The sequence below is a fragment of the Panthera tigris genome, chromosome C1 (assembly GCF_018350195.1).
Source record: "Panthera tigris isolate Pti1 chromosome C1, P.tigris_Pti1_mat1.1, whole genome shotgun sequence".
Lineage (NCBI taxonomy): Eukaryota > Metazoa > Chordata > Mammalia > Carnivora > Felidae > Panthera > Panthera tigris.
Genome location: NC_056667.1, coordinates 198,692,178 through 198,836,045, shown reverse-complemented (window position 1 = coordinate 198,836,045; position 143,868 = coordinate 198,692,178). Strand labels below are relative to the sequence as shown.

Here is a 143,868-nt window from a genome sequence, read left to right as displayed (position 1 = left end):
ATATTCACCATGAAGACTGAATAACTATGAGCTAACAGAATGTTCCTGTATGGTGTTTATTCTCTAGGTATTTGCTGACAGCAAAGATGAGATCGCTTTAGATCTGCTTAAGTTTTCCTGCCTCTGGTCTAGGCTTTTACAAACCTTGTTAGAGCCCTTTTTGAATGATTTCAGTTTATAAGCCCATTTCCTTCACTAGGTTGTGAGCCTAACTAGGATGAAGGCCATGTCCTCTTCATCTAAGAATCCCTTGAACCTCACCTTCACCCCATCCTCCTCCATGCCACCATGGCCACTATACCCTAGTCCTAATCCTGATTATGTTTGGCCTTGGCCATTGGTTTCCCTAATCCCAGAAAAATGTGACAAATGTGGTTGCAACTTCCTAATGGAGGCCTAGGTAAATCCCCTTAAATTAGTGGAAAGATTCAAGATATAAGGATCCATATGAAGAAGGTTATACATACATAGGACAGCTACCATGCTCATCCGTTTTCTGCAGGCTGAAGCACTCAAAGCCATTTTAGAGACATGTGAACAAATGTTAATTAGATTTTATTTTTATTTTCTTTGTCTTCATTTCAATGTTTTACATTTCTGCAAAAGCACCAGAGAGCACCAAGTTTATTTTCAAAAATGCTGGACAAAGTTTTGTTTCGTTTCGTGTGAAGCTAAGTTTTTGTTGTTGTTTTCAAAAGGGGTTCTTCTGAAGGTGGCATTCGCCATACGTTAGGCAAATGTCCCGGGCCTTCGTGAGAGGGCACTACTGACTCATCTGGTTTGATTCACGGCAGGTCTTTCCACAGTTTCTTCCTGAGACATGAACAAGAAATGGTCACCAGCTGTTCTTGTGAGGATCCAAACCTCCAAAAATCTGCTTGACCTCTTGGGATTCAATTCTTTGAAATTAGAAAGACACCCTCAAGAATAAATTTAAAAAGAAAAAAAAAAAGTTTGGGGCACCTGGGTGGCTCAGTTGGTTGAGCGTCCAACTCTTGATTTTGGCTCAGGTCATTATCTCAAGGTTCGTGGGTCCAAGCCCCCAGTGCTTGGGCTCTGTGCTGACAATGCAGAGCCTGCTTGGGATTCTCTCTCTCTCCCTCTGGCTCTGCCCCTCCCATGCACTCCCTCTCTCTCTCCCTCTCTCTCTCTCTCTCAAAATAAATAAATAAACTTAAAAAAAGGAAAAAAGGTTCGGATTCTATCAAACTGTATTCATCTGGCTTACATCCCCTAGTGGCCAGGAAGACACAAGCTTCACAGTGGAAAGCCACTGTCCCTTAAACTCCAGAAAGGTCTGAGTGAGTGAGGCTGTAAGTGAGGTCTTGCCAAAAGACAGAAAGCTAACTCTGTCTTCTACATGCTTAGGGCTACTGATCCCTGTTGGGGGAAGTTTTCAATCCCTCCCTACACAATCGTTAATATGTAGATTAGATTAAATATCACTGCCCAGTCCTGCCTTCACTACCAGGAAAAAAGTTATGCTACCAATTGCATTCAACTGTTCACTCTTCCTTCCTAAAAACCCTGAAACCACATGACATTACAGACTAATTGCAAAGTACATGAGCTGCTAATATCTATTTATAGCATATACATAGTATATATAGCTAGTATCTATGTATAAATTCTCTGTGTAACATTCAGGCCTAAATAAATAAATAAATAAATAAATAAATAAATAAAACTATATTAGCACGTTGGGATCTGGATATATTTAAGTAGTTACTGTGAGGCACAGATTCTTTCATGCCTGCCGAAATAGCCATGTTTCTTTTTTTTTGCTTAAATTAGCAGAACCCAAAAATTTAGCCTAGAATATAGTTGCCCAACCAAAAGACATTTCCTAGTCTCTTGTGCTTGTGAGGTCATGTGACTAAGGTCTGGCCAATAAGATCCAAGAACTGTTGAGTGACACTTCTGGGAAGTCTCCTTGAACAGGGAAGATAGGCACTTTGCCCTTTCCTCTGCCCTGCCAGAAAGGTGGGTGTGATGGCCGGAGCTGGAGTCAGCACAGAGGTGTTGAAGACAAGGACAAAGAGGGCTACCTCCTACTAATGGTAGGGGAATAAAGCCTGGGATTTGGATGACTTCATCAGGTCACCTGATGGTCTGCCTCCAGACTTCTGCACAAGAAATAAAGAACCTTCCATCTTATTTGAACTATGGATATTATAGGGTTTTAATCATATGCCACTAAATCAAAATCTAAGTGATACACACAGATCTTTACTACACTATCCCTGCTACACTGTGGTAGCCCTGCTTCCTGTTTCTCTCCATCCTACTTCTTTTTGGTGAACTTGGTCTCCCTGGAGCCTCCTTTTTCACCCTGTCACCTTTAGTCACATACTCCCCTGGGTTCCAGGCACCAGTTTCTTCAGGCTCCTGAACTTAACACACAACTAAGCTTCCTGTCCCAGATAAATGGTCATTTTAGAGCAAGGAATGAGAAGAATTCACCCATGGCTGGATTGCTTTAGCATAAATTGCTTTTCTGTTCCCTGCTCTCCTGGAACCATCAAGATGGTAGGACAGAAGAGTGTGGGCTAGAATTTTCCAGAACTGAGAGGGGTAGGGGGCTAATGTAAAGACCAAATCTTCTGGAATTGGAAGATGATATATAGGCTATTGGGACCACAGAAGGGAATAAGTTCTTGGAAGTTTAGACAGTGGAAGTTTCTACTTCCTGGGCGGAGTCCTTGTTGGAGAGAGTGCCTGAGATATTGTCAGATTCAAGCAACTCTACGATGCTGTAGGGAGAACAGTCCTCCAGGCCCAGCTTGCTGCAGAGCCAGCCACAGAAGCCTTTCTCCATGTCCCGGGCAGCTTGCCACCATGCTCCCCAGGACCATGAGAGCTGGACCACAGCAGCATAGAGGCCCAGGGAAGAGGCCATGGCCATGATGAGCACTGGATAGAAGAGAATGAGACAGGGGCAACATGAGATCTTGTGCCAGAAGGTCCTCTCCTCGTTGTACACGAGGAAGATGTTGTACCAGGTGATCGTGCCATAGTAGAACGAGACAACAAAAGAGAGGATAAAGACTACAGGCAGGCAAACCAGCGTCCAAAGGACCACGTGGGGCCCACGGTCAACTCCCATTTGGCAGGCCTTTCTGTCTTCAGGTGTTACTTCTCCTGATGACCCTTTTGGCTTCGTCAATTCTTGCAGCTCCTTCTCCGTCAGTGTGACGTGGATGTCCACCATCTGGCCCTTTTTCTTCCCTCGAGTAATGGTCCCGGTTAGTGTGACATAGCGGCTGTCCAAAGGCATGTTCCACATACCTGCAGGGCATTAAGGAGGTGAAGCCAAGGTCAGAAGAGTGGGCATTTCATCACAGTGTCATCCCCTGAGATGGGGGCTGGGTACAAGAGTTCCTGTTTTCATAGCACCTGGCCCAGTCCTAGAGTCAGTGATTCAGTGATGGACTGAGTGGACCTCCCTCAGGAAGGTGACCGCTGGTCTTATTACTCCCCCAGTGAACTCTCCCTCCACACGGGTGGGCCCTGAGAAAACGGCGAAGCAGGAGAGTGTTGTCTCCCCACTTCTCTGGGCCTCAATCTTGGCACAGTCTCTGTGATGTGAAGAGGTGTGAGGGACTTTGCCACAGACACTGCTTTAGAATGATCTTATTTCTAGTGTATAAGTGCTGTGAAAATACTGCTTGGGAACGTCTCCTAGCGTGTGTGAAGATGGCACCATGTGTGTATAGACTGATGGGCACCCTGCTCCCCTTCCCTTCTCGGCCTTGTCTCTGTGCTTCCATGAGAAAAGGCTTCCTCACATGCCTGGGGGCATCTCAGCCCTCATACCCAAGCTCTGTACACACACACACACACACACACACACACACACACACACACCACACATACACCACCCGTGTCACAAATGCCCCCCCCTTCACATGCACACACCCACATACCACCACCACCATTAAACGGCCATCCTTCGGCCATCCATCCTGGAGTGAGGCTGGAGATACTGAAACAGGGAAGTCTGTGGTCCTTCATATGTGAAAGTAGTTCTGAGTGGAGGTGGGGGAGAGTATGGGCAGGACTTCTCACGCCCTGACTGCAAGAGGGACCGAATGGACCCGCCTAAAGAGCAGGTCCTGGGAGAGTGGCCGGGACTCTGACTATTCAGATAGAAGAGTTGTACTGCTCCCCCAGAACCTAAGGATTTCACAATCTCCGGCATCTCAGTAAATGACACCACCACCTACTTCTCTGTGGAGTCATTGCTGACTCTTCCCCGTCTCTCGCTACCTGCCTCTGATCCGTTAACAAGTTCCACATTGCCTCTCTTCCCTGGCTGTCTCTCCCGCTATCACCTGTCCTGGCCTCTATGTTAGTGCCGTTGTGGCTGCAGTGATACGACAGTCTCTCATCAGCTTCCACTCTTACCCTTTATAATCCACTCTTTATAGAGAAGCCAGAGTGGTTGTTTAGAAATATAAATGGGATGATGTCTCTCCTTTGCTTAAAAGCCCTCCACTGACTTCCCCTTACACTTTTAACCAATCCCCAACTCTTTACTATGATTGCAAGGCCCAGCATAATCCTCTTAAACACCTCTGCCCGTCCTCCCACAGTTCCCTATACTCCCTACACAGAAATAGCTCCATTCTCTGAATAGGCCAGTGGTGCTCCCATCGTAGGGTCTTTGCCCCTGCCGCTCCCCCTCCTCTACAACCTCTGCCCAAGACCATTTCATAGCTAGCTCCTTAATATCAGCTCAAATGTCACTCTCAGAGGCCCTTGCACAGCCATGCAATCTCTCCCCCCATGCCCTCCACCATTGCCATGGTTGATTGTCTTTGCAACTCATATCACTCTCTGAAATTACCTTTTATTTACTGACTTGTTCACTGTCTGTCTTCTCTTGACTAGGAGGTAAACTGCATGAGAGCAGGGACATTGCTTGTCTTGTCCACTGTGGGCCTATGTCTTAGAGATTAGAGCATCTACACAAATAGATGTACCTCATCTGTCTATTGCTGCGTGGTGATGCTTAATCCGGACAGTCCACGGCTTCATTAGCAGCAACAGACATTCTTATACATGCATCCTTATGCCTATGGGCATAAGTTTCATGGGGTAGATACTAAGAATTTCTAGACGATAAGATATGCATATTTGGAATTTAATAAATACTGATAAACTTCCCTACAAAGTGGGTAAAGCAGATTCCATTTCTCCTTGAGGTATATGAGAGTATATCCATTTTCTCAGATTGATGTTATCATATTTTACCCAACTTTTGGCCAACTTATGTGTAAAGGGATATCATAACTTCTTGCTGTTATAATTTGCATTTTCCCGATTCTTGTAAAAGTCAACTATCAGCTTCTTTATCTTACGTGTATTAAATAATTAGCATAATCTCCTTGTGTTACTAATTTCTGTGTATAAGTCAGTCTCTTCTATTACACTAGGAGTTCAGAAAGGACAGAGGTCTCCATATCACTGAGAAGAGAACATAGTAAATGCTTAATAAATACTGTCCCTTTGTTGAATGAAGACTGCAACATTGTGAGAAGAACTGTATCAACAAGAAGAAATAGGTCATTGAGGGAATCCCTGTCTGTCTTCTGGAGAATCCTCATTCCTTCCTGTGGCTTTAAGTAAGTGGCCCCAGAGACTTACCATCATCTGCAGGATAGTCTAGGAAATCATCCCCCTCCTCTTCTTTAGGTCGGTCTCCACCTTCTGATTCCCCAGGCTCCTCATCCAGTTTCTCATTTTCTGACCGGTAGATGATGATAGATTCTGGGCGGGACTCTTTCCTCTTCTTTCTCCGGCGGCCCATTGTGGATTCCCCATCCAGGGCGAGGGCAGCGGCCATGGCCTTCCTCAGAGAGCCCTGGTGGGGACTTGGGAGCTGTCCCTGGACTTCTACTGGTGCCAGCTCTTCCATCCCAGTCCTCACGTCTCGCTATTATTCCTTGTGAAGAGTCTGACTTGCTTGAGCAAACTCACGACCCACACATCACAGAGCTTCTTCCTGGATGGGGCTATGCAAAGATGTTCCACCAATAAGTTCCACATAAAATAGAAAAGCGAAGCCATCAACAGGAAGCAAGTAGGGTGAGATGGAAAGGGGTCTGGGAAATGATTCTCAACTTGGCAGAAGCCCCTCCTCCCTTTGCGTCTCATAACACTGTATTTTGGGAGTGCTGCAGAAATACTCTCACGAAATTGGATTCCCGTGAATAAAATTGTATGTGTGTTGCAATAATACGTTGTCATTTACACAACCTCGTAATGTCATGCAAAACTCCTCAGTTTAGCCAGATGCTGAGTAAAAGGAAGTTGGGTGAGGAAGCCCTATAGATAAATGGGAGTTAAAAACTATTGTCACTCCCACCAAACAGGCTTCTGGATGCCGAGACCTGCGTTACAACTACACTCAAATGGATGAAAGCAACTTTCAGTAAGCTCCCCAAAGACAGCACAACATCACCAACCATGTCTACCATGGTGTTATTCTAAGGGCACCTATCTCCTGGCTTCTTGTTGGCCAAGATCCCAGAAAATTCCTGATATCTGTCCTATCACATTCTGCGAGACCAGTAGAGAAGATGTACACTTTTCCACTTTTAAGATTCTCTCTCCTCTTTCTGTCCAGGTAAAGAGAGGTAGAGACAGAGGAAAGTCTATATAACACCTTTTAAAGAAGACACTGATTGGCCTGTGTTTTGGGTACACTGAACCATTAAGAGGAGAGAAATGTTTTCAGTGCTGCTACTAAAGAGGGGGAAATTAGCAAATTCCCAGTTAGTCATATTGAGGCAGCTAGGTGCTCATATGCTTTTTGAAACAACAACAACAAACAAAAACAGGAACTCAAAAATATGTCATTATGAACAGTTTCAAACATATGTAAATGGAGAAACTTTTTATTCTAGAAAGAGGCAAACCTGTACAAAAGTGAGAACAATTTTAATAAATTTCATTGTCCCTTTCACCCAGTTTCAACAGTAATCAAAATATTCATAGCCAATTTATTTAAAAGAAAATCTCAGACACCATTTTATCTAACTATTTCAGTATGTACCTCTTACATACAAGGACTCTTTTTTTAAAAAAAAGATGACCACAGGGGTACCTGGGTGGCTCAGTCGGTTGAGTGTCTGACTCTTGATTTCAGCTCAGGTCATGATCCCAGGCTCATGGGATCAAGCCCCGAGTCAGGTTCTGCACTGAGCCTGGAGCCTGCTTAATGTTCTCTCTCTGCTTCTCCTGCGTTTGCACGCATGCATGCTTTCTCTCTCTCTTAAAAAAAAAAAAAAGCCACAATATCATCATCACACCTCATTTCTTAAAAAGAGCTTCTTTGTAGAGTTTATTTATTTTGAGAGAGAAAGCACACACAGTGGAAAGGGCAGAGAGACAGGAGAGAAAGAATCCCAAGCAGGCTCTGCACTGACAGCCCAGAGCTTCATCCCAGATTCATGAACCTGTGGGATCATGACCTGAGCCAAAATCAAGAGTTAGACGCTTAACCAGCTGAGCCACCGAGGCACCCCATCACACCTCATTTTTTAAAAACGATTCTTGAGGAAGCTGGGTAGCTCAGTCGATTGAGCATCCAACTCTTGATTCCTGCTCAGGTCATGATCTCACAGTTAGTGGGACTGAGCCCTGCGTTAGACTCTGTGCTGACAGAGTGGAGCCTGCTTAGGATTCTGTCTCCCTCTCTCACTGTCCCTCCCCCCACTCTAAATAAATAAATAAATAAATAAATAAATAAATAAATAAATAAAAAGTATTTAAATATTTAAAAAATAAAAACAATTCTTTAATGTCATCAAATATCCAGTCACTTAAAATTTCTCTGTTTAACAATTTAAAGTCTATTTTCTAGAATTGGGATCCGAATAAGGTCTATGCAATGCACACAGATCCTATAATTGTTTGTCTATAGCAATGCTGCCCATTAGAATTTCTGCATTGCACTAGAAATGATACTCATAAACTGGGGAATTGCTTTTTTTTTTTTAATTGAATTCTCACCAATTTAAAAATAGCCACATGTGGCTACTGACTACTCTGTTGGACAGTGCAGGTCTGTATGCTCACCCTCCAATTTTTTCCTTTTCCATTTCCTTGTTAAAGAAGGCGGGTCATTTATCCTGCAGATTGCCATGACCTAGATTTTGCTAATCTCATTCCTGTAGGGTGTTCCTCTGAACCATGTATTTCCTCTAAATTGGTAGCTAGATACGCTTGATCAGATTCATGTTAGAATGTTTCTGGCTGGTTGTTTTGGCCAGACAGTGTTATAGAGGGCATTTTGTACTACTACCATGTGAAGGCACCTAATGGCAATTTGGCCATTTCTTGTGAAATTGGTACCCATTGATGATTACTGGATAGACCTATCAATTCATCAGGAGTTACAAAATAGTGGTATTCCATTTATCTTATTTCTTCTTCCTTTACTAACCAGAATACTCATATGCACTTTCATTTTTTTAACGTTTATTTTTGAGAGAGAAAGAGGGAGACAGAGTGCAAACAGGGAGGGGCAGAGAGAGAGAGGAAGACACAGAATCCAAAGCAGGCTCCAGGCTCTGAGCTGTCAGCCCAGAGCCTGATGCGGGGCTCGAATTCACGGACCACAAGATCATGACCTGAGCCAAAGCCAGAAGCTTAACTGGCTGAGCAATCCAGGTGCCCCCCAAAATTTTTAAGTTTATTTATTTATTTTTGAGAGAGAGAGAGAGAGAGAGAGAGAGAGAGAGAGAGAGCAGGGGAGGAGCAGAGAGAGGAGAGAGAATCCCAAGGAAGCTCTGAACTAACAGCACAGAGCCTGATGTGGGGCTTGAATTCACCAACTGTGAGATCATGACCTGAGCCCAAATCAAGAGTCAGATGTTTAACCAACTGAGCCACCCAGGTGCCCCCCTCACGTGCACTTTTAACAAACCCAGTTTTAAACTGGGTAGAGGAGGCAAACAGCCTTGTTGTTATCCAATATGATTGGTAATTATACTGGGAAAATATCTGACTACAACAACAACTTCTATTAATATGAAAAATTTCTAAACTACTTACCAAATAAATACCTGTTTATACTTGGTAAAAACTATTTAGCAAATTCCCCGGTTCACAAACAACTCATTGAGAATTGTTAGATTCTACTCATAACCCTGCCACCCCAGGATCCTGGACACTGGCCACTCTCTAGGACTCCAGATTGCCAGTTTTCTGTTATTTTTGTTCTCAGTTTCCAAGTCTTCATTTTCTTTCAGTGGTCTCTGAGTTTTTCCTCTCTTTCAATCCCACATGCACACTCCTTGGTTTCTCTTTATGCTCAGTAATAAGGCTTCTCCTCTCATTTGTATTAAATGGTCCTAACGTTTAGTGGGCTGGCTCTGCCAGGAGGGCAAAAATAACAGAACAAAAAATCTACCTAGGCTCTAAGCGCTACTCAAATTGAAGCAAAGCTCCTGTATAAAAATTATGCATCTTTGATATTATCATGTTACAAGACCGACTCTATATCATATTTCTTCAAATGCCAAAACACACATTTTTTTCCTCATCTTAATGTTTCTAAAATTTGGATGCATCTTAAGACCAATGGAACGACTTTTCCCCCTGAAAGGCTGAACTACCTTCCCAGCAAGTAGCTCTGGCTTACTGCCCTCTCGCCCAGGTTCTCCTTTGTCCTCCAGTTGTTAATTTTCTTCTCAGTCTCTCCACTGGATTGCAGGTACTTAGTCCTAATCACCTTGCAGGTATCTGGAACACATTGCCCAGGGACTGGGACAAAGAAGGTGCTAAGTGACAGAACTGAAGATGCCCACAGGTGTAAGTGGAACATTATGGGAAGTCCTCACAGCCTGACTTTGCCTGGGGAAGGGGAGGCTGTTTAAACAGAAAGAGCTTCATTATCTTCACAATCTTACACATGCAAGTGGCCGGACTGAAAGACATCTTAGATTACACACCTAAGAACAGAGAGATCCAGGACACAAAGGCTTCCTGAAATATATCTAGAAGACAAAGAACACAATCACTAGAATATTGACATTACCTTAAGGAGTTTTTATGTTTGCCTTAATGGTATCAAGAAGCTCAAACAGTGCTCTCCTACCAAAGTAGCCCCAGTGCAGAAGAGAGTAGACATCCAGCCAGAAAGGTCTGGAAGGTTAGGCTGTAGCTTTCCCTAAGGCTAGAGGTTTGTTATTAAAAATGTTTGTGGGGGCGCCTGGGTGGCTCAGTTGGTTAAGTGTCCCACTTCAGCCCAGGTCATGATCTCACGGTTCGTGAGTTCGAGCCCCGCGTCGGGCTCTGTGCTGACAGTTCAGAGCCTGGAGCCTGCTTCGGATTCTGTGTCTCCCTCTCTCTCTGCCCCTCCCTAGCTCGCTCTCTCTCTCTCTGTCAGAAATAAACTTTGAAAAAAAATAAATAAAAAATAAAAATGTTTGTGAATTTTGAATTCTACTTTCTAAGAGTCTGTATTTAATATAAAAATGTTTTCCCTGGTGCAACTCCTCTAGTAAAACTGATGCTCGGTAAGTCATGCTGATGTGTGAAACAAAGGCAGAAGGAAATGGTAGATAAAATTAAATTTCCTTATAACCTGCAGCCCATAGACAAAGACTCAGTGCAAGCAGAATATAACATTTCTTTCAAGAACTCCTAACTGTCTTAATGTTAACGCTTTGCTAGAGGGAAACACAACCTTAGCCTGACAACAGCCAGGCCTCCAGAATCCTGTGAGTCTTCTTTTGGCATATGCCCTTGCCTTTGGAAGGCCCACAGGTGTAACTTCCCTTGCCTTTATGTCCCCCAACTCCGAAGCGTATAGTCAGTCACTCCTCACAATCCTGGGGCAGCTCTTTCTGCCCACGGGTCCCGTCCTGGTGCTTTAATAAAACTACCTTTTTGCACCGAAGACGTCTCAAGAATTTTTTCTTGGTCATCAGCTTGGAACCCCAACACTTCAAACCCCATCAATACCAAGGTAATTCTAGGATGTGGGTGACCTCTGAGCACAACACTTTATATTTACCCTAACGTACAAATCTCAGAGCTTGAGAGTATAAAAATAAATAAAAGAAACTTCATTTAAAATGGAGTCCAGAAGCCCTGACGGGAGAACTGTCACGCAGGTATCACTCAACCTGTGCAACCTGTGCAAACAGCAGAGAGAGAAAATTAAGAATTATCTGGACAACTATCTTTTTTTTTTTTTTAATGTTCATTTATTTTGGAGAGACAGAGAGACACAGAATCCGAAGCAGGTTCCAGGCCTGAACTGTCAGCATGGAGCCCAATGTGGGGCTCGAACCCACAAACTGGGAGATCATGACCTGAGCTGAGGTCAGACACTTAACCAACTGAACCACCCAGGCGCCCTAGCTGGACAATTACCTTAAGGCCATTTTTCACTTGGAATTTTATTTCCTGCTTTTATGAAAAGGAAGGCGGATCTTTTTCTGCCCCAGCAACAATTCACTAACCACTGCTTGCAGCCAATGAGAAACTGCCACAGCCTTGAACTCTTGTTCTTCAATGAACTTGTTCAAAACAGCCCTCCCCAATTTCCTCCTAAAACCTAGTAAAAGCGGACCTTCCCTTTGTCTCTTGGGACTTGTCTATGGTTCATCATAGCTTGCTTGTCCTGAGTTGCAATTCCTTTGCCATTCCTGCATAAACTCATTCTGCTGGTAAAATAACTAGATATTCTATTTTTAAGGTTGACAGGAGACTAGTATAATCCAGTGTTTTCCAACTTAGAGCTTCTATTTTCCTCTGTAGTTTCCCAGGCAGCCTTCGAAGGGCCTTCCCTGACCCTTCTACACAGTGGGAGTTTTTAAAGTAGGGGTGGAGCCCTCAAGCACATCTCAGGCTGAGGAAAGGTATCTTCTAAGGACCAAAGCTTCCCCAGAGCGGGAAGAAGGTGCTTCGCCATTTTGGTTCACTTCTATACCCCTTTCCTCTTCTTTTAAGATGTAGGAGCATGTTTAGAGGGAGATAGGAATTCCAAAGACTAGAGGAGAGAAGGCCAACTTGCAAACCCCATTTTTCTTGTTCAACTTGTTCTCTCTCATTGTTGAGAGGGTGGCACCTAGGGGGATGTGGTAGGGCAAAATAAATGCATGCTTGGAGCTTGAGAGTACTAAATGGTTCCACCAACTTAGGAAAAGATGACTTTGTAGCTGTGGTAAAAAGTAGCCATCAGAACGAGTTGTAAAGCTGTTCAATTGATCAACAACAACTTCCCTCAGTAGTGATGCTTTTGGAAACCAGCCCGTTAGAGTCAGTATCTTGTTTCTAAAAGTCAGTGAGGTTAGTGAATCTGCCCCTGACTGGCCGACTGGGGCTTTCACTGATGGGTGGACCATGCTTTTTGGGAATATCCAAAAGCATATTCACATAGGCAGTTGTTGATCAAACAGGTTTAAAACTATTTCTGGTGATTACTTGTTATCAAGGTTTTTCCTAAATTTGTGGGAACCTTTTAATTCTATTTGCTTGCTGATCTCATTTGATCAGATGTGTCTCAGAGCAAAGTATACTAGTTATCGATCGTCATGTAACAAATTACCCCAAATTTAGAGATTTAAAAAAACAACCGTGTTATACCCTACACAGTTCTGTGTGTCGGGAATCTGGGAGTGTCTCAGCTGAGTGGTGGGTAGGCTTCTTAGTCTGCTTTCTACCTAAAGAATTTGGGGATCCAAAGGCCTTTTTTTCTTTTGGACAGTCTCTGAACCCTTTAGTATTCTGCCAATTTAATTCTCTTAATAACTTTGTGGCTCTCCCGTGAATAGCTTTTGTGGGTCAGAAATGTGAGAGTGCCTTAGGTGGATGGTTCTGTCTCAAGGTCTCTGAAGATGGCAGGGCAGCAGTCATCTGAAGGCTTGGATGGGATTAGAGGATCTGCTTCCAAGATGGCACACTCACATGGTGCTGACTCAGTTCCTCCTGGGCCTCTCCATGGGCTGTATGAGTCTCCTCACAACAGTGTCTCGTTTCCCCCAGAGTGAGTGATCTGGGAGCAGATTTTCTTCTTGACTACTTTAACTGTACTTTTTTTTAAAGTTTATTTATTTTTTCAGCAATCTCTGTACCCAATATGGGGCTCAAACTCACGACCCCAAGACCAAGAGTCACATGCTTTTCTGACTGAGCCAATCAGGCGCCCCTCAACTGTACTCTTGATCCTACCTCTTCCACATCCTTGATTTTCTCCCTCTCTAATACTTCCAACTTCTCCCCTTCACTGGTTCCGTTTTAACTACAAACAATCCCAGAATTCCCTGCCTAGAAAAACTGGTTTCACTTTGCCACTTATTCTATATGATGTCCTGTTTCTCCCTTTCACAACTAAGCTTCTTCGTCAAATAATCTATAGTCACTCATTACCAGTTTTCCTCCCAATGTCCTGTTCCCTTTACCATCTTTTTCTCCCTACTCCCAAACTCCTTTCCAACACACACACACACACACACACACACACACACACACACACACACACACACAAACAGGTAAGTCATTTGGAGAGATAAGGAACAGGCCAGGAAATGAGCATTTACCAAGCCTTATGTGCCAGGCTGTAAGGTAAGTTTTTTACACGTTACTTCATTTCCACATCTCAACAAGCTCACCATTATATAAAGAAGTGTGATAACTTGAATATAAGCCTTTGCATAACTTCAAAGCCCAGAATTTCCCAACCAAGATTTAGAAGTCAAGTGTTAGTGGTGGTTGCAGTAGACAGCTGATGAGTTTGTATTTCTGCTTTCTTGGTTTGATTTGTGTTTTTCACTTTTTGCTATCTCAACCTCATTCCTCTTGCCTTTGGTGATAGAGCCACTCTCTTCTAGGTGGAATACAGTCTTGAAAGTCACCAGTGTGACCGCAGTGATCATTTTACCATCTGATTCTTCTTATTTACAAGTCATTCTTGAACCTTCCCTTACCTCCTTTGACTCTCTTTCTTTCCTTTTTTTAATGTTTATTTATTTTTGAGAGAGAGAGAGAGAGCACAAGTGGGAGACAGGCAGAGAGAGAGAGCTAGAGGATCTGAAGCAGGCTCTGAGCTCACAGTTCAATACGGGGCTTTAACTCATGAATCATGACCTGAGCCGAAATCAAGAGTCAGCTGCTTAGCCAACTGAGGCGCCCCCTTCCTTTGACTTTCTCCCGTCATTCTCTTGCTACTTTTCATGCCCTCAGTCTGCCTCTACTCCCTTATTTGTCTCCTTCAACTGTAATAGCCAGTGCTTTTGAGACTCAATTCTCAACTGACTGCCCTCTATTCTCAACAGCACATTTTCTTCTTCCTGTTGAAATATGCAGCCTTCCTGACTATCGATACCTCTATGCCAAGAATGCCCAAATATAGAATTAATTATATAGAATTAATATATCATCTAGATATTCTCCACTTAAATATCTTGCCATGTCTGGCTGGGCATGTTCAAACCAAACTCATCATTTTTATTTCTAGCAGACTTAACCTCTTAGATTACCAAGAGGATAGGAAAACAGAGAAGGGAAAGGAGAAAGGGATGAAGAAGGAAACCTTACAACATTTACGCTGTTCCTATCCATAAAAGATAACATTTACTGACTGTATAATTTGTTAGGTTCTGTGTTAATTGCTTATATATGCATTTTCCTATTTAATTATATTTTAATAATTTTTGGACAATACTATGTGCCAGATATTATACAATTGTCTCAGGCACAACAATCTTATAAAAACAAATGCTGTTTTACAAGTGAGGACATTTGGACTTAAAATCAGTAAAAACCAGAACTCCTTGGTGTAATCATATTGTTTAATTGTTACAGCAAACCAATCAAGTACGTACTATTTTTTTTAATAGGTATGATTATTATCCCCATTTAGAGGAGTAATTTGCTCAAGGTGACATGGTGATGAGGCTGGGACTTGAACTCAGGTTTGCTAGTTTCAAAGCCCATGTTCTATTCATTGGGCCATGCTGCCTGCCAACATTTACCCAAGATTCTATACTTAAACCCCTAGAGTTGTCTTTGATGAGTCCATTTCGAATATTAGGGATATATTCCCACGTCTCTAATAGTAATCTGTCTCTAAGTCCTGCCAATCATTCCCAGGAAATCTCTTTGTTCATCTCTCCCTTTGAATCTCTACTCCCCCACCCCACCCCACGCTGGAGCACAGCTCTCTTACTACTTCCTCCAAGCTGGTTTTTCAGCCTCTCATTCCAGAATTCTTCATCAACCATTTTAAGTGGTAATTAACAGAACAAAATATCATTTTTATGTTGTCCAGTGATCATCACTATCTTGCCATTCTGGACTAAAATATATCTAAAGGGTCTGCTTGGTGTTTGAGGTTCTCCAATTCATGCCCCACCTTTGGATTCAGTAGCAATTTTGCCCCTTCCCCACAGCATGACTAGTTGACATATCTACTTATGTTGCTTTTAACACCATCTTCACTTTCCTCCACCCCTTTCAAGCCTGGGGCAAGACAGACTCAATCACTGGTGTCCCCTTCTGTGACTACCCCAGCACACCCGTCTCTCCCCACCCCAGTCCTGTTGTTGCAGAACAGTGGGGACAATGGACTAAGTGTTCAAGGGTCAAATGCCTAGGATGGATTGATACTTCACTAATGTTAGTTTCTAATCCCTTTCTTTTGCCTTCTCCTACTCTGTATTTCAGTAGCCTCGCTATTGGTACTATGCTCTCTCAGTGCTTAATTATGTAGCATTTCATATCATCTTGTATTGAGTATGAATGACCTCATTAGTTTTCATTGATCTTCCCAGGGAGATTATAAAATTTTAGAAATCAGGAACTGTCTTATACTTCTTCACCTCCCATGACCCTGTGACTGGACACGTAGTAGACACTATGTCCTTTTGATCTGATAGGACAGAGCAGAAAGGAAAATGCCTATTCAGAAATAGGATATAACTGTTAAGAAAGGAAGGTTTAGTTATCTTCCCCATTTTTGTCCACTTTATTATGTGGTTAATATCATTTTTATTCCATTAATATTTGATCTGAGAAGCAGGTTCTGAACATTTCTCCTTCCTTCTAGATTCCATAAAAGAGAGAGTGAAACACATTTCCCCTGTTTCCAAGGCTTCATAATCAATAGAATTCAGAGGAGAGACAGGGTTTTGCTCTTTTCTCTGGAAGGCAGGCCTTGCATATTCTCCACTTATGGCACAGTCCAATGATTAACAGATATAGTACAGCAGGATATTAACCTCAATCAACCGCTAACTCTGGATTCTCAGTCATCCCAAGGGAAAACTAGGTTTTAAAGAGCATGCTTAGACTCGTATGCATAAAATAACTGGTTTTAAGTCACTCTTGATGGAAATTCTCCAGAGCATTCTTAAATTCATCCATCACTTTTCCCCATCTCTATTGCTACCATTCTTGTCTAAGGGGCCATCCTTTCTCATCTGTGGTTCTAAAAAATGCTTCTTGTCTTCTGGCTCGTACTCCTGCTGTTTTCCAATCAATGTCCACTCAGCAGTAAGAAATATCTTTTGAAAACAAATAAAATCATGCTGTTCTTTGCTTAAAACCTCCAGTGATTTCTCATGGGTATAAAATAAGATCCAAACTTTTTCTGGTGGCCTAAGGACTTGTGTGATGTGGCCCCTCCCCACCCTGCCATCCTATGCAATATACCACCTCCTTCATACATACCTCCTATACTACAATCACTTCGGCTGCCTATGTATTCCTCAGGAGCACCTGAGGCCTTAAATACTGTGTGCCTCGCCTGGTATCTGCTCCAATCTCGTCGTGTCACATGGCCACCATCATTCTATCTCCCAAGTCTCAGTTCACTTGTCACCTCCTCCAAAGCTTTCCCAACACCAAACCTTCAACTAGGCTCCCATCCTGCTATTCATTATTCTTTCTCACAACAGCCTATTTCATGTACAAGACTTATCAACATCTGTAACTTTTACTTGTTATTTTACTTGTTTATTGTTTATCTCCTCTACTGGACTATAGGCTCTAGGAAATGGTATTGTATAAGTAGGCCATCGAAAGGTGTTCAATAAAAAAATTTTAAGTGACTGGATTAAGGATTTGGGTTGGGAGTGGCAGTCTGAAGTGGTAGCAATTAAAGATTAGCCTGATTTTGTCAAAAACTGAGGCTGAAGAAAAGTTTAATAAAGAGACATTAAACAGTTCCTCTGTGCTTAATAAGCCCCGTTATGGTTCAGTTGATAAGTGGTTCTCCTGTATCCACTTTCTCCTCCAATAATGGAAGTTTCAGCTGGTCGCATTACTTCCCTCCTAAAGATAACATGTCCCAGCATCCCTTGAGGCTAGGTGTGGTCGTAGGACTAGTCTCTGGCCGAAAGATGTGATTAGATGTGATGTGTGCAACTTCCCTGCGTGGCCCTCTCCTTCCTCTTTTCACCTTCTTGAGAGCTGGAATGTGAACTTGATGAGCCATTTTCAGCCATGCAGACAAAAGCAACCCCTTAAGGATGACAGTGGACTGAGATGGAAAGAATCAAAGTCGCTGGGACAGCCATAAACTCTCTTCCTCTGGGTTGTAATATGAGAGAAAAGTATTTTCCGTGTTTTAATCCAGGATTATTTTGGTCTCTTAAGGCAGCTATACAAAACTCCTACCTAATATACTAGGATTGTCCAAGAAGTTATTCTATGTCTTAATCTCTTTGCTGTGTTCTAATTTGTCAGCCCTGATGCATAGGCAGATCTTGATATACATTTCAAAGTTAGAGCATAAAATGACATCATACCTGGTAATGGCTGGTTTAAGCAGTTTTTATTTTCCCGGGTGGGCCAGAAATTCTAAAGCTTAGCTCAGTCCATTAGGTGTCCAACTCTTGATTTTGGTTCAGGTCATGATCTCATTCAGTTGTGAAACTGAACCCCACATCAGGCTCTGTGCTGGGCATGGAACCTGCTTATGATTCTCTCTCTCTCTCTCTCTCTCTCTCTCTCTCTCTCTCTCTCTCTCCCTCTCTCCCTCTCTCTCCCTCTGTCCCTACACCCCCCTCAAAAAAAAAAAAAAAAAAAAAAACCAACTCAGCCGTCGAGTACAAAGGATGTCACATTGATGTTGGCTCAGCCCCACCAAAAACCCACTAGAAGTCCATATACTACTATATTACTACTATATACTATTATGGACTGAATGTTTGTAGCCCTCCAAAACTCATGTGTTGAAATCTTAACCCCCAAAGTGACAGTATGAGGAGGTAGGGGTCTTTGGGGGGTGATTAGGTTATGAGTGTAGAGCCTTCACAAATGAGATCGGTGTGCTTATACAACAGACCTCAGAGAACTCTCTTGCTCTTTCTACTCTGTGAAGACACAGCAACAAAATGGCCATCTAGGAATCAGGCTCTTACCAGACACTGGATCTGCTGGTACCTTGATCTTGGATTTTCCAGCATCCAGAATTATGAGAAAAATATATTTGTTATTTAAACCACCCAGTATATGGTATTTTTATTATAGCAGCTTGGACAGACTAAGACAGATAGTGTTCTCTGCTTTAGTAAGCTAGCCAACAGTGTCCCCAAAGCAGTTTTATTAAAAGAAAACCAACAGCTCTTAGGCATTCAGTAAAAGCCCAAAGACTCACAACACCACAAAATGAGCATCCCTATCGAGCTATAAGGCCTTTGTAGGGCTGAGTCATCACAAAGGACTCTAGTTCTTGCTTCCTGCTGGCCAGTCCCCCTCCAATCACTCAGTCACTAATTGCCCCCAGCCCTGCTCAAAACACACACCTCCAGAGTGGTGTTCCACTGCTGGTTCAAGGACCTCTCACTATTAGGCATAATTTCCTGGAGTCTGCTCACAGTTCTCTGCTCCCAGATGGTCACGGGAGCAAACGTGATCCAGTGCCTTCTCCAAACCCATCCAGATACCCTGCAGAACTTGGGGGGGAGAAACCAGGAAGCTTTGAAGCCTCTGCCCTTATGTGCAATTAATTGCAGGAAGGAAAGTAACTCACATGGATGAATTATGGCTGGAAAAAGCTAATAAATGGCAATGACAACAAGGTTAAACATCTGGCTACAATAAGGAGTGGTGGGGGCTATGGTAAGCATAAGAGTTCAGGTCTTGTCTGAAACAGGAAGTTATCGTATCCCTCTCTTCAACCCACCAAGCCCACTATTCAACCAAGTGCTTTCACAGAGAGATGCAGGCCCATTTGGTATGGGTTGTCTGGAATTTCGTGTGAAAGTTCCTGATTTTATTGTCATGATTAGTCCAAATTTAAATAAATTACCACACAAATAACCAAAACAGAACATAAATGGTCTGCTATTCTGCCACCTTTGGTTTATACAGTTTCCAAATCAGGGTGCCCTGTGCCATTGATTTAAGAACAATCAGGAGTTTTATTTGTTTGTTTTGTTTGTTTGGTTGGTTTTCTTTTATTCCCCACCCCCCAGGAGTTGTTTTATTGTACCTTTCCCATATGGACACATCTCCCTCTTCCAAGGAACCTGAACTGGGGCTGGAAGGGTAGAGCATGATCATTTTCAAGTTAATTTCTACTATTACTGCAGTGAACTGTGCCTTGCTCCAGCCTTACTGCTCTTTCAATTCTTCTCTGATTCCTGTATCTGTCACCCAAAGGGCCACTTATCACCTGTCTGGAGTCTCCATACTCTGCCAGTAGCATTGTGGTTTTACCACCGTGAGATGCAATAGGCCGGCTAGGAAAAACAAATGTTAACTATTTTACCACTGAAAATTACCACTGGCCCCTGCCAAGACAGCCGCACCAATGTAAAGGTGGAAGGGAATTTAGCTCAGACTGATGACAAGTGATGGGAACAATGAGGCGACAGGACCTGCCAACCTCCCAACTTCTTGCCAGTTGCTGCAAACTGGCTGTGAGTTAGATTATACCCTGTTCCTTTATGGTCCTGGGAGCAGTATTTCTCTTGTCATTGCTCAACCTACCTGTCCTGAAAAGCCTTCACACTGTGGCTGGTTCATCATCCAGAGGCATCTGACTGTCTACAGAGGAAAGAGTTCCTGTTAGTGACAGTAGTGGGTTACAAGGAGCTTGCACATCTTACTGGGAAGAGCTGTAAAACTGGATTTTCACTATCTAATCTTTTATTTGTTTATTGTCCTACCTCCCATGACACATATACCCCTTCTACCCTTCCATTCCCACTGCCGTCACACATATTTACTAGAATAAAAACTCTACAAAGGCAAGGGGCGCCTGGGTGGCTTAGTCTGTTGAGCATCCAACTCTCGGTTTTGGCTCAGGTCACAATCTCACAACTTGTGAGTTCAAGCCTCGCATCGAGCTCTGTGTTGACAGCTCAGAGCCTGCTTGGGATTCTCTGTCTTCCTCTCTCTCTGCTCCTCCCCCACTCACACTCTCTCTTGGTCTCTCTCTCTCTCTCAAATGAATAAATAAATAAACAGTAAAAAAAAAAAAAAAAAGCTCTCCAAAGGCCAGGACACCTAACTGTACTGTCCCCCATACCATATGATTCACACCTAAACAGTACCCAGCATGTGGCAGATACTCAATAAATATTGGCAAAATACTGGTTAAGAAAAAGCTGGTTAAGAATCTTATTTAGGTGAGTTGGTTCAGGCCTGCTCTTTCTTCTAGGTGGGAAGTGACGAGATGCCTCATTGACATTCTTTTAGCACCGAGATTCTCTGAATGCTGAGAGTCTCACAGGCCTCAGTCAGTAGGAGCCAGCAGCTGCTTTGAGGCAGGAGAAAAGGAAGTTATCAGGCAGACGGGAGAGGCGGGGGGGGGGGGGGGGGGGGGGGGGGGGGGGGGGGGGGGGGGAACAGGGGTGGAAAGATGCATGAGCATCTCAGAAGATGAAGGGAGTCAATAGCCAATGCTAATAGGGTATGACAGAGGGGGAGTGTGGAAGGATCATGGCCCTGGAGATGCCTTTTTCCCTAGGACAAAGGGGGCAGTGATGCAGAGCACAGGGCAGCATTCGATTTGGCCAAAGGAATGTCAGTGGAGGCTGGCATAGATGCCCACAGAGGAGATGGCTCACACAGGAGCCAGAATTAAAATCTGGAAGCAAAGAGCCTCCAAGAGGCAGCTGTTTCTGTACTTCCAGGCCTTTTGGGGTTAATCAGACTTTCAAACCCTCAGTGAAGTGAGAGGCAGCGGCAAAGAGCACAGGCCCTTTACAGAGGCCTCATTTTAACAGAGGATCTCTCAAAAGAGACCCCACATCTCTCGTAATCACTGATTCTCTTTGGACTGTGAAAATAGAGCTTTCTGACTGTTCAGACTGCAACTTCCTTGCACCCAAGGAATGGCTCCTTGTCATCCTCAAGAGGCAAAACTGGCTTAAAGCTAGTGCAGTCACCTTCTCACTGGAGGACTGCAGAATCCCTCAATTCCCCACCCCCAGCCCAACTGCCGAGCAAAGGTGCAGCACAGTCAGGCACACACTGACCCACCTGGGCAGCCAGAGCTCTGTGAATCCACAGGTCCAAACCATGTCTCAAACCACATTAAATTATATCTTTGATAAAATTATCTTTAAAAGAAATTTAAGGTGCTCTTTGCTCCCAAGAAAGAAAGCATGGAATTTTCTGGAATAGGAAAGCCCTCAGAATTGACTCACTGTTTCTCTTCCTGTTTAAGAAAAATACTTTGTCACTGGAATCAAATCACTATCTAGCAAATGGGAGGATAAAGAGATTTCTTCCCTTCTTTAATGAGTGTAGATTGGAAGCTGTCATCTGCAAAGACAGATGGGCAAGTATTTCTTAAAGGAGGTCAGAGAAGGGCAGGGGGATGGAGGGCCAGAGAGGAAGTGATATCTGATTCCACTTTCAACAAACCCCATTTCTAATTAGCTTTGTGAATAACCAGCTGATGGGTGGGCCCAACAAAAGAATGATGGCATTTGTTTGCTTTTACAACATCTCAATACCTTGCGGGGGAAAATACAGTACTCTGACTGCAGACTTAGAAATAGCATGTTGCCTGGATTGTGAAGACCACAGCACCACACACATCCCCTAGATCTGCCAAATTCTTAGGCCACGTCTCACTAGGCCAGTCCAGGTATAAGCTCACTCTGGTGGGTTGACAGCATGAAGCTAGACGATACGGAGAAGGATCTGAATAATAATAACTCACCGTTACTGGGTATCAAACCGCCGGTAAGAAATTTCCCCCATCCTCAGGATGCTCGCTTCCCTGAGGAATGAACTGGAGGATAGGATCTCACACACACATCTTGCAGGCAGCACGCAGACTCATCAATTTATGCTGCCCGGCTGAAATGGATTAGATCTCAAACCTGGTAAATGTTGCCTCTTCTGTTCATTGCTGGGCGGGGAAAGGGAGACGAGTTGGAGGTGGGTTCTAGTTTATTTTTTAAAATCATTTAGTATCTTGGTTCTGTGGATTACTGCAACGGCACCCTTCACTCCCTCCCCGCACCCCCTCCTCGGGGTCTCTTCCAAAGGGTGAAAGGATCTGGAGGCCAGATTTCTTCCCCCGCGGCTAATCCTGCCCCTTTCCTTCCCAGCAGAGGTCCACAGCCACTGGAGCCAGAGCATCCATGGACGTCGGAGGCAGGCGGGCGCAGCAGGGCTCCCGAGCTGCAGCCTCTCTTTCCCCAGATGCCCTGGAGATTTCATCTTTAATTAACCACGAGAGCTATAGCACTGAGGATTGAATTTTTCGTGAGAGAGCACACGCCCGCTTTTTGTCTGCTTCCCTTCCTCTGGTCCCCACAATGGCATCGAAATAAAAAAAAAAAAGAAAGAAAGAAAAAGCAACGAACAAGCAGTCTCACCTACACGTGCCGGGGACAAAGTCTGGCGGAGGACCCAGACGGAGTCAGGAAGCCGCCTCCCGGGAGCAGCCATCCGCTGGGAGGCTGGGGACCTGCCTCTGCGTGCGGGCGGGGCCACGGGGCGGGGCCACGGGGCGGGGCCACGGGGCGGGGCCACGGGGCGGGGCCACGGGGCGGGGCCACGGGGCGGGGCCACGGGGCGGGGCCACGGGGCGGGGCCACGGGGCGGGGCCACGGCTGACAAGTAACTAAAGGCCCCGCTTACCTCCCAGGCTGAGGGACCTTAGTGCTCATGGGACTCGGACGCGCCTTGGAGATGAGCGTTTCCACAAGGGGCAAGAGCTGCTTGGCGGCCGGCTTGCTGAAGAACCAATTGGCCATCGTCACCGGCGGGGCCACGGGTATCGGAAAGGCCATCACCACCGAGCTCCTGAACCTGGGTACGTGAGCAAGCCCCTGGGCCAGACAACGCAGAGATACCCTGGCATAACCTGGGGTCGGGGTGCCTGGAGCTCCTAGGCACCGCTCGGAGACCTGGACTTGCTAAGCAAAGAAGCTGGAGACGTGGGTGAACTTGAAACCAGAGCGGGGGCGGGGGAGGGGAAGAAGAGAGTCCTTCCTAAGAAACTGTGGGGAAACGTTGAGTAATGAAACCGTTGTTTGTAAGCTAAAGGGAACAGTTAGAATCAAAGATACATTGCCCGAAGTGGGGAATAAGGACACCTTTGGGAACATGCTATGGAAGTATTTGTAGATGTGTGCTTAAAATTAATCCATCTTATGTATTACCTAATGAAGAAACACGGGAAAACTTCATTTCACTTCACTTAATTGTTAAAGGTCTTAACACCCAAGAGACTCCCATCATATATAATCTGCATACAGTTGTTATAATATTTACCCGAACTTGGGGAAAGGGAGGATTTTGTAAGCACATAAACAAGTAAAGAAACCACAAAGGGGAAAATGGACAAGTTTACTTATATGAAGATGTAAATCCTCATTGAATGAAAAAACCATGTAACTAAAGTTTAAAGGCATATGAAAAGAATATGCCAAATTTTTATTCCAAATTTTTATTTTCCCTTCTGGGAATAGAGCCTACCTGGTAACAAGCTAAAAGGAAACAAGAGTTCTCCTAACAGTATAATTGATGCTGTGCTGAAAGTTACACATCCATTTTGATAAATTTAATTCTGTTTAAAAGTCTTGTTTTACCAGGAACCCATGGTGAATCTTTTCAGTGTTTGCTTTGTAAAGCTTTCAGAATGCCCATCAGAATTTCCAAAAGTTGTCTCTATTGGAGATTACTAAATTACAACGTGAACTTGAAAAATAGTTTTCTTTAAGTGCCTTCTTTAGATATGCAGAAGCTCACTCGTCCCATATAAGTAAAATAATTGTGGTCACGTGGAGACCCTTCTTACTGTTTACCTTTATAAACTCCATTTATTCCACATGTGTATATTGAATGTGGACTTTGTGCCAGTGTAACGATTATGGTAGCAACAGGTCCCTATCCTCTGGGGGTGACAGCCAGCGTGTGGGGGAGACTCTTAAGAACAGGTCATTCCAATGTAACATGGGCTTAAATACTGTGTTAGGGTGAGGACAGGGGTATAGTAGCATGTAGAAGGGACTACCAGCCTCGGCTTGGTGAGGGAGAGAGAGGAGAGTTATCAATATAGTTGTAATTATCAGTATAGTTTAATTAAAATCTACTGTGTACCTCTGAGAAGTCCAGAGTTGGCAAGGCTTCTTGCTCTATGTGCTCTGAGGCTGCCTTGGCCAGTATTTCTGATACATTTATATATTTGTCTATGAAAAAAGGGAAGCAGTCTCTTCAGGAGGAGCTAAGACATCAGGCGACAGTGAACACTAAGGTTCATTTTCACTCAGTAAGGTGAATAGACATTCCAGTATGTCATAGCTTAGAATTTGTACTTCAGGAAAACACTGATGGCAGTGTCAGTATGCCCCTGGATGACTATTCCTCTTATAACTCCCTTTCCATTCAATTCTAATTTCACTTCCAGTGTTACCAATTTTTACTTCTTTGTTGTATTTTCATCTTTTTGGACCAGTCCTCTTTGAATCATAGGCTTATCACTAGGAGACCCGGACACAACATGACTGTATTTCTTTGCTGTCTGTGTGTGAATTGAAGAAAGCATGCATGATGCCCAATCATGGCCAGACATTGAAAGAAGTGACATGATTAGTCACTGATCATGATGTGCATCTGTTATTCAATGGTGATTTGTGGACGGAACAGCTTGTATTTTATACAATTACTCACCATTAATATGTCATGGTAACTGAAGTTTGAACCATGTTGCTGAGGGATTTATGTTGTTCAACTACGCTTACACAATTGAAATTCGTGCGTGTTAGAGCTGAGCAAAGGAAGGACTGCCTGTGCTGCTATTTCACCTTTTTTGGCCATCACACTGTTGTTCCCACACATTTATTTTTACATAGGTTATAAATCCTACAGTGCATTGTTACCATTTTTACTTTAAACAATCTCCACCTTTTAAAGAGATTTGAATAGGGGTGCCTGGGTGGCTGAGTCAGTTAAGCGTCTGGCTCTTGATTTCAGCTCAGGTCATGAGCTCACGATTCATGGGATCCAAGCCCTTCATCGGGCCCTGCACTTACAGTGCAAAGCCTGCTTGGGATACTCTCTCTCTCTGCCCCATCAAAATAAATAAATAAACATTAAAAAAATAAAAAAAAAGTAAAGAGACTTGAATAGAAAGAAGAAAAGTCTTTGTATTTACTCACATAATTGGCGTTTCTGGTAATTTAGATTTCCATCTGTATCATTGTCCTTCCATCTGAAAGACTTCCTTTACTCTTTTAAGTAATACAGGTCTGCTTTAATGCAGCTGTAACATGCTTCCAGCTGTTATATGTGTGAACAGCTCTTCATGTTGTCATCATTTCTGAAAACTGTTTTCACTGGGTCAAGATTTCTGGGTTCCCAAATGCCCACCCTCTGCCCCTCCCCAGTACTTTTGAGCCATTTCCACTGTCTTCTGGCTTGCAATATTTCTGAAAAAGAAGTCTTCTGTCTTCCTTGTCTTTTTGTTCTGTTCTTTTTCTCTGACTGCTTTTAATATTTTTCTCTTTATCACGAATTTGTTTAATTTTGTTGTCAGTGCCATTTCTGGTTCTGTTTTTATTAATTGACTTTTCTCCTCGTTATGGGTTCTATTTATCTGCTTCTTTGCATGACTGGTAAAATTTTTGCTAGATGACAGACATTTGAATTTTACCTTGTTCAGTGCTGGCTATTTGTATATTCTTGAGTTTTGTTTTAAGATGCACCTAAGTTACTTGGAAACAGTTTGATATCTTAGGAGAGGCTTGTTGTATGTTAAGTGTTGACCTGAATGGCCTTTAACCTAGGGCTAATTTTGCTTCACTACTGAGGCCATACCCTTCTGCGTATTTTTCCCATTGGCCCTTGAAAGGTTTTGCCTGGTGGGAACACTATTCTCAGTGCTGTGTGAATGTCAGGGTCTGTTGTTTCTGCTCCTTTGGGATGGTTCTTTCCCCAGCCTCAGATAGTTTTTTTCACTCAATGCACTGTTCAGTGCTCAGCTGAATATTTGAGGGAACTCTGCAGATCTCTGGAGTTATTGCTCTGTGACTTATCTTCTCTCTCTGCCCTATGTAACCTAGTTTTGGCCTCTGGGACTCCCATCTTCATCTCTTCCTGGGCTCTGAATGGTTTCCTCCTCCTCTCTGTGCTGCACCTTGGACACTGTCTCCAGGCGGTAAGCTGGAATGATCATAGGACTCACAGTGTTTGTTTCCACTCTCCGAGATTGCCGCGTCATGGTACCCATGTCCTGTGCCTGAAAACCATTGCTATATATACTTTGTCTAGTTCTTCAGTTGTTTCGGTCTGGAGGGTAAACTTGGTTATTGATGCTCCATCATAACCAGAAGCAGAAGTCCCGACTCATCTTTTTTTTTTTTTTAATCTTTTTTTATGGGAACACGTGAAATATTTCCTAAACATTAGTATTTTTTTTTTTTAATTTAGACAATCAATGGGGCACTTGAGTGGGTCAGTCGGTTAAGTGTCTGACTTCACCTCAGGTCATGATCTCATGGTTCGTGGGTTCGAGCCCCGCGTCGGGCTCTGTGCTGACAGCTCAGAGCCTGGAGCCTGCTTCTGATTCTGGGTCTCCCTCTCTCTCTGCTCCTCCCCCACTCGTGCTCTGTCTCTCTCTCTCAAAAATAAATAAACATTGAAAAAAAGTTAAAAAAAATTTAGACAACCAGTGAAAGCATATTTACTTGTTCTCTGTTTTCTTTTCAGGGTGTAATGTGGTCATTGCATCTCGTAACTTTGATAGATTAAAATCGACTGCAGAAGAACTGAAAGTCAGCCTGCCCCACACCAACCAGGCTCAGGTCACTCCCATAAAATGCAACATTCGCAAAGAAGAGGAGGTAATACAAATATGTCTATATCATTTATTCATTTATTTTAATTTATAGTAGTGGCTTCTAAACCTGTGCTACAGATGTTCCTATGGTAACTGTCTTAGATGAGGTTAACTAAAAGCAGAGTCTATGAAAGAGATTCTTTTGCCAATGATTTACTGAGTGAATTACGTCCAGAGAAGGAGATGGAGAGAAACAAGATCAGGAAGCAAAGAAAGGATGTGGTCTCAGTGAGATTACCTTTTGTGCCCTTTGCCCTTTAAGTCATTTCTTTAAAAAAAAAATTTTTTTTTTAATTTTTTAAAGTTTTGTTTATAAGTAATCGTTAATTTTTACACCCAACATCGGGCTCGACCTCACAACCCTGAGATCAAGAGTCACATGCGCTACCAACTAAGCCATCCAGGCACCCCTTTTAAGTCATTTCTTAATGTTGCCATTAACCTATTTTAGTACTATTCATTATTCTGGGTTTACAGCTTACAAATTCAGAAGTGCTTGTATTCAGGAGGCTTGTATTCAGAAGTGATCCAGGCTCTTGGCTAAATCTTGTCATCAGAATTACCAATTTAGTTTTCTGATCTGTGGGTATTATGGTACTCAGAGTTACCATTTCCTGTTACAGACTACAAGTTCTTTCCCTCTCTAGAGCAAGCTATCGGTCCAAGTAGCAAGTGAGGTTATTAACCAGCTTACTTTTAACATTTTTCTTCAGGTGAACAGTTTGATCAAATCCACCTTAGATACTTATGGTAAGATCAATTTTTTGGTCAACAATGGAGGAGGCCAGTTCATGTCTCCTGCAGAACACATCAGTGCAAAGGGATGGCATGCTGTGGTCGAAACCAACTTGACGGGCACTTTCTACATGTGCAAAGCAGGCAAGTATGATCAATAACCCAAAAAAGTCAAAGTGTCCTTATTTAAAGATTATAGAAAATCTTGAAAGAGAATTGTTAGAGGCTCAGAAACTCCATATCATCAACATTTACTGCCCTGGTTCATTCCCATACAACACAGGGATGTAAGTTGTTCCCTTTCTGGATAGTAATTTGGCAGTATTTATAATATATGGATATGCTTTGATCTTGTAATTTTATTTCTAGGAATTTGTCATGAGAAAATTATTATGGATCTGTACAAAGATATAGCTACAAAGTTGTCCCTGAAATTTAAAACAAAAACCTAAAAACCTCTCACGCTTTGTTTTAAAGAAATGAATCTGTTATAAGGGCCTGTTCATTAACTTCATTAACTTTGGACTGAAAGTCATGTGTTGGGGTGGTGATGCTCAACTCCTGAAGTTGAGTAACTCAAGGGTTTTCTTGCAAGCTTTCCAAGACATTTTTATGATAAAACCCACAGAACAAGTATAATTCCAACCAAAAGGGTCTTTACCCCAACATGGGTTAGGCTTTATCTTCTTAATATCTCTAAGTCAAAGGCTTGCAGACATTCCCAGCCTTTTTATCTAACCAGCAATATAAAGCTTTATATCAGTTGTGACTAGCTGTTCCAGTGTAGAGACCATGGAAAAAAACAGGAGCTTAAATAAGATAGTTTGTTTCACCCTCATGTAAAAAGTTCAGGTAGGTAGTTAGGGATAACATGGTAGTTCCAGAATCACTGGGGACTGTGATGTTGTGATTTGTAATGAGTGTATGTTTTGGTCTGTCTCCAGTTCCTGGTTCATAGCTCCCATTGGCCCTTGTAATTTCCTGAGCATTAAGTCTTTTGTTATAACACTTGGTCTTCTTGTCTTCAGTACCTGAAATGGCTTTAGGACTGTAAGGGTGAAATGAGTGTCTGTTATTCATAACAAGCCCTGTTCAACCACAACTGAGTATGTTAATGAGGTGACTTTGGGAAATTCCCTAAAGATGGGGTACGAGCTGGTTGGTAGGGAACCAACACTGATTTCTGGGCAGCAGAGAGGGGTAAGGGTCAAATCAGTGACCAGTGACCAAAGATTTAATCAGTCACAACTCTGTAATGAAAACCCAAAGGATAGGGTTGCTAAATCAGAACATGTGACACCATGCCAGTCTCAAACTCCACAGAACAGAAGCTTCTTTGTTCAGGACCTTGCCCTGTGTATTTCTTCATCTGCCTGTTGGTTCATATCCCTTAATATGCTTTGTAACAAATGGGTAATTTAGTGAGTGAACTAGTTTCCTGAGTTCAAGAGCAGATTAGTCAAATCCAAGGAAGAGCTCATAGGAACTTCTGATTTATAGCCAGTTGGTCTGAAGCACAGGTAAATAAGCTGTACTTGTGATTGGCGTCTGATTCTCTCAAATAGCGTGAAGAAATATTCCTGTAATACCCAGGAAAAGTGTCAGGGGAAAAACAATGATGTCAGAGTGCTAACAGAAGAAGAAAGTCTGTGTTAGGGTGATTTAAATAAACTTATTCCCCTTTCTTTTTTTTTTCTTAATAAGTTTTTTAGATATTCAGTATGGCACGCAGTGCTTTATTTATTTTCATTTTCAAACTTTTTCTTGGCTATTCATGACCTTTTATTCTTTCAGATGAATTTTATATTCAGGTTTTTTTCCTCAAAAATCCTGGTGGGGAATTTGGTTGGAATTGTGTTAAATTTGTCAATAATTTGAAAATAGTTACCATGTTTAAATATTGTCTTTCCATAATGGCATGTCTTCCTTTTTTTTTTTTTCTCACATTTTACAACTTTATTGAGGTAAAAATATTAAATTAACATTTAAAGTGTAATGTAATCAGCTTTGACAAATGTGTCTACCTGGGAAATTATTACCCTAAAGTAATGAATATATCATAATGGCATGTCTTTCTATTAATAGATAATTATTTTATATTTTTTGGCAAAGATTTGTGGTTTTTGTCATATAGAACTCATATATTTTTTTTAATTAAGGTTATGCTTAGGTATTTTTGATGACTCTTGCTATTTTGAATGGGCTGTTTACCAATTATTTTTCAACTGGATTATTGTTGGTTTATAGAAGAATTATTTTTTCAAGTTGAGCTTGTAACTTTATCTAGCATTTTGTAGCTTTAACAGTTTTTTTTAAATTAGTCTTTTGGGTGTTTTAGACGTACAATCATGTTGTCTAAAAATAAATACTGTATTTCATTGAATCAAAGATATAGTCAATTCAGAAATGCACCATTTTGTATATCACTAAGAAAGTACAAACAGTGCCATGTGTATCTTAAGAAGCCACCAACTGTAAGACATATCCCAGTTTGAAAAATGTGAAAATAGGGGCACCTAGCTGGCTCAGTCGGTAGAGCACATGACTCTTAATCTCAGGATTAGGAGTTCGAGCCCCATCTTGGGTGATGAGAGTACTTAAAAATAAAATCTAAAAAAATTAATAATGTGAAAATAATATGAAAGAATTGTCTTAGAATTTTAAAAGACTGTATTTTATATCTTCTTTTCTAGTGGCTTTGCCTGCTTTTTCTGTCATACTCTATGAATTGGTCAGAACTCACTAGAAAGCATTAAGTAATAATTGGAAGGCACTCTTATTTTTGCCTGAACTTTTAATAGGAGGGTCTTGAATTGTTCTCTGGCCTTTACATTCTAAAAATTAGATTTCTGGGGCACTTGGGTGGCTCAGTCGGTTAAGTGTCCAACTTCAGTTCAGATCATGATCTTGGGGTTCCTAAATTCAAGCCCCGTGTCAGGGTCTGTGCTGACAGCTCAGAGCTTGGAGCCTGCTTCAGATTCTGTGTCACCCTCTCTCTCTCTCTCTCTGCCCTCCCCGCTTGTACTCTGCCTCTCTCTCTCTCCCCCTCAAAAATAAATAAACATTTAAAAAAATAAATAAATATCATTAAAAATTAGGTTTCTGTTAAAGCTAGTCTTGAGGGAACATCTCTGGCGTTGTCTTGATTTATATGAATGGACTTGATGGCTAAATATCAAATGGGGCTTCAAAAAGGTAAAATACTTAAAGAATGAAGTTAAAGGATAGAATAGAAAAGGATACGACTCGTATCTAGAAACTACAAAACGTTGCTGCCAGAAATGAAAGAAGATGAAAATAAATGGGAAAACATTTGATGTTTGTGAATTAGAAAATACAATATTGTTAAGATGGTAGTTTTTCCCAAGTTGATCTGTAGGTTCAGTGCAGTCTCTATTATTTTTGCAGAAATTGACAAACAGATCCTAAAATACACGTGGAAGTGCAAAGGACTCAGAACAGCCAGAAATAACGAAATTTCTAGAAATTTTCAAAATTTTTCAGAAATAACGGTTTTGCAACAGAAGAAAGTTAGAGGACTTCTACTTCTTGGTTTCAAGACAGTGTGGTACTAGCATAAGGCTAGATGCATAGATCATTGGGACAGATTTGACAGTCCAGAAATAAATCCTTATATTTGTGGTCAAACCGTTATATTTATGATTTTTGCCAAAGGGACCGAGGCATTTGTTTGGGGAAATGACAGTCTTTTCAACAGATGGTGCTTGGACAGTCGGATATGCACATACAAGAAAAAGACCCTTACTTCACACCATTAAGTGAAAGCAAACCCCAAGTGCAAAATGGACCGTGGGCCTAAAAGCAAAAAGTAAAATTTTGTAACTTTTAGAAGCAAACAAAGGACAAAATCTTTATGACCTTGGTTTAGGCAATGAGTCCTGAGATACGCCACCCAAAATACCATGCATAAGGTGAAAAAAACTGATGAGCTGGACTTAATCAGAATTACACGTGTGTGCTTCAAAAGATAACATTAAGAAAATGAAAAGATAAGCCATAAACTGGGAGAAGAGATTTCCAAATCACATATCTGATAAAGAACTTGTATCCAGAATGTAAAAAGAATTCTTAGAATTCAATGTTAAGAAAACAAACCAATTAAAAAATGTGCAAAAGATTTAAATAGATATTTCACCAAAGAATATATATAAATGATGAACAAGTACATCAGAAGATTCTCAACACCATTAGTCCTTAGGGAAATGCCAGTCAAAAGCTCAGTGAAGGGCACCTGGGCGGCTCCGTTGGTTAAGTGTGTTACTTCGTCTCAGGTCATGATCTCGTGGTTTATGGGTTCCAGCCCCGCATCGTGCTCGGTGCTGACAGCTCAGAGCCTGGTGCCTTCTTCAGATTCTGGGTCTCCCTCTCTCTCTCTCTCTCTGCTCCTCCTCCACTTTTGCTCTGTCTCTGTCTCTGTCTCTCTCTCTCTCTCAGAAATAAATAAAAGCATTAAAAAAAAATCTCAGTGAAATATCCCTTCATACCCATTAGAATGGCTGTAATCAGAAAGTTAGACAATAACAGTGTGCAGAAACTGGAACCCTCATGTATTTCTGGTAGGAATGTAAAATGGTGGAGACACTGGAAAATAGTCTGGCAGTTTCTTAAAAAGTTAAACCTACAGCTACCATATGATATGACCCAGCACTTCCACCCAAGAGAAATAAAAACATATGTCCACATAAAGGTTTGTATTCATAATCACCTCAAAGTGGAAACAATCCAAACGTTCATCAGCTGGTGAATGGATAAATGAAATATGGCATATCCATTCAATGGAATACTATTCGGCAAGAAAAGTTAACTCTTGACACATGTTACAGCCTGGATGAAGCTCACAAACATTATTCTAAGTGAGAGAAGCCAGACACAAAAGACCACATATTGTGTGTTTTGCTTTATACGTAATATTCAGAAAAGGCAAATTTATATAAACAGAAAGTAGATGACCGTTTGCTTGGGGATGGCTTGAACTGCAGAAAGCTACCAAGGAACTTTTGGGGGGTAATGGAAATATTCTAAAATTGGATTGTGATGGTGGTTCCATGACTCTGTATATTTATTAAAAGTCTTGAAGTTGTACACGTGAAGTGGATGAATTTTGTGATCCCTACATTATGCCCAATCAGGCTTTTTATAAAAAGGAAACAGAAATTAAAAATTTTAAAATAAAAAGCAACATGCTGGGACAGGGGATGAGAGTCACATGTTTGTCACTGGTCTTTTTCCTGCAGTTTACAGCTCGTGGATGAAAGAACATGGAGGGTCTATTGTCAATATCATTATCCTTACTAAGAATGGACTCCCGGGATTTGTGTAAGCATACACATACATATATGTATATTTTTCTATATCTTTGGGTTTTGTCTTCTGAATAGGGGGGAGTAGGGTGGAGAAAACTTCATAAGTCATTATCCTTAATCCTTTAATAAGTTTCAATCTCAATACTTAGCTATTCCCTTTATTTGAATGTTGAAAATGTACTTCCAAAAAATTTCCATCCATATGAGACTTGCCAGATTTACCAAGAAAAGAAAAACAGATGCTCCATTACATTTTTTATTATAAGTCTGTTCCAAATATTGCATGGGGCATCTTTATGCTAAAGTTTTGTTGTTGTTGTTGTTGTTGTTGTTGTTGTTATTTATCTGAAATTCAAATTTAATGGAATGTTCTATATTTTATCCAGTAACCCTTATCCAGATGTCGCTAAACTGGTCATCATTTTCTGGAGATATCTTTTTTTGTTAACGTGTGGAAATAAAACTAATCTAGGCTAATTTAGATTAGAATACTGTGAATATGCCTATTCATTTTTAGACAGAACTGCTGAATTGTTACTCCATAGTGGAATTTGACATATTTCACTCTTATTCTGATTTTGGTAAAATATTATGTTGGAAACTGATTTTTTTTTTTTAAAGTCCATCAATGAACTAATTTCCTGTACTGGCTCAGTAGATTCTTTCATAATAATCTAAAAGGACATCCACATAGAACAAAGAGAAAAACAATGTGCTAGGAAGCTACTTGAAGACCACACATTTAGCAGGTAAAAAGTCTGGTTTAGAAAAAAAATCGTTTTGCTGATTTCCTTCATATCTTTTATAAGTTCTGAATCCTTCCGTTTTTTTATGAAAAAAATTTTATTTTCCAACATAGAATGTTTTATGAAATAGGTCTATCTTAGTGTTATAAAAACATGCATGCTCGTTTTTATATATATACAAAACTGCATAAGGTACAAAGTTGAATGCTCTATCCTTTCTCATCCCGGAAAAAAACCTTTTAACTAAGTAAGACAGTGATCTGAATTCCTTTATTATTAGTCCATCATCTGTAATCTATAGGGTGATATTTTGGTATTGCGGGAATATTCTGTTTTCCATCGTGATTTTTGCAACCACTGGTGATTCTTACCTGAATCACTTATTACGTTAATGGTGGGGCAATGTTAATTTTTCTGATTTCATAATTGCTTCTATATTTATTAGCTGGTAATTCATAAAAGGACTTCTTTGCAATAGCCATTCCTTCCTTATCTGTATATTTATTACAATTATCATTATTATCATTAAATTTTTTGGTATACCACTATGGACTTATGGACTTATTTTCAAATTCCTCTTTCCAAATGCACATATTATCTCAAAGTTAATAGAAATTTATATTATTTCTACGTTTCGCTATTATAAATAATTCTGCAGTGAATAACACTGTACATATTTGTTTCATATTTGTGGAGTTATATGTTTACCATACATTCTGGAAGATGGATTGCTGGGTGAAGGTGAAAGGTAAATGCTTTTAGGTATTTCCAGGGGCTCCTGGGTGGCTCAGTCGGTTAAGCATCTGACTTCAGCTTAGGTCATGATCTTGCTGTTCCTGGGTTCAAGCCCTGAGTTGGGCTCTGTGCTGACAGCTCAGAGCCTGGAGCCTGCTTTCGATTCTGTGTCTCCCTCTCTCTGTCCCTCCCCCATTCTCTCTCCCTGTCTCAAAAATAAAACATTTAAAAAACTTAAAAAGAAAAACAAAACTCCTAGGTATTTCCAAATTTCTTTCCAGTTTGCACTCCCACCAGCAGAATATGAGTGTGCATGTTCCCTAGAGCCTCACCCAAAACGTGTGTTAACAACTTCCGGACAACTCTGATAGGCAAGAAATGATCTTCTCAATGGAGCACCTTTTGATTTATTGAAAGGCTATCTGGATATCTTGTGTGTGTGTTTGAACTGCGTTGCTCCTTGGCACATTTTTCTTAATGTTGCCTAAGACGTTACATTTTTTCTGTTACATCTATGTGGGGGAGTTTAGCCTGACCTGCTGATCTTCTGGGTGATTGTTCATGATTACAAGGGCAAAAGATTAGCCAAAAAACTAACTCCCATTTCGCATGGGTAGACAGTTTGTAGCCCAAATGCCCATCTGCGGGTGAATGAATCCACCAATTGTAGTCTATCTATGTAACAGACTACTACTTGGAAATAAGAGCAAATGAGCTATTAGCTCAGGCAACAACATAGAGGAATCTCAAAATAATTATTCTGAGTGAAAGAAGCCAAGTGAAAAAGAGCATATACTGTATGGTTTTATGTGTGTAAGTTGCAGAAGCATTTGAAACATTTGTTAGTGCTCTATTCACTGACAGTTGTACATCCTCCTGCCTCCTCTTTATAAATGACAGGAAGAAAATGAAGCAATGTGACAGCCTTCAAGGCAGTTTATTACTTGTAATCTGTTCCCACACAGACTGCAAGAGGTTTCAGATATTACCTGATACAGAAATTGGTCATTGAAAGAGGATGTGAGCTTGTCACGGAAATGGTAAAATATAATTTCACTCAACTCCTAGTTCAGATAAATGCCAGTCCCTCTCGGTGTTTCCTTTAGCAGAAGAGTGACTGGAACAGCACTTCATGTGACATAGTCATCACTCCAAAGCTGAATTGTCCAGCATCTCTTCTGTCCTGATGGGGATTCACTAATATCTGTCTCTGATTTTCCACCTCTGTCTCTCATTCTAGCGGCTTTCTCTCTTGGGCACCTACCAGTTTCTTTCTTTCTTTTTAAAAAAATGTTTTAAATGTTTACTTATTTTTGAGAGAGAGAGAGAGAGAGACAGAGCATGAGCGGGGGAGGGACAGAGAGAGAGGGAGACACAGAATCCAAAGCAGGCTCCCGGCTGTGCTGACAGCCTCAGAGCCCGACATGGGGCTTGAACTCATGACCTGTGAGATCATGACCTGAGCTGAAGTCAGATGCTTAACTGACTGAGCCACCCAGGTGCTCCGGGCACCTACCAGTTTCTGAACATCTGCCACTTGTTTCTTCAGGGGCTCACTGTAACTGCTGAGCCTTTTTCTATGAGGAGGTCACCTCACGTGGTGACCCTGGTGATCAGGGGGCTGAGTGCAAGGGGACAAACACCTCTAGTCCTCCTCAAAGGAAAGAGTCAGGACTCGGTTGTGCTTCTATAGAAGCATGTCTGTTCCTGCCCCTGTCTCTTGCTCCTGGTGTTTTCAATTTCAATTATCTGTCCCAGCTGAGTGTTGCAATTGGGCCCCTCCTCGCACTGGTGGCAGTAGACGGGACACGGGAACGTGTTCTGTAGATGCACCCTGGACTGCTGGATTCAGTAGCAACAGAAGTTATGGCCCCATTGGGTAGTTGTGGGATCACTTGGGTAATTCCGACCGAGTAAGTTGGCTTCTTCATGGAGTCCCGCCAGGGTTGCTGCGGACAACACTGGAACAGAGATAGGTTTTCTTCAAGAAGGTTGGGCTCTGTAGGTCTTTAGTGAGAAGTGGATATACCCCGGGTCTCACACACTTGGTTCTGAGGACCTGGTAAATAGAAATTCTAAGCAACATTATATCTGTACTTTATGCATGAGATCCCATATGGATGCAGGCCTAAATATTTTGCACTTCCTTTCTGGAAATATATTAAAATTTATTTAAATTTTGGGGTGTCTAGAAAGCCTATTGATACTATTTCTAGCCCAATGTATGAATTTCTTATCCCTTATAATCTAAAATTGATTTAAAGAATAACCCCATTTGTGTGGTGCCTGGGTGGCTCAGTTGGTTGAGTGTCCAACTCTTGAATTTGGCTCAGGTCATGATCCCAGGGTCATGGGATCAAACCCTGCATCAGGCTCTGCACTGAGCCTGGAGCCTGCTTGAGATTCTCTCTGTCTCCCTCTGTCCTTTTCCCCTGCTTGCGTCCACTCTCTCTCTCTCTTTCAAAAAAAAAAACAAAAACAAAAAACCCAAAAAAACAAAAAACAAAACCCACACATTTGTAACCCTTAAAATTACCAATTTGTTAGTTTTTCTATGTAATAAAAAGATCTTCAAAATATTTCTTTTACAGTCATGGTGTTTTGGAGGATGTTATGTGTGCCTATAATGTAAGATTTGTTTGACCACCAGATAACTGTGTTTTGGCTTTAACATTGAAGGACCCTCCTCCTTCCCCATGTTCAGAAAAAGGATCAAAAAGACAGACTCAACAAGAATATATCTGTGGGGCTCTGACAGGTCATTGGCACATCCGTCAGTTAACGAGAGAAACAGCAGAAGCTGGTTATAATTTTTATGTTTTGTCTTCTAAAGGCACAGTGGAGCTGCCAGAGAAGGTGTTTATAACCTCACCAAAACCTTAGCTGTGGAATGGGCCAGCAGTGGAATAAGGATCAACTGTGTTGCCCCTGTAGGTAAACGTTCCATATGAAAGCTATTGACAACTTGTTCTCTTCTGATTCCATTTGTGTTGTTGATAGACATATCTGTTAATACTCAGGTATACTAGAAAAGATTGGTTTTTAAAAATACATAAAATCAGGGGCACCTGGGTGGCTCAGCCAGTTAAGCATCTGACTTCGGCTCGGATCAGGGTCTCATGGCTGTGAGTTTGAGCCTCGCGTCGGGCTCTGTCCTGACAGCTCAGAGCCTGGAGCCTGCTTCGGATTCTGGGTCTCCTGTCTCTCTCTTCCCCTTCCCAGCTCATGCTCTGTCTCTCTCTCCTTCAAAAATAAATAAACATTAAAAAAATTTTTTTTAAAAATAGATAAAATCAGAAAGAAGCATTCTTTGATCTACAACCAGATTGTCAAGAAGGTTAAATTAAGCCAATGATTCTCATTCTTGACAATATATTAGAATTATCTATGAAATGTTGAAAAACTAGCAATATGTACACTTGACTCCAAACTATGGAATCCAGGCATTGGTATTTTTAAAAGCCACCTAGGAAATTCAAATGCACAGTGAAGATTGAGAACCACTGCTTTAAAGAACAAATTTTGCCAGATTATTTTGTTATTTCTTGGTATATCATTAATTCGTCACAAGGAGAGAGAGAAAAATCTGAAGTCTAATTCAAGTTAAAGATTGTTTAGAAGTCGAGAGAAAATTTATCAGCAACATGCTGTAAATTATAGGGGGGAAAATCACTATATGCTCAAATCACAATATGTTCAATTTCATTTTTTTGTGTGTGTAAAATAAGATATAGCTTAAGCTTCCCTGGGTATTACATACCGGCTATGTACTTTAAGAGAGATATCATGTGAAATATCTCACTCATCTGGCAAAACTCAGCCTAAATCCACTTCTCTGTGATGTCTCTTGTTGTTTTTCTAAGATAGTAATCATCCCTATATACGAAACTATAACATCTGTGGTTATAATATCTACAGACCTGTCCATATATCTATAGATATTGTTATCCATGCTACTGGGTGGGAACTAAGCAAGAACTGACTTGAAGTGAGTAGAGAAATCTCATCTTTAACAAATTGCAGGCTCCTAGCCATAAATTTCATATCTCTTCAGTCCTTCACAGCTGACATCACCTTACCCATATTACACTCAAGTATTTGCAGGACAAAATTCATTACAGTTTCATTCTTCCTGTTGATATCTTCGAATACTGGCCCCCAGAAGTGCATTTCTTGAAAACATTTAACAGTATGTTAGTGTTACAAAGTCACATATATCTCCAGAAGATGTTTTTAGGTTAAATGTCTAAACCTTAATACTTCTAGAAGGTTTTATCCTCTTTAAATAAAAGTTCCAAATTGTTTCATTGGAAACCAGTACAGTGCCCCATTATCATTTGGAGTACTGAATACCGCCAAAACCCTTTGGTTTCCTCCCTCACTCCTGTAACCTCTGCTGTAGTGATGGATTCATAACCAATAGCTTTATTGTGTGTTATACAGTTTTTGAGTAATTTTCTTGGCTTTATAAACCCTTGAAAGCTAGTAAAGCTAAATAAAAGAATTCCAAAAAAATTAAAATTTTGGTTTATTTATACTGGATTCAAATATTTTATTTGTGATTTCACTGTAGAGAAAACCCATGAAAATACTGTATTTTCTAAGTCTCACATAACCATAGCCTAGGCTTCTGTTATAAAACAGAAGTTTAGCAGAAGATAGACTCCCCTGTCCCGCTGTTCCTAGTTAAGTGCCTGTCTGATCTATTCACACAGTTATGTTTTTAGAAAGCAAGTCTACTCAGAAAAAATCTAGGGCTTGTCTGGTAATTAAGGGAGAGGAGGTCACAAAGTGAGTATTCAGATAATCCATTTGTAACATGGTAGCTGCACTTCTTTGACAATATTGAGAAAAATTAATATTAGAGATGTTGACTTTTCTGTAAAAATTAACCCACTTACTTTTTGGCATTGGGCAATAGACTGCCTTGATGTCTTTGAGATTAAAATTTAGTTTTATGTTCTTTATTTTGTCTCATTTTATTCTTTTTTTTTTTTAACGTTTTTATTTATTTTTGAGACAGAGAGAGACAGAGCATGAATGGGGGAGGGTCAGAGAGAGGGAGACACAGAATCTGAAACAGGCTCCAGGCTCTGAGCTGTCAGCACAGAGCCCGACGCGGGGCTCAAACTCACGGACTGCGAGATCATGACCTGAGCCGAAGTCGGCCGCCCAACCGACTGAGCCACCCAGGCGCCCCTTGTCTCATTTTATTCTTAAACATAGGGCGTCATTTATTCCCCGACTGCTGTTGACAACTATGGTCCTTTGGCAGAAGACATTTTTGCTGCGTGCTTTGAGAGAATCCCAGCTAAGCGAATTGGAATTCCTGAGGAGGTAATGTATATTTCTAATAATATTGATTCTAATTACTTTTTTTTTTTTAACGTTTTTATTTATTTTTGAGACAGAGAGAGACAGAGCATGAATGGGGGAGGGGCAGAGAGAGAGGGAGACACAGAATCAGAAGCAGGCTCCAGGCTCTGAGCCGTCAGCCCAGAGCCCGATGAGGGGCTCGAACTCACGGACTGTGAGATCGTGACCTGAGCTGAAGTCGGACGCTTAACCGACTGAGCCACCGAGGCGCCCCTAATTACTTTTTTTTTAAGTGATCTCTTTACCCAACAGAGGGCTCGAACTTACAACCCTAAGATCAAGAGTTGCATGATCCACTGAGCCAGCCAGCCAACCCCCAATTACTTTCTTTTATACTTTGGAAATTTGTAACATTTGGTGTCCTTTTTGCACCGTCTGGTTGGCTGATAGACATGACTGCTCCCGTTGCTACCAGACCATTTCCCCTGTTATTTTCTGGCTCCCTGCTTTGCACGTCCACAGAATAAAGATCCTGATCTTTATTCAGGATTGAACGCAGTGTGAATTAAGAACAGCATGGTCTTAATGTTTCATTGCACTTTTCAGCTGTATTATTTTATCACATGTTCTTTGTTGGTACCCAGGACCCTAAGCAAAGCCAGATGATTATGGCTATGTGAAGTTCCATATGTGCTTTCTCTAAGGGCCATATTTAAGTATGTAGAAATCAGTAGCTTATTAAAGGCCAGCAATATCTCAAAATATAGTCTTAAAAACACAGTCTTAAAATATAGTGAAAAAAAGGATGCCTTTCCTGCAATAATAGGAAAAACAGAAATACCTGGTGTAAACTTAGCTCTAAACAAAAAGAAATGTATTACTAAAAAACAGAAAAAAATGAATAAACAGAGACATGTCCTATTCCTCAATGGAGAGAATCAATTTTATTAAAATCAGGTTTCCCTTTGTATGTTGACCGATGGTAGCTACACTTGCGGTGAACATAGCATAGCAGACCGAATTGTCAAATACAAGGTCATACGCCTGAAGCTAATGTAACATTGTGTGTCAACTCTACTTCACTTTTTTTTAAGTTTATTTATTTTGAGAGAGGGAGAGAGAGAGCACGCGAGTGGAGGAGGGGCAGAGAGAGGGAGAAAGAGAATCTCAAGCAGGCTCTGCACCGTCAGCACGGAGCCTGATGCGAGACTCAAACTTAAGAACCGTGAGATCATGACCTGAGCCAAAACCGAGAGTCGGTTGCTTAACTGACTGAGCCACCCGGGCGCTCCTGTACTTCAATTTAAAAAAATAATGGTAAAAAAATAAAAGTAAATAAAATCAAGCTTCCCTAAATTAATGTATAAGTTTAATGTAGTTTCAGAATTACACACACCGATTCTAAAGTTTGTCTAGAAAAATATTTATGCAAAAACAGCCAAAAAATGTTTTGAAAAAAATAATGGAGGGGATTTGACCTTCCCAATGTCAAAACATACTATAATGCTATACTTATATACAATATCTGGTATTGGCACGGGAACAGATTAAAGTTAGTGGAACAGAATGCACTCTTATGGGGCGCCTGGGTGGCTCAGTCGGTTAAGCGTCCGACTTCAGCTCAGGTCATGATCTCACGGTCCGTGAGTACCAGCCCCACGTCGGGCTCTGGGCTGATGGCTCAGATTCCGATTCTGTGTCTCCCTCTCTCTCTGCCCCTCCCCCGTTCATGCTCTGTCTCTCTCTGTCTCAAAAATAAATACACATTAAAAAAAATAATAAATAAAGTTAGTGGAACAGAATGCACTCTTATATCAGTACCATGTATACACGAGGAGTTTATAAGGAGAAAGTAACATTGCACATCTGTGAGGAAAGGATTGACCATTTAGCAGAAGTTTTACAGCAATTGGCTGTTTAACTAGAAATAAAATTAGGCTGGGGTGCCTGAGTGGCTCTGTCCATTAAGGGTCTGACTCTTGATTTTGGCTCAGGTCATGATCCCATGGTCGGGGGATCAAGCCCCACGTAGGGCTCTGTGCTGAGGCTGCAGCCGACTTGTGATTCTCTCTTTCTGCCCCTGCTGCGCTTGCACGTGTGCATGTGTGTGTGCGCTCTCTCCCTCTCTCAAAATAAATAAACATTAAAAAAAGAAATATAGTAGGCCTCCTATCTTGTATCACATACAAAATCATTTTCAGATATATTAAAACACTAAATATAAAAGTAAAACCATAAAACTCTTAAAAGAAAGTGTTTTCTAATTCCTAAACTAGCTTTCATTGTCGTTTTGATGTATATTTTTTCAGAAGTTTACTATGCATACACAAAAATACCTGTATTTATTGACTTTTTTTTACAAAATGGGATTCTACTGTGTGTGTTTTTCTGCAGCTTGCTAAGGATAGATCATGATATATTTAATTAGGCTCCATTGTTGCACATTTAGATTCCATTTATATTTTCAGCATTGTGGTAATTCTTCAGTGAACATCCTTAAACACACACATGCACTCTTATGTGAGAAGTAACTTTTCTAGAATTCCTGAAGTAAAATAGTTTTGCATATTCAGTTTTTGGGAGGTACTGTTAAATCAGACATTTCATGAGCCGTTGTAAACAAGGTGTTCATATTTCTATTCTGAAAACTAAGAGGGGTTTAAGGATTTTAATCAAGGAGATGATATGATTAAATTTTCATTGGCCAGGACATTTCCCTTCACTTATATGAACTATATTATCTATATTTACTGCACAGAAATCAAAATTGAGAAGTTTAAGAAATACTGATCAGTTCATTTAAAATAATAAAGGCATTACGTGTTAACATGAATGATATTTTTAATAAAAAATTGCTGTATTTTAAAAAGCAAAGGAAAACCATTTTTTGTATTTGCTTTACACTTTTACAAATTTCTTTAACGTATGGCTTCATAGAATACAACTGGACTCTTATCTGCACGTGCATTTTTGGCAATATGTTGTTTTGTTTAAAGCATATGAAGAAAATGCAACTTCATGTACATGTCCTTTTGAAGGAGCATTTTAATGGACCTTTCAGATAATTGTGGGTATTCTTCTTTGATGTTTGACAAGTGTCTGTTTCTTAAAGATAGGTTGCAATGTGCCATCAATCTCAAACCATGTGAGTGAATCTTTTATACTCTGTTACATTAAAATCCATTAGTCTTTCTTGCACTTTGGGACTTTCAGCCACACACGATTTTTATAACATCAGTTATTGGCATCAGTTTTGGTAAAAAACTGGTTCACTGAGTTATGGAGATCTTCTGGATGTCGACACGCAATCCATTATATCAAAAAAATCCCTTACACAAAAGATCACGTTTGTTAATATCACCACTGATCTCTTCAGAAAAATCTTGAAGTGTTAGGAAATTGTCAAGCTCATGTTGACACGTGCAAGTTTTCCAAAATCCTCATTTTCACTCGAAAGCTCAGATCTTATTATTGACAACAAACATGAAAAAACAACGTTGTCTTCCTTTGAAGAGACATTCTCACTTTGTTCATTTTTGGGAGAAAAAAAAAAAAAAGGCTGCCAAATACCCCAGCGGGAATTACCGTAGCGTGTTAGTCATTTATCCCAGTGAAAAATTGTATTTCATGAAGAGAGTGACTAGTTCAGATCACAACTCTTCTACTTCCACTGCAGTAGAGAAGCTTAATGAGTAATTCCCATGTTATAACGCAGGATATTAAGAAGGCGTGTACCCACTGGTTGAGATTCATATGATGAATAAATTCTGCTGCTTCATCAAAGATATTCTAAAGTGAAACAGGCCTTTCCCCCCATGTGTACTTGCCGGTGAAGAATATAATGACCACTACTAGCCTAGGGACCTGGTTCCTCTTTGTATTCCTGCCATGATTTGCTGATTTCTGAGCTGAGGCTCCAGGAGTTTTTCCCACCACTGCTTTGGCACCATTAATGCAAATGTCAACACAGTGAAAAAGACAAATGAAGAGTTAGTGTTATAACAAAAACAGTTTTGTCCTTGCAAAGCACCTGAAAAGGTCTTAGGTATGCCCAGGGTTTTGCTGACCATACTTTGACTAATGTAGGTGAAACCTTCAAATAGTTTAGATGTGAAGGGGAAGGAGAGAGGGTGGGAGCTTCCGGGAGATGCAGAACAAGGGGGTGCCTCTGCCTGATTGTCCTGGCATCCCTCGGTCAGGTCGTGTTTCCCAGATACTCTGATCACCCCAGCGAATCCTTCCTGGGGCAGAACGTTCACAGTAGGCCATTGACTGAACTGCTTTCAATGAGTTGCTGGCTTTTAAGTGACAGTCAGGAGGGTCAGAACCTAGCTGTACTTTTAAAAGGAATGGCCTAGACTTCCTAGGGTGTTCTTCGACATTCTGGGGGAAGGAATGCAGCACTTGGCAGAGCCTTCTCATTTTATGAAATTAAGAAACTAAGGGCCAGTGAGGTGCGGTAACTTGTCTATGGTCATACATGGCTCATGGTCCTGGGATTCAACCCCCAGCTTGCATATTTAAAATCCCCGGGGTCTTTAATAAACGGAGCAGAAAGTAAAGAGGTAACTGTGCTAAAAGAGGCGTTACCCACATAGATAAAGTGGAGACAAGCTGCCAGTCTTTAATGTTTACTTTTGAGAGAGAGAGAGACAGAGACAGAGACAGAGACAGAGACAGAGTGCAATGGGGAAGGGTAGAGAGAGGGAGACACAGAATCCAAAGCAGGCTCCAGGCTCTGATCTGTCAGCACAGAGCCTGATGCGGGGCTCGAACTCACAGACTCACAGACCGCGAGATCATGACCTGAACCAAAATCGGACGCTTAACCGACTGAGCCACCCAGGTGCCCTCGGCTGCTGGTTTTCAATAGTGTTTACTGATTGATAAAACTCTTGTGAATGGCTTGGTTCCTCAAACCCATCCATCAAATGGATTTTGTTAAAATCAAAGTTTAGAAGAGTCTATTGGAAGATATTACAATAGTGCCTAGTTAATTTGGTGATTATAAAAATTGTATTGGTTCAGTTTAGCTCCACGTTGAGCTCCTAAAGTAAACCATGAGCTATGAATATTTATCTATCTTTTACCTAACAGATAGCTTCAATTCAATTCAGTATCATTTAGTGGTGCCTAGTCTCTGGGCAAAACACTGTAGCAGGAGCTGGGTGATGTAACTTCCCTTCATTTTAGGCAAGGGATGCATATAGAGCTTTCATTCTGTAAACATTTATTAAGTGCTTATTTTATCCGAAACACACGAGGCCATCAGTAAATATTTCAAACAAAATTCAGCACGAAGCCACATTTATTACTAGTCGGGCACAGTCTCTCTGAACAGAGCAGACTATGGCTCTTTCTGTTTTCCTGGGGCAAGTGTGGTTTAGGGATTTGCAGACTTCTGGAGGGCATGATTACCGGGGAGAGAGGGTTTTTGTTTGGCTGGCATTCAGGAAGGAGCATACTGGAGTGGAGTCTTCCTGACTCACCGGGTGAGATGTTGTTGATTGATAACACAGGCTAATGCAAGCTCTGGTGGTTTCTTTTGATCATAGGTCAGAACTCTCTCCCCTTTCTCAGGGACCTGGAAACTTTTCAATGATTAATTCTCTATACCAGTGTTGTCCAATAGAAATACCGTAATAGTGACACGTGTAATTTTAAGCTAACCACTAGCCACATTAAGAAAAGTAAAGGGGCACCCGGGTGGCTCAATCGGATGAGTATCCGACTCTTGATTTTGGCTCAGGTCATGACCTTCAGTTTGTGAGAATTGAGCCCTGTGTTGGGCTCCTCGCTAAGTGTGGAGCCTGCTTAGGATTCTCTCCCTCTGCCTCTCTGCCCCTCTGCCACTCTCATGCATGCATGCTCTCTCTCTCAAAACAAATAAACTTAAAAAAAAAGAGTAAAAAAATATAAAATGAATATTGTTATAACCAATATATAATAGATAAGAATTTAATTAAATATTATTAATAAAATTTCATTCAACCCAATGTATCTAAAACATCATTTTACATTCTTCTATAGATTTTGCCTCTTCTCTCCAGACCAAGTCTTCAAAATCTAGAGTGTATTTTACATGTAGAGCACATCTCAGTTCAGACTAGCCATATGGAAAGTGGGCTGTGTCATGTGGCCAGTGCTTCTGGGGACACAAGGATGGAGAGAAGGCTATGCCTGCCTTCCAGGGTCTCACAGTCTCAAAGAGGCATAGCTATGTAAGAGAACACTCTAGGTACACAGCCCTGACTGGGGTGAGGCAAGCAAGGCATGGACATAAAACTTAGGGATGTGCCTCACTCTCAGGGTCACACAAGGGCAGGGTCTGCCCTGAGAGTGAGTGCCTCCTTAAATACTGCACCCTAAGCACCATTAGCCTCCCCCTTGTCTCACTTCTGCTAGGGAGCTTCATAAAGTAGCAGATTCTGAGTCTCCAACCCCAGAGCTTACAATTTAGAAGGTCTCAGGTAGGGACCCAAGGATTCTAATGCAGGTGTTTGGGATCTCCCTTTGAGAAACTCCTCCTGCACCAATAGCCTCATAGAGAGTTCCTTTATGTCCAGTGAAATAAGTCCTCTTTCTTTTTGGTTTTGGGAGTAGATGTTCCTGTATTCATCATCTACCTCTGAATTCTGTACTCAATCATCTACCTCTGAATCTACCTCTGATGCAGTGGGGTCTTGAAGTCCCCCTTGTAGGAAGCGCCTGTAGTCTGAGTTCCTGGCCTTGCAGCCTGCAAGACCATTGACTGAGCAAGCTACAATGCCAATTTATTGTTATATAGACGCATTGGCTATTTCAGGGACAAAAATATAAAAGGCATATGATGGCATTGAAAAGTGGAGTTATGGGGCATCTGGGTGGCTCAGTCGGTTGCGCATCCGACTTCGGCTCAGGTCATGATCTCGCGCTCCGTGAGTTCGAGCCCCGCGTCAGGCTCAGCGCTGACAGCTCGGAGCCTGGAGCCTGCTTCGGATTCTGTGTCTCCCTGTCTGTCTCTGCCCCTCCCCAGCTCATGCTCTGTCTCTCTCTCTCTCTCCTAAAAATAAATAAACATTAAAAGAAAAGAAGAAGAGGAAGAAAAGTGGGGTTGTGGCGGGCAATGAAAGGTGTGGAAGGAACTGAGTTGTTTGGGAAAGATTAAGCACAGTGATCACTTTCAGCTTATTCACATCGTGTAGCTTGTTTGACACTGTCTAGATTCTTTCCTATCTTGCTGCACTAGTCACTTTGTTTTCAATGGTGCTCAAATAGAAAAAGGTGGTTGTCTGTTCTGTCAGAGTATGGTGCACACGGACTGTAGAATTCATGTTACAGTCATGGGTTTTGAGATATGTTTCCTTGGGTATGGAAACAGCCCCAAATGGGTTGTATCCACTTTTCTGTATGTGTGTACTTCTGTTTCCAGGTCTCCCCGATAGTCTGCTTCCTGCTGTCTCCAGCAGCTTCCTTTATCACTGGACAGTTGGTGGAGGTGGACGGCGGCCAGTCTCTATATACGCAAGCATTTGATGTACCAGGTGAGCACTCAAGAAATGAGCAGTCACTGACTTTATGCCTTTTCATGTTCAAGTTTTCAAAATTTCTTAAGCACTTACAAAAGGGATTAGAGAGGGGCGCCTGGGTGGCTCAGGTCACGATCTCACAGTTTGTGTGTTCGAGCCCCGCACTGGGCTCTGTGCTGACAGCTCAGAGCCTGGAGCTTGCCTTGGATTCTGTGTCTCCCTCTGTCTGCTCCTCCCCTGCTCATGCTCGCTCTCTCTCTCTCTCTCTCTCTCTCTCTCTCAAAAATAAATAAACATTAAAAAAAATTTAAAAAAAACAAAAGGGATTAGGGTTTTCTCTTATGGAACATCAAAAATGTACAAAATATTTATATTCCTGATGTGATCTTTAAAGGAAATGATCCCAGTCGAAGAAAATATCTAAATATTTTTATTATAGCACACAACTTTATCTATTTAAAAAGTTGCCTGTGTGTGCATAGGTTGGTGGAATTTTAGTCATGAAAACTATTCTCTATATGAGTATACATTTATAAGGAGGAGAGGGAAAAGGGGCAAGAGGTTGCCATATTTTTAAGATTTAATTTCTCTGTTCCTCTAATAAGCGGCTTGTGTATCTGAACAGAAGAATCAGACCTGGTAGGCTGGGGTTGGGGGGGGGGTGGTGGTATGGTATTATTTTACATTATCTTTGGGATATAGACTGAGCAAAACCATATGAATTTGCTGTATTCAACCATTCTTAATATACAAAAGCAGTAGTTTTATACGGCTCAACTAAATATAGATGTTGCACACAAATATAAAATGCAGACATATTTGCACTGTTGCTGAAGAGTGTTGAGGAAGTGGCTACGAGCTACTACAATGTGATCAATGTAAGGACACCTGAGTGGCTCAGTCGGTTAAGTGTCCGACTTCAGCTTAGGTCGTGATCTCACGGTTCATGGGTTCCAGTCCCACACTGGGCTTCATGCTGACAGTGTGGAGCCTGCTTGGGATTCTCTCTTTCTCTCCTTCTCTCTCTGCCCCTCCCCCACTGGTTCTCTCTCTCTCCCTCTCTCTCTCTCTCAAAATAAATAAACTTAAAAAAACGTGATCGATGTAATGCATGTGTATTTCAATTTCATATCTGGGACCTGGGTTCATTCACCCTACTCTTCTGTATACTGACAGTCTAATCAAGACATAAGACCTTCTTTGCATTAATAAATGATTAATATGGGACTTCAGTCTTACTTATTATTTTCCCCTCCCCTATCTGCATTTCCTTACTAATAACATCAATGTGGTGATGTGCATAAGATACCACGGTTTTAAGGATGGATCTTGGTTGGAAAGACAGAAATGCCTACATTTTGCTGTTCTGTGTTCTGAAAATATTTAAAGTGGCCAGGGTGGGAGGGAAGCTCTCCACTTTCCTCACCAGTGGAGTTGAGGGTATTTTTCATTTTTCCTTCATAAAGGGAAAGAAATTTTGGGAGAAATCAGCCACATCTATTTTTCGAGAATATACTTGCCCCAAATAATGAATGGGAATGTTGAGCATTTGTGTCCAGTCTTTTCTTTAAGATTGTCAGCCTAGGCGCATCCGGGTGGCTTAGTCGGTTAAGTGTCAGACATCGGTCAGGTCATGATCTCATGGTTCATGAGTTTGAGCCCTGCATCAGGATCTATAGTGACAGTGTAGAACCTGCTTCAGATCCTGTGTTCTCCTCTCACTCTCTCTGCCCCTCCCCAGCTTGTGTGCTTTCTCTCTTTCAAAAATAAATAAAAATTAAAAAAACAGAAAAACAAAAAACCTACCAAGATTGCCAGCCCTGGAGTGACAAGGGCTGGGATGGAGACTTGGCTAGGCCCTTATTAGCTGTGTGACCTTGGGGAAAATTAATTTCTGTAGGCCTCCACTTTCTTTCCTGTAAAGTGGAGTCACTTATAGCATTTATTGAATAAACGGTTGGGAGCATTATATTAGATAATGCACATTGAAAGCCCTGGTTCAGGATGCTTTTAGCTGCAGCTCAAACCTAACTAGTAGAGGAATTTATTGGCCTGAATAACTGAAAAGCAAGCCGGACTTGAATCATATGCTCATAGATCTCATCAAGGACAATAAATTTCTTCTTTTCCCTTTGTTTTTGCTAATGCAGTATTGGCTTTATCTTAAGATTGACTCTCCTGGTTACAGGAAGCTGCCTGTGACCCCTAACAGGCCATGATTCTTTGTTCACAGCCATCTGGACAGAGAGAGAGAGAGGAGGGGAATGACTTGGTTACAGCATTTCTAGCAGAGTTCTGAGACCCCCTCTGTTTTGGACCAGCTTATGGGAATGGCCGTCCTCAACCAATAACCACAGCCAGGGGAATGGAGTGCACTGTTTGACTTAGCTCAGTCAGTAACCTAAGTGGGGTCACTTCCCCAGAACCTCATGGATTCCCAAGTGGAAGTGGAGGTTACTGGAAACAGGGTGAAGGACTGGATGCTGGAAAGGCAGCTATATGTGCCCAGTGCAAAGTAAGGACATGGTTTTAAAGTCATCCTGGTTATTAAGGAAGTAGGATTTTTTGAATGTCTGCAGTATGCCAAGTGTTGTACACAGGCTGTCACATTTAATTTTCACTTTATTTATTTGTTTTTAAGTTTATTTGTTTATTTTGGGAGGGGAGGGGTGGAGAGAGAGAGAGGAGAGAGAGAGAGAGAGAGAGAGAAAATGAATCCCAAACAAGTTCCATGCTGTCAGCCGGAGCCCGACGTGGGGCTCTATCCCACGAACTGTGAGATCATGACCTGAGCCAAGATCAAGAGTTGGATGCTCCACTGACTGAGCCACCTAGGCGCCCCTAATTTTCATGACTTTAAAAAACAGATGTTGTTACACCCTCCGATAATTGATGAGGAAATAGGTTCAGGAAGAGTAACTTCTCCACATTTGGAAGAGCTAGAGAGCTAGTCCAGGGAAGACCTGGGATTCCAAAGCAGGTTTTTCTCAGGACTTTTGCCATTTGTCCTAATGATTTCTTTTTCCCGCTGAGAAGAGGGATGAACCAGGGAAAATAGGAGGGTTTATTGGAAACCAAGAGGATTAATGAGGTTCATAGATTTGTGCTGGACGTGAGGTTTTCTACTTACTTAACAGATCATGACAACTGGCCTGAGGGAGCAGGGGACATTTCTGTTGTCAAAAGGATGAAGGAATCTTTCAAGAATAAATCCAAGCTCTAAGCCAAGGAAACTAGAGGTGTCTTTTGTCCCCAGATGCCTTAACATCTCAAGAATACACTTTGGTACTTTATAAGAGCTAATAATTTGCATGGAACAATTGCTTTCTGCCTTTTTAATGTTATCAATCATGCCTGTACAAAAACTATTCCTGAAATTAAAGCATTTTTAAGTCCCAACCAATACGGTTGAGCCTGTGATTAAAGATTTTTTGAGGAATGGACTTAACACACTTTATGATTTACTTTTTATTTCTAAGAAAAAATATTTGAAAAATGCAATAATTTCAAATTAAAAATGGAGGTATCATCATCTCCCAAAAGATTTTGCTATTTAATTGGAAAGGTGGGCAATAAATTTAAATTGTGACAGTGTTGTGATTCTTAAAACGAGAGATACACAGTGACTCATTTCTTATAGCAAATATTTTTGGATCAGTAAAGCCTTATTGGTGATTATCAACATGTGATTTGTTTTGTTCATGAAGTCAAATTTGTATAAGCCTTCTTAATTCAAAAGAAAAATAAAGTTATACGTAGTATTTCTTTGCAGTACTTGATTTGTGTCTTGATTTCCTATCCAAAGTATTCCCTTTTCTTCATGTTTCTCCTTTTGTATACAACACAAACATTTTATTTTATTTTTATTTTTTTCCAATATATGAAATTTACTGTCAAATTGGTTTCTATACAACACCCAGTGCTCATCCCAAAAGGTGCCCTCCTCAATACCCATCACCCACCCTCTGCTCCCTCCCACCCCCCATCAACCCTCAGTTTGTTCTCAGTTTTTACGAGTCTCTTATGCTTTGGCTCTCTCCCACTCTAACCTCTTTTTTTTTTCCTTCCCCTCCCCCATGGGTTTCTATTAAGTTTCTCAGGATCCACATAAGGGTGAAAACATATGGTATCTGTCTTTCTCAGTATGGCTTATTTCACTTAGCATAACACTCTCCAGTTCCATCCACGTTGCTACAAAGGGCCATATTCATTCTTTCTCATTGCCACGTAGTGCTCCATTGACAACACAAACATTTTAATTAAATGTGATACAAATGTGTTAGGGTTCAGCATTCTGCCTTCACTTGATTTTTTCTGGCAAACTGATTTCGGAAATGCCACTTATAAATTATGCACATTCATTTTTTGTCTTAATTAAACCTCTTCCAATTGACTTATTCCCTCTTGAAGTCAAGTAGATATTTCCCTCTCTCAGTAATTCTCAGTTCAAAGTACAGATCCTCCTTGACTTACAAAGGGGTTACATCCTGATAAACCCACTGTTAGTTGATAATATCATTAAGTCACAAGTGCATTTAATACACCTAGCTTAACTGAACATCATAGCTTAGGCTAGTCTCCTTTAAACATGCCCAGAGCACTTACATTAGCCAACATTTGGCAAAATCATCTAACACGAGGCCTGTCTTACAATAAAGTGTTGACTATCTTATGCAGTTTATTGAGTACTGTGCTGAAAGTGAAAACCAGAAAGGGTGTGTGGGTACAGAACGGTTGTATTGGTTGGTTTCCCTCTCAATTGGCTGACTGGGAGCTATGGCTGTCTGCCACTGCCTAACATCAGAAGAGAATAGGTATTGCATATCACCAGCCCGGGATAAATTCAAAGTTCAAAGTACAGATTCTGCTGAAAGCATATCACTTTCACACTGTCATAAAGTTGAAAAATCATAAGGCAAACCATCGTTAAGTTGGCGACAGTTGTATGTAATTTACCAAACTCTGGGAAGGGGCCCCTGAATCTGCCATTTTCTTAGGCTCCCATGCAGGGTCAGGACCAGGGGAGACCAATGAGATGCCTAGAGTGCAGCATTTAAGGAGGTGCTCACTCTTGCATTTGCTCGAGTGCAGAGCCGCCCCTGAGTGCGAGCACAGCCATACATTTTGTGTCCATGTTATTAATGTGGAAAGATCAGAAATCTTTTCCTGCTAGATAATACTTTAAAATGGCCTTCTGGACATGATAATATCATAGTTGCTAAGAATTACAAGCCAGGCTAGAGGGCAGGCTAGCCCTAACACAGGTTGGTGTGGAAGATGGAAGAGGCAGGGCTTGCTTTTCAAATTACCTCATGCTGATGCCTGCAAACAATCGCATAAAGCCCCACAGTATTGACACTTGTTTATTTCTGCTTAAGGAACGGAGGTCACCCCACATAGCATGAGACTTAGCTACAACTCCTTATTAGATCTTCTTGTTAGACCTATTATTGGGCAGCTGACCATTATCAGTATTCTAGAATCATAAGTCTATTCCCCAGGACTTTGTACACTCTGTGATAGTGTCCTGTCAATAATGTTCTTTTGCTACTACACTTAGTAAATTTTGCTGTAGACTAAATATTCCTTAGTAAGTTTCATCACTCAGTAATAATTCGCTCAATAATTTCGAGCCCCTACTATGTGCTAAGCATTACAGTAGGAATTGGGTGTGCAGTACTGGAAAAAAAAAAAACCACATGGACTTTGTCTCAAGGGAGCTTACAAGGGCAAGAGAGAGAAAGAGAGAAACATTAATCAAGCCACATACAAATTTAACCCCTCCTCCCCCCCGCCCCCACCAAGTGTTCTAAGTGCCATAAAGGGTCAGGTCATGGTGCTAAAGGCATGTAACAGGAAGAAAAAGACATCTAGTGGGGAAAAAAGCAACTCAAATTATTAATCATGTTAAAAGACTTTGTTGATTAAGATGACCCTTGTTGACATTATCTCTTCCACCCCCCCCGCCCCCCCCCCCCCCCCGGCTCTTTTGTTTCATGGCTTGTGTTAGTTCGGGTCTCCTGGGAAGCAGATGCCAACACAGAATGAGATGTGCATGAGACTTGGGGAACATGCCCAGGGAGGATAAAGAGCAGGAAGACAGCAACAGCCTTTAGGCTGTAGAGCAAGTCTGACACCTTGCTTCCCCACCTTGTAAGGAGGGGACAAAGACAGTGGGTAGGAAGCATCTCAGCTTGCATCAAAGAAACTTTTTTAGGCCAGGCTTGCTGCATGTGAGCCAGGAGGTTCCAGGAGACACTCATGAGCAAGGGGGTTCCAGGAGAATTACCTGGGTTCCACATGTGAACACCCTGTCCTTACTATATATCAGTAGCTCTGCTCCTCCTGCTGGTGAGGGTGGCTCCTTTTTCACCAGCTAGTGCCTGAGCACAGGCATGCTAATGTGCCCTGGAATCAGCCTGAGTTTGTAGTTCGGGGGGACCTTACTGTGTCCCCTGGCAAGAGTCACCTCCTTTGGGACCATGACTTCCAGTGCTGCAGAGCCCAGAAATGGATGGGAAGCACAAAGTCCCACAGTGGGTCTTTGGAAGTGATAGTAAGTAGGCCCACTCCCTCTTCCACTCATTGGTCCCCAGAAACGTTCCCAACGCCTTTGGGGACATGCGTCCTGAAAGATGGTTCTCCCTCCTTTCAGAAGGTTGCTGGCACTTCAGCCGTGCATTGGTTGTTCTAGCCCTCTGTGAGGCTGGTTGCTTCTGGAAGCATGGTGTGTGATACAATCAATGGTTGCATGATCAGGGACCCACTCTCGTACATTTTACTGGGATGTGGGTCACCTGGTTGGATGCTGTTGTGTGGGATTCGATGGTTATGGATCAGGATTTGTATAAGCGTCTAGAGTGGTGGTATCTCAGTCTCTGCTCACTCACAGAAAAGGCAAACTCTTAACTTGGGAGTAGGCATTTGTCACTATGAGGACCATATGGTCACTTGAGCATGGAAAATTTAATATAAAACATTATTAGCTATCACAGGGAAGGGGGGTAGTGAGAGATTGGCTAGTAGGAAGTAAGGAGAACTGTAAAGAACATGGGAATGGGGCATCTGGCTGGATCAGTTGGTAGAGTGTGCAACTCTCAATCTCAGGGTTGTGAGTTGGAGCCCCACATTGGGCGTAGAGATTACTTAAAAAAAAAAAAAAAAAAAAAGAATACGGCAATAACAGATACAATGAGTAGCTAATAATCTCCTACTAGGGCTGCGATGGCAATTAACTATTTTCCCCAAGGCCTAATGGTGTATTTCATAGCTGCCACATGCCTATATCGGGGGGCTGTAAAACAGTTAGTTACCATTTGCCCCTTTAATTTTCAACACTACTCCAGGGCTTGGCTCAAAAAAGTGTCCCCTTGTGGTTAATTGTGGAACACCAGCCTGTCTGGACGGACAGTGCCTTCCCTTCTGAGGAAGCCAAGACCTGGCTGCAAAGCTTCCGCTTGCACTTTAGTTTCTTTCTTCATAAGCCTTCCGCACTCCTCGTTTACAAGGGGTTCACTTCACGGAAGCAGCTGCCTGTTGAAATTTGATCAACTGGCAGGAAGGGTTGAAACTGCATCCCAGAAAGGTGTTAGATTAAAAGCTAGGCATTGTCTAGCCCTTGTTTTATGACAGTTATCCAAAAGGATAGTTAAATCTCCAGTTATCCAAAGGGATATTTTGAATCTTGCAGACAATGCTATTTATGATTTGCGTGGTAAGCAGAGCCCTCTGTTGGCCAGTGTCTACTTTCACCCAGCCGTACCACCCTTTCCTTTTCTGCTCTCCCGTGGAGCCAGTGGCAAATCTACACTACGTCCCAGTGGGAGTCAGATGCTGGGGACCTGCAAGTCCTAAAGCTGTTAGTCAGTTTCAGTGCTGCGCCCCCAGGGTTTCCTTGCTCTTCCTATCTAGCGAGGTTCTCTCACTTGTTTCCATCTGTAGCCTCCAAACTTGCTGTCCTAGGGCTTGTCAGTTCCCTGAAAGGAAACCTTGAAAACCCCTTCTGACTGAGACCACTTCGCTGAGGTTACTAACAACCTTTCTGCTTACTACACTCGTGCATCCTATCCCCCTGCTTATTTTGCCCTTTTCTGTCTGTCCCTGCAGAGCTCTTGCTGGACTCTCGCCTTCCATGAGTTATGCTGTTAGAGTCCACTGGAGTCCAACGGCCTAGGTTCGATTCCCAGCTTCCACCGCTTACTCATTCCTGTCACAGCTCTGAGACAATGGAGAGATTTGAATATGGATTGGGGATGAGCAGATACTATTAAAGAATTACTGGTCATTCAATGTGATAATAGCAGGGCAGTTACTTTTTTAAAAGACGTCCTTACCTAAAACGGGGAGGAAATTATATTTGGCATTTGCTTTTAAATACTCCAGTTTAAAGACGAATTGGGGAAGGGAGGGGAGCTGGTGAAACGAGATTGGAAGCATGGTAATAATTATTTAGGCCAGCGATAGATACATTATACATTAGATGGTTAATTCTACTCTTCTCTCTACCTTTGGGTAAGTTTGGAACTTCCTAAAATAAAAAAAAAAAATTGCAAAATGAAAATGGTCTCATTCATAACTTGGATATAGGGTAACATGGGGAAGAATTAGTTGGCTGTAAATGAAGGTTATTTGGGAGAAACAGGAGAGAGTTTGCACTTGACATACAGTGGTTCATGGGGATACATGGATGTGGCAAAGGTAGTGAAAGACCAGGTTCCAAACAGAATATGTTTTGGTGGTACAAAGCTATTGCCTCTTAACCTGATTTCTGCCCTGTGGGCAGTAGGCATAACCTATGTGCTCCTGGCCAGCCTCCCACACTGGTTAGTTAACATTATCAGTTAGTCAGCTCCAGCACAAGCTGATTGAGTAAACATGTAGGTTTGAAAGATATGGACAATAGTCCATTTATTTCAGTGACATTGATATTCCTGAGTTCATATGCTCGAATAGGGAAATGGTATCCAGTTGGTAAATTTGGAAGAACTCAAACAAATAAGCAAAGTAAAAACAATATTCCTTGATTCTCTTGACTATTTGGACCATTAAGCTTCTGTTTTCATATGTATAGACTGAGTCACAAATTCAGTTAGAGTTTGTAGTTTTAAGTATGACTCCACAGAATTACCTTTTATTTCAAATGTAATACTTATCACAAACTTAAATAGTTTAAACTTAAATAGTTATCACAAACTCCTTTTCAAAAAAGGAGTCATTGCTATGGGTGATTCACAGTAATTGCCAATCAGAATTTCTTACCTTGTAATTTTAATCTTCTGAAGTCAAGGCTGTGGGTACCAAAGCTTATTTTGTTAGGTTTCTTTGGCTTCTTGTTTTCAGATGAACCAAAAAGAGAGGACAAGTCTATTTCTTCCTGGGGAAAGATTCACATGTGAGGCATTGAGTCTGGACTGGGGGTTGGTGAGATTGACTGTGGCAGGGAGGGACAGGGGACTAAGCAACCTTCTCTTCTATATTGTTGGGGTGGAGAGTAGGGGAATTGGGGAGGATGGGTAACTTTATTGGATTCTAATTCATTCTTACATTTTACCTAGAGGAATGAACCTGAGGAGCGTTCAGGGAGATACAGAAGAAAACATTTTGATGAGCAAGCAAAGTGTGTATGCGTGTGTGTGTGTGTTTGTAGAAATGGTCCTTGTGGTTGTCTTGAGAGTTCAAACTGGAGAGTAGAAACATATTGCCCACAGGGCTGTAGAATCACTATATGGTAGAGAACAATAGTTATCATTTATTGAGTGATTACTATATGCCACATTCTGCCAAACGCCTTCCATGAATGATGCCATCCTAACCTTACAAAAACCACGTGGGGTAGATTTCTCCACTACCAGTATTTTTATAGCGGGGAAAATTGGCACAAACAGGCCAAGATCTCACTTAGCAAATGGCAGAAGTGGGATTTGAATGCAAGCGGTCTACCTGTAGAGCTGGTGACTAGCACGACATACTGAGAGAGACAGACTAGCACCAAGACATCAAGAGATTAAAAAAAAAACATTTAGGGGCGCCTGGGTAGCTCAATCGGTTGAGTGTCCGACTTCGGCTCAGGTCATGATCTCGAGGTTTGTGAGTTTGAGCTGACAGCTCAGAGCCTGGAGCCTGCTTCAGATTCTGTGTCTCCCCCTGTCTCTGCCCCTCCCATGCTCATGCTCTGTCTCTCTCTGTCTCTCAATAATAAATAAACGTTAAAAAAATTTTTTTTAATGGAACTATTTAAACACATGCTAAAGAGTATAATAAAACCCAATACCCAGCTTTAATAATGATCTATATTTTCTCAAATTTATTTATCTCTCTCTCCTACTTGATTTCTAAGTACCTTAGAGTAAATTCCAAATTTCCTGTCATTTCACATCAAGAATTAATTTTGATTTGAAATATTAATGTGAGCAGAAAAACATGCAACTCTCCAAAGTGGGAGAGTGATCACCACGGCAATGTAAGAAAAGCCCATGTGGCCACCACCAACAGCTCCCACCTATCATTGGTCATAAGACACACAAGCCCCACCCACGGGCTACAAACGTGTGCTTTGCTTGGCATGTAGGGTACCTGTTTTGGAGAAAGATGCATCAGACTCTCAGGACCGAATTCATTAAACCAACTCCTTTCCCTCTGAATCCACGTCCAAAAAGAAGTCTAAAAATTGGATTTTTCTGTGCAGCTTTGCCTGAGGGGAGTTAATGGGCTGCTCTGGTCCATTGAGATGTTTGGCCACTGCGAGAGTTTTATGTAAGTCTACACCACGTACTTCAATTCCTAGTGAGTTTATGAGCGTGACTCAGCATCCTTGAATTCGAGGACTCTCAAGAGAGGAATAGTAAGTTTGAGATTTTAGACATGCCAGCCCGAATGCCAGCCTCCAGGCCGTGGGAAGTGCTGATTCTACTTCCTGCGTGGTCTTCCCCGTTTGCCTTTGCTGCCCTAACTCAGCAGCTCAATCCTCAAATCCCCATGAAGCTACCTTCATCCTTTTATTTTAAAGGTAACTTATTTATTAAGAACATAACATGTCTTTTTGATTGTACTAGTATTTTTTTAAATGTTTCTTTTTGAGAGACACAGAGACAGAGCACGAGTGGGGAGGGGCAGAGAGAGAGAGAGAGGGAGACACAGAATCCTATGCAGGCTCCAGGCTCTGAGCTGGCAGCATAGAGCCGGACATGGGGCTCGAACCCACGAACTGCGAGATCATGACCTGAGCTGAAGTCAGACGCTTAACCGATTGAGCCACCCAGGCACCCCTGTACTAGTATTTTTATTGGAATTGCTATTTGTAAATGTCCTGATCACAGCGTTATATATTTTGAGTGGTCTACACTTAGTTGTATGTTTCTATGGGGAAAATAATCAGAAACACCTGCCTCTCTCCCTCTCTCTCTCTCTCTCTCTCTCTCTCATAGATGGGTTCTTACTTTTTTGCTTCTTTCTTTAATGTGGCAAAATATATATAATATAAAATTTCCATCGTAACTATTTTTAGGTGTATGGTCCTTATTTATTTATGATCCCTCATTCATTCATTAAGTCTACCCCAAGGCAGAATACCACTTGCTAAAACAACTGAGGATAAATTCAAACAGGCATTATGTTCATGCTATCCAAAAATTAAATTTCCAAAATCCAAGTATGCTTGAAAAACATCCACAGCATATCAAGATACAATAGAACTAAATTAATGCACAATGAATGCCTGATATTACACATTTAGACACTGTCTAGAAAGATCGTGTGGAAACTCTTCTGTTGATTTGTATATATTTTTGGATGATCTAGGGATTTTTTTGGAGACAATTTATAAAATAGATCTTTGTTTTACACACACCACACACTTCAAATGTGGTTTATTTCCATTTAAAGTACTGTTTTAGATCGCATTTACACGAAGCTTCAGGTATTTATTTTTTGGCTCAGAAATCCAAATTCCTGTATGAAATTCGAAATGCTGGGCCTCAAATTTAAAAGTTTTTCAGTCTGAAGTAACTACTGAAGAGGGAAAAAAAGAAAATTGCATTCTTTTTTTTAATAAAGAGATTAACATTTTTTAAGGTTATTTATTTTTGAGACAGACAGAGAGAATGAGTGGGGGAGGGGTAGAGAGAGAAGCAGAGAAAATCCCAAGCAGGCTCTGCACTGTCAGCACGGAGCCGGATATGGGACTTGAACTCCCAAATTGTGAGGTCATGATCTGAGCCAAAACCAAGAGTCAGAGGCTTAACCAACCGAGCCACCCAGGCACCCTGAGAAAATTGCATTCTTGAAGAAAAAGGTAAACTTTAAAAATTTAAATTTCATTATATAATAACTTTTAAATGTGTTTTGAAATTTAGAAGGCATTTTATACATTATTCTCAAATTTGGAATGCTTTAGAAAAAAAATGACATTTATAAATGGCTCTTTTATCAGAGGGGGGGGAGGGGGATAGTGATTTAACTCCTAGTTGTCTAGAAGAGGAAGTTTTGCTCTTAGATATTTTATCTTATCTCATCTTATCTTATCTTATGATTTTTTTTTTTTTTTAAGTAGGCTTCATGCCCAGTGCAGAGCCCAGCGCACATGCTGAGATCAAGACCCTGAGATCAAGACCACTGCTTAATCCCCCGGGCCACCTAGGCACGTTGCTATTAGGCATATTTTATTTTATTTTAATTTTTGTTTTTATTATTATTTTTAAAATCAAAACTGGAATTTTTTTTTCAAATTTAAATAGAACTTGATTTAAACCTAAGGACAGAATGTCTTGATAAACATCAAAAAAAAGAGTTTTTATATTTTATCTTTATATATAAGTTCTATATATATCTATATATATAAGTTCTAGACAACTTATTTATTTTTGACAGAGAAAGACAGAGCATGAGTCGGGGAGGGGCAGAGAGAGAGGGGGACACAGAATCCAAAGCAGGCTCCAGGCTCCGAGCTGTCAGCACAGAGCCCGACGAAGGGCTCGAACTCACGGACCGCGAGATCATGACCTGAGCTGAAGTTGGACACTCAGCCGACTGAGCCACCCAGGCACCCTTATATTTTATCTTTAAAAACAAGAATGTAAAAGGTCTGTACACTTGAGAATTATGGTATGACATGGGAGTCTTTTGGACACACAGAATACAAAGGCATATTTTATTTTATTTTATTTTATTTTATTTATTTTTTAATCTTTGTTTATTTTTGAGAGAGAGACAGAGAGAGACAGAGTGCGAGCGGGGGAGGAACAGAGAGAGAGGGAGACACAGAACCCGAAGCAGGCCCCAGGCTCCAAGCTGTCAGCACAGAGCCCGATGCGGGGTTCAAACACACGAACCGTGAGATCATGACCTGAGCTGAAGTCGGACACTTAACCGACTGAGCCACCCAAGTGCCCCACAAAGGCATATTTTAAACTGACTCTTTTTCTTTCCTTCTTTGAAGGTTCTGGTATCCTAACTATTTCATGGTTTTTGGACTATTCTCTTTGTTTCCAAGTTCTATTTCTCTTTGAGAACTCCAGACTATGCTGGCTAATTGTGGTGGAGAGGCGGTGGGGCCGAAAGGATCTTATTTGTTTAAATATCCTTTAATTCACAGAAATTTTAGCTTCAAACAAATATATTTGCACTATTATTCTTTCTGTCACCAAATACCAAACACATTAAAGCAAAATATTCAGATGCAATTCTTCACATTTTAGCAATAAAAGAGGAATGGTTTTTATTAGGTGTTTTTAAATAAAAGTTTGTTTGGAGTGTCCCTTTCCAAATAGGTAATCATTTTGGAGACCCTGAAATCTCTGAGCATTATTTTTATTTCAACATACTTTTAATGGTGTGTGAATCACACAACTCTAAACTCCTTTTGAAGAAAAATACTCTTGCAAACAGAAATTATCTTCTATGTTTAAAGGAGTTGCTTATTGTTGTACACAATTTTGTACCTATTCAGCGTCTACTACTTGAACAGGAACATAGATTTTTAAATATAAATAGTTTGACTCACCTTGTAGAAAATGAATTTAGCCTGAGGACAGAGTAACAACGTTTTAATAATATCCAGGTACTCAAAAGTGAAGCCTTCTACAGTAGAGGGTTAATTTTAATATAACGGACGCATCCAGGGAAGAGGTCTTTTTTTTTTTTTTTAAGTTTTCTTTCTTTTATGTTTATTTATTCTGAGAGAGAGAATGAGACAGCACAAGCGGGGGAGAGGGGCAGAAGGAGAGGGAGAGAAAATCCCAAGCAGGCTCCACACTCAGCTCAGAGCCTGATGCGGGGCTCAATCTCACAACCACTGCAAGATCATGACCTGACTGAAACTGAGAGTCAGAGGCTTAACCTCCTGAGCCACCCCGGTGCCCCAGGAAAGAGGTCTTTTTAATCCATTTTAAAAAATTCAGGTGAGGGGCACCTGGGTGGCTCAGTCAATTAAGTGTCCGACTTCGGCTCAGGTCATGATCTCACAGTTCCTGAGTTTGAGCCCCACATTGGGCTCTGTGCTGACAGCTCAGAGCCTGCAGCCTGCTTTGGATTCTGTGTCTCCCTCTCTCTCTGCCCCTTCCCCCCAAAAAAATAAACACTAAAAAAATTTTTTTAAATAAAATTAAAAAATCCAGGTGAAATCGACTTACCATTAACAATTTTAAATAAACAATTCAGTGGCATTTAGTATATTCACAACCTCCACCTCTGTCCAGTTCCAAAACATTCCCCAAAGGAAACTCCATATCCATTAAGCAGTTGTTCCTCATTTCCCCTCCTCTCAGCCCTGGCGACAACCAGATGAGCTTTGGCCTCTTTGGATTTACCTATTTTGGATATGTCATGTAAATTAATCACACAATACGTGACCTTTCGTGTCTGCCTGTTTTTCACCTACCATAATGTTTTTGTAGTTCATCCACATCGTAGCTTGGAGTTTTAATATGTTTAATATGGATGGGATTGCCTCCACTGGTGAATACAGTTCCTTGAACCATATTTCTAGAATGTTCCCTTCTAAGCGTAGAAGGCTTTAGTGATGATGCCTGGGAGTCTTTATTATTTTACCACAATTAAAAAATAAATCTACATATTTTATCAAGTAATCTGATAAAAGAATTCCTGGCATGTCCAGAAGGAGGAGATTCTGAGCTTACAAAACAACCCACAGGGATGGATTTAGGTATAGGGGTTGCGAGGCAGCAGATGTTATGGTCCTCCCTCCAGAAGAAAGGTGTTATCAGACAGCTTCTGGAAATGCTGGCAGCAGACAGCCCTCAGCTGTCAGCCCCCTTCCTGGACAACCTCAACCAAAGACAGTGGCCTCAGCCGAGGTCATGTTCTCTTCCTCGGTGGCCCTCATCCAGAGGATGATCATCATGAGGGTGTAAACCACCCTCTCATACTTCCCCGTGAAGTCTCTATAGGGCTGAGGTTTGGTCCTGCTCTCTTTCTTCCCCTTCTCTTCCACAGGTGCTGATTCCATGGGTGCTCCCTGCTAAACCTTGGTGACATCTACTCATTTTACTCCCTGATGTGACTTCTCCAGAGATGGGAGGCATGTTAGCTGTCCATCCTGGGTCACTTAGGGTGACTGATAATGCTGAGGTTGGCTCGAGATACTGGCTTGTTTCAGAACTTGTCTGTTTTCTAAAAGGAAGACAGTGCCCTTCAGTTCTCTATTGCATTTGGGTAGCTCGTGAATAGGCTCTTCAGAAATTAAACATAACTTTGTGCAAACTCTGGGTTCACTAAACAGCTCTTTTTCTGTTTTCATGTATTTAGTCAACATATTTGTTAAGTGCCTACTATGTGTCTGCACTGTTCTAGATGTTGTGATACAGAATATCCTTCTATATTGAGTCCCTACCATGGATCTGCACTGTTGTAGATAGAGCAAAGAACAAAACAAAGTTCTTGTCTTCATGGATAAAACCCACATTCTAGTTCACCATTGTATGCCCAGTACCTGGCTCAATAAACACTTGTTGAACGACTATATGAACGACATCAGCTTGACCTACGTTGTTACAAGCAGATCTTTCCTGTGGGATGCACTCATGATGTGCTGTTGTAGCTTAAGTATTTTGGTTTTCTCATTTTTCCTGCCCTGCATGTGCCTTTGCCTCCAACTCTCAAGAATTGTCAATAAATTTTTAAAGTATGCTAGTTGTTTGCAAAGAAGATTCTAGAGTTTTTCCTGCCACGGAGAAATCTGACAACATGGGCCAGCAGTTCGGCCTTGAACACAAGCAGCTGATGGGTCTGTGAGTCACCATTTGCCCCAGGGGAATGCCTAGTCACCGACATCAGGTGCCCAAGAGCTCTTGGTAAATGTCAGATGCTACTGTTTGTGGTGGGTGGTGTTGGTGTCAACTTGGCGGTAGGAACAATCACCCTAAAAAAAGGAACGGTTGCTACTCTCCTGCGAATGAGGTCTGAAACAGGAAACGGGTCTGAAAGCCGAGGGTCTGGTGACACCATTATTCCTAACCAAGGCCCAATTTACCAAAAACAGGGAAATCATACAGGTATTTAACTTCTGGGAAGAGAAGCACTACAAAAACACAGATATAACAATCCTTTAAAAATTGATAAATAGAAGAGTCACATCACTTAAAACGAATGGGGTACTATTATATGCATTAATTGGATAGACATCTAAGACCTATTATTAGGTGGAAAAAGCTGGCAGATTAATGTGTGCCTTTTCTATTAAAACAAAACACTACCAAAAATAATGACACACACAGTGATGTTATTAGACAACACAGGGGCACATAAGTGCGTGTCTGTCCAGAAACAGGTTGGTACCATACTGATAATAAGGTTACCCTGGACAGGATGGAAAGTGAACAGGACTGTGGGTCATGGTCAGAAGGAACTTACCCTGTAATATTTCAACTTTTTTAGAGGAACGTTTCATTTATAAGTTTTAAAACTTAAAATTAATTTTAAAAGAAAAATGTTAATAATTGTTAGAGCAGGCCAACAGTATACATGATTCTTCGTAAGGCACAGGGCATTAACCTCCTGATCACGTTCGTTAAGTAGATGTGGTTCCTTGGCTTTCTAGAATATCATGTCTGAAACAGACCACGTAAAAGATGCCCACACAAGGCAGAGTTACAAACATGAAAAGAAGTATTGTCATAGGTAAGCCCACTAACATTGGAATCCACATTTGCCCAACAGGCCTATACTGGATTTAATCAATAGTGTTGTGGGTGGCTCAGTCAGGTAAGCGTCAGACTTCAGCTTAGGTCATGGTCTTGCAGTTGGTGAGTTCAAGCCCCACGTTGGGCTCTCTGCTGTCAGCAATGAGCCTGCTTCGACGAACCCCTCCCTTGCTTGTACTCTCTCTCTCTCTTTCAAAAATAAATAAGCATTAAAAAACAATAGCTGTTGGGATGATTACTGAGGATGATGAGATTATGCACAATGCTTGGCTAGCTAAAATGTAACACGGAGATCTCTGGTGGGCTGCAGTTAAGCTTGGAGGGGGTGCGGGCACCTTGGAATGCCCAGGCCTGCATAGCCCCCCTGCCTGCGGAATGCCTAGGCGGCCCTGACAAGTGTTTCTGCAGTCCTTGGGGAACTCTGTTATCTCTACATTGTATTCTCAGTTTAGCAGAACAGTAGGACACATAGGCCCTTGCTGCCCACCTCTGATTTTAGTAGTCTCTTGTGCTTGTTCACCTTTAAGTCATGTGCCCTTTGTTCCTGCACGTCCGGAATGTCATACGCCCTCTGTACACAAGCCCACTAAGATTTATGATTAACCTGACACCACAATAAACGAGAATACGAGTGAGGCGAACGGGGTCTTCGTCTGCAAACTTTGACCCCCAGGCCTTCTCCTGTCTCTCCTAGCAAAGTGTGGAGTAATCTTTCCTCCGTGAGCACAGGGTTTGCCGTCCATTCCTGGCAAGTGGTGCCCCGTGTGAGCGCTTGAGACCGACCCGAAGGGACGCTCGAAAATGAAAGTCTGCGCAGTAAGTCGCCGGCTTCTCTTCCGAGAACAGCCGAGTTCTGGAACTTTTCAGGCCTGGGTTTTGTTTTCCTTTTCTCTTTACTCTCGTGCGTTATTAAGACTTTCTACGTGGGGCAGCCTCATGCTCTGAACAGAGGCGATATATCAAGGTCCTAAAGCAGTGACTTGAAGCCAATGGGGCAGATAGAAATGAGAAACAATTACGGCATATGCTTCGGGTTGCCTTAGATATTAACCCATGGCTTCCCAAAAACGGCACTCTGGATGTCGACGTCCGGCAACGTGTGGGTGCCAATCTGAAACGGAAGCACGAACTGGGTTATAAGTTCCCTCTTTCTGCCCTAACAACACAGGGGTCAGTGCGAGCAGCTTTGGCTCCTTCACACGTGGATGTTCTTCCCGATGCATCCCTTCCTCCAGGTAAGGGCCTCGTGGAGGCTGTTACTTTACCTCTCTGTGCTGAGAAAGAGGTGAAAAGGATTCCTCAAGCCATTGGGAATGTACGTAGCTTCCCGCTGCCTCCACCTGAATGGGGGGACCCCCCTTCTGTTCCCATGCCCCCACCAAGATCTCCGTGTTACATTTTAGCTAGCCAAGCATTGTGTATAATCTCGCCATCCTCCATAATAACCCCAACAAATAGTGTTGAACTTTGATATTTCTAAGGTGCTTTATGGTTTTTAAACCATTTCATTTGAATCTCACAGTTGTATCTCGTTCAGTAGGGCCAGATTCATCGTCTCCATTTCACAGATTGGAAAACTGCGGTTCAGAAAAATGACTTGTCTAAGATCAAAGCCAGTAAAGGGGCAGGGCACCTACATCTTCCAACAGCTGAAAGCCTTCTGTAATTCATCCACTCGATAAATTCAACTCCAGTAGTTAACAGTAGCTGCCAGACCCGAGAGTTCATCTTTTTGCTGGCTGAGTTCACATTTTGGCAGCCCTCTCTACCGACTTTCTGCTTGAACCTAAGTGGGTTGATGCACATTCAAAAACCAGTTTTAGAACCTAGTGCATTCACCCAAGGGGATTTCCAGCTAGTGGGAAGTTTGCTGTCCAGGGCAACACTCAGCCTCCGTCCTGCCACAGATGCAAGTGATAAATGGCCTGGTGCTGGGCTGGATACCACAGCCCCGTGCTGCCTGCCAGTAGCTGCTACTTTTGTCAGGTTAGTTTTTCATGATGGGTCCACATCCAGTCTCCCCAGCTAAGTCAGAGTCACAGGAACCTCCTTTTCTGCTTCCTATCCTTCGGTAGTCAGCCTGTCAACGAACACACACTTGATAAACTCCCTCGGCCTTCTAATGTAGCCACAACAGGACACGCTTATGTGTAGCAACATATTTAAAAAATTAATCCACTGCCCATGAGAATCGACACTTCTGAAAATAAACTCTTGCTCTTCCTCCTCACCCCTGCAAACCTGCTCCCCCTACACTCTTCTCTATCTCAATCAATGGCAATTCAACCTTTGTAGCTGGTCAGCCCTCACCTGGAGTCACTTCTTTCTTTTTTCGCACCCTATTTCCAATACTTTAGCAACTCTTGTTGGCTCTACCTTCAAATTCCATCCATGGGGTGCCTGGGTGGCTCAGTCAGTTAAGCCTCTGGCTTCGGCTCAGGTCATGATCTCACTGTTCGTGAGTTCGAGTCCCACGTCGGGCTCTGTGCAGACAGCTCGGAGCCTGGAGCCTGCTTCGGATTCTGTGTCTCCCTCTTTCTCTGTCCTCCCTGCTCGCGCTCTGTCTCTCAAAAATAAATAAAAATTAAAACAACAATAACAGCAAACAACAAATTCTATCCAGAGTCCATACGACCTCTACTGCTATCTCCATGGTACATCACCTGGGTCATTAGAATGGCTTCCATTTGTATCTCCCTAAACAGCCCTTTGCAGCCAGTTTCTTCTCAAGATAGCAGCCAAAGGATCCCGTTAACCACCCAGGCAGACCATATCACTCCCTCTACTCAAAACCCTCCAACTCGGAGCTTGGCTCGGCAAAATCCGGCATCCTTGCATAGTCCTACATGGTCCCTGATTCCATCATTTCCTTTTACTCTTCCTACTGGCCCACAGCTCTCCAGGGCCCCTAGAATTCTCTTTCTCATGCACCCTATAGTTTATTCTCTCTCCTCTGGGATTTTGCACACAGTCTCACTCTCCCTGAAATGCTCTTTCCCTGTGATATCATAGCTAGCTTTCTCATCTTCAAGTCTTGGCTTAAATGTCACCATATTAGGAGGCTTTCTGTGACCACCCTATATAAAACTACGGACAACATCCCTCTCCCCACTACACACACACACATACACACACACACACACACACACACCCCTTCCTGGCACTTCTTGTGCCTTATTTTCCTCCATAGCCCACATTACCTACTAACACACTAAAGAACACACTTGTTTTGTTTGTCTAACTCTCTGCCTAGAACGTTTGCTCCAAGAGAATAGGGATTTTTGTTTCTTTTGTTCGCTGCTGTATCCCTAGCGCCTGGTACAAGTCTGGCACATAACAGATGCTTATAAAGTATTTGCTGAGTAAACCAGATTGGCAAAGATGAAAAATTAGGTGGTAGCTTGACTGGTGGGGGCATACGGAAATAGGTACTTTCACATGTCGCTGTCAGAGTACAAATTGGAATTGCCTCCTTGGAGAGCAATCACAAGATCCATCAAAATTTAAAAAGGCATCTTACCTATGACCCAGCATTTAGCTGCCAAGCATTTACTCAATAGGTATATGTGTTGTTGTTGTTTTTATTTATTTGGAGCAGAGAGAGAGAGAGAGAGAGCGCCTGGATCACAGGAACCATCCCTGAGATGGTAACCTAAGCCTAAATCAAGAGTCTTAGCTTAACAGACTGAGCCACCCAGTGCCCTTCAGCATTATTTTAGTGACAAAAAGTTGGAATGAACTTAAACGTCCCTGAATAGGGGGTCCGATTGAATCACATACGGGCATCAGTATGACTCCACAATATATAACTGTTAAAGTGATAAAGGAAAAACACACGGCTTGATGTGGAACAGTCTACATGATGTACTGAGTGGAACAAGCCAGGGCAGAAATATGTGGAGTATGTCACGCTTTGGGTGAAAAAAGGAGGGGGGGGGGGTGTAAGTACATATACTTGCAAGTTCCTACAAGCATAAATAAGAGTATAAATAGCCTGGAAAATTGCAGGGAACTAATGATAGAGGTTGCCCACACACTCCCCCCCCCCCCTTTTTAAGGGAGTTACTTAAGGACCAGTGACCCTGAAAACGACTTAAAAAATCATCGCGATATAGTACTTTTAAAAAACCTACTTCTGGAAGCGCCTGGCTGGCTCAGGTGGGGGACCGTGGGGCTCTTGCTCTCGGGGGTTTGAGCCCCACGTTGGGTGTGGAGATGACTTAAAAACAAAAGATCTTAAAAAAGCCCCCAGAAACCCACTTCTGTAATGTGTCAATGCGTGCTCTTCTGGTAGCTTTTACTCTGTGTGGGGCTGACGCGGTAAAAATCCGCCCTAAGCACTGCTCTGAAGGCACGGGAGTAGGAAGGAGGACCTTTTATTTCCTCCGGGAGTGAAGCCAGTAAAAAGTATGAATAGATTCAGGCCAACCTCGTGCTCGGCGACTCGGGGCCTGCCCCGCCTTCCCCCCCAGCCGGGGCTGCCCGTCGGTGCTGCCCTCCGCCTGGAGTCCCTGCTTCCTCCTTAGAGGGCAGCAGCAGAGCGTGTCGGGGACGCATGCGTCCCCATTTGCGCCTGGGGAATTAAAAGAAAAGAGGGGGGAAAAAGCCCCAGCGCAACACGCACCCCAAACAAAACCTAAGTGCAGGAAAGCGCGCGGCCGCGCAGACCTGGGCCGTGCAGGCGTCTCGGCCTCGCCCGCGTCCCCGGCCGCGGCGTGATGCGCACGGACTGGCCCGCGACGCCCGGCCCCGCGACTGTCCCCGCACCTGGACGCCGGCCGGGTGGCCGCGCCCCAGCCGCGCTCGCTCGCCGCCGCCGCCGCCGCCGCGGCCGTCTCCCAGTGTGCCGGCGCCGTGGGGCACCTCGCTCCCCATGGGGCCGCGGGACTGGCTGAGGACCGTGTGCTGCTGCTGCCCGTGCAGCTGCCTGGAGGGGCCCGCCGTGCCCGAGAAGGAGCCCCTGGTCAGGTGGGTGCGCGGCCGGCCGCGCGGAGCCTGGTGCCTGCGCGCTGGTCCGAGCTGGGGAGGCGGGCTGGGCTTCGCGGTGCCCCCTGAGGCGCCCCTTGGTCCCTTCCTGGAGACCCTGCCCCCTGGGTGAGACTTCTGCCCGCCGCCACAGATCCCCGGAGACGCCGGAGACCCGGGTGGATGCGTGTGGAAATCCGCGCCAAGGGAGGGACCGGAGAGAAGTTTGCAAAGGGGCTCGATTTGGGTCCTTTGCTGTGACCGACTGCGTACGGATAGGCGTATTTCAGTGAAACGGACGCCTGTGAGTTTCTGTTTCACCCAGGGGGAAAAAAAAAACCAAGTTGGATACTTTGCATTCAAGTTTATTACCAAAGACAGACAATTTAAGTGACTGAGCACAGGGGATATTTTTCACATTAAAAAAAATGCCTATTTTCTGAAGGGGCATCCTGTTCACTGGGATGTGGTCTCATTACAGGTGAAGTTAGGAAGCGTGAGGAAATTGGATGCACATTTGGCGTGGCTTTGTTGAAGGGCCGTACGACACAGTTTTGTTCGGGGCTGTCATTTTAAGCAATTATTTTGTACCTCCGCTTTGATGAAACGAAGGTTCCACAAGGGCATGCCTTGGAGGTAGACGGGATAGAAACGAAAGATTTAACATGAAATTAGGGAACAGGACGTGAAGTGAAAGTCAAGGGTTTGGTAAGCAAATATTGAAGCCAGTGTTTTTTTTATGCAATGTACAGTTAACAAGATAAAGCTTTCGTTACTTTTCCAAAGCATGATTTACCTTTTCTTACTCTGTCAGGTCCAAACACTTCCCTTGACTTTTGAGGTCTTATGTATCCCCTTACTGTCTGCCCACTCTTATTTTCCAGCATATTAAATACTGCGGACTCCTTGATTTAACCAGACAGGCATCCTGGCCGCTCTAGGAACCATCCAGCCTTCTTATTCCCCTCACGATTGCCTCAAGGAGTGACCTTTATCTTTCCCACCCCTCCTAAATGCTGTTTCTCAACACCCTCCCCCACCCCCGCCCCCAAGCAGTCTTCTTGGATTGCTTTCTGCTTATTCATCTCTCACTCCTATGATTTAGGGTTTGGGATTTACCATCTGCCCCTCACTGCTTAGTGAGCGCACATGTATGTAAACATACAGGTCAAGTTCTTTTATATATAAACAATTGTACACACAATACACCATGTTTTTGTGTGCCCTTGCTGATCGTTTCCCACTTAGATTGTTAGGTCAACATGGGCAGGGAGACATCTGGTGAAGTTCCCTTGGTCCCAAATGAAGTGGGTAACAACCTAGAATTTCATGCTTGGCTTGTACATCCAACTTGTCAATATTCACTGTCACTAGAAATACAGCACTCCTTCTCAGTGCCTTGGGTCTTTCCAGTCTTCCATCCAGGATTGCTATTGGAGTTAAAAATCTTGACCTGCCCTGGTTTACTGTAAGTCAGTACATTTTGCAAGTGATTTTTAGGAGGATGGAGCCAATGGGGGACAGAACAGTATGTATAGTCCTCACGAGTCAGATTGTTTGGGGTGAAAATTCCAACTGGGTGACTGGGCACAAATTATGGAACTTATTTGTGCCTTAATTTACTCATCTATAAAATGGGGATGAGAACAGTGTGTACCTCAAAGGGTTTCCATGAGAAATGAAATGAGCTAATCCCTGTGTTTAGTAGAATGTCTGACACATAGTAAACACTCAATAAATTCTAGTTGTTGTTAATTATCATTGTTATTCTTCTGAGCATGTGAATATGAATGGACTGGTCTTTTGTGGTTTAGTGTCAATTCTGGCATCGTTTCAGGGTAGCAAGGTTTGGGAAGAGCCACTTAGTGATTGATGTGTGGGGCAGTGATAGGTGTGTGTGTGGGTACCTGTATGTTTTTTCCTACTCACGTCATCAGGAGGTCTGGTTTGAAATCCTTTTTGTTTGTTTATTTATTCTTAAAGTGAGAAGTTCAGTGTTTTTTTTTTTTTTCTTTGTATATTCACAAAGTTGTGCAATCATCGCCACTCTCTAATAGAGAACATTTTCATCACTACTGAAAGAAACACCACACCCATTAAGCAGTCACTCACCACTCTCCCTTCCTTGCCCGGCCCCTTCTCCTGCAGCGACTAATCTGCTTTCTGTCTTCATAGATTTGCTATTCTGGAAATTTGGTATAAATGGAATCACACATATGTGGCCTTGGCGTCTGGCTTCTTTGACTCAGCATCGTGTTTTTGGGGTTCATCCATGATGTAAGATTTACATACCTCTTATCCATTCATCAACCAATGGGCATTTGGGTTGTTTCTGCTTTGGGGCTGTGAACGTTTGTGTACAAGTTTTTGAGCAGATGTGTGTTTTCAGTGATCATGGGTATATGCTCAGGAGTGGAATGGCTGGGTCGTATGGTAATTCTACATTTAACTTTTTGACAGACTGCCAGATTGTTTTCCAGAGTGACTGGTTTGAAATCTTGGTGTGGTGAAATCATGTGGCCAGATGGCCTTAATTTTAATTTTATGGAGGACTTCATTCTTTACATCATCTTTTTTCTTTTTTTTCCTTTCATTTATAAAGAAAGGTTTTGTATAGATGCCCTCCTCTCAGCTAAGTCCTTGATGGTAAAGTAATGGTTTTCAAGTTTTGCTTCATGCCCTTAGGTAACGGTACCTGGAGGAGGTATGGTTGGGGAAATTACACTTGTCTTTTGTCTGCATGGTCACCTGCAATCCTGTTCCAGAATGCACTAAGGATTCTTGTTCTTTAACGAAAACCGGCTCTTAGTCTCTCCTCCTTTGCCAGTCTGATCATGCCTTTTATGTTTCGACCTCATTCTTTTTGCCTTTTCTGGAACCGTGTACCTGAAGGGAAAAGCATGTCCCTTGTCTGGTTTGCGATCTGTATTTCTCTCTGTTCCACTGGTTCTTTCTTTCCCCTTGTTCTAGAAATATGCTGAGGCCTCCCCTGACTGAAAATTCATCCTGATATGGCCAAGCCCTTTAATTGCCATCCTTTGCTTTCCTCTGTGGCTGGCACAAATGTCTTGAAAGAGTTGTTCACTGTGCCCCCCTCCCTGTCTTCTTTAGCACCCATCCACCGTGAAGTCTGGTTTCTGCCCCCTGGCTGACTACATGAACACTGCTCTCTTGAAGGTTACAAGAGAAAGAAGTGTGATGTTGTATTCTCAGCGTGCAGGACACAGTTCTGTGCTGACCCTCCGTGCCTTCTTTCGTGCTTCCTCTTTCCCCAGATTCTCTGATTTTGCTTTCTCTAGTTTCTGCTTGTGACAGGTGCAGTCACACTGCTTTCCCTCCTGGTGTCTTTGCCCATGTCACATTTGGTAGCTAAACATCTTTTTGTTTTTTTCTTTTTATAAACTTTTTTTAACGTTTATTTATTTTGGAGAGACAGAGACTAAGCATGGTCGGGGGACAAGCAGAGAGAGAGAGGGAGACACGGAATCTGAAGCAGGCTCCAAGCTCTGAACTGTCAGCACAGAGCCCAAAGCGGGGCTTGAAATAATGAACTGTGAGATCACGACCTGAGCCAAAGTCGGACGCTTAACCGACCGAGCCACCCAGGGGCCTCACTTTTTGTTTTTCTGTCCTACTTCTCAAGAGTCTACTCTTCTTAAGGCCCATGTCAGTTGCCAGCTTTGTGATGAAGCCTTGGAAAGTTTCCCCAGGTTGTGATGGTTTCTCTTTACTTCCTTTTCATCCCTCGGTCACTCACCTGTGCTTATTACAGTTCGAAGGTGGGTGCTGCCACCCCAGCCAGATTGCCCAACTCCTTAGCCGCCCGGGGCTGCTTCACCAGCGAATAGGTGAGCAGTCCTCTCTAATGCCAGGAAGCTTGAGAGTAGGTCTGGAGAAAGGACACGTGGCCTGACCTTGACACCAGGCTCCAGGCCCAAAGAAAAGCAGAGGTTTTGTTCAGTTTCACAGTTTTCTGCCCTTGACTCCGATTTTAGGACGGAATCCTAGAAGACTCCTGTTTTCAGTCACCGTGGAAGGTCGGAGGTTCTGCGTGCCATTCTTCCCTGCACTAATTCCTTTCCCTAATGTAAATAGTGATCAAAACCACAACGAACCAACGTGCATGGAGGACAAATGGATTCTTTTGGAATGGCGAGCTCATTGATCATTTGTCTGTAAAACAGTGAATGACTTTTTGGCTCGAGGTTTCATGTTACTAATTAAAAGGAACGTATGGGGTGCGTATCGTTAGTTTCCTAGGACTGGCGCAACAAACTACCATGAATTTGGTAGCCTAAACCAATAGAAATGTATTCGTTCACAGTTCTGGAAGCCAGAAAGACTCTAGGGAGAATTGCTTCTTGCAGGATTCAGCTTTGGGTGGCTCCTGGTGTCATTGGCTTCTGGCAGCTCAGTTGCAGACTTTGCCTCTGTCTTCTTCCCTGTGCTCTCTCCTCTGTCTCAAATGCCTATCTCTTTGCTCTTGCCAGGGCACCAGTCATTGGATGTAGGGTCCATTGTAAATCCAGGTTAATCACGTCTCAGGATCCTTAACTTAATCACACCTGCAAAGCCCCTATTTCCAAATAAGGTCACGTTCACAGGAACCGGGGGTTGGGACTTGGACGTATCTTTTTAGGGGATGCTATTCAACCCACTACAGGGTACTTTTGGGAAAATGTTTGAGCTCAGTGAGCTTAATGCATTGGTTTTTATTTCACTTTTATAGCATGGCTTTCTTCCATCGGCGATGAAAGCATACTCTTGCCATATAAAAATCCCCCATGAGCGTGAGTTGTGACCCTTGAAATGATATGATTCTAGAGGCGCAGCTGCAGTCAGCACAGCCTTTAAGCAGAGCGATGTCCAAGCCCTCTGGCACCAGAGTTTACTGCCACATGACATCCAATACAGACGGGCATGGGGGGCCTGGAAGAGCCTGCCACGGAATGACACTAAAGCATATCTCACGAGGGTCACTGAAGTTTTGCAGAGAAGTGCAATTCTTACTCTCTAAATGTTACTTACTCTAAGCTCTAATTTCTGTGGGCTGTCGATAACCGATAAGCACCACGACTGTCCACTTGTTGAAAAGCTAAGGAAGAAAGGGGGAGAATTACAACCACGGCTGAGTTTTCGTTTGTGGCTCTCCCTTCAGCCACCTACGTGAACCACATAATGAGCTTCCACATGTCTTTGGCTCCCTGCTCTCCTCCATGCCCGTCCACAGCCTCCGCGCCAGATAGCAGAATTTACGGACGTATCTCTCAGAATTTACAGCCGTCGGGGTTTCCTTTTTCTGCAGTGCCTGGAGTCCCCAGTAGAGAAAAATAAAATAAAACCTCAGTTTGCTCTTTGATGGTTGTTCCATGCGGTTCTGAGAAGGCCTGGAACAGGGCGTGTGAGTGTGGGCAACAGAATGGAACTTCCCGGACCATCGAGGAACGTTCCGTCTGCGGCTCCTGCTTGGGTATGCAGACGGGGGTGAGGACTGAGGTGGGGACGGGAGCCTTCCCCGCTCAGCTCTCCTGACCTTTCATAGGTCGTACTTAGCGTTCCCCGTGTACTGGGCGCTGCCTGTATGCCTGTTGCCGTAACCCTGTGAGGTACACCCGATTCTCGTTATTCTTTGTGGCTATGTGCTGTGGCCCCCGCAGATGGTGACTGAAAGTACTCATTGCTCCGAGGGGAAAATCCAGGGTTGTTGTCCTGCGAGACGACTTGTCAGCTGGTCCACACGTATCTTGTTTTCTGTGTGCTTCTGCGTAAAGACACCTTATTTTTAGTATATTGTTGATTCATTGACATTGCACTCAGGGCCAGCGGCACTGTGACTGATGCCTGAGTGAGGCTCGTCGAACACACATATTTTAGTTCTGCCGCACCATGCTGGGGGGCCATTCTAAACAGCAGAATCACCAATAAATAGCACAAAAATGCAAATGACGCGGCATTAAATACACCACGAAAAGTCCACTCGTGTACAGGATGACAGCTGACACAAAGAGGCAGAGCATTGCCTTGTTGGACCTCAGCTGGGGACGTGCCCCTCCCTCGGGGGCTGCCAAAGCACCACCAGCATCGGTGATTTGATTTCGGAGGACAGATAAATTTCAGTACGTGGGAAAAGGTACAGATATGGTAATGAGGAGCCTCAACTGTCATTGGGTCTATAATCCCCACCTGACAGTTGAAGAAACTGAGGCACAAGAGCTTCTGTAGCTAGCTCAGAGGCATAGCTGGCTGAGCTGGGAATCAACTCCTATTCTATTCTAGTGCCGTAGATATAGCAGGGGCCACCTAGTATGCAGGGAGGGGTGTAGCTAGCGGCTTATGGGCTGTGTGCTAGAAACTGTGTTTGACGGATGAGACTTGCCCTGAATCGTTACAACCTGGGATCGAGAGCCACTGGACCCGATTTTCTGATTCAGGCTGGTGAAAGCAGGTGCCTGTGGGAAAGGAAAGTGGTGGGTTTAAGTTATTTGGAAGGCAGTCACCACCAGCTCAAGAAGGACAATAATCCTTTCTTCACGTGTGTGCGGTTTTTCATTTCGCGGCATGGGCTCCCGTGACCTCTGAGTTGAATAAATTGTCTTCTCCCCTCGGAAGGGCTTTAAAAAATGTTGGCTGAAGTGTTCGTGTCAGTGAGATCTCTCAGCCCGGGGCCCAGATGGCCTGACTCTTTTCCCATTATGTGTGGCAGGCTCGTCTGAGCTAACACAGCTCACCCATGACTTCCTGCAGAACTGGCAGGTACAAAGCCTGGAGCCCTGGGCCAGACGGTGATTCACAGGAAGCGCCTAGAGAGGCACAAAAGATTCCTGCTGCAGGAAGGGGCTGGAAGGATCTGTTGCAAAGCCTGTACATTTACCTTCTTAAAAGAGAAGAAGGGTGGAGGTCAAGGGCACAGTTCCCAGAACAGGGCCTCACGTCCAATGAGTAGGAGGTAAATGCTTTACCAAGAAGTCAGCCCCTCAAGGTTGGTCTAAGGATGACTTTTAAAGGTTTTCTTCCCAGGCCACCTCCAGTGTCCCTCTTCCCCATTCGTGAGTTGCATAAGTCAATCTCAGTGACATTGGAAGTTCCTGAGAAGATGAAATTTCTTTCCCTTAGGCATCGCATGATCTAGGTTTCCTGGAACTTTTCATTCTCTAGATCTCTTGAAGTGATCTTATCACTCCACCTTTGTTTAAAAAGAAATTCTGCTTAAATGTTGGGTAAAATAGGTGTTTGTTTTTTTTTTTTTTTGTACTTAGTGATGGAAATCCTTTTTAGTCTGGTTAATAAATACTAGTTTTGTACCAACTGTATGCTGTGCACTCTGTTCTTCTGTGCTTTTTTTAGGGAATAATTTTGGTGAGACAGTGTGTATCTATCAGTCCCTTGTACTGCCTGAAAGGTGGTAAGAGTTTACTGTATTGCCTCTTATTATTTTTTTCCTAGCTTTTAAAAACTCAGGTTTATATGTATAATATTAGAAATTAAAAACATATAAAAATATGTGCAGTATAAACAACACCTATGAAGTGAATATTCTTGTAACCACCTTCCAGGGCAAGAGATAGCTGCCTTTCATCCTGTATCCCCCACTCCTGATTGTATCTAGACCTTTGTGATAGTCATTTCCTGGCTTTTCTTTATAGCTTTCCACATATGTGTGCACCTTAAACGTGTATTTTCATTTTTGCCTGCTTTTAAACTTTACCTAAGTGAGACCAAACTGTGTGAGAGCCATCCAAGTTGCTATGTATAGCTTGGTTTGTGATTCTCATTGGTTTATAGGGCATCCGTTTTGTTCATCTGTTCTGTTGGCAAACTTTTGGGTGGTTTCCATGTTAGGGCTATTATACAAGGTTTCGATTTTAGAGTCAGCACATAAGGTAAAACTGTTCATCCTTCAGCCATACTGGTCTCAGATACACCAAGCACGCTGCTGCCTCAGGGCCTTTGCACTTCCTGCCCTGCCCACTTAGAATGTTCTTCCTCCACTTACCTGTATGCGTAACTCCCTCACTTTATTCAAGTCAGTGCTTGAAATCATTTTGTCATAAAGTGCTTCCCTCACAACCCTTTTTAAAACAGTGTCCCCATGCCCTTTCTCTGTCCCTCATCCACCATGTGAATAAAGTGCTTCAGAGCACTGTCACCTGACATAACTGTCTGCTTCTTCCCACAAGACTGTGAGCCTACTTTTATAAGCTTAAATAGCTAAAAAATGTTAATTGGCCTGTGAGTCTGGACACAAGGATTCTAGACTCATTTCTGCCATTCAGAGCCCTGTGAACTCGGGAAACAACAATTCATCATTCAGCAAATATTTATTGAGCATCTTCCACGAGCCAGGGGGGTTCTAAGCGTTTGCAGTATATCACTGAGCAAAGTAGGTAGTGATCCTGTCCCCATGGGGCTTTTATTCTAGTGGGAGAGGAAGCAGCAAACATAATAGGTAAATTGGAAGGTAAGTAAGTGTACAGGACAAAGAAAAGGCAGAGCATGGGTAGGGGAGCATGCTTGCCATTTTAAGTAGATTATTCAGGGCAGGCTTCATTGAGGAGCTGGTGTTTATTTTATTTATTTACTTATTAAAAATTTACTCTTAATGTTTATTTGTTTTTGAGAGAGAGAGACAGAGTGCAAGCAGGGGAGGAGCAGAGAGAGAGAGAGGGAGACACAGAATCCGAAGCAGGTTCCAGGCTCCAAGCTGTCAACACAGAGCCCGATACAGGGCTCGAACTCACGAACCGCGAGATCATGACCTGACGTTGGACGCTTAACCAACCGAGCCACCCAGGCGCCCCGAGGAGCTGATGTGTAAATAAAAATTTGGAGGGGAGAGAGTGAGGTGTGTGGATACCTGGGGGAAAGCATTCTAGGTAGAAGGATCAGCCAGTGTGACTGAGGAGTTCAGGGAACAGCGAAGAGGCCAGAGTGCCTGGGGTGTCATATGGGGCCTCACAGAACACTGGATGACTTCGCCTTATATTCTAGACTGAATGGGTTTTGAGGGAGGGGTGACGCGGTCTGATTTACATAGTAAAGGGATCGCTTTGGCTGTTGTATTAGGGATGGAATTGGTGGGAGGCAATGGTAGCAAGAGGTAGATCAGCGGAAAAAATAATTGGAGGGATTCTTACATAAGATGTACCGTCCCACCCTGGCTCACCAGATCCCAGACTCTGTGGTGTGGTGTATTAGTGCCTATTTCTTTTATCCTTGGCTCGGGGTCGCAGGGGCAGAGGTGGACATTTTTTTTCACGTAGAGCCAATGGAACTTTCTGATGGACTGGAGGTAGGGGACAAGAGAGCCGAGGATGACGTCAAAGATTTTGGCCTGAACGGTTGGAAGGATGCAGGTTCCATTATCCAAGCAGAGCCTGCTGGTGGGGAGGCCCGTGGGAGGACCAGGCTCTTGGCTTTGACCACGGTGTGCTCGAGCCCTCTATCACACATCCACAGAAATGGGGAAGAGGCAGGAGGCGTAGGAGCCTGCGGACACAGGTATAGACTTAGGAACCTTCCTCACGTAGGTGGTATTTGAACCCCTGAGACTGGGTGAGGTGACCAGGATGAGTGCGAGCAGAGGAGGGACCAAGGACTGGGTCTCGTTCTCCCGAGCCCTGGAGTCTCCTCAGCCTCCCTGCCCGCCTCACAGGGCTTCTGTCCGGGCCATCTGCAGGCCTGACGGCACCGTACAAAGGCATGAGACACAATGGCCATGGAAGGCAGGGAGCCCAGGAGCACGGGACAGGCAGCAGGGCCACAGCACAGGCCCCGCGTCGCTGCTTTTCATCCTTCACGCTGAGGCGGGTTGTGACTCTGGCATTGAAGGAAGTCATGGACTTCGGTGGTGACGTGCTGAGAAAAACTCCCAGATCTGTGGAGCCATGTTTACACTGCGGTTAAATAATGGATCTTGTAAGCTTTGAGAAAGAGCCAGAGTATCCAGCAGGAGGGAAGGAAGGAAAAAGGGAGGGAAAGTAAGGAGGGAAGAAGGGAGGCAGGGAGGGAGGAAAGACAGGAAGAAGGGAATGAGGGAGGGGGAAGGGGAGGGAGGGAGAGAGGGAGAGAGAGAGAGAGAGAGAGAGAGAGAGAGAGAGAGAGATGGAGGGAGAAGGGGAAAAGAAGGAGAGGGAGAGGATCTTGGATCCACCTGTCCTGTCACTGGGAGGTTTCCTTAGAGAGGAAGGGAAAGTTCTGGAAACCAGGGGCTCCATAGGCAATTCAGTTCTTGGTGGGAAATCGGTTGAGGAGTCCTTAAGTAGTCAAGGGGGTGCCACCAGACAGCCTTTGGGGTTTGCCTTTTGAGACCTTTGGTTGCTGTTTACTGGAGATTTTGTGTCTTCACTGTTTTGGGGATTTCAATCTTTTTTCTTTTTCTTTTCTTTTTTTTTTTTTTTAGTTTATTTTGAGAGAGAGAGAGAGAGGGAGAGAGAGAGAATCCCAAGCAGGCTCTGCATGATCAATGCAGAGCCCAACATGGGGCTCAAACTCACAAACCGTGATCTCATGACTTGAGCTGGGATCAAGAGTTGGACACTTAGTGACTGTGCCACCCAGGCCTTCAGTCTTAAACCGGAGAACACAGACACACAGCCTGTCTGTGGGGAGAACAGTAAAGTCACTGCAGCTGTGGGCATCAGCAGCCAGCCTGGTATGCTGTGGGGACTTCCAAAATCTTTTACACATGGTTGGTAGTGAGGACTCATGGAAAGTTCTGGAAACTCTTGGTAAGCAGCCTTAATGCCCACCGGCACTTTGCACCCGCAGTCCCCGGGGGGGGGGGGGAGTCCAGTGTTGCTAGGTCTTGAGTCTCCTGTGAGCTGTAGACGGGTGGAAAGGAGAGACTCTGGAGTGATTCAGTCTTGTGCTCCCCGGTGGGGTTAGGGGTAGAATCATCCTACATTTTGGGAGTGAAAGCCGCTTCTGCTTCTAATGTAACTTCAGAGCCACCTCTCAAATACCCGAGGTTAATAAAATATTTATCATCAGCAGATGGTGGCCAGGGGCAAAACAGCTGCTCTCACTTTCTTTAGAACCTTTTAGAAACATTATATGGGGGAGGGAGAGAAAATGAAGTTCCTGACTCAACCTGCCCTCCCTCCCTGCCTTCTGTCCTCCCTGGGCTACTTGGGCTCAGACCTCAGGGCCTTTGCACTGAATTCTCTTTACACAGTAAAATTCCCTTCACAGTCTCTGGCACACAGAGGTTCCCAAGCTCTCTAGTTGTTTGCTTTGACATTTCTTTCTTCTGGTATCTCCACTCCAAGGGTTTAAAATTTTAAAATAAAGTGGATTAATGCCGTGGGTGAGTAGTGGTACAGGATAAAAGGAGCAGGGACTAGCATGCCAGAGCACAGAATCCGGGATCCAGTGAGCCAGTTGGGGTGGGGTCTGATAGAACCTTCTGCATGAACACACACCCTCCTTCACCTTCACCTTGACCAGTGTTTGGTTGACCAGATGCACAGGTCAGATTCCACACTCAGGAGGACGGAGGGAGCCACAAGAAAACACCACGGGTCAGAGTTATTGCTCACCCAGAGGCAGAAGCTCTCGATTCTCTTTCCTGTTGTATGTCCCCCCCCCAGGTGTCAGTGACCAGGCAGTCTAACACTCATAGGATGCCGGGGCAATGCTGCTCACAATTAGGGAAGGGCGAGGCATGGAGAGAACTCTGGAGGCAGCCCCTGTCTGGAGACACGAGCCCTTCCAAATGGGCCTGGTGTTGGCTGTCCTGTAGAGCGTCCTTTAGGTGTGCAGATTAAGCAGGAGAGGCTGTGTTTTACATTGGCCGGAGCCACGCATGTTCATGTGTGAGTGTGTGTGTGTTGGGTGAAAGAGAAGAGAGAGAGAGACAAAGAGGGAGGGAGAGAGAGATTGGTTGTTAGAGGCAGGGGGACTTGCCAGGGAGGCACCTGTCATAATCTGAAAACATACAAAGAAATTGTGGATTGCTAGAAAAGTGGCTAGGGTATTCATGGTCAAATGTTGTCGGTTACCGATTATGCAGGTGGATACTGGCTAATTTCTAAACCTGCTTTTGGGAAGCTTTAAAAAGGTGACCACAATGAATTATGTCTGAGATTTCCTTTAATAGGTCACTTTGCTGCTTTCGACAAGTACTTTTATTTGTTTATTTTTTATTTACTTATTTTTTTGACAAGTACTTTTGAAGCACCTTCTTTGTGCCCGACCCTGCCAGGTCATGTGGAATGTCAGAAGGTCCAGGGTACAATCTCTGCCCTAGAGGAACTCACCAGCTCATTGAAGAGTCAAGACTTACACAAATGAAGCAGATTCGGGGACAAATAAAAGAGTGGCTTCAGGAAAGTACTAGGGTTTCGTGGACCGAGAGGGACGTGTACCATGGCATCAGCAGCCATGGCTGCAGCTTCTGTGTGCCCCTGGGGTCTGGATGCCAGGAGGGGACGCCCCGGGGGAACTTGCCGGTTTGTGCAGGGAGCGCTTCACACGGGTAGCTGTTATCTGAGCCGCTCCATTCGTGAGTGTATCCCCGTCACGGCATTTGGATGTCACATCTGTGACATGTACTGCTTGGAGCCACCCCACTGGGGACCTCATGCTGGGAGGACGCTGTCAGCTGGCTGCCTAAGCAACGAAAGTCAAGCAACTCCGAAGGCTGGTCCCTGTCTGCAAAGCAGGATAGTGTTACTTACTCTTCTGACCTCAGATGGTTGTGTAACAGGAGGGATGGGACGTGGAAGCCCTGTGCAAAGAGCTGTGTGGTGCAGAGATGGTGTGTCAGTGGCCGTAAAATCTGTCAGGCGGAAAGCAAGTGATGACGGTACCCTTTGCGTCACGGGCACCTCTCCGGTGTCTGCCTGCCCTTTGGTATTCCTCTTGGCCCAGCTTTCTGTCTTCCTCGGCTCTCACCTGGTCTTTCCAATCACCCCACTATCCCTGCTTTTTAAGTCTAGCTATCCCCGTGAGACCTTTCCTTACTCCCCAGGCTGTCGAGGTGATAGAAACACAGGTGCATTTCTCCCTAGTCTACATGTCCGGCCCCGTCCTTGTTCCCAAACCCAAATCCTGACCCCTCTCTGGCTGCCCTGTGAGCTCAAGGTCAGCCTTGGCCTCCCTCCTCTGTGCCGTCCCAGTTAAAGGCATCCCTGGCCCACATCCGCTTTGACTGTCTCCTCGCACCTCCGGGCTGCGTGCCACAGTGCATTAGCACTGCCATTGCCTGCCTCACTGCACTGCGGCGCGGCCTCTCATGACCGTCCCTGCCCCGCTTCCCCAGCCACACCGTCGTACGTGCTCACCCCAACCAGTATTTCACATGATGGGGACACATGTTTTTATTAGCAGAACTCCACCTCCCCAAAGAAACCTTCCTTGTAACCCCAGCAAATGAGATTTAAATTGAGCGGCCGTTCTTGTTGTGGCTGGTTTGTGGGCTTCTGTCTTTCTCTGCCAGGGGAGCCCTGCCCATCCCCTGCTGCACTCCACCCCCACAGCCGCTCCCGGGCCCCTGACGTAGGACCTCAAAGTTCAGGCCGTGAACACCACACCTACTGTCTCTTAAGCCTCCTAAGCCTTGTCCTTGTTCCTTCTTCTCCAGAGTTATTTCTGAAACCCGGACCCGACAAGGCTCAAAATCCCCTTCACTTTTTCACGGTTCAGAGACTAAAGCCCGAGCCCCAGCACTGTCATCAGTCTGACCCCAAATGACCTTTTCTTCTTCCCACCCCTCCGTTTCCCTGTGTGCGTGCTCCGCGTGGTGGAACCACTCAGGGACGCTGGAAATTCCCCAGCCCCGTGGGCCCCTCAAGCCTCTGTGTGCTGCTCCTGCTGTTCCCTCTGCAAGAATTCCTTTCCCTGGGCTTCTCTTCCTGACGACAGGCTGTGCCTTCGTCAGGTCTGGGTTAGATGTCACCTTCATGAAACCTTTCTTGAACTCCTATCTACACACAGGTTGTCACTCCTTCTCTGCTCCTACGACATTCTGTTTATACTTAACTTTTTAAAATTTCACTTTCTCATTACATTATAGTTACGCTAAGGGCAGGGGCAATGTCCTCTTTGGTTTCAAGTCCCCCCGAAACACCCAGCCTAGTGCCCAGTATACAGCAGGCATCCATTCCATGTTCATCGAATAAACAACTGAAGGAAGGAAGGAAGGAAGGAAAGGAAGGAAGGAAGGAAGGAAAGAAGGAATCTGACATGCTCGTTAACGCCCGGGTGGCCAGGGCAAACGAGGCCTCATTTGTGTCCTCTTTCATTGGCTCACCACTCTTAAGAAGAAGGGCTTTCTGCGTTTCAGCCTTTGCGTGTCGGGCAGCCTATGTGAAGGCAGGGAGACTCTGATAACAGTGTGGCTGTGCTGTGTCTGCTTCCCCACAGGTGGCCCCTTTCTGGAATGCTCTGACCTCTTCTTCCAGTCCCAGCCCCTACACTCCACCATGCAGCTTGAGGGATTTGAGGGTCCGGTGTCTCAGCCCTCTGTCTGATGTAGATGGCTGGCCTCCTGATGGCCTTGGTGCGAAAACCCCATCCCCACCTTTCCTCCAGTTTTTACAAGTGGGTCCTGGCCAGCTCTCCTAAGTCTGAGTCTCTGATTGGTAGCCTGACCCCCACACCCCTGCTGCTGCTGAACCCCATTTTGCTGACTAGTACTTCGCTTCCTATTACAAGATTTCCCCAGTGCTAGCTTCTGTTTAAATCTCAATATTGACCTCCAGCCCGTCTGTCAGCTACTCCTATCCCTCCTTCCCAGGGGTCGTCTGCTTATCTGGGAGTCTTCTTCTGGTCCTCCTTTGTCATTATCTCACGTCACATCTGCAGGTGTGTTGGCCACCCCACGATCACGGGACATTCTAGAGCTCTGCTCCAGAAAATGACAGCCCTCACCATCCAGATGAACAAGCCGGAGAGCTCGTACCTTGTCCACGTTCCCGAATAGTGTGCTTTTCTCTACACCACTGTTCTAATCCTCATACCTGTCGTGTCTCACCCGAGTTACCTCTCTTGCATGTTAATGAATCTCCCAGATCCACTCTCGGCCTTCTAAAGCGTTCTCCACACTTTAACCAGAAAGGACTTTGAACATGTAATTCTATGCATGTCATATCACATCCTGTTTGAAGCCCTTTTACATCTTACCTTGCTTTTAGGAATAAAAACCACATTTCTAGTCAATGTTAGAAAACACTATGGCCAAATCACTTTGTCACCAATGTTCTCTTTCTTCCAATTCCTACACCCTGCTCCCTCCCACCCCAGGGCCTTTGAATGTGTTGTTTCATTTGCCTAGAACATAGTTCTTTTAACTTAAAGCTCAAGCACCCCTTCTTTATGATGTCTACCTGATGCTTTCTCCCACTGCCTCTCAAGGCTCCCTGAACTCCCCCTTTATAGCACTTACCCGTTTTTCATTATATAGTCACCTGATCATTAATGTGTTCCCCTCCCTGGGCTGTGAGGTCCAAGGACCGGGATCATGTCTGTTTCACTCAGTTTTACTGAGCCCTGTGATTAACATGAAGTCAGCGCTTCATACATATAATTAGATGAAGGAAGTAGCCTCAGCATGACCCGCCCTGTGCGTCCCACAGAAGGTAACCAGGGCCATGTACAAGCATGTCCTGAGTATGACACTTTGCGGCTCACCTCCTCCATAAGCCCAAGCACGGATACCATCTTGTGAAGGGTAAATCATTAAGCAAACATACAAGAAGGGGGCTACTGAAATTCTTATTCAACATCCACATTGTTTACTGGAAGTATTTGGATACGCGTATTTTTATCACTTCATTTTCTGGTAAGGAGTTTGGTGGCTATTCCGTGCCATTGTGCTCTAAATTTATGGTGCTTCCTTGAATTCAGAGCCGGTGAAAGGTTCACCTCTTCTTGTGAATTGTTTTCTTCTTTTACTCTCACGAGAATTTTATTCTCCCATTGGATTTTCCTTCATGTTTTTGTTGCTGGGATATGTAGTGCTAAATTTCATGTTTAACATAGTAAAATTACCTCTGCCCAGGTGTCTGGTCTGTTCTCTGCCTTTTTCAAACTTACTTATTTATTTTTATTTGCTTATTTATTGCATGTGTGGGGGAGGGGCAGAGAGAGAGAGAGAGAGAGAGAGAGAGAGAGAGAGAGAAAGAATCCCAAGCAGTCTCCTTGCTGTCAGTGAGGAGCCCAACTTGGGGCTCAAACTCATGAACCGTGAGATCATGACCTGAGCTGAAGTCAAAGAGTCTGATGCTTAACCGGCTGAGCCACCCAGGCTTTGTTCTCTGCCAGTTTCAAAGTGATTTTTAAAATTGTTCTATTGTGCTATGCTTAATTATTGGAGACAATAATTCATACCTTGTCATTAGAAATATATGTATTTATATATTATGTTTTATATTATAGGGTATATAGTGTACCTTTTATTGTTATCATATGTTATATACATGGGATGCATATGTTATATATATTACATACATTATGAAATGCTTATACCCTTTTTTTTTTTTAAACACCGCAGTGATAGCAATCCATATTCTTCATTTGGAGCAACGCTGGTGAGAGATGATGAAAAGAATTTGTGGAGCATGCCTCACGATGCGTCCCACACAGAGGCAGACGACGACCGAATCCTGTACAATTTGATAGTCGTTCGAAATCAGCAGGCCAAGGATTCAGAGGTAAGCAAGCCCCTTTTGAGATCTTGCTGTGTGCCGATGACAATGGCCAGTAACACATAGCGGTGAGTGAGAAGGCCAGCTGGGAATAAAGAAAAGAAGGAAAGGGGAGATGTTTGGAATGAGGGCAGGTATTTTAGCAGCCTGTGGTTGCTAATTATAGCTGGTCCTGGTAGACCGGCTCGATAAACAGATAAGACTGACTTCCAGTTATTACCTCAATTATGCAAGGGTTACAGAAACAGCAAAGCAGTGTTGCCGAAGGTGGTGAAGACAGTTTATCATCTTGCATGGCTTAACCGGTGCTTCTGTAATTTTTCCGGTTGTGTAGCAAGCCACAGTTAGAAGATTCAGACTGACGCTGAAGGATATTTTGTGTTATCACTAATTGTGAATCAGTGGAGCCTGAATTCGTTTTATTTCTTTTTCCTGTTTATCGCTTGTTAAATTGTGCCTCTTGATTAAATGGCAGCGTATCATAACTTTTGTGATGAGGCATGAAATCCATCTCTTTTTTTTTTGTTAGTAGCAATTTTTGAAATTATTACTTTTTCAGAGCAGTTTTAGGGTTTTAGAGAAGTAGAGCAGAAAAGTGCAGCCACTCCTTCCAGGGGCCACAGTTTCCCTCATTTTTAACGTCTTGCACTACGGCAGTGACTTACATTTGTTACAGCCAGAACTGATACATTATTACTAGCTAAAGTCCACAGTATGTCAGGGTTCACTCTTTGTAGCATATGTTCTAAGGGTTTTGATAAATGGATAATGGCAGGTGCTGGAAACACTCCTAATGAACTCTTACCCCCAAGTTACTGGTACAGGAACACTAGAATATTGAAAAGGAGAGAACTCTAGTAAGTTAAGAGGGGGGTCATGTTTTATTTTCTTATTATAGTACTATATATAAATACAATATAATATAGTATTGTGGGTGTAATTTTCCACATAATACTACCTAGGTTTTCTCTAAATTCTGCGTTCATCAGTTAGTTCTGAGTAGATATCTGTATTAACTATAGACCTGCATGTTTTACTTTGTATCTTATAGTAACTAAGAGTAGGGACATTGCAAACCCCAGGCGCTGGCTCTGAAATCAAGTACCAGAGAGGGTGTATGTGTGTTGTTGGGGGCAGGTGGCGGGAGATGGGGGGGGGCGTAGTCATCTGTTCCTTATCTAGGTTTCTTTATTTTTGCTAATTAATTGCTAACTATTCCCCCCCCCCCCCCAAACATGCATTAGCAGGAAGTGATAACTTAGAAGTTCCATATGTGCTTTATTCTGGTGCGGCTTGGATACTTTTGGGGGTTAGAAATGAGTGTGGAGGGGGGCATCGCAGGGTGGGGGCAGGGCTGAAAGTTGCGTCTGGTTTTTGACGCCTGGGGGGAGGGCGGGCTTGGAAAGTCCGCAGGGGCTGTTGATGAGAGTCCTTTCTTGGGTATGGAGTGCTGAGAGGACAGCCTCTGCTGGACATTTGTCACAGGGTTTAACTCAGGGGCCTAGCATCCTGCGAGTGGCTGTGTTCCTGGCTGTCCCCGGCATCCCCTGTCCCTGGCACAATTTGCTTCTCTCCTAGTAACACCGAAAGCACATCCTAAAGCCGCTGGGGCCGAGCACTGCTGCCTGGCCGCCCTCCTCGAGCATACGGACAGGAATGCGTCACCTTGCTTTCCCTTGGTGAGAAGAGCCAACCCCTTACTCCGCTGAACTGGGCTGACCAGCTAGGGTTTCTTTCTGCTGGTGAGAATAGACTCCATGCCCCCACCATGCCCAACTCGGGTAACAGCAACAGGGCCGTTAATACACGGCACACCCCTCTCTCCAAGGCCCCAAGTAAGTGTGGAAGGGGCCGGAAGGGGTGTTTGGAGCTGAGCCCGGCAGCTCTCCCTGGAGGAGCTCCTGCCTCTCTGCTCCCGTTTGTCCTTCCTGTTGGAAAGCCAGTGCGGAAGACAATGCAAGCTGTGAAATACTGTGGAAAAGCACAGCTTCCCAAGTGGCCTGTTGAGTCATCTCTGTTCTGCTCTTGGGCCTGGGTGGAGGGCCACGCGGGAGGCCTTTTCTTCCCCTCGCCTGAGAACTGGAGTCAGGCTCAGCTTTGCAGGTACTCTGTAACTGAGACGGCAGTCAAGTAAATAATACACAGATTGATGATAACCACACGTGAAGTGATTTGAAATATCTCTGCTCACGGTGCTTCCTTTTTTTACCTGTAAAATATATATATGTACACAAGGTATATATATATTATATATATATAATGTATATATATGAAGTATATGCATATCTGTGCTCATGGTACTTTCTTAAGTGTAAAATATGTATATATACACACACAAGGCGTATATATTATATATATATAATAAATATATAAAAAATAATAAACACATATCTCTGCTCATGGTCTTTCCTTTTACTAAGTATAAAATATATATGTATATATACAAAAGGTATATATTATATATATACATTATATTATATATATTGTATATATTTTGTATGTAATCCTATTATATGAGTAGGTATTATTATATATTATATATGTCTATGTAATATGTACACATGGTTAAAAAAGGTTTCTCATATTTTCTTCCAAAAATTTGAAATGTATAGAAAAGCATATATTAATATACGTATTCTTTTCCCCCACATTACCTACTGTTCCTCACTTTGCTTTTTTCTACTCAGTAATATGTTTTAGACATAGATCCACTTCAGGATGCTCTAGATTTATGTCATTGCTTTGGGGGAGGGGTCCCTAGTATTCTCTTACCTGGATTTGCCATCGTTTATTCAAGCAGGCCCTACGAATGTTCATGTGGATTTGGGTGTATTGAGGCAGTGCTGCTGTGAATATCCGTATAGACTTATGTGACCTTTGGTAGATTTTTTTCGGGAGTAGAACTGCTGGGTCAAAGAGGATGCTGGAATGGCCACGGCGCCCCCACTTGGAGGAACGTAGGAGAAGGCAGTGGGGGCCACAAAATTGAAGAGTATTGGAGGCTCACACGGTGTGTAAGGGGCACAGCTGCTGGGCTCCAGAGAGCTGGTGGCCTGGCTGAAAATGTGGATCTGGAAGTCCTAGAGCTTTTGATTCTTAAGGGAAGCTGAAAATCCAGATTTACGAATAAAATGTCCAGATTTTTAGATTAAAAAACGTGTCAGCTAACAAAATGTGTGTATGGGCTGCAAATGCTTAGGGAACATTTACAACAAGGGTGACTACTACGTATTATTATTGTTATGTTGTCTAGTATGAGTGAACAATGAATTCACCATTGATTAAGTAGGTAGAAGTGGGAAGCCCGTGGGCTTGTGTTTTAAGTTTTGAATAAGTTCCTTGTTTATTACTGTTGCTCATTTTCTTTTTCACAAAGGATAAAACTAGTACAATGTTAATAAAACAGAGGATTTTAGTTCTGAAAGAAAAACAAAATTTTTTTAAGTTTATTTATTTATTTTGAGAGAGAGAATGAGAGAGAGAATGTGCAAGCAGGGGAGGGGCAGAGAGGGAGGGAGGGGGAGAGAGAGAGAGAGAGGGAAGAGAGAATCCCAAGCAGGCTCTGTGCTGTTAGTGCAGAGCCCAATGTGGGACTCAAACTCCTTAACTGTGAGATCATGACCTGAGCCTAAATCAAGAGTCAGATGCTTCTCCCACTGAGTCACCCAGGTGCCCCTAAAGGAAAACAAATTCTTTTTTTTTTTTAATTTTTTTTTTTTTAACGTTTATTTATTTTTGAGACAGAGAGAGACAGAGCATGAACTGGGGAGGGTCAGAGAGAGAGAGACACAGAGTCTGAAACAGGATCCAGGCTCTGAGCTGTCAGCACAGAGCCTGATGCGGGGCTCGAACTCACAGACCGTGAGATCATGACCTGAGCCGAAGCCGGCCGCTCAACCGACTGAGCCACCCAGGCGCCCCGAAAACAAATTCTACCTACTAAGGTATAAGAAACCCTAGAGATGCCTGCATGGTACCATTCAGAAGCTCAAACAAGGTATTCAGGGAAACTGAACGTTATGTTTTCCCTTGAGTAGCAGTAGCATGCCGAGAATGTCCGTATTCGGAAGTCTCTGAAAAATGAAAAATAATTTCAAAACAGTGTGTGTACTATCTCCATTCCCCTAGTTGAGGAAATGCTGCAGATAGCGAAGGCCAAATTTGCAGCCTTTTCCCAAAATGGAAAAAAAAATCAGAAAAGAAGTATATGCAGAGTAAATCATGAAGCAAAAGCATGAACTTAGAGCGACTTGGACTGACAGAAGATGTAAAAGTAACATTTGTTGCAATCGAATAGAATGCACTTTCATTTGCAAAAGCTTCAAAAGCTCATTGGAAACAGACTTCCGGTAGAAGAAATGATCCATCTACAGACCTCCAAGCAGTGGAAAACTTACTGCTCTTGACTTTGAATGATGCTGTGAAATACTTTCTGTTTGCGAGTAAGTACTGCCACTAACTCAGTGTCGTTAGCTTATTCTCGTTAAACTAATCGTATTTCACATAGTGCACCCAGCTCTAGGGAGCTTAATGATGGCTTATGAAATTTCAGTGCCTCTTTTTTATTTATTTGTATAAATAATTTTAATCATTGTGGTCTTGTCCTCCAAGATATTAATAATAATGAAAACAGTGCCAGGCACGGTTCAGCCACTTTACATACACTAACCGTGTCCTCTGCACAACAACTCAGTGAGGCAGGTACCGTTGCTGTTTCTTTTGGAAGCCGCCTGCCCGGGGCCACACAGCCGAAAGTGTGAAGCTGAGATTTGAGTCTTGGCTTTGTGAATCCAGAGAGGTCCTTTGTAAAGAGCACCACGATTGAAATCGCGAGAGAGGAATAGACACTGTCTGCAATTCGAGGCAGATGTCAATATGGGTGAGCCACGTCTGGCCCAAGTCTCTCTCTGTGACTTGTTTTGATGCCAGAGGAGTGAACAGCATTCTCAGATCAGTGGGACAAGAGCTATGTTGAGTCTGAGGATCCTGACTTACTTGGTTGTGACATAGCAGAGCTTTCAGGGGAGCGGGGGAGGTGCTAATCCCTGCTGATGGCAGTAGTTAAGGCTCCTATCCCGGGCTTCTGTTTTAATGGCTCCAAGACGGTTTCTCTTGTTCCCTTCCATCCCTTCTCCACTTTGTTTGGTGTTCTCTGACTTAGGTTATTTGGTGTCTCTTCTGAGGGTTCAGTAGCAGTCAACATTTTTATTCTGCTAAAAAAGACTTTTTTATACCTGTTTCTTTATGAAAATAAATGCTAAAAACCAGATCGTTCTTCCGAACACTTTTAAGCACTATTTGGTGCAACATTGGTAATGTGTATTTGGTGTAATCAGTGATAGAAATTCTATGCCTATTTAAAAATTTTTTTTTAACATTATTCATTTTTGAGAGAGAGACAGAGAGAGAGAGAGTGCGGGGGAGGGGCAGGGAGCAGTGGAGACACCGAATCTGAAGCAGGCTCCAGGCTCCAAGCTATCAGCACACAGCCAGATGCTGGGCTCGAACTCACAAGCCACGACATCATGATCTGAGCCAAACTCAGACGCTTAACTGACTGAGCCACCCAGGTGCCACTCTATGCCTATCTTCAAGCTCTTAAGTCATCACGTGCTCAGAAACGTATGTTCTTCTCATGACCAATGCCTGCCTCCCTGTCACTGAGCAAGGCAGTATTTATACACCAGCAGCAGGATCCCTGTGAACATTAGATGCTTGTGTAGCTGGAGTGATCCCATAAAGGCCCCACTTTGCTGGACCCTGGGGAGCAGCTACACACGTGGTATTATGTTTTCTAAGACCACAGAAGCAAAAACATAAAATGTTCCTGGTTTACAGTTTGTTTGCTCTTCCTGTGTGTCGGGATTCTGCTTTGAAGAGTGTTGGCAGGCTTTGTAAACAGGTCCTATAAAACGTTTAAATTAGCAACAGACCTTCCCAGGGGCTGTTGGCAGTGTCTGGATGATACACTTAGCCTGTCATATCCCTGGTACTGAAGGGAAAGAAAGACAGAGCAAGAGTTGAGTGGAGTATCTGGTCGGAGGATGTGAGGCAATGAGAGGGAGGGTGGTGGAGAGGATCATGTATCAGCCACAGAACTTCAGAGCCCTCGAGGACCGGGATAGTCCAGCTGGGCTCTGCGTGACTGTCTGCACAGGTCCCCACATGTGGGACAGGACCTGTGCTGAAGTGGGTGAACGTTGGCTACTGTTGGAGAAGGGACTGCAAGCTTTATGCTGAGCATGGAGAGCAGAATAGGGGAACATTGAGGCAATTCTCCAGATAACTCTGGGTTCTCCCAAAGGCCTTTTTCTTTGGGAACCCAGATCATCTGCATTGTTGAATGCAGCCATTCTTTCCCTTACTTTGCTAGTGCTGGTGAATATTTGGGTTAGCGTGGGAGAGAATAAAAATGCTTATGAGGATCTGAGAATCAAGTGGTCTTACCCTCTGGTTTCTAGGTGGCAGTATTATTATGCTGTGTGCTAAGCAGCATGCAGCATACTCTACAGGCGAATACTGAATTCTCACAGTAACCCCATGAAAGAGGCATTTTGACACATAAGATTAGAGACTTTGAGTCATCTGTGCACGGTGCTGGAGGAAATGAGTGGCGAAATTGGGATCCCAGCTCAATCTGGATGACCCAGAAGCCAGTAGGGAAACACTGCTCCCATCTCTCTAGTGAGCTTAGAAAATAGCCTCAGTGGAATCTTTTTGGTCAAAGAGGAACTTACCAAACGGATGCTGACTTCCTGCCTCAAGTAGATGCTCTTGTCTTTGTGTTTGTTGATATCACACACGCTGTATCAGTGGAGTCACAGAGTGATTCCGTAGTGTTTCATGTCAACCTGTATTGGCCACTGCGTGTAACATCCTCCAGATGCTGTTGCTTTGGGACTTTTTAATACCCCAGGAACTATTCCATGTTCAGAAGTCCACTGGACCACACCAGAAGGCATTCTGTTGGTCTGTGATGTTCCTTTCTATTCTTGTCCACCCACTTTTAAAAATATATATATATATATAAGCAAGGGCACCTGGGTGGCTCAGTCGGTTGAGTGTTCAACTCTTGATTTCGGCTCAGGTCATGATCTTGAGGTTCGTGGGATTGAGCCTGCATCAGACTCTGCACTCACAGTGCAGAGCCTGCTTGGGATTCTCTCTCTCCTCTGTCTCTACCCCTCTCCCCTTGCACTCTCTCTCTCTCTCTCTCAAAGTAAGCAAATAGACATAAAACATTATATGTGTGTGTGTACACACACACACACACACACACACACACACACACATATATATGCCCGTTTCTGGAGATTAGCATTAAGGTAATGTTTTTTATGAAGTAGGTAGCACATCAAAGGTCTATGTAAGCCAGCAGAGTTGAAATAATAAATATTAGAAAGCTTGACGTAGACAGGGAAAATCATTAGATATTGATTAGGGTGTGAGCTGGTAGAAAGCATGGGCTTTGGAGGTAGATAGATTTGGGGGTGGGAGTTATACCCATCCCATGTTTCAGCTAGAGACCCTGAATAGTGTCCACGGCCATACCACCCTGAACGTTCACCGCCCGATCTCGTCTGATCTCGGAAGCTAAGCGGGGTCGGGCCTGGTTAGCACTTGGATGGGAGACACTGAATGGTGATTTAACGTTAGAGTTGTCGTGCTAGTTGCAGCCCCGTTTGGGACGGTCACAAGTCTCAAGTAAAGAGAAGGAGGTGCTAATATGAAGTATGCCAGGCCAAAGATACAAACTGGGGCTGCCCTAGACAAGCTGGGTCATAGGATCACCTTTCTTTTTTTCATTGTAAAATGTACATAACATAAAATAGAAAATGTACCATTTTCACCATTTTTAAGTGTCAGTTCAGTGGCCTGAGTACCTTCCCCTTGATGCATCTTCAGGACATTTTTATCTTCCCAGTCGAAACTCTATACCTGTTAAACAAGAAGTCTCCATTACTCCTCCCCACTAGCTCCTGGTAACTACCATTCTCCTTTGTGTCTTTAGTAATCCGACTAGGTAGCTCATACTAGTGGAATTGTACAAGACTGGACGTTTGGTGACTGGCTCACTTCACTTAGCATAATGTCCTCAAGGTTCATTCACGTCGTAGCAGGTGTCAGCATTTCCTTCCTTTTTAAAGCTGAATAATATTCCACCATGTATACAAACCACAGTTTGTTTACCCATTTATTCGTTGACGGGCACTTGACCTGCTTCCTGAGGAATACTGCCGCGAACACAGGTGTACAAATATTTATGTAAGTTCTTGCTTTTAATTCTTTTGGGTATTTGCCCCGAAGTACAACTGCTTTATCATATGGAATGTCTGTATTTAATATTTTAGGGGAACCACCATACTGTTTTCCACAGAGGCTGCACCATTTTGGATCCTCATTTAAATCATTGCCGAAGGGTTCCAATTTCTCCATATCCTTGCTAATAGTTGTTATTTCGGTCACCTTTCTTAACCTCCAGATTGATCAACAGAACAGCTGATGGCTCCAGATTGATCAGTTTCCCCATCCACATAGAGTGGGTTCAGTTGTGGCCGGTCATTGCTGCTAAGTGTCCGCATTAGGGCCGTAAACTCAGAAGAGGTTGATGTCTGGTGGACCCTCCCTCTGAGCTGCTTGGTTGTGGAAAGGAAGTAGAGAGGACAGAAGACTGGGGCGGGGTGGGGGAGCTTTCTTGTCGTGCCTAAATTCTGCTCTATTTTTCTGGGCATCCCTATTACTACACTGGAATAGCCAGGCCTCTTTCTTTCGCCGTCCCTTAGACTCCGTCCTCCTGGGCCTCTTTCCTCTAGGCCCCAGAGAGATACATGCAAGCCAGTAGATAATGCACCTTGAGAGCACTGACGAGTCAATGAAACAGAGGAGGGACGTGGACTTGGGGATCTCCAGGAAAATGCAGTAGGGGGATGGGCAGGAAGCAGTCCAGCTTCCTCCACATCCAGAACTTCACTGTTCCGGTAACCGGTGGCTGCATGTCCGTGTTTCCGGAGTTAGTGTGCTCGTGAGGTGGAAATTTCCAGAAGGAAGGCCACATATTTATTGGCAAGCAGGTGCAGGATGCTTCATTGATAGCAATTGTATTTTTCCATTAGTTTTCTTTTTTTTTTACAACTTACACAAACCAATTGAGTCTGAGAAGAAGCTGAAAACATGAAAGTGCCTCAACGTTGTAATGTTTACAAATTACAGTTGACTGCTTATAAATTTGAAACACCAGGGATTAATACCAGGTTAAGCCTCCAGTAACTTTGTTTTTTGCTAGGACAAATGAGATCATCAGAGGTGCCTGCTGGTCATACAGTCGCGGTGCCCTCTTATGCGTTACCTGCCTTCTCACCACAGTCTGTTGATGTGGACAGGGTATTTATTAAAACGAGGTTCAGTGACTTTTCTTGATGGTGTCCAAACAGAAATGAGTTTCTGACTCAGCATTCACTACCCTTGACTGTGGAGTGGAGAATGATTTTCTTTGCCATTTATTTATTTATTTATTTATGTATTTATGTATGTATGTATGTATTTATTTATTTATTTATTTATTTATTTAATGTTTTATTTATTTTGAGAGAGACAGAGAACAAGCATGAGCAGGGGAGGGGCAGAGAGAGGGGAGAGATTTAGGAGCTGAAATAAAGGGTTGGACACACTCAACTGACTGAGCCACCCAGGTGCCCCATTCTTTATCTTTTATTTTAAATGTGATTAGGTGTGCCTGGGTGGCTCAGTCGGTTAAGTGTCCGACTTTGGCTCAGGTCATGATCTCATAGTTGTGAGTTCGGGCCCTGCATCGGGCTCTGTGCTGACAGCTCGGAGCCCGGAGCCTGTTCAGGATTCTGTGTCTCCCTCTCTCTCTGCCCCTCCCCTGCTCATGCTCTGTCTCTTTCTCTCAAAAAACAAATAATAAACATTTTAAAAAATTAAAAAATAAATGTGACCTGTAATAAACAGGTGTTCAAATAAATGGGTAGGTATAGAACTTTGGAGAAAAAGTATAAGACACTGTCCAACTTATTTCCCTCTTAAGGAAGCTCCAATGTGTGATTATTTTTTCAAAGTTGATATACATGATTTGTTTCAACAGAGGCTCAAATTCTGCCTGTTGTGTTTATTCATTGGTTAATTTTGTTAAAAATGATGTGTTTAGAGGTGCCTGGGTAGCTCAGTTGGTTAAGCATCCCACTCTTGATTTCAGTCAGCTCATGATCTCATCGTTCATGGGTTTGAGCCCCACGTCCAGTTCTGTGCTGACAGCATGGAGCCTGCTTGGGATTTTCTATCTCTTTCTCTGCCCGTCCTTCCCTCTCTCATTCTGTCTGTCTGTCGGTCTCTCTAAAAATGAACACTTAAAAAATTACATGTCTAACGATGAATCGAGTAGGTTTGATTTAGAGTTAAAGTCTTGTCTGTTTTTTCACATACCTGAAAGGCTAATTGTTTTTTAGTCTTGATGTTAATTTAGTGTCGACAATGTAGGAAAGTTCTTTTCTGTCCTTCCTATATCCCCACCTCTCAACTCAGTATGAGAACTAACTGGTTGATCGATACTTCTATTAAGTTCTACTTTCTACTTTCCTCATAAAAAGACCCACTTCCAGGTTCATGGCTATTCTTAGGTCAGTGTGATGGGTGTGTATGTGAGGGAAGCTGGTCGGTTGTTCATGCGAAGCTCACAGGCTTTCAGTACTGCATGTGGTGTCATTTCTGCCCAACATCTGGTGATCAGCTTTGCAAATTTTGAACTTGAATTTTTCAGGGCACATAGAGCTATACGAACACAGAGAGGGTGTTAGAGTTCTTCGGAGAAAAAAAACAACAGGATCTGTCTGTCTATCTATCTATCTATCTATCTATCTATCTATCTATGTATCGTCTATCTATCTACCTATCTACCATATATCTATCATCTATTATCTATCTATCTATCTATCTATCTATCTATCTATCTATCTATCTATCATCTGTCTACCTACCTACCATGGATCTATTATCTATCTATAGATATTGAAAGATATTTATTTTAAGGAAATGGCTCACAGTTGTGAAGGCTTGGTGAATCCAAAATCTGATGAGGGAGGCTGGCAGGCTGGAGAATCAGGGAAGAATTGCAGTTCAAGTCCAAAGGCAGTTTGCCTTCTTGCATGAAGATTACCCTTCGTTCTATTAAAGCCTTCAAGTGTTTGGTTAGGGTCCATCCATATTATGAAGGGTAATCTGCTTTACTCAGAGGATACCAATTAAAATATTAATCTCATCCCCAAAATACCTTCCCAGAAACATCCACAATAATGTTTGGCCAAATACCTGGGTACTGTGGCCCAGACAGGTTGACATCTAATTAACCATCCCAGGGGGTTTTACTCACGGTAACCAAATTCACAAGAGACTATTGTATAAACCCAAATATATATAACTGTTTAGGTGGGCCATAAACTTGATTGGTCAGTGCAGTCTCTCCTCTATAATGAAATCTGTAAGGGAAATCAGTGACCAGACCAAAAGGTAGCTTGGTGAAAAGGAATCATGGCAAGTGACATTTATGGAGCACTTACTGTGTACCAGGTGCTGCTCTAAGTATGTTTCATATACTAGGCTCACTACCATTGTCCTCCAGATGTGATAATGATAACCTGATGCTTTCATCTCCAGTATAAAGTTATTCATGTAATTTGGTTAGACACCTTGCCCCTTGATGGTAGTAGATAGATATTTCTGAACATCACCCCTAGGTGAACAGTAGCCTCAGGCACTGGACACAGGCTTGGATTTAGGAGGGCAGGCAGCAGAATGTGGAATCAAGAGAAATCTGGACTAACGTAATAGTGGATGAATCTGGGGCTGAGAGCAAGAGAAGGATTTCAAATAAAGGCTCAACTTGGTGAAGAGGCTAGGCAAATACCCACACAGAGTCAGCAGATTAAGAATAGAAAGGAGGGATCTCTAGACATTGTAGTCCAAGTGAAGCACACAGATGATTACAAATAGAACTTAAGGCACCACCAAGGCTCCACGAGTCCTACTGTAGCTCGTTTTCTCCCAGGAGACCTCTTGACTGTTTTCTCAACCAAGTACTGATACCGTCCCTGCTGCCCATAGTTAGTCACACTCTGCAATGGAAGTCTTAACTCATTTTCTTGGATTATTATTTAATACATAAAGCCGGCCTGAGGGCACAGAAAGCAATGGGACTGTTGAGCTTTGAGGAATCTTTGCCCAAGCAGCCTGCGGCAGCATTCAGTAAAGACCTACATTTTTCTCTTGGCTGAGAAACGAGAGAGCCCATGGGAAGCTGTTGCCCCAGAATGGTATCCCTTGTGATCAAAATAGCGCCTCTGCTTCCTCATTTGTCATTTTGGCTACATTTCACCAGTTTGAAAGTCTTTTTAAGGTGGAGTAGCCTAAATATTGAATCTAAATGAAATCAGTGTGCTCGGCAGCTTTTCTGTTGGCAATCCATCCTATGGATATTCTCACGCGGTTAAACAGATACATGTTCTTTGCAGGATTGTTGTGGAAAAAAAAAGTAAAAAGCTGGAAATAAAATATCCAATGAAGTGCTAGTTAAAAAAAATCATGAGATAGGATTTATAGGTACTGACTTGGAAAGGTAGTTAGGATCTATTGCTAAGTGGATATGCATAATGTCATCCTGTTTGTATAAAAGCTAAATGCTAATACATACTAGTGAAATTTCTGGAATATTACCTGTAAGCTTGTTAGTCATGGTGACCCCTGGGGAGGAGGAGTGGGTTCAGGGAGGGGGACTTCTACTTTCCTTTAACTTCAGGGAAACATGTACTGCCTGAAAACAGTTTTAGATCATATGCATGTATTACTTCATGTATATATATATATATATATGTGTATATATATATATATATATACACCTCATGTACAGTAATTACAGTAATTATTTCATAGCACCCTTTATGGTGGCTGTTTCGCTGGGTCTTTCCAAACTGTTTTGTGTGTTGTACTGAGGGTGTGCTGGAAAAAGGGGAAGGGGAGGGTGGTGGTGGTGGGGAGACAGAATGAGAGTTAATTTACGAGGAGCTGGAGCAAACTTTGAGGAACTCTGCTGAAATGGACTGAGGCAGACAGTGCGTGAAGCAATCAGTATTTATCTTTTCAACATTGTCAGATTCTTCTGCTAAATTGGGCTGTTTCTCTGAAGCTCCTTCCCCTCCAACTGCCTGGTGCAGTTGGTAATTAACAGGGCTTTATTTTTGGCTTCTTCACCTCCCGCTTCCCCCTCAACCCCCCACCCCCCACCCCCGCCCCTTCCTTTGGTTGGTTTCATTCATGGTAGAATAACCGAAAATGGCTCTTAATTGCACAGCGCCTGTGCGAGTCCTGGATCCCGGCATGCGGGGACTTCATGATGTGAGTGTGCTCGGCTGGGGAATTTCGGGAGGCTCCCGAAGAGTTCTCTGTAAGAACAGCTTGGCTTGCTTTCTGGTTTTGATTGAACTCGACGGCGTTCTGGTGGGGGCCCAGATCTGCTGCTTCTCAGACTTAAAATCCCTGAAGTGTTCTGGAAGGACACATCTTTTTCTTGTTATAAAACCGCTCTTCCATTTGGGTGCCCTAGCCCTGGCTACCTGGTTCCACAGGATCGTGCTGCTTATGGTTTTGCAATAAGAGGCAGGCCGCATGGCTCATGAAGAGAAACTGGGTATACACCCTCTTGAAATACTTGTCATGTTTAATTACAAATTAGGGGAGGTAAAGCCATGCCCAAGCTCTTACATCACATTGTTGTTGTCTTTGTTATTATTCCAAAACTTAACTTGGAGCAAATTTCAATAGACCGGAGTCAAAATTAACCTCGTTCCTTCTTCCGCAAATAATATTTTGCAGTAGGAGGGAGGCCGCCAGCAGGTGGGAAATGTATTTTGTTGCCATTCTTGGCTGTGGAATCAAGTTTTTCAAACCAAGAACCGGAAGATCAGGTGCTCTTGCTGATTAACCAGGCCCAGATACTGAGCAAGTGATGAGGGAGTCGTTTGAAGCACAACCGGAATATTTTTGTTCAGTTTTACAGCTGAACGCACTCCGGTCTGTCTGAGCTGATTTTTCTCTTCTTCTCTTTTTTGTCAGCTTTGGAGAATTTACCAGAAAGTTTCGAAACCAAGTATAAAGTGGTGGTGATAAAAATCCACTGCAGTTGAGGTGTTACTAAACATAGACCATGCTTCATGACTATGACCTCTTACCCATTAGCCCTGGCCCCTTTCCCAACTATTACTTCTAGTCTGCGGGTGCTCTCAGGGAGGTGGAAGCAGGAATGGCAACAGCTTGTAAGGAGAGAGAGACCTTCGAACCAAGGGATGCTCGAGCGGGGTTGCCCATGGGTCCTTTCAACCCAACCATGGCAGTCTCCAAAAATTAATTCTAAAATGCCCTCTTCTTATATCATGGATGCTGTGACCTGTCTAAAGGCAGTAAGGTTTCAGGTTTTTTTCTAATGGGAAATGACTAAAGTACATACCTTTAAGCTGTTAAACCCTTTGCTTCTCCAGGCTGAAGTCTGGAGGGGATGGGTAATGTGTCAGGATGAAGTGGACCATAGGAAGTGGGACGAAAATGTCCAGGGGTGGATTTGTTTTTATTTATTTATTTGATATAGCTCAGCATCAAGTTTTATTTGTTTATTAAAAAAAATTTTTTTTAATTTTTAAATTTACATCCAAGTTGGTTAGCATCTAGTGCAACAATGATTTCAGGAGTAGGTTCCTTAATGTCCCTTACCCATGTAGCCCATCTCCCCTCCCACAGCCCCTCCAGTAACCCTCAGTTTGTTCTCCATATTTATGAGTCTCTTCTATTCTGTCCCCCTCCCTGTTTTCATATTATTTTTGCTTCCCTTCCCTTAGGTTCATCTGTTTTGTATCTTAAATTCCTCATATGAGTGAAGTCGTATGATATTTGTCCTTCTCTTACTAATTTTGCTTAGCATAATACCCGCTAGTTCCATCCATGTAGTTACAAATGGCAAGATTTCATTGTTTTTGATTGCCAAGTAATACTCTATTGCATACATATACCACCTCTTCTTTATCCATTCATCCGTTGATGGACATTTGGGCTCTTTCCATGCTTTGGCTATTGTTGATAGTGCTGCTAGAAACATTGGGGTGAATGAGCCCCTTCGAAACAGCATACTTGTATCCCTTAGATAAATACCTAGTAGTGCAATTGCTGGGTCGTAGGGTAGATCTGTTTTTAATTTTTTGAGGAACCTCCATACTCTTTTCCAGAGTGGCTGCACCAGATTGCATTCCCACCAGCAATGCAAAAGAGATCCTCTTTCTCCACATCCTCGCAAACATCTGTTGTTGCCTCAGTTGTTAATTTTAGTCATTCTGACAAGTGTGAGGTGGTATCTCATTGTGGTTTTGATTTGTATTTCCCTGATGATGAGTGATGTTGAGCATTTTTTCATGTGTCTGTTTGGCATCTGGATGTCTTCTTTGGAAAAGTGTCTATTCATGTTTTTTGCCCATTTCTTCACTGGATTATTTGCTTTTTGGGTGTTGAGTTTGATAAGTTCTTTATAGACTTTGGATACTAACCCTTTATCTAACCCGGAACTGGGGTTGGAACAGCCTCGCCACGTTGGCAGTGCTGCTCCGCGCCTTGAGATGCAGGATCTCTGGGGTAGGGACAGGTCCTGCATGAGGACCCCAGGGATGGAGGCCAAGGCACCAGAGGAGCCAGATGGCTTCATGTCCCAAGGATTTTGTGGGGCCCAGGGGCCGACTTGTTAGAGGGGTGACCCTGGCGTGAGCTGGCAGGCAGCATGGAACACATCTGTGAGTTGCACAAGAATGTTGGGTAACTACCTGGGGGTGCCGGGGTGTCCTTGCTGTCCCATTGGTGTTGGGTAAGGCAGGGACATCTGAGAAACAATCTCCCGTCTAGCTGGCAGATCCTTGGCTGGTGTTGAAACACTAACTGCCCTTCATACCACTCGCTCCACCTGTTCCTCCGCCCTAGTTTTGGAAGGTGTTTTCTTCTCTTGTTTCTCCTGCTTCCCATCCCCTCCGACTCTGTTTCCGGCCACCCGAAGCCAAGAGCAGGCAGGTCCATGCAAAACCACTGGGAAGGGAAACAAGCAGACCGCTGTGGGTCTCATCCATCCCTCTGTTCCTTTTGCTTGCCGGCTGTGGCTTGTTGTTATGTAAATATGTCAGCTGATCCAGGTGAGGTTCTGGTCCTTGAGAGGAACTGGCTCAGCCCCTGGTGGATCCAGGCTTTTGATGGCTGCGCATCCAGAAACATGTAGCATTTCGTGGAGGCCTCCATTCTCACCTTAACGTTTCATTTTATTTTTTATCTTTAAATTTTTTAAAAGTTTACTTATTTATTTCGGGGTAGAGGGGTAGAGAGAAGGGGAGATAGAGAATCCTAAACAGGCTCTGAGCTGTCAGTGCAGAGTCCCACGCAGGCTGGAACTCATGAACCGTGAGATCATGACCTGAGGCGAAATCAAGAGTCGGACGCTTAACCGACTCAGACACCTAGGTGCCCGTTCACCTTAACATTTTAATCCATGACATAGTATTTATCTTTTTCCCTGTTTTAAAGTGACATTCAGGGAACAGAAAGCACCTTTGGGTATGTAGAAACTAGAAAGGGCACACACCCACGTGTTTTCAGAGTGATGATTTTGTACTGAATTCCTCCCTCCAAGGGTGGATAGCAGTTGACGTTTTTTAACCAATCACGGCAAATGTCCCCTTCTTAGGAGGACACCAGTTGTACTGGATTAGGGCCCACCCTAATGACCTCATTTTAACTTGATTACCTCTCTAAAGACACGATCTCCAAATAGGGTCACAGTCTGAGGTACTGGGGACTCCAATATAGGAATTTGCAATTCAACCCATAACGGTAGGTATGCCATTGATAGGATTACGAATAGTTGTTTCTTTTGCTGGTCAGATGTAGCGTCTGTGGGCATAGTAGTGAACAAAGGGTCTGCCCTCAGGGGGAGCTCGTGTTGTACTGAGGGGAGACTGACAACAGATACAGAAAAAGTAGGTTGTGATGAGCACTTTGAAGAAAGATAAGACAATCTGAGGAGACAGAAAGTGACTCTGGGTGGGGTAGGGGAGGCCTGAGTGTGGTGAGAGAGTGAGCCTCATGGAGAATATTCCAGGCAGAGGGAATCGCAGACTCTAAGGCTCGGAGGCAGGAAGGAGCGTGGTGTGTGCCAGGAACAGCAAGACCCGTGTGGCTGCAGCAGAGGGACACAGGGAAGGGGCTCTGTGGTGTGGCACTGGGAAGCCAGCAAGGGCCAGACCAGGATTGCCCGCTGGGGTATGGCAAGGATTTTGAATTTTATTCTAAGAGGAATTGGGAGCATTTTCTAAACTAAACAAGTAAAAAAATTTTTTTGCAAGATTTGTTCTTTTCCTATGGACCTGTTATTCCCAATCTGGGAAGCTCACATTCCTTGGGAGTCTAAGCAGGCCTGGCCTTGAACGTTGGGAGAGAATTCTCCGAGGGTCTCTTGATTTCTGCACGCGTTGTGACAGGAGGCACTGCCTGCCTTTCGTTCCGGACTGTCTTTTCAAGGGTGTTTACATAGTGAACAGCGTGGGAGATGTAGGTAGCTGTCTCTCTGGAGCAAAGGGCAGGCAGGCTTACTGTTTGTTCATTATGAAAGATTCAGGGGGCGCTCAGGTCGTGATCTTGCAGTTCGTGAGAGTGAACCCCACGTAGGGCTCTGTGCTGACAGCTCGGAGCCTGGAGCCTGCTTCTGATTCTGTGTCTCCCTCTCTCTCTGCCCCTCCCCCACTCATGCTCTGTCTCTCTCTCTCTCTCTCTCTCTCAAAGATAAAAAAAAAAAACATTTAAAAAAAAATAAAACAAAGTAATTCAGGTTCCCTCAGTTTAGGGTTCCTTTCCTATAAAACAGCCTACTGTGTGTGCATGGATTATTTGACCCCCTTCCCATTCCTGCTTTGGAATTGGAGCTCGGAGAAACGACCATAAAAAGTGCCGACCCGCTCTTGCTGGGTCCTTTGTCTCTTATCAGGAATCTCTTGGGGTTTTTTCTTGCCGTATCTCATGAAACTGTGGCAGGAGAACTTGTTACCTTGTAAGGGAGTCAAATCTCAGATGCCTCGCAGTTCTTGACGCCCTTAGAATAGCTTCTGTGTTGGCATCAAGGCTGAGAACTTGACCGTGGGCCAATGCTTTGGTGTCTTGTCTGTGGTTTCTAAACTTCTTAAAATAGAGTTGGAACTCTTCCCCACCCGCCAATGAAATCTACCAGAAAACTGATGAAGTTAAGACCTTTCTGGGGGAAGATTTCCTTACCTCAGGCAGCCTCCCCGGCTCCTGCCCAGGCATCTTTGGAAGAGTCACCCCACATAATATCAAAAACACTGTGTTGTGCTATTGCAAAAGCCCTTTAAAACTCAAATCTGGGGGTGCCTGAGCGGCTCAGTCGGTTGAGTGTCCAACCTTGGCTCAGGTCATGATCTCATGGTTCGTGGGTTCGAGCCCTGCATCAGGCTCTGCTCTGACAGCGTGGAGCCTGCTTTGGGATTCTTGTTCTCTCCTCTCTCTCTGACCCTCCCCCACTCGTGCTTTCTCTCTCTCTCAAAATAAATAAATAAACTTTCAAAAGCCCCTCAAATATGATCTCTGGAAGCAATAATACATTAATTCTTGTCAGAGACTGATTGCTTTATGTCTCAGCAAAAATTAATTTACGTGTCATTAGTATCATTAAAGGGTCAGCCCAAATTACTTTTTCAAAGGAATGGAACCCAGGACTAACAATTGCGGGATATGGAGGGGGAGGTTGAGAGAGAGGGGCACTACCGTGGTTGGCCCTGGGCATCCGGGCAGGACTGAAAAGTAGCAGAGAGAGTGCTGGAAACTGGAAGTATGGAGAGGGCAGCAGGCGATAAATAAAATCACATTTGAACTGCCCTTCCCGACACTCGCCCTTTTGCCATCCCTCCGTCCCAGTGTGGAAAGGATTTTCCTTCTTTGCTTGGTCTTTACTTGGTTTCCTTGATCCTCACAATCCCTTCAGGGTGCCCCACGAGCTCTGACCAGGCAGAGCATGTGTTTTATACTGGGGTTCTATGTGAGCTATCATTTGGAAAAAGACTCTCCTGCCGGCACAAATTTGAGAGCTCATCCACTTGACCCTGTCACCCCGGGGCTTTGGCAACGGTTGTGAAAAAGGAAAGCAGATGTTTATTTCATAGGGCAGGAAGAGGAGGGTGGTGCCACAGAAAGGATTCCTGGGATTCAGCCCCAACTCTGTCTCCTGACTGAACTGCTCATTTGCTGTGCGACCTTTGGCAGACCACACAACCTCTCTGGGCCTGTTTGTTTGTTTGTTTGTTTGTTTTTCCGTCTATTAGAGGGAGGTATGAAGGACAGGATCTCAAAGTCCCCATATTTAAAGGCCTGTGAACTATGGATCAGTGACTTGGCTTTTAGCCCAAGAAACATTAAGTGTTGCATTCCCTTACTCCTGTGTCTTACGGAGCTAGACTTCATTTATGTCCTTTGAGCAAGATACATGCACTGTGCTTGCAATGGGCTTTGGACTTTTCTTTTTTCTTTTCTTTCCTTTCCTTTCCTTTCCTTTTCTTTCTTTTTTTTTTTAGTTTATTTATTTTTAGGAGTGGGGAGGCACAGATTAAGAGAAAGAGGGAGAGAAAAAATCCCAAGCAGGCTCCATGCTGCCAGCACAGAGCCCAACGCGGGGCTTGAACCCATGAACCGTGAGATCATGACCTGAGGGGGTTGGACATTTCGGAGAGTAAAACTGGGCGATTTGATTCTCCGTGCCACATTTTTCTCTACATTTCAGGCAAACTGTGGCTCACAGGCCAAATCCAGGTTTTTTTGTTTTGTTTTGCCAAATCCAGGCTTATCAGAACACAAACATGTCCATTTGTTTGCATATTGTCTTTGGCTGCTTTAGTGCTACGTTGACCAAGTTGAGTTAGTTGTGACAGAGGCCTCATGTCTTGTAAACACTAAAACATTTACCCCCTGTCCTGAGATCATGCAAGCTTTGCCGTTGGTTTGAGCACTCAGTAGACTTTGGTCAAATGATTGTGTGAATTTACTTTTTCTTTTTTTAAAAGTTTATTTATTTTTGAGAGAGATTGAGAGAACAGGGGAGAGGGAGAGAGAGGGAGAGAGAGAGAATCCCAACACGGGGCTGGGACTCATGAACCGTGAGATCATGACCTGAGCCAAAGTCAGATGCTTCACTGACTGAGCCACTCAGGCACCCCTGTGTGGATTTAATTTTTCATACATGAAGGGCACACAACCAACTGCTTTGAGGAAGACTTCCTGTGACATCCCCGACCCTGCCCTGCTTTGTGATACTTTGCAAGAGATCCTCTTTAGAAACGGAAGGACTCTTCTAGCCTTTTCATTTATGGGTGCAAGACATTTTTCATTTACCGATGATTTTCTTTTCCTTTTGAAAATGACTATACAATGACCTGTCTGTAAGATTAGTCACAATTTAAAAAAATACAGTGTAATTTCCAAACACATTGAATGTGTAGTAGATTAATGGCACACCGCCGTTTTCCCTTCCCATGCTGGGATTTCCACTGCACAGGAGTTGTGTCAGGGGCTTTGCTTGAGTTAACTAACGCCTGCCATGTTGATGACGAACCAAGCAGATATTGAGAAGGCAAGGTCTTGACAACTGGAAATGGCTGCCGAGTTGAGGATTCACGAGGCAGCTTCCTAATTGGCTTGGCACAGGGTCATCCCTGTGTCTGTAATAGCCAGGAAAGACTGGGATAATTATAAACAAAAGTGTTAGCCAGTTTGTTTCCAGGCAATTACAGGACTGCTTCTGCCTGAGCGATTATTTTGCCTTCAGGCTGTAGCATCACATCATGCATGAGGCTTTGTCAGAGTAGCCCCCAAACGCTTGAGTTGGGGAGCCAGCCCTGGAGACAAAGCTGAAGGTTAGAGAGGTATAAGAAGAGGGCAGTGAATGGTGAATGGGAGTCTGGAATTATAAGGAAAAAACTTGTGTAGGGCTTGGACTGGCATAACAATTCCTAGGTGTTGCTGGGGCTGTGTTGTCACTGACAGGTGACAAAGGGAGTAAGCATCTTTTTCCTCTTGTGAAAGGGTCGGTAGGACTCGGGTTGTGTTCATGGGGCTGTAATATACTGGAGACCTGCTTGGTGTGATTAGGGCAGTAGTTTAGTTTGCAGTTCCAGGTCTTAAAAAGGATATCAATAACTTAGAGGTCTAGAGTATACAAGGAACATATGGAGAAATTAGAACTTCCGAGTCAAGTGATGGGGGAGGGGTGGGGTGAGCAAATCATAGATTGTCAAATCAGAGTCACGTGGATCATAGATCTTACCCAGCCAGTATTGAGGTTTGCTAATACTTTCAAAGACATAGGCAATCCAGAGGTTCAGATGAAGCAGAGAGCATTCTGGTTCATTGAGAAGGTCACCCTAGGATGCCCTTCCCCCACAGGACATGCACCTCTGACTCAGTCCTAGATGTGTGTAAATGAGGTTCACTGGGTTACCTCACATCGTGGAAAGCATTTAAGTTGCGAAAGGGCTCCATTTTATACCCCTTCATTATTTTGTAGCTTATGGCTCCAGGGAGCAATACCCCAAAGATGTTGGGTGTCTTGAGTGTAAGAAATGCTTTGGCCAGAGATATACTGCTAAGGGCATTCTATAGATACAGTTTCTTCCTCCTAGCAGATATCATACCTCTAGTTACCAGGAAATTCGGTTGATAAGGAAATTAGGGACATCTGCCAGGGTCACTAGTCTTCTTTTCTTTTTTTGGGGGGCGTACCTCTCCTCCAAAACACACACACACGCACACACACACACCCCCAAATGAGTGAACGGATCACTGGCCAGCTGCTTTAAACCCTTCCTTCTGCGGGGGGCGGTTGGGGGGGGGGCGGAGATGGAAAGGACTGATAAGTTTCAGTGCCAAGGAGAACTAAAACCCTTCCTTCTGGGGGTGGCGAAGATGGAAAGGACTGGTAAGTTTCAGTGCCAGGGAGAAATAAACAAGCTGACAGCTTTCAAATAAATAAAGAACAATTATTAGTAGGGTCCCTTGTGATAAGGTATGCAGGAAGAATAATTATAAAAAGTTACCCCTACAATAAGAAACGTTTGGGTTAAAAAAATAATGAGAAACATTTGGATTTGCTTTTGCTTTTTAAAAAAGAATTATAACTTCCTGATTTCTCTCTTCCCTTCCTTTCTCTTCCTTGTGTTTCTACCTGGCTCCTCTGACTGCCTGCCACCCCCAGGTAATCTCAACTCTGCTGGGGCTTCTTTGTCAACACACCTGCCCTTGTCCTCACTCTGTTCCCCTGCTTTCTGTCTCCCTCCTCCTCTTGAAAGCTGGCAGAGATCCTGCAACCCAGAGTCAATGCCCCACAGGAGCAAGTGTTTCCACCTAAGTATCACAACACGCACATACACACAGGAGCTTGCAAATTTATCCACAGGATTTTCAATTTGACAGCATTCATTTGAAGTCATATGAGTTGTGTAGGGTCTGTCAGTTGTCATCCGGAACATAGTAAATACTTCTCTAAATAAATTCAAATGAGAATAGTACCCATAACTAGACTTTTTCATTTTGGGAGGTAAGTAGAATGAGATGGGGTGAACAAAGGAAACTGTAAAAATAGTCTTCCTTAGGTATTTTAAAGTCTCTGTTCTGATTATAAAAGAAGTATGTAACCATTGTGGAAAATTTGGAAAACATAGGAGAAAAAAATCACCTATACATAATTCTACCCCGAGATAAATATTAGTATACTATTTTATTGCATTTTTCTTCTTTTTTTTTGAGACAACAATGTATGTGTGTGTGTGTGTGTGTATACACACACATATACACACACACACTATATGTATATGTATACATACATATATTTATACAACACACATATATGTGCATGTATATACAAATGTACAACATACATTATGTATATAATTGTCTTGAAAATGTATATTATAATAAATAAATTTTCTGCCTTAACACTGATGACTCATGTATCTTAGGTCTTTTGTCTTCTCCTTTTTGCATTTCCAGTTAGTGCTTTCATGGACATTATTTGCACTGATATTTTTTGTATTTGAGATTATTTCCTCAGGACAGACTCTTGTAACTGCAATTCTTAGATTAAATATTTTACCCATTTTTATGTATATTGAAACATATTGCCAAATAGTTGTCACTGTTTGTGAAAAAAATAAAATGACACCAATTTTATAACTTTCAATTAAAAAAACCTTTTTTTTTAATGTTTATTTATTTTTGAGAGAGAGAGACAGAGAGCGAGCAGGGGAGGGGCAGAGAGAGCGAGGGAGACACAGAATCCGAAGCAAGTTCCAGGCCGTGAACTGTCAGCGCAGAGCCCGATGCAGGGCTGGAACTCATGAACCGCGAGATCATGACCTGAGCCGAGGTTGGAAGCTCAACCTGAGCCCCCCAGGGGCCCCTGTAACTCTCAATTTAATGAAAGAGCCCCTTTCTTCACACCCTTCCCAGCCTTGGACATTCTCGTTTTATGTTTAATGGATAATTTAGCTAGACAACAGCAGCAACACCAAACTCATTACTGTACTGAGAATTCTTAAAGTGCAGGTGTTATTCCCCAATTGATCCTTCTGTGAATTCTCTCTTGATGACTCTTTGTTCACTAGCGTGGTTTTTCTTCTTATGTTAACCCCTAGCTATTATTTGTATCAAACACTTCCCCAGCATGTTGCTTACCTCTGTGTTATTATTTTCTTTCCTTGCTGTGTAAAAGTTTTGGCGTCTTATTTAGTCAAATGATATACTTTTCTGTTGTTTTGGAGGTACTTAAGAAGTAATAGGACATTTGTGTAGGTGTCGGTATCAGTTAACTGAGATTGTAGGTGGAAAGCACTTTGTTAAACTGAAACACACAATAGCAATAAAAGGAACAGACTAGCCACTCGATTCGGACCAGCCGCTCTCAGAGTGCTTACTAGCCATGCAGGGCAGCTGGCTGCCGAATTGGACAGCACAGGGCTGGATGCTGAAGGTAGCTGGATCGCGCGTATCTTCTAGACTCTGGATTCAAACAACCCATCCTTAAATCTAACCTTGCCTCCGTACTTGGAAGACGCAGCCTTCCTCAAGGGTACACTGCTTAATGTCATTGAATGATTTAGTTATTTCTGCCTTGCCAGAAATTTAAGTCCTCCTTTCCTCTCCATGAACAGGAATTTAGACTTATTATTCTTTGATTTTGGTGACGGCAACTAATGGTCCCCCCCCTGCAGTGATGAGAGCAGCAGAACGCTGAGCTGGTTCCAGCTAGTTGATTAGGAATAACAATGTCACATGCAAACTCCATGCTCTGATTCTTCCCACCGGCAGCATCAGCCAAATCACATCCGGAGTTTGGCCCTTCTCCTAACTCTGAAGCCGGAAGTGGGCTGGAACCCCCCAAATTAGACAAAACTGACTTGCAATCTCATTGCTCAGAAGTCCAGTTCGTTTCATGGCTTTGCTGGCAGACTTTGGCAGCAGGAGCTGTGAGCTAGCCTTTGGCTTAATCTGGTTAAAACCAGATAAAGAATTAGGTCAGGGGCTTCTGGCTGCAAAGCAGTCTGATTCCAGAACTCCAGTGGAGCTGTGGCATAAAAATAAACAGGGAGAGTTGGAAAGGCATTGCTTGGCATTTACGTGTGACTTGTTCTAGGTCAAAATTCTAGTTTTAGTTCTGGGTCAAAACACATGAGCATTGCAGTTGGACAGCATTAGCAACCAGGGTAAGGATGTCCCTTTCCAAGGTGCTCCAAGCAGTAACTCCAGGAGGGGTGTTAGGGGTTTGAGACTCTGAGTGGTATATAGAGTCAGGCTGCCCAAACTGCCAGACCTTAGAAAAGGTTTGCTTTACTATCTTTTAAGTATCAGAGCATCTGGGGTGTGGCCTCAGGGCCTAGTGGTCAGCCCAGCAGGCTGGTCCTAGACTGGGGGTATTGTGAACCCCACTGTGGCCCAGCTTTCCCTGGGATTCAGAAGAAGGGCAAGTAGATAGCTCTGGAAGGTCAGTAGGGAGGAGAGCTAGATGCAGATCTGTAACAAACCAAGAGTTTTGTTCTTATGTCACTAAAGAGGTGGGTCTGATCAAACGTGGAGAGAGATGATAGCACGGGACCTTGACCTCCCCAGCTGAAAAGGCTCATTTCTGTAGACTCTAGGTACAAATAGACCTTTCCTGGAGTGAGTGCTCCAGACTGTTGAGATGTCCAGGCTGAAGCGATAAAGCCAGCCACTGTTGGGAGCCATTGGAGGCCCCTCCAGGCCCTGGAGCCCCCAAGGCCCTAAGTGCCAGGTCCCTGCGCCCTCCTTGGCCACCACTCCTTACTACCCCATCCTCCAAGGTTCATCTCATCTGTTGTTTATCCTCTATTATGCTGAGTTTCTCTGCTCTGTCATTTGATCCTGTGCCATTTGGGCCGAGGTGGAGGCAGAGGGGTAATGAGCGGCCTGGATGTCTAGGAACAGTGAAATACAATCCTATCTTTCTCACTTACACACCATATCTGGCGGGTGGAGAAAATAGGCTTTTATAGTCCTGAAAGAGGATGCCCCTCCTGGGTGGGTGGCCTTGACACTGTCCAGAACCAGCTGTGTTTAAAGGAAGCTCCTCTGTATAATCGACCATGGCCTCCCTTCCTGCCCAGGTCTCCTGAGCCTGACCCTTGCCCTGGGATCTGGTCGCATGATCTCTCCTCTGGCTGCAGGGCATCGAGGAGTGTGTCGACAAGGGGTAGACTGAGACAGAGGAGGCGGCCTCTGGTGTATCCTGGACTTGGGCGGCCGTGCCGAAAGCCATGTTTGGAATGGAAGTCTCTGCATGTTATGTTCCATTTCTTTCTTTGGGTCCCAGTTGCCACACTGGTGACCGGAAAGGACAATGTAGCTGGCTAAACTTGGGCCTAATTGAGTGGCAGCATAGGATACCAGGAGGAGCATGGGTTATAGAGTCAGACAGACTTGAGTTTAAATGTTAGGTTCTCCTCCTAAGAGCTGTGGGATCTCAACTGAGTTACTTAAACTCCCAGAGCCTCTCTTAACATGTGGCTAGAAAGGGCCCCATAAAACTGTCACTGGACTTGATGATGACAGAACAACACCTGGAGAGTCCCTGGGAGGGAGCCTGACATCAGGGCAGCCTTAACGGCTGTTACCATGTAAAGAGACATACGTGAAAACAACTTTTCAAATATCAAATGCTTGATCAGGCACAGAATGGAAGAGGTGACTGGATTATTTTGTTTAATTCCACCTTTCTCGAATTTATCATTTCCCGAAAAGAGGGAAATCAACATATCTTGGTTATATAATCCAGCCTTGTCCACAAAAGGCATGGATGACAACCCAAGTGACTTTTTCTGATAAGATTTAGTGTCGGTTTCTAGATTAAAATAGGCACTGAGTCACTGGCAGAATTTAGTTTTGATGTGATTTGTCATCTTTCTTTGAATTCAGAAGCCCCATGGGGCACTGCTGTGTACAGAAAATTGTGTAAGATAGGGATGAATCCAGGTTCCTGTACCCAAGGACCCTACAATCTAGTAGCAAAGGGGACATTGCAAATACCTTTATACCAATGTCTATACCATAAATATCTCTACAACAGTTTTCATAAAGGGGCTGAGGAATTTCAAAAGATGAAACAATTACTTTCGATTGGTAAGAAAGGCAAAGGCTTCTGCAGGTGGTGATATTGGAGCCAAACCTTGAAGAGTAAATAGGATTTAGATGGCTTGGTGAGCAGGTGAGTGAACGTGGTCAAAGGCACACAGGTCCAAGGTGTGCTCAAGAATAGACTGGTGGTCCCGTGTGGCAGGGGCTCACACGTGTGGCAGGATGTGGCCAAAGGAGACTGGATAGTCAGAGCATGGCGAGCCTGATCTGGATTGCAGCTTTATTCAGTAAGAGGTGGGGCACCACCAAAGCTTTTGAGCAGAGCGCTTGAAGACGGCTGGTTGGGAGACATTAGCTTCTGGAAGCAGAGGGCCCAGTGAGTTTGCAGCTATGCAGGCCAGTTAAGGCTGACGCGGTGGGAATCATGTGGCAGAGGGCAAATCAGCAGGAGCAGATGACTGGTTTGGATTGGGAGGGCTGGCCTGAAGGGGAGCGGGCAACAGAGAACCAGGCTTGGCGCCTGGGAGGGAGGGCGCTGCCTCGGGGAGGCTGGCAGGGAGTCTCGTGGGTTCTGTAGACAGACAGCCCGAGGAGGGGCCAGGAGAGACTTGAAGCTGAGGCTTGGGGTCAGGAAAAAGTAGGAGACTGGGAGTAACCTGCAGGGCTGAGGTGCTGGGGGAAATCATCCGGGCAGATGGAGATGAGAAGAAGGCCCAAGACAGAGCCTTGGTGCAGAATGGCAAGGGAGGAAGAGGCAAAGGGAGAAGAGGAGGCTGCCAAGGAAAGGGAGGGGGGCGGGGGGAGGGAGATCAGCTGGGGGGTGCACTCTAGAGGCAGCAGACCCCAAATCTCGGACCTGCTGCTACAGACTCCAGGGAGATACCGGACCTTTGATAATATCAGGATGGAGGCTGGTGGATGAGTCCATGCCTCCTGCTCTGAGTGGGCACTTCTCAGAGGTGCGTTCCTTCTTCCCTTTCTCCGGAGAGGCATGTTACAAGGGGATGGCCATCAGGAATCCATGCTTTAGGTAGGGCGAAGGCCACGGGAGGGGACAAGAGCCACCCCTGACTGGTCACTAGTGAGATGAGAAGGTGGGGAAAACACCTTAGCGCTTTCTGTGGGTAATGGATCTGACGGGGGCCGACTGCCCGGGGCTGGTGAGTGGGTGGGGGATGAGAAAGTGACCACAGCAAGTGGAAGCTCCCTGGGCCGAGCCATCTGGCAGTGAGGGAGGGGCCTGGGGAATGGGATGGAGTTTGAGGAAGCCAGCGGGGTGCAGGGGCTGCTTGCGTCAGTGACCCAGCTGTCCTTTTAAGAAGAGTGAGCCAGTTCCTTCTAAAATCCTTTTTCCTGGATGTGGCACATGAGGCCAAGCTTTTGGGTGTCTGTTTAAAGCTGCCTGCTGGTTAACTCTGGGAGGAGGAAGCCCGTCACATGAGTGCGTTGAACCAGCCGTCTGTCATGTGAGCTCTGGGGAGGACGTGGCTGGGATTCTGAATCAGGCATCCTTGTAACCCTGTAATCCTGCAAGTGTGGCAGAAGAGGGCTGCATGCTCTCCAGAGACTTTTCCAAGGAAGGGGGGATAATGTGGCTGGCTTCCTTTCAGACTGAGAGGTGGGGCAGCAAGGGAGAGGAGCAGGGGAAGTACCTCTGGTCAGTCTGAGACACTTAGGGTTTTCCTCAGTCTGGAGCCTGAAGCATAGTTTCAGAAAAGTATGGGGAGTTTCACGGCTCTCTGTTGCAGACAGACACCGTTCAGGCCAAAATATTGACCTTTTCTCCTTGGTCCTCAGAATCTCAAACCTTTGCAGCTTGGGCTACCCCTCACCACTCGCCTCCACGCGCCTTGGAGGGGACGATTTTGTCTTTGTCTCCCTCCTCAGAGAGGACATGGGAACGAGGGGGACAGGAGGGAGTGTGGGGAAGAAAGGGTGGGGGAAAGTGGGAGGGGGTTGAGCTCCTTTCCGCTTGTTCTCCGGACAGGAGACAGAACTGAAGTCCCCAAAGGAAGGACCAGAGCATTAAGTCCCAGGAAGCCAACCCTTGGAAAAGATGTTCTTGGGTTTGGTAGCCTTCTTGGCTAGAACCTGGGAAAACTTTGTCGAAAAGTTCTCTCCCAAGACTTCGATCATGTTTTCTTGGTTCCTCCTCAGGCACAGCTGCTGTGGCTTCAGGTTGGTTTCTTCTCTTATCAGCTGTTCTTTTGTTCTCTTCCTCTACTTCCTTCTCTCCCTTCCCACCTGGTCACTCAGCCCTCCCTTCCTGTTTTAGAGGGTAATGTGGACAGTGGCTAAGTGCATTGGCCCCACAGCCACAAGCCAGGATGTGAAGTCTCAGGTTTCACTTACTAGTATGCACTCGGGCAAGTTACCTCAGTTTCCTCATTCTTGAGATGTATAATAATATGCATTGCCCAGAGTAACACATGTTATGAGAATTACCTGAATAAACCATGTAAAGAGCTTAGAGTAATGCCTGGGAAGAAGTAAGTGCTCTATAAACATTCTATCTATCTACTTATCTATCTATCTATCTATCTATCTCTGTTTTTTTATAAATGCCTTCAAATCCTTTTGGATTTTGTCAGTTGATGTAGGAAAAAATATTACATCAAACGAGCCTATAGAAATTCTATTTCTAGAAATTTAAAATTATATACAGTTGGCCCAGGGACAACATGAGTTTGAATTGCACAGGTCCACTTATCTAAGGGATTTTTTCAATAAATGCAGTGCAGTACTGTAAATGTATTTTCTTCTATTTTAATAATGTTTTCTTTTCTCTGGCTTACTTTATTATAAGAATACCCTACATAATACATATAACATGCCAAGTGTGTGGTAATCGATGGTTTATCTTATCAGTAAGGCTTCTAGTCAGTAGGAAGCTATTAGTAGGTCAGTTTTGGGGGAATCAAAGTGATCCATGGATTTTTGACTGCTGAGGAGGTTGGCACTCCTAATCCCTGAGCTGTTCAAGTGTCACCGGTGGTCTATTTCTTATAGAAATTATCCCTTAGAGGTCCCATGATGAAGGGCTCATTATCTTACAAAGACTTCATTCTGAATAGAAAGTTTCTTCTTACTTTGATCTTCCTTCTTGGGGCTTCTACCTGTTAGTCTTAGTCCTGCATTTTGAGTGTATATAGAGAAAAGAAAAGGAATCTTTCTACCTTACGGCAACTGCTTAAGCTTGAAGGATGCTATCACATACTCCCAAAGCCCCCTAGTTTGCAGATCCGTCAGCCAGGCCACCACGACTTGGTTTCCAAGCACCTCACCTCATCTCATCTTGGTTACTCTCCTGGCTGTGCCGCCGTTTGACAAAATGCCTCTTTGGGCATTTCCCCAGTAGTTCTGTACAGAGGACAGAGATTATCACGTCTTTTTGATCAGTATTTGGATTAATGCAATACAGCATTACAAAATATTGTAAATCTTTAGGGGCCCATTTTCTGTAAAACAAATATATATATACCTATTATAATTTTGTGTTTGTCTATACCAGATGGTCAAAAAGTCAAGTTAGAGAATGATCTGGAAGGAAAGAGAGAGAGAGAGAGAGAGAGAGAGAGAGACACGGAGAAACTAAATTACTCATTGTCTATAGCAGGCAGTACAAAGAAAGTTTAAAGTTTATACATGAGAAATTGAAAATGTAAGCCTAATATTTGGAGTTATGGAAGTAGCTACCAGTGTAGGAGATGAAGAGGAGGAGTAGGAAGAGGAAGGAGAACAAGAAGGGGGAGGGGAAGGAGGAGGAAGAAGTGGTTACTGAGGAATAGACAAGAAACAGGATGGGAAAGAAAACTTTTAGTTTTCATTTTAGGCCGTTATGTCCTCTTTGAGTTTTTGTTTCTTTCTTTTTTTTTTTTTTTAATGCTTATTTATTTTTGAGAGAGAGATAGAGCATGGGTAGGGGAGGGGCAGAAAGAGAGGGAGACACAGAATCAGAAGCAGGCTCCGGGCTCTCAGCTGGCAGCACAGAGCCTGATGCGGGGCTTGAACTCACGAACCGCGAGATCATGACCTGAGCCAAAGTCGGACGCTTAACTGACTGAGCCACCAAGGTGCCCCTCTTTGAGTTTTTACTTCTATGTGATTCTGTTCTTTTTATAACTAATTATAAGCTGGAGTGCTTGAATGGCTCAGTCAGTTGAGTGTCTGACTTGATCTCAGCTCAGGTCATGATCTCATGGTTCATGGGATCCAGCCCTTACATTGGGCTCTGTGCTGACAGCGTGGAGCCTGCTTGGGATTCTCCCTCTCCCCCTCTCTCTGCCTCTCTCCCATTCACACATGCTCTTGCTTCTCTCTCTCTTTCTCAAAATAAATAAATAAACATTAAAAAAATAAGTTGATACTTTTGAAATTGTGCCTGAGTTTAAGATGACTTAAAATATATGTAGCCTCTTATTAGAGTACATTTCTCTACATGTATAAATCACCTTTTTTTAGAAAGAACTGTGAAATACTTTTAAACTGTCCCATTCGTCCACAACCTCACAGTAATATGGTACGGATGAGAATGAACGGTTTTTGTTTTGTGCATGAGGAAATGACCCTGAGAGCTTCTGTCAGAACTCAAGTTCAGGCCGAGCTCATGGGAGTGAAATCTGGAGGTGTGCTGGCTGTTGATGGCTGCAGGAGACTGACCTTTGTTCTGCCTCAGCCTTCTTATCTGGCTCGAATCTGATGGGCCAACAACCAGAGAGGAGAGACTCATCAAGAATCTGCTTTGAGCACCTTCAGTTACTTGCTTCAATCACATGTCTTTCACTTGGACTTGGCTCCCAAGTGTCTTATGAAATCCATTTTGTGCTATTTCTCTTATTACGCCTTTGCTAATTTACTTATTGTTAAAGTTTCTGACCACCGACGAGCACAACATATTACATCCGATTTTATGAGAAGACAAACAAAAGACTATTTTAGAAAATAAGACTTCAACTTTTGATGTCTAGTGGATTTGAATTTCAGCTCACTTGTGAAGAAGATTTAATTGATCTTTGTTAATTTTGAGTTATTTATCTGAAAACACATTGTGACGAGTTAAAATTGTAGACGGACACCATGAGACTTGCTTATCTCTAGTACCAGGGAGTTGGTGAGTTTTTTTTAGTTGTGAGTAAGATTTTGTGTATCACCATTTGTAGCATTTAGATTTAGATTCGTTTTTTGGAGTCATATTTTTTTTTTCAAGTTTGTTTATTTTGAGAGAGAGAGAGAGATTGTGAGTGGGGCAGGGACAGAGTGAGAGGGAGAGAGAGAATCCCAAGCAGGCAGCCTCTGAGCTGCCATCAGGGAGCCCCAAGCGGGGCTCAATCTCATGAATTTTGAGATAATGAATTGAGCTGAAATCAAGAGTCAGATGCTTAACAGACTGAGCCACCCAGGCGCCCCTGGGTTCATATGTTAAAGACAAATTCAAATTCCTCTCTTATCATTTATTTTATCAAAAGCCAATTCTTAGATAAAACCCTACCCATGCTTCTACTGGTTTTAGAACTTTAAATTTTGCACAGAACTTCCAGATACTTTCGTATGTGATTATCCATGACTCTTCTGTCAAAAGAAGGCAGTAATAATACATATATATGAAATGTAGGGTTTCATTCCATTAATCTTCACAAGCACCTACCATGTGTAAGTTAGTTGATGCATCGTGCATGGATCCGTCCTTAGCAGATATTTCAATGTCACAGTGTTGCTTCTCCGTCAAACACTTATCAGAGTAACAGACGCTGAAACAGAATGAATTCGGGTGACATTAAGTATTGGCATTTAGGAATAGCAAAATAGTTGACAGATGGACAGCAAGAAGAGAAAAGTTAAAAAAAAAAAGTCTGGGGGCGCCTGGGTGGCTCAGTCGGTTAAGCGTCCGACTTCAGCTCAGGTCATGACCTCAGTCTGTGAGTTCGAGCCCCGCGTCGGGCTCTGTGCTGACAGCTCAGAACCTGGAGCCTGCTTCGGATTCTGTGTCTCCCTCTTTCTCTGCCCCTCCCCTGCTCATGCTCTGTCTCCGTCTCAAAAATAAATAAAAATATTAAAAAAAAAAAAAAAGTCTGAAGCTTGGATGACCCCGTGATGCTGGGTCTCTGAAAACAAAGATCTGGCCACATTGAGTTGAGGAAATAAGTTCTAAGGCATCAGCCTAGGATGAGAAAATGCCTCTGAGACCTTGAATCACAAGTTAATGAAGCCACCTAGTGGTCTGATTCATAATTTGAGGTCTGAGGATCCATCATGTAGGGTCTCGCCAATCAAGTGTGACTGAGAATCTCATCACTTTCCGTTGAAGGAGGGTCCGTTTTCTTGAGAATCAGTGCGACGCTGCTCTGTATAATAGTTTATTTATTTACGGTCTTCTTTCCATCAAAAAGGACCTAAGCAACTCACATGAAAAGACAGTGAGAGAGTGCAGACCAGAAAATGAGGGATAAAACCAAAACATGAATAAAGACATAAAGAGTAGCTCGAAATTTCGGTCATTGAAAAATGCATATGAAATCCTATCAATTTTCCATGAAAGGACTCTGTATTTTCACCCATTGGAGACTGATGAGTTATAAAATTCACAATGTCCAGAATGATGCAACAGTTTTCAGGAAAAGTAAAGCTGTACCTGCTGCTAAGAGCAGAGAAATTTTACTTCTGGAGGTCCTCGCAAATGAGATACCGTACAATAGAATGTGTGTATCCTCAATCCGCACAAAAGAAGTCATCCTGCGTCCTGGAGGATTGTTTCTTAATTGTGATTTGGAGGAGAATGGGCACCAAACTCCACCTTTAGGGCTTGCATTTAACACATTGGATCCTCAGAATAAGCCTATGAGGTAGGTAGCATTATTATCCCTCTATGCATACAAGGCCATTAGACGTGGTTTTGAATTTGCCCAAAGTCGGCCTGTTAATAAATAATGGAGCTGGGACCCAAACCTGGGCAGTATGGCTCCAGCACCCATGTTCTTTTCCAAGATGCTATATACTGAATGGCCACTTTGGTACATTGAGGCCCATCTAATGAAAATGACAATACTTGAGTTCCCCCCCCCCCCAATTTATACACTCTACTCTGTAGGGATTATGTATATCATGGGATTTAACATGATGCTAAAGGTGAGGTGAGGGTTTCATATTTCTGAGATGACCCAGTTAACCTTGCTTTCTTCCAGGGTCACAGACTTTATCCCTGACCCCAGTTGCCACAGAGTCTTGCCCACATATGTACATACACTCCTTCAGTCAAAAAAAAAAAAAAAAAAATAGAAGGGGGCCAGGAAAAAGTACTCAAATTCACCCCTTACTGTTTCCAGTAGGGGATAGCTGAAATCCTATGCCCTTTTGTTGGCATATCCCTAGCTACAAGATCTAAGATGCAGTCATCACAAAACACTCTTTATTTTGCTGGCTTTTCGTTTTCAAAGTGGGATCTATAAATATTTGGGAATGGCAGCTAAATCAATTTATCTTAACCAGTCAAGAAAGTTGATTAGCAATGAGCAAGGCCAGCCTTGAAGGGAACGTGATAGGGAAATAGTGGCATCATTGAAATGTGCAGTTAGGGGCGCCTGGGTGGCGCAGTCGGTTAAGCGTCCGACTTCAGCCAGGTCACGATCTCGCGGTCCATGAGTTCGAGCCCCGCGTCAGGCTCTGGGCTGATGGCTCGGAGCCTGGAGCCTGTTTCCGATTCTGTGTCTCCCTCTCTCTCTGCCCCTCCCCCATTCATGCTCTGTCTCTCTCTGTCCCCAAAATAAATTAAAAACGAAAAAAAAAAAAAAAAGAAATGTGCAGTTAGACGAGTCAGAATATCACATACTTGAGTCTTAAATTGAACATTAAGAATGATGTTCTTTTAAGCTGTGGTTAGAATAGCTGTGTGGTGAATGTTTTTGCTAAAAGGAAAAGGTATACGCTATAAGATGACTGTTCTGTATCGATAAGGCTCCTTAAAAATAAATTTCCATGATATTTAAAAGAAACACTTAGCTTAATAAAGATTCTAATACTCCTGAAAGACTCAAGTTCTCTTTTGGGACCAACATGCTGGCCCACTGCCCATAAGATGGAAGTTTTCAGAATGAGAGCTTTTTAATCATTCTGCTGAATGCTGGAAAGATCCACCCTGTCATGGAATGTAAGGGAAAGAGAGCAATGCTGAGATACGGTGAAATCAAGATGCCTGGGATTCCCGGGTCTACTTTATTCTGATAATAAAGGAAGAAATAAATTCTTTGTATGTGTCATTTTTCTCATGAACTGTGGAGTCAGACCTGGATTCAAGTACCAACTCGTGGGCCTTAGTTTGTTCATGTACAAAATGGCTCTAGTCATACAGAGATTTTATTGGGTGCTCACTGTGTGCAGACATTGTGCTTTTACATACCTTTAATCTTATAAGTGTTGAATGAAATCATCACTATTGTTATCCCCACTTTACAGGCAAGATCACTGCAACTGAGAGACCAGGCAATGTGAGGAATTTAATTAGGATCATTTATGTATACAGTGTCATATCACCCACTACAGCACATTCCCCAGAATTGGTAGCTGACAGATTCCTCTTGACTCTCTTCTCACCCGTGTCCTTTTCTCCTTTTAGAACGGTTTTGAAGGAGCACCTTTCTCCTTTTAGAAAGGGTGGCTCAGTCCGTTAAGCGTCCGATTCTTGGTTTTGGTTCAGGTCATGATCTCTCGGTTTGTGAATTCGAGCCCCGTGTGGGGCTCCATGCTGTCAGCCTGCTTGGGATTCTCTCTCTCTGCCCCTCCCCTTATTGCTTTCTCTGTCTCTCTCTCTCAAAATAAGTAAATACACTTAAAAAATTAAAGAAAAATAAGAAAGGTTTTGATGCTTAGTGAAGAGGAGAGCCACACATGTCTCTAGCGTATGTTTGAGACTTAGATAGCAGCGTAGGCCAAAGGGTAAAAATAAAACTGAATTTTTATTTTCCTACAGGAGTGGCAAAAACTCAACTATGATATCTACACCCTGCGACAGATTCGAAGGGAAGTGAGGAATAGGTGGAAACGCATTTTAGAAGATTTAGGTGAGTCCGGAAGTGATTATGACATGGTAGAAATACCTAGTGGTGATCATTCCTCTTCCCTTTCTTCTGCATGGTTTTTATAAAAGTCATATTGATAACTGGCTGGTTAAAGCTACTGTGTACTAATTATTTTCCCAATCCTATCCGCCTCGTACCCTCAAGCATAAGCATCTGATGTTTCGGTTACACCAACCTATGTCCTGAGGACATAGTTTGCCATGCATTATGCCATCTGTCCTCAGAATGGAGTATCATAGGACAGGGGAGTCGTGTGGGCACTACCACTGAATGTTTTTGGCATTAGATTAGGATCATGATTAGATTAGATTGTGTCATTGAATTAGAAGTCATTGTATGCTTTTGGCATTAGATTATGATTATGATTAGATTAGATTATGTCATTGAATTAGATGAGCGTGGTTGGGCGATTAGCAGTAGCTTTGTAAGACGAGGCAGGTGGGAAGAAATATTGTTTGCAGGAGAGACAGCAAAACTCAGTGTAGACTTACAGAAGGACTAAAAGGTAGAAAATCTTCAGAGTTCAGATAAACACCTGTGGCATCAGAGCAGATGTTGGGTATTGATTTTGTTAATTCTGCCAGGGTCATGATCCTATAAACATGTATCTCTCTCTGCCTCCCCTCCCCCCAAAATAAATAAACTTTAAAAAATAAAAAGTGAATTTATCAGTTTTGAAGTCCCTAATCCTTCTGCCTTGAAAGAGACCATGACACTCACTTTGGCGTCATAACTTTTCAAGCATGGTGTACCCAGTTGCTTACCCTATTGCTTTATTGGGATATAGTGGGATGGGCTGGACCTCTAGCCCTCTTAATTGACCCAATATTATTGGGAGTTAATTGTCTCCTTTTTAGTTACTCCAGGAGGGTATAAATTGCTGAGTCTTTCATATTTTGGGTAAGTAATTTTAACCAGGCAACCCTATTTCCCCGGGGAAGGGAATCAGGACTTGGGGAAGAGGAGGCCTGGAGGTGGGGGCCACTTTGTAGCTCTCAAACTGTGAAGGCAGGTAGGTGCAGAGCAGGGACTGGGAGGGAGGATTTCAATCACAAAATAATAAAAAAAAGGCAGCCAGCAAACTGAGGCTTACCTCTGAGGCAAAAGCTAAGGAAGAAAATTAAACAAGAAGAAACCTCAAATGAGCTTTAATTAAAGACCCCGCTGATTGGGGTGCCTGGGTGGCTTGGTCAGTTAAGCGTCCGACTTCAGCTCAGGTCATGATCTCATGGTCCGTGAGTTCGAGCCCCGCATCGGGCTCTGTGCTGACAGCTCAGAGCCTGGAGCCTGTTTCCGATTCTGTGTCTCCCTCTCTCTCTGCCCCTCCCCTGTTCATGCTCTGTCTCTCTCTGTCTCAAAAATAAATAAACGTTAAAAAAAAAATTAAAAAAAAAAAAAAGACCCCGCTGATCATACTGACCTGGAAAGTAGTACATGGAGAGGTGCCTTGGCTTCCGCTGTGTGTTTGGAACCCACATTTGGGTGCCTTCTTAATCTCCTGCAGGACCACCGTGTCCTGTGACTGCTTTTACACGAGGGATAAGTTTTTTTTCCCCACAGGTTTTCAAAAGGAAGCAGACTCTTTGTTGTCAGTGACGAAACTCAGCACCATCAGTGATTCCAAAAACACAAGGAAAGCTCGGGAGATATTGTTAAGATTGGCCGAGGAAACCAATATTTTTCCAGCAAGTTGGGAGCTCTCGGAGAGATATCTCTTTGTTGTGGTAAGTGGAGATATATATATATATACATATATATATATATATATATATATATATATTAAAGTTTATTTATTTTGAGAGAGAGAATGTGAGCAGGGAAGGGGCAGAGAGAGAGGCAGAGAGAAAGAATCTTAAGAAGGGATTCAACTGTCAGCACGGAGCCTGACTTGGGGCTCCATCCTAGGAACTGAACCTTGAGATCATGACCTGAGCCAAAATGAAGAGTCGGACACTCAACCAAGTGAGCCACCCAGGCATCCCAAGTGGATGTGATTTAAAAAAAAAAAAAATTAGTGTTTATTTTTGAGAGAGATAGAGTGTGAGTGGGGAAGGGGCAGAGAGAGAGAGGGAGACACAGAATCCGAAACAGGCTCCAGGCTCTGAGCTGTCAGCACAGAACCCGACTCAGGGCTCGAACTCGGGAAGGGTGAGATCATGTCTTTGGCTGAAGTCGGACGCTTAACCAACTTAGCTGCCCAGGCGCCCCAAGTGGGTATGATTTTTTTATGTGTATTTTTAAATTTAAATTTTATTTTTATGCATTTTATCTTGTTTTATTTTATTTTTTATTTTTATTTTGTTATTTTATGTGTTTTTTAAAATTTTTTATTCCAGCACTGCCGGCAATACCCAGTTTGAGCTGGCAGATGAGGCTGGCATGTCGTGAACGGGTTTCCAGGGTCTAGCTACATCAGAACCACAGGAAGGGCTTTACACGTGCAGATTTCTGGATTGCACTCAGACGTATTAAGGCTCGGTTGTGGCTCAAAGAATCTGTACTTTATAGGGGCACCTGGGTGGCTCAGTCAGTTGAGCGTCTGACTTTGGCTCAGGTCGTGATCTCACGGTTTGTGGGTTTGGTCCCCAGGTCGGGCTCTGTGCTGACCGCTCGGAGCCTGGAGCCTGCTTCCAATTCTGTGTGTGTGTCTCTCTCTCTGCCTCTACCCTGCTCAGGTTCTGTCTCTCTCTAAAATGAGTAAACGTTAAAAAATTAAAAAAAAAAAAAAAAGAATCTGTACTTTCCAGCTAATTCTGCTATGTAGTCAGCTTTTTGAATCACTTGTAGGTCAAAGAGATTCAAGAAACATTGTTTACATAACCTAAGATTAACAAAGGGTTTGAAAGGGCGCTAAGAATGTAGAGTGTTTCTTGAATAATGTAAGCAAAGGGTGAAGGGATATCTCTAAATTTGTTGAGAAAAATTTAAGATGTGTTTTGCTTGCCCATGATTATTTCTAGGCTGGGTGTATGGTCGTGTTTAGATTGTTTTCCCATTGACGTGGCTTCGTTCCCATCTTGACAACATTTGTATTTTTAAATCTTTGGCAGGACCGTCTTATTGCTCTTGATGCAGCAGAAGAGTTCTTTAAAATTGCCAGTCGAACTTATCCCAAGAAACCTGGGGTCCCAAACCTGGCAGATGGCCAGAAAGAACTGCACTACCTTCCATTTCCAAGTCCCTAAAGGAGAGGCTGGGAGGCAGAGCTGGGATTCCCCCACGGGGACACAACAGCCAGCCCAAGTGGGACAAATGCATACAGGAGACCGTAAGCACGTGGAGGGCCAGTTAAGTGAAAAATGATTCTAAATCTTATAAAAAACTAGGGGTTTGGATATCTGGTCTTCATGAGGATGCCACTGTAGGAAAAATTCAGGTTGCACTGAAACAGCCTGGTGATCTTGCATCAGGGAGTTAGGGTGATATTTCCTCATGGGGGATTGGATTTCAAGAGCCCATTGTCCCCATTTGGGTTTTGGTTGTACAATAAACTCTTGTCACCAAGCCTATTGGGGGAATGGGGTGCTCTAGTTAGGAAAACAATAAGATTGATAGAGCTATTGTTGAGCCCAAATATGGATTACTGAATTTTAAATAATTATTATATAATATAGGCTAATGCCAAAATAACGCCGGGCATTATGTGACCTTTCTTGGATTTGGAAGATCCTCCAGGACCTTGGAGGTGTCAGAGGCATCATTTTGAATATGAGTTATGTATTCAGAGGTTTAGATACGGTAGATGATGGGAATATCTAAGAGTGCTGCTCAGAAGGGAGTTCCAAATAGATCGATCCCAGGCAGAGCTTCCTTCAGCTCTGTCTTCAGTTGTGGGACACGCGTCTTAAATTCTAAATATTAGCAATACCTGGTTACCTCATTTTTGCATACTATCCATTTCTAGACCCCAAGCCCTTGATATTTTATCTGGAATAGCATCTGTACACTGGAATGTTTGACCTCCACTTCCTTCTCTTCTCTTTAATCTGTTTCTGGCGTCTTGGCTGAGAGTTGTACCTGCCCAGTGACCTTTAGCACAGACTTGTGTCTCTGCGTCTGCAGGCAATATTGCACGGAAGAAGGTCATTGCTGTACTTTCTTCCATTCAGAAGAGGATTTCCAAGATGGAGCAGTGCTGAATTACAGCTTGCTTCTAGCCACAGACTGAGAAGTCCAGCCTCAAAAGTTACTTGCCACTTAAGCAAGGAGGTTGCCAGGAAATCATGGTTCATGTTATTGAAAAGACTTTCAGAACCTGTAGGATTTACCCATAGATTGCTGAGAACAATGGCGATATTTTTACTTTTACAGACTTTGCTCTTCTAACTTCAGGTGAAAAGGAACTTGAATTAGTCTGTCCAGGGGATCATGACTTGAAAACTTTCTGATTAGCTCTTTCGGTAGTGCACACAATGTTTGAAGTATCTGTTAGAGGAGACACACGTTCTCCATTTATTAATGCATTGTAGACCAGATTAACTGACATGTTTCAGGAAGATTCTTTCTAGTTTAGCAACTAAGCCAGAAGTTTTATTTTTTATATCTAATGCTTAATCTCTCTCTTGTGTTGTTTAAAATTAGCCTGCAGATAATTTCCCTCACTTCTGTAGGCTCTCGCAAGATAAACATATAAACAGTGAAATAAACAAATAAAAACAAAAATGAACAAAAATCTTTGAAAATTGTATTGTTTTCATTTCTGTCCTCATAATTTGTGTTTTGCCCTTCTGCCTTTTTTGATGAGATGTTTGCATCTATGAAGAATAAATTGTCATCATTGTCTTTGTTTTTGGTAATGAACGAGTAAGGAAGGATGAGAATGTACCTATGATTATAAAAAACATGGAGTTATCCAGGACATTTTCCTTGGAAGGAATTAAAAAGTTTTTCCGTTTACTTTTCAGTTGGATGTGTGTTATAGTTCCAAGAAATAAGGAACACATAATTCTTTCCATAATCCCTTTAAATTAAAGGGTAAAGAAACTGATAGGCAAATGGATTTAAGGACCTTCCCTCATCCTAAAGTCATTCAAGGGGGCAAATCTGTGCTTAAGTCTAGGGGACATCGAAGTACATGACAGGCTCAAGGGTGACTGGGGTAGCGTTCCAGAACTGACACGGTGTTCAGCAGGACCCAGATCCACAGATGTGCAGGTGGCCGGAGGGTTTTCCTACTGTTGAAATGTCTCCCTGGTGGCCAGCGTAGTACTTCTCAAATGTTCATCTGTGTGTGTACAGTGATTTAAGGTGGTAGATGAATGGGAATTTCCACATTAAAAGTTATTTATTTTAATGTGCACCAGAGGGAAATCTCTGTAATTTGCACATCAGGAATTGATGGATATCCTGGTTAACGGATATTCTTGCAGTAAACAATAAAGTATTTATGCTTCCTTAAACGTGGAAGGCCACCCAGGAAACCACCGTGGACATACTGACCATGGTGAGGGGGCACCAGCATCACTGAGAAGCTCAGTGGTAGGCCCGTAGTCCAGATGCTTTTCCAGAAGTGGGCTCACTGATAGCAACGGGGATGGATGAAGAGGGGCCCGGTGGCACAGAAGCGAAGTGCGCACCATTACCATAATGAGGGGCCAGGTCGGAGAGGTACCTGTGGAGAGGGTTGGAGATGGTTAATAGAACATAATGTCCCTACGGGCAGAATAGATGGGTAGCCAATAAGAATATTGCTCAACCTATGCCATCAAAAGAGCTCAAGGATGGATGACCCGGAGATAGGTAGGGCACAGCTAACCCCAACAAAAAGTTATGATCTCTTGCCACGTTTCCAGACCTTGGCTATCTTCCAGACCAAAAACTACTGACTGAAGGAAAGTCTGGATCCCCAAGAAGGGGGACTTTGCAACACCACTCCAAGTATATATGGCAATGTTTCCCCTAGTCCTTTCTCAAAGGGACCTGTGGTTATTTACCTAGATTTACTGTACACTGGGGAAGGAAGTGTACAAAAACACTCTGAGGATGTGGGACACAACGTGCAAGATGACACTGATGCTCAGGGACTAGAGTATCATAATAGTGTGCTTTTTAGAATGGGAGAATATGGGATTTATAGAGTCCTGTCTTAGGTCTAGCCCACAGTAGGTCCATTGATTCCATGGATCTATCTCTCCACTTCCAGAATAAGTTATTGGGTTGAATGTATTTGGGACTTGGCAAGACCACCATTAATTTCTTGGTCTGTGGGTTAAAAACTAACGTCTTAGTAGGAAAGCTTAGTAGAGGCCTCTGAAACTACTCCATCCCCTGGCCAAAATAGTAAACCCAAATCAATATTGCATCCCTGGGAAATGGCAGAGATTAGTACTACCCATAAAGACCTAAAGGTTTCTAGAGTGTTGGTCTTGACCACAACTCCATTTAATTTACCATACTAGCCCTTATGAAAACTAGATGGATTCCAGAGAATGAAAGTGGAGTATTGAAGACTCAATCACGTGGTTGCCCTAATTGTAGCTGCTGAGCTGGATGTGGAATCTTTGTAAGAACAAATTAACAGACTCAGCTACCTGGAATGTGGCCATTGATCTGGCAAATATGTTCTTTCCACACCCATCAGAAAGGCAGATCAGAAAGAGTTTGCATTCATTTGAGATGGACAACAGTATACATTTATGGACTTGCTCTAGAGCTAGAGTGTCCCACCCTCTGTTATAATATAATCCAAAGGGACAGGTACCATGTGGACATTCTGCAGAGTATCACATTGGTCATCTATCTCAATGACATCAGACCTGAGGAGTATGAAGTGGCAAATGCATGGAGGCTTTGGCAAAAGACACGCACTTCAGAGGATGGGAGGTAAATCTTACGAAGTCTCAGGGACCTATCACTTCAGTGAAGGTTTTAGGGGTCCAGTGGTCAGGGGCATTGTTGGAATATCTTCCCCAAAGGAAAGGTCAGTTTATTTCATCTTTCACCTCCCCCTGCTAAGAAGGCAGCAGAATGCCTAGTAGGCCTTTTTGTGTTCTCACCTGGAAACACTGTTCCACCCCGTACAGCTGGGTGATGTGAAAAACTTAGACCTCTGAGGGAGGTTTAGGGCAGGAAGAGGCTCCAAAACAGGTCCACGCTACAACCCTGTAGACATCTTTGGTGTTAACAGTCTTGGGGATAAGAAAAGATGCCCTGTGGAATTTATGGAAAACTCAATAGGAGAATGACAACACAGACCTCTAAGTTTCTGGGGCATGGCCATACCATTTGCAGGTGAGAATTACACATCATTTGAAAAACTCATCATGAGCTGGGTTTTTATCAGACCCACCAAGGTATAAGGTCAAGGTCTAGCAGTAGTCCAATTCTTTCCTTATTATTATTATTATTGAGAGAGAGAGAGAATGAGAGGGGGAGGGGTAGAGAGAATCCCAATGAGGGGGCTCGATCTCACGAAACATGAGATAATGACCTGAGCTGAAATCGAGAGTCAGAAGCTTAACTGACTGAGCCACCCGGGCACCCCTTCCTTGTCATTTTTAAAAATAAACTTAGTTTTAGGATACTGTTAGATTTACAGAAAAGTCGCAAAGATTGTACAATGGTGCTATGTGCCTCACACCAAGGTTCCCCTACTGTTAACATATTACCTTAATGTAGTACATTTGTCACATCTAATGAGCCAATGTTAATACATTCTTATGATTAATTACATAGTTTATTCAGATATAGTTTTTGCCCAGTGTCTTTTCCTGTCAGGATCCCATGCAGGATGCCATATTGCATTGAGTCATTATGTCCCTGAGGTTCCTTTTGCCTAAGATAGTTTCTCAGACTTCCCTTCCTTTTGATGGCCTTGGCAGTTTTGAGTTCAGGAAATCTAGAAGAGAGAGATGATGAGAAGTAGCAGTGTGGCCTTGAGACCAGCTTCAGCAGTGGGGCTGTGAGTTGTCCAGTTAGCCTTCTTCATTTGATTTTCCCCAGCAAGAGAAATGCAGCAGGCTCATGGAGGAGCCTTTCCCAGAACTTGCCATAAAGAACACGTGGATCTGAGCATCACAGGGGTGGACTGTGGCAGAGGATGTGAGCCACTGCTCAGGCCTTGCCCTTTGGGGGCTGAAATACTCCCTCAGCGGCTGACAGTACTGGTGCTTAAGCTCTCAGATGAGTCTGTCTCTGGGAATTGCTATAAACTGGTGAGAGCTACCTCTCCCACGGTTCCCCACCCCCTTCTGGGAGCACCCTTTGTCTATTGACTGATTAGTTGGTACAGGTGTATGAAGGGTAATCCCAGCTCCGGAGATCCCAATTAGATTGGCTGAAGCCTTTGTTGTGACTCCATTTCAATAATATTTTACCCAATATTTTCTCCATAGGGATTTGCTAATAACTTCTTGCCTGGCAATCTCCATTTCAAAATCTTTTTTCCAGGGAACTCGATTGTGACACTATCTGAGTCAACAATACAATACCCAAGTCTGCACTTGTATATGACACATACATAGTGATTTATTGTTATTAAACCAAGCCAGAGCATTTATCTACTGAAATACATATTATTTAGTTGCAAATTATTTAAAAAATGTATTTATCTTTGAAATTAGGACATTATTTTAAAAAATTTTTATCTTGGGTGGATATCACGATCTGTCAATTCATTTGACATAAGTGGTTAAATGTTTTTTTTTAAAAAAAACTTTTAATGTTTATTTTTGAGAGAGAGACAGAGCATGAGCAGGGGAGGGGCAGAGAGCAAGGGAGGCAGAGAATCCAAAGCAGGCTCGAGGCTCTGAGCTGCCAGCACAGAGCCTGACCTGGGGTCTTGAACTCAAACCGTGAGATCATAACCTGAGCCCAAGTCAGATGCTTTACCCACTTAGCCACCCAGGCACCCTTGGTTAAGTGGTTTTTAAAGACTGTCATAAAAGTGATTTTTCTTTAGCTAAGACATTACATTTAAGTTTCACTAGGGGTTATCAGTTTAAAATCAGTAGCTCCTGGAAGAGGTCGGCATTGACAGCTGCAGAAACTAGTTTATCTCATTACTCTTCAGTGATCACAGAGGCATCATGGCATCATGGCACAGCTTCTTTTCCATTGGATTAATGCATTTATTCATTTTTTTCAGACAACTTTCTATCACTAATAACACAAGAAATATGTTTAAATTTGATTAAGTTGCACTGAAAGGAGTATTCTCAATTTCCGAGTCACTACCATGCACAGAGTTAAAATGGCCAGCCACTTTGAACTTTCAGTTTAAAGTTTCAAGAAGTGTTACTATTTGCTTCCAGAGTACTATGCCATGTTCTGTTTTGACACCCTACAAAAGGATACTTGGCATCTCAATTTTCAAATCCCTTAATGCATGGGTTTAAGAGAGTGGAATGTTGGGGCGCCTGGGTGGCTCAGTCGGTTAAGCGTCCGACTTCGGCTCAGGTCATGATTTCACGGTCCGTGAGTTTGAGCCCCGCATTGGGCTCTGGGCTGACAGCTCAGAGCCTGGAGCCTGTTTCGGATTCTGTGTCTCCCTCTCTCTCTGACCCTCCACTGTTCATGCTCTGTCTCTCTCTGTCTCAAAAATAAATAAACGTTAAAAAAAAAAAAATTAAGAGAGTGGAATGTGGAAAACTGAGGGAGCCAAGTCTTAGCTTAAGTCTCATCGTTTAATCATTTAGTATCTAAATGGAGTTAATTTGATTTTGTACTGATTTATATTCTAATTATTTGGTGAGATTAAATTTAAGTAAACTCTGCACCCAACATGGGGCTTGAACTCATGCCCCCAAGATCAAGAGTTGCATGCTCTACTGACTGAGCCAGCCAGGGGTCCCAAGTGAGATTAAATTTAGAAAGAACAGTATTGTAAATACAAAATTAAATTATGACATTTATAATAGATAAAGCACAGACCTGTAGACCCATTCCTTTTTCAAAAGCTAAGAGTTGTAGTTTTTAGGTAGCAATTTACTTTACAAATTGTTCAGCATTAGCAGTGTGAAATATGTTAAGTGAGTTTCATCATAAATCTAGAGACGTGTGGTTAGCATGTGAAGTATTCTAATTAGGAATCCACTTCCCAAAGATGGTTGTTCAATCATTTCAATGATCTTTATCAAAAATACACCAAAAGGTTCATTAAGTTGCATAAAGCATGTTCAGAATGATTTTCCACTTATGAAATGAGTAGTGGTCTAGACAAGTGGTTAGCTAGAAAGGCTGTCTGGCTCCATCATCTTAGCAGGAAGACGGTGTTAAGAACCTGTTAAACCCAGCAGTGCTCAAGGCCGAGAGCTCTAAACGTCCTTTGTCTGCCTGCTGACAACACTGTGTTGTCTGATGTGGTTATTGGGTATTGTTGTGTCGACCTAAGAATGAAACTTTTACTCAAGTTTCTTTCAAACTTTCATTTCAATATTGAGGGTCTTGAGAAAAGAAAGGGGGAATTCTCTGGCATTATAGGAAACCAATGTGTAGTTCCTGGCTCGTAAGTGCTGTATGTTTGGAAGAATTTGGACTAAGATTCACTTTCATACCATCTGGTTGCAAGCTCTTGTGGGAGGAGACCTATGTTCTTCACCTTCCTCTTGTAATTGCTGGAGAACATTGATATTTACTAAAAGACTGGACATTTGATGAAAAGTTACACTGATGGGTCAATTTCTAACCCATTAAAATTTTTTTTTCATAGTTTATTTATTTCTGAGAGAGAGACAGAGCGTGAGCAGGGGTGGGGCAGAGAGAGGGAGACACAGAATCCGAAGCAGGCTGCAGGCTCCAACCTGTCAGCACAGAGCCCAACGTGGGCTTGAACTCATGAACTGTGAGATCATGACCTGAGTCAAAGTTGGATGCTTAACCAACTAAGCCATCCAGGTGCTCCTCAAGCCCATTTTTAAAATTTGAAAGTGAGGCAGAAAATTTTAAAATAGAAAGAAAACAAAACAAACGTAATACTATATTCAAATACAGTCATTCATAACATTTTGGAAGATTTCATCGTTTTTCATGTGCATATTTGAAATTTATATGTACAACTTTATATCCTGATTATTAAATTTCAGTGGGTCATGAACTTCAATGCTCCAAGGGTCACTGAGTGGGCACTGTGGATCAAAGGGGTTCATATGTTTCTTTTCTAAAGGAAACAGTTAGGGGCACCTGGGTGGCTCAGTCGGTTGAGCGCCCAACTTCGCTCAGGTCATGATATCACAGTTTGTGAGTTCGAGCTCCACGTCGGGCTCTGTGCTGACAGCTCAGAGCCTGGAGCCTGATTTGGGTTCTGTGTCTCCCCCTCTCTGCCCCTCACCGGCTCACATTCTGTCTCTCTCTGTCTCTGTCTCTCAAAAATAAATAAACATTAAAAAAAATAAGTAAAGGAAACATCACTCCTCAGCTCCAAATGATTGTTGTTATGCAAATAGACTCAGTTCTGTCAGTTATTCTGATGTTTTTTAGAAGAACTGAATTTTATGTAAATTTATGTAAGTTTTATCAATTTAAAAATGTTGGTTACCAAATTAAAAATTTTAAAACATTGTGTAAGCCAAAGATATATACATGAGCTGACATTTTACCACATTTCACAGGTCATAAACATCAACATTTTTCATCACTAAGTAGCCTCTGAGAGCATGATTTTTACAAAGCTGTGCAACAGTAAATTGAGTAGATGTAACACATTTTACAACCTTTAATGTATTTTTGGACACTTAGAGGTGTTTTTACTTTTTCTCCGCAATGAACATCTTTATGCGCGTTACTTTGTTCTGTGGTATTGGTGGGATTACAGAATCAAAGGGCATGGTTATTTAAATCATTCTTTACGGACCTCATCAAATATTTTCCAAAAGATTTGTAACAATTTCTGCTCTATCGAGCAGTGATGTATGAAAATATAATTTCACCCTATCTTTGTTTTCATTGGACATACACCAGGAAAAAAAAACTGGCAAAGAAAAAAAAAAGGTACCTTCTTGTTAACTTAATTGGCACGTCTGTTTATTAGTTAGGGTGAACAGTACTCCATGTGTTTGTTTACCACACTTTTCTTTCTTTTGTGACTTGTCTGTTTCCTTTGTCCTTTGTGGGGAGGACTCCTACTTTGAAGTCTCAACAGTGTGAATCTAGGCAGCAGCCAGGTATCAATAAATATCACCAACTGCTTCTTCATGTTTAAAACATCTGTTTCATGGGGATTTTTTGTTCTCTATTAGTTGTCAGCTTTCATCCTTCGGTCTCTCACTGTCCCACACGGCAGCATCCGAAACAGAGGCCAAATAGAATACTGGCTGTGTCTCCTTGGTTCATTTGGTGGGTTATGATTCTCAAGGATTAAGACTGCTTAAGGTTTATACCTCTATTTTAGGATTAGGTACTGAATGGTTAGTTATGAATTATTTTGAGTTTACAAATACAGGTCTTAATATTGGGATATTAGGTACAAGACTAATTCTCGGCTTTAAGGTCTCAGATTCAAAATTCCAGAGGGCAGAGGGACCTTATACAAGTGATTTATGCCAAACTGTTCATTTTCCTGATGCAGAGATCGAGTTCGGGTTACTTCTCCAAAAGGACATAGCTAGCAAGTAACCGCGACATGGCTTACTATCTGGTCTCTAGGTTAATTTTCTTCCTTTTTTTGCCTTGCTGCCTTCCTCTGGTGCTGCATGCGTTGCTACATTTTGCAATATAATTTGGTTCTGATATATCTGAATGCAGCTAATGAATTGCTGCGTTTCTAGATATCCCTGTCAGAAATCCATTACAAAAAATAATGATTTCTTTCTTTCAAGCCTGGTGAAAAATTTTCATAGAGGCTTGGAAAACATTCATAAATATTGGTTTTGTTTCTCTCTTATTCCAAGATACAGTGGCAACAGTGGGAGCCAGGAAGTAAGAAAAATCAAATCATCAAATGTTTGCTTTATTAATCACAGAGGTACAAAAATGCAGCCCAGATACTTTATTAGAAATAAAAATTAGCATTATTACTGCAGAGGTTCAAACCCAGTTTGGGGACAAAGAATGGGACTGGTGACTTCTATCCATTATGGTGTCAATAAAATACACACAATAAAGGAACTGCCTGCTTTGTTCTACAAGCTGAACAGTAACTATAGATATCCTGGACATCCCTCTCTGTTAAAAGGTCTGCATTTTACTCTGTGGCAGCTGAGCAGATGACCTGAAGGGTCTTGCCCTTCAAGCAGCAGGGATCCCAGATTAGGCTCAAACTAGTAGTTTTCAAACTTGAGGGTCTTGTAGATATGCAGGTGCCCAGGTTCCACTCAAAGATAGTATGATTCTGTAACAGTAGCATGGAGACTGGGACATTTTGTTATTTTACTATTTGATTTTATTTTGAGAGAGATAGAGATAGGATGAGTGGGGGAGGGGAAGACAGAGAGGGAGATAGAGAATCCCAAGCACTGCCAGCACAGAGCCTGATGCAGGGCTCAAGCCCATGAAGCTGTGAGATCATGACCTGAGTCGAAACCAAGAGTCCGACGCTCAACCGACTGGGCCACCCAGGCGCCCCTGGGAATATCATTTTAATAGAATTTTAATGTTAGCATAGTTTTAGATGTGCAGTAAAATTGTGAAGATAGTATAGCAGGTCTCTATACACCCCACTTAAAGTTTACCGTGTGATTAACATCTTCCATGAGTATGGTGCACTTCTCACATCTAGTGAACTAATATGGATACATTATTATTGACTAAAGTTTATACTTTTTCACATTTCCTTAGTTTTTGCCTAATGCCCTCCTTCTATTCCAGGATTGCATCCAGGATGCCACATTACATTTAATGGTTGTGTCTTAGGCTCCTCTCGGGCATGGCAGTTTCTCAGACTTCCCTTGCTTTTGAGGATAATGGTCAAGTGTTTTGCAGAACGTACTTCAGTTGGGGTTTGTCTGATATTTCTTCTTGTGATTAGATGGGGAGGAAGACCACAGAGGTGAAGTGCCATTTTCACCCTGTCATACGGAAGGTACACATATCCACGTGACTTAGCACGCCAACGCCACCCTTGCTTACTTGGCAGAGAGGCTGCGGTTTGAACTCCTCCCCCTTCAGGGACCTCCATGCAGGTGACATCTGGAGCACGTTTGGAGAACGATCGGAGGCTGTGTTCGCTCTGGAAGGCAGGCAAGTGTGAGGATGTTTGAGGGATCAGCGGGTGAGGCGATGATCGGGCTCAGCCGTGAATAGTAGCGAACCCTCCGCAACAGGGCCTTCTTTGTCTAATGCAACAAGAATTCTGGGATTGGGCAGTCCCTGCATCGACTGTGTAGTTTGTGGCTTGCTTCCTGCTCCTCAACGTGTGACTTTAATTCTCATGGCCATAAGAGGGTGGCTACCTCCAGTCTTAGCTTCTATATTCAGGGAAGGAGAAGGCCGAGGGCCTGTGAGCTGTGCCTGCCTAAAAGAGTTCCACCTACGGGGCGGGCGCCCGGGTGGTTCAGCCGGTTGAGCGTCCGACCTTAGCTCAGGTCATGGTCTTGCAGTTCGTGAGTTCGAGCCCCGTGTCGTGCTCTGTGCTAACAAACAGCTCAGAGCCTGGAGCCTGCTTCGGATTCTGTATCTCTCTCTCTCCCCCTCCCCTGCTCATGCTCTGTCTCTGTCTCTCAAAAATAAATTAATTAATTAAAAAGAGTTCCACTTATAAAATAGAAGCTAAAACTGAGTCACTGGGCTAGCCATGACTAAAGGGAGTCTGAGAAGGTGCACCATTTTAACTGAGCCCATAACCACCTTGCACTCAACCAGAATCCTGGGAGTATGCTGATTGGGCATGCAGTCAGCAGTATCTGCTTCGGGGGGGCTACTGCCTGTGGTGCATTTATATTCTGCAAATAGTCCATGCCTTCTCTGTATCCTTCCATTCATTCTTTCATAGTGAAGTGATCTTCTAAAAATGCAAATGGGTTCATGTCCCCTCCCGCCAAAAGCAATGTTCTTAAGAAAAAAACCCCAAATTCCTACACACGCCCATAAGGTTCTGCAGTTTTGGAAGCTATGACAGGTCCCTGTCGTGGCGGAGACACGCTCTGCTCCTTCTTCCCACTTCACAGCCTGCGCACCTGCTGTTCTCTCTGGAACATTCTCTCTGGTCCTCTCTACTCCATCTCCTTCCCTTAGCTGATTACTGCTCTTACCTCCTATTTGTTCTTCAGATCTTTATGTTTCGGCTCAACATATGTTCATCAACAAAGCCTTCCCCAATCCTACAGACTAGCTTGGGTCCCACTGTGCATCATGCACTTTTCCTCGATGGTCCTTAACACAGCTGTCGTCTTGACTCTATTCGTGTAGTGATTAGATTAATGATTGTCTACTCCATAAACCGCAAGCTCCATGAAGCAGGCAAGTACCACATCTATCTTTGCCCATGATTCTATCCCCAGTGCCTCCTGGAGTGGCTGGCATACGGAAGAGATCAACGAAATATTGACTGAGAGGGTGAATGAGGAAAGATCAGATCCCGAGAGAAGAGAGAGTCAAGAGGCAGAGTTGAATTCAAGAACAAAGGATCAGTGATAGAGGGGAGGCTTGGTTTGTCACTCACGTCTTCCTTCTCCTTTGACACTATGTGCTTACAGCTGACTTGTAGAGTGAGGAGACACAAAAAGAAGAAAACAAAATAAGCTATTTCTTATGTCTCCACCACCCTCCCCCAAATTGGAACACTGGGAAATGCTTGTGGTTTGGCACCAGTGGTACCGAGAGGAGCCTAAGAGTGAGCCGTTGGCGTGACACGAGTGCCTTCTACAGCAAAGGCCGTGGTCTTAGCATGTTGTTTGCTGCTTCAGGTGTGGGCAGCCACAATTTCACCACAAAGGCCGGTGACACCATAGCTGGCCAAGGGGACAGTTTATCTTAGTAGTTAAAAGCACAGATTTTTACACTTAGATTTCAGCTTTGTCACCAACAAGGTGGATGGCCTTACTAACCTTCAGTTTCCTCTGGAGCAGAATGGGAAAGACGTTTGTTATGACGTTCAAGTGAGCTACTGCAGGGAACTTGATCAACACAGACAGTACCCGCTAAGATCCCGCTTTGTGGTGGCTCAAGCTGTGGTCCCACAAGGAATCAGGAACCCAACGATTCTGGAAGGAATTTAAAGGTGGGGGATGGAGCTCCACCATGAGTGGAGCTAGGGAAATTTTGTCTTGTGATGGCTCTTGAAACTTTACGGCAACCTCTAAGCTCACATGGCCTGAGAAATGGTTTCCCATAGAAGGGCAAACCTCAAAGGGATCTAACTCAACTTTTGTCTTTCTTTTCGCAGCATGGCCCTCTGGGAGAGGTGGCAGGTTCTCACAAGACTGTGGCCGTGCCAGGCAAATTACTGGCTCTTCTGAGAGTTTTGTTGGTCCTGGGCAATAAGCGGGCTAGGAATTGAGAGGAGGGTATAGCAGAGTGGTTGAGAGCAGGTGCTCTGGAGTTGGATTACTGGGCTCTAAACTGAGTTCGGTTGTGTAGAATTGGGGCATTTATCTCAACTCTGGTCTCTTTACCTATAAAACAGGAGAAATAAAGCTATCTAATTTATAGGGATTTTTGTAAGAATTAAATTATTAACTCACAGAAGGCAGTGGTTCTCTCTGGGGAAGGAGGTAATTCTGTTCCCCAGGAATTGTTTGGCTATGTCTGGAGATGTTTTTTGGTTGTCCTGACTGGGGGGATGTGCTATTGCATCTAGTGGATAGACGCCAGGGATGCTACTAAATATCCTACAGTGTGCAGGACAGACCCCACCCCTTCCCTCGAAGAACGATCCCAAATGTCAATAGTCCTGAGGTTGAGAAATCCTAAAATGAGGTACTGAGAAGAAATCCTGTCTGTCTGTAGGAATCACTCAGGGTCAACTCTCATGAATAAACTTTCTGTAGGGATGACAAGAAATTTGTCATATGGAGCTTACCAAAGGCTCATGCCTCTCTCTCGACTGAGTAAAAGGGACCAAAGGGATTTTTTTCTTATTTTATTTTCTGATAAAACCACACAAATGACATTTTAGCTATAAGGTATGGCTGTTGGTTCCTGGATTCGAGGACGATATTAATTTCCTAATTAAGAGAAATAAGTAGCTTTCGGCCATAAAAATGCTGATCTTGTTGTTGGGATAGTTTGGAAGGCACTCCATGATGCTTTCTTAGGGAATAAAGACATGAATGAATGGATAACTATAGGGAAAGCTCCAAGGTACAAAATTTTAGGAATATGTCACATGGACTGTTAGGGGGGATTTTGCCCCTAGAAAACTGACCTTGAGACACTGACCATTGACTCTCTTTCCAGTAATCTTCAGAATTTTGCTTGCATGGACACTTGTTCATTACACTTATGGGAAGACAGGTGGACAGTCCTGGGGAGAGGAGCAGGAGCGTATAGAATCTCCCGGAAGAACGGCAAACAGTTTCTCAATGATCTGATAGCATTCTCGTCCAAAAATGTGATGTCATTAGCAAGGGGGTGAGGATGAGGGTGGGGCGTCTTCCTGGATACAGAAAGAAAGGAAAGCTTGTCTTTCCAACTAGGGAAATGCTGTCCAGCCTACTGCTTGCTGTAGCTTTGTGTGTTAAGTTACACCTTTTACCTATATTATATTACCTTGTATCCTTTGCACAGTTGTGCAGGTGCTTTTGTGTTGACGGTCACCTTGAGAAAATAGATCTATGTTTAATGGGTTTATGGGGTGCATGGGTGCCTCGGTCAGTTAAGCTTCCAACTCTTGATTTCAGCTCAGGTCATGATCTCACAATTTGTGAGATCAAGCCCTGTGTTGGGCTCTGTGCTGACAGTGCAGAGCCTGCTTGGGATTCTCTCTCTCCCTCTCTTTCTGCCACTCACCTGTGCACGTGCATGCTCTCTCTCTCAAAATAAATAAATAAACATTAAAAAAAATAAAGGGCTTGTGTTGGGAGGAAGTAGGGCTCTGCAGAAAAGCCTCAGAACCTGGGATCAGGTGGGGCTGAGGTAATGGGATACAAGGGGGAGTGGCTGAAGGGGAGTGGATGGGGATAGGAGAGAGAAAGGGTGGGGTTCTCGAAGACTGAGTGACTGAGGATCCTATTCTTCCACCCACCCCTGCTTAAAATAGAGCAGCTATAGCTCACCTATTTTGTCTGAATTTATCTGTTTTGTAACATTGCCATTCCAAATATTTCACTTTTTCTACTAAAGGGTTCCACTTCTAGTGAAAAAAATAAATGTTGAAAACCTCTGGCATCTATAGAGAAAATATAGCCCCTCTTTTATACAAGGTAATAGGTCAAATGGTTTCCCCCAGAATTTCTTATTCATTGAGGAGTTCAGCATCTCAGGAAAAAGTTAATGCAAAACCAAGATTCTTTCCCAAAGTTGACAAGATCTGTTCGATTTACTCCAAGAGAAGGCTCTTAAGCAATCACCCAGGGTTCTTGTCCTCCAGGAACTCTCAAGGCTTATTATCCTGTCTTTGAACTTGGGATGGAGGAGAGGCTGAGGCAGAGGGGATGGAACCAACTCCTTAACTCGAGGTATGCTCCAAGTCCGAGAGATGTTGGGTATCTCTGGAATTAGGACAACCTATGAATTCCTGTAGGAATAGCACCATAAATGCTCAGGTGCATGCGCCTCAGTGATCTCAGAGAGTTGATTAAATGTCACAGATTTATACCACATTAACACAGGAAGCCTTGTCTCTGTCCAGAGGCTTTGCAGAAAGGTTCTGGTTGAACACTAGATGCCACTGTTGACTCACTCTGTTGTCTATTAGACACTAGAATTTCCCCTGGTCTCAGCAAGGATGATGCAATTTAAAAAAAAAAAAAAAAAAGCTTAAGTAAATACACAAAGTTTTGTTAATTTTCCTCTCATTTAATGATTGATTTAGAGGGTTTTTAAAAAGTAAAGTTCAGAGGTTGTCATTTTCGAGAGAACACTTGACAATTGGCAGGTAATAGAACGATAAAGAGGCATGAATATTTCTTAAAGGAGAAAGATCAACCAGCTCACACTAGAGGTTTGTAGATAAGATCATTTTTGTACCTATCAGTTTCCACCCAAAAAAGACTCAAGTTACCCACAAGCCTACTTGTTTCTCTAGTTCTGTGGCATATCAGACTGTTTTCAACCTTTGACATTTACTTGAATATTGTAATGGAATTTATGCCTAAGAGTTGTCTTTACTTCTCAATAGGCCAGGTTGTTGGCATCATTACAGAATTTTTTTCTTTTTATACCCTTTATTTTTTAGAGCAGTTTTAGGTTCATGGCAAAACTGAACAGAAAGTACAGAGATTTTCCATACAGCCCCCGGCACCAATGCTTGCACAGCCTCCCCCATTGTCGACAGCTCCCGCCAGAGTGGTACGTTTGCGACAATCAATGAACCTATATTGACATGTCATTATCACCCCAAGTCCATAGTTTACGTTAGGGTTCACTCTCGGTGTTGTACATTCTACGGGTTTGGACAAATGTATAATGACATGTATCCATCATTATGGTATCATACAGGGTACTTTCCCAGCCCTAAAAATCCTCTGCGCTCTACCTATTTGTCCTTCCCTCCTCCCTAACCCCTGGCAACCACTGATCTTTCTATTGTCTCCAGAACTTTTTTTCTCCATTACTAGTTGTTAATTTTTTTTTTAACCTTTCCACTTTAAACAGTTTTAAACAATAGTAGAAAAGCTAATATAGCAAATCCCATGAACCTATCCCATCACTTCAAAAACCACCAAATTTTGCATAATCATCTATTTAACGTTCCTTTCAGGTAGGTTTTATATCATCTCCATTTTATAATAGTGAAATTGAGGCTCAGAAGGTCTAAGCAGCTGCCCAGATTGTTACAGCTAATTGATGGTACAGTCTGATTCAAGCCCAGTTTTTTTTTTCCCCAAAAAGTGTTTCTATCACACTATTCTTCAGCTTGATTTCTACCAGATATGTGTGCATATCTGAATATGCTGTGTTCTCCCTTGAAGACAAGTCCTACACATTCATTTTCAAAAGCTTTTAAAATACGTTTGCAGGAATCTTCTAAGGAGAGAAAAATTTATCGTTACATTTAGTGATAGCCAGATTTACGATAGCTGTGTATATTGTGAATGCGTGTATTTTTATGTGTTTTATTCTCCAAAGGAATTGAGAACTATCAGAATATATTTGCCATCCCTTGAAAGCTGTAAAATTGGCAGGCCATTGGGTGTTGCCAGGGTTGAAGACAGCACAAGGTCCTCTCCAGCTCGCATTTCCAACATGGAAACACCCCTGTGAGAATTCCCCTAGACATCGGGCCATTCACAGAGCCCAAATATTTTTAAATGCAAGCTGTGTTAACTCTTACTCTTTATAGTCGGTCATCTTCCATCTTCAGAACTAACTTTAAATCCCTTTAAATCTTTGACCCCTCCTGTAGCGACTACAGGCAAACGCCTAATCCAACAATGGTACCTTGGTTTCCCTTCACTCAGGGTGTGGGCTGGGATGCCCTTTTACAAACATTATCAGGTCCTTTTAGCTTCCTTTCATCACCACCATTATTATTATTATTATTTTAGCAAGCTGAGCACTAAAGATACACAGGCCTGTTAAGACCACATCACACTATGACATGTTGATGGGTGGTAAAGACAATACCTCCCTCACAAAGCAGATCACTAAAAGTTATTTGGAAACACAAAATTGCAAAGAACAATAGAGAGCCCTTGCTCCATATGAGCCCTCAAAATTCCCTCATCTTTCCAGAACCAATATGACGGACTCAGAGACAGCTCTCTCTGTACTTCCCTCATAATGCACACAGAACATTAGTCATAGTGCACTGAAATACACATTTCTGACTGTCACCCCCAGACAAGGCCTCCTCTTGGGGAGCACCAAATCCTGGTAATCTTAGTACCAATGTGACCTGATCTTCTCACAGTGCCTGGCCTGTGTTTTTCGACATTGACTTCATGTTCGAATACCTTTGGGGTTGCAAATGTACTGATCTTTAGCCCTCCCTTCAGGCCTCCTGAGTCACAAGCGGGACTCAGGTTCAGCATGGTGGAGGGATGAAAAACAGGGACAAAGTTCTCCGGGATATCTGCCCAATTACCTCATTTCCTCATCATTCATTCCCTGCCCCTTATTTGATTGAAACTTTCTTATTGACATCCCCAAACAACTATTCTAAAATATGCTGTGCTATTCTTCTGTAACAATAAGAATTTTGGAACAACATGCATAAATTGTTACCCCTTGAGAAAAGTAACTCAAAGTCTCAAATGTTCAATTTTAGAAAACCATCCAACTTTTGGATTGAGAACCCCACCCAGAAGAAAAAAGCCTCTTTAATTCATATTATCCATACATAAATCAGAGCAAATTTATAAGCATCTCTTCAGAATTATTTATGAGGGAAATCCCAAAATGTTGAATTCAAACTAGGATAATAAGTGAGGAAATTAATTATTCTCTAACCCATATTACAAATTTCTGTTCAATAAAATGTTGCAGATATTCCCCTTGTCTTGTATTCTATTGGTATTGTTTGAGTTCTGTAAATATAAAATCATTGTAATATCTTTTGTAGTCTCACTAGGATCTTATAATCCTGTTTTTCCCATGATTATGAATTTAAGTTTGCAGGGACATAGCTCCTTTTTTGACTCCTTCACTGGACCCCCCTTCTAACCAATCTCAAAACGTAGGAATTTCTATGGGCTTCCATTTAC

General features: G+C 43.2%; 3 protein-coding genes across 11 annotated transcripts; 2 read left to right on the top strand and 1 right to left on the bottom strand.

Annotated features, from left to right (window-relative positions):
- Positions 1 to 2,470: 2,470 nt before the first annotated feature.
- Positions 2,471 to 22,893, bottom strand: TMEM169 (transmembrane protein 169). Of its 6 annotated transcripts, none has more exons than XM_042995293.1 (5): positions 22,810 to 22,893; positions 22,142 to 22,333; positions 19,957 to 20,013; positions 5,650 to 6,017; positions 2,471 to 3,288 (listed from the first exon to the last, which is right to left on the bottom strand). In XM_042995293.1, the coding sequence occupies exons 4-5, from the start codon at positions 5,918 to 5,920 to the stop codon at positions 2,666 to 2,668; spliced, it is 894 nt and encodes a 297-aa protein (XP_042851227.1). In that variant the 5' UTR covers positions 5,921 to 6,017; positions 19,957 to 20,013; positions 22,142 to 22,333; positions 22,810 to 22,893; the 3' UTR covers positions 2,471 to 2,665. The 6 variants fall into 6 exon arrangements, with proteins under 6 accessions (XP_042851227.1, XP_042851226.1, XP_042851228.1 ...); XM_042995292.1 differs by having other exon boundaries at positions 22,806 to 22,891; XM_042995294.1 differs by having other exon boundaries at positions 22,142 to 22,201; positions 22,806 to 22,889.
- PECR (peroxisomal trans-2-enoyl-CoA reductase) lies at positions 22,832 to 55,985 on the top strand. Of its 2 annotated transcripts, none has more exons than XM_042995291.1 (9): positions 22,832 to 22,907; positions 23,078 to 23,245; positions 27,142 to 27,275; positions 27,985 to 28,150; positions 33,262 to 33,343; positions 37,645 to 37,741; positions 40,038 to 40,148; positions 47,539 to 47,650; positions 55,742 to 55,985. In XM_042995291.1, exons 2-9 carry the CDS (start codon positions 23,098 to 23,100, stop codon positions 55,768 to 55,770), a joined length of 879 nt encoding a protein of 292 aa, XP_042851225.1. In that variant the 5' UTR covers positions 22,832 to 22,907; positions 23,078 to 23,097; the 3' UTR covers positions 55,771 to 55,985. The 2 variants fall into 2 exon arrangements, with proteins under 2 accessions (XP_042851225.1, XP_042851224.1); XM_042995290.1 differs by lacking the exon at positions 55,742 to 55,985 and adding an exon at positions 50,773 to 51,396.
- Positions 55,986 to 65,407: 9,422 nt separating this feature from the next.
- Positions 65,408 to 126,846, top strand: MREG (melanoregulin). 3 transcript variants are annotated; one of them, XM_042995287.1, is made up of 5 exons: positions 65,408 to 65,604; positions 86,246 to 86,405; positions 122,083 to 122,173; positions 123,752 to 123,915; positions 125,242 to 126,846. In XM_042995287.1, the coding sequence occupies exons 2-5, from the start codon at positions 86,313 to 86,315 to the stop codon at positions 125,374 to 125,376; spliced, it is 483 nt and encodes a 160-aa protein (XP_042851221.1). In that variant the 5' UTR covers positions 65,408 to 65,604; positions 86,246 to 86,312; the 3' UTR covers positions 125,377 to 126,846. The 3 variants fall into 3 exon arrangements, with proteins under 3 accessions (XP_042851221.1, XP_015394764.2, XP_042851220.1); XM_015539278.2 differs by lacking the exon at positions 65,408 to 65,604 and adding an exon at positions 65,953 to 66,023; XM_042995286.1 differs by lacking the exon at positions 65,408 to 65,604 and adding an exon at positions 69,306 to 69,756.
- The last annotated feature ends 17,022 nt before the right edge of the window (positions 126,847 to 143,868 follow it).

Bases quoted from the DNA above. Each gene is read 5' to 3' on its own strand.
- PECR (XM_042995290.1), top strand. From the start codon at position 23,098: ATGGGACTCGGACGCGCCTTGGAGATGAGCGTTTCCACAAGGGGCAAG. The intron at 33,344-37,644 runs GTAAGCATACAC...TGTCTTCTAAAG, and splicing joins AATGGACTCCCGGGATTTGT to GCACAGTGGAGCTGCCAGAG. The intron at 40,149-47,538 runs GTAATGTATATT...TTCTGTTTCCAG, and splicing joins GAATTGGAATTCCTGAGGAG to GTCTCCCCGATAGTCTGCTT.
- MREG (XM_042995286.1), top strand. From the start codon at position 69,662: ATGGGGCCGCGGGACTGGCTGAGGACCGTGTGCTGCTGCTGCCCGTGC. The intron at 122,174-123,751 runs GTGAGTCCGGAA...TTTTCCCCACAG, and splicing joins ACGCATTTTAGAAGATTTAG to GTTTTCAAAAGGAAGCAGAC. The intron at 123,916-125,241 runs GTAAGTGGAGAT...AATCTTTGGCAG, and splicing joins AGAGATATCTCTTTGTTGTG to GACCGTCTTATTGCTCTTGA.
- TMEM169 (XM_042995293.1), bottom strand. From the start codon at position 5,920: ATGGAAGAGCTGGCACCAGTAGAAGTCCAGGGACAGCTCCCAAGTCCC. The intron at 3,289-5,649 runs GTAAGTCTCTGG...AATGCCCTGCAG, and splicing joins AGACTATCCTGCAGATGATG to GTATGTGGAACATGCCTTTG.